Source organism: Balaenoptera acutorostrata, chromosome 9, assembly GCF_949987535.1.
Source record: "Balaenoptera acutorostrata chromosome 9, mBalAcu1.1, whole genome shotgun sequence".
NCBI classification, from domain to species: domain Eukaryota; kingdom Metazoa; phylum Chordata; class Mammalia; order Artiodactyla; family Balaenopteridae; genus Balaenoptera; species Balaenoptera acutorostrata.
The window spans coordinates 27,511,134-27,636,602 of NC_080072.1; the positions used below are offsets into that span (position 1 = coordinate 27,511,134).

At 43.4% G+C, this 125,469-nt stretch overlaps 2 protein-coding genes across 2 annotated transcripts; one reads left to right on the forward strand and one right to left on the reverse strand.

Annotated features, from left to right (window-relative positions):
- Positions 1-55,645: 55,645 nt before the first annotated feature.
- Positions 55,646-69,437, reverse strand: RCN1 (reticulocalbin 1). The gene is made up of 6 exons (XM_057553226.1): positions 68,945-69,437; positions 63,152-63,345; positions 61,963-62,141; positions 60,509-60,569; positions 57,726-57,925; positions 55,646-56,834 (listed from the first exon to the last, which is right to left on the reverse strand). Exons 1-6 carry the CDS (start codon positions 69,196-69,198, stop codon positions 56,727-56,729), a joined length of 996 nt encoding a protein of 331 aa, XP_057409209.1. The 5' UTR covers positions 69,199-69,437; the 3' UTR covers positions 55,646-56,726.
- Positions 69,243-108,289, forward strand: LOC103011073 (zeta-crystallin-like). Its single transcript, XM_057553248.1, is given in 6 exon segments — positions 69,243-69,741; positions 105,361-105,490; positions 107,142-107,334; positions 107,336-107,558; positions 107,561-108,051; positions 108,263-108,289. Coding segments are annotated over 6 exon segments (1,563 nt in total).
- The last annotated feature ends 17,180 nt before the right edge of the window (positions 108,290-125,469 follow it).

A 125,469-nucleotide genomic window follows, 5' to 3' on the forward strand; every position in this document is an offset into this window, starting at 1 on the left:
AGGGCTCTTATTAATGAATCTGTAGCTTATTTTTCTTAGACTGGTTTTAAGAAACTTAAACTTTTATCTAGCTATTAAGAGTCTGTGTGTGTGCGTGCGTGTGTGTATGTGTGTGCGCACAAGTGAGTCACAAAATGGACAGAAGTTACCTCCTTTAAAGGATAAACAGCCATGTGTATAAGACGTAGAGGGAGCAGGGTCACACACTGACGTGGTGGTGAATGGAACAGGAGTCACCATGAGGAAGCTTAAACGACACCAGGTTATTGGCATAAGTTTATACTTAAATAGGTGGGAGTCAGCCCCATCTTGGACTGATAACTGTCAAGGTGAATAAGCATTTGAGGACATTGTTTGGCCATCTTCCATTCAGGTTATTGGTAACAGCATGGAATTTTATTTTCAAAATACTTTTGATTAGTAATTTAATGGCTGTGACTTGAGGGCAGTGGTTTTCAAACTATGAAGCAGGGAACAAAACCTGGAGGATGTGGCCAAGGAGATGGGGGCTCTGTCCCTGTCCTACCAGAAGCATGTGCCTTTCCTCTGTTTTACGCTAGGGTGTCATTTGGAGAAGAGGCTGCCACTGCTAAAAGAGAAAAAAAGAGAGAGAGGGAGAAGATTTTTAAAATTTCTAGTTTATTCCCTTCTCGTTTATAAAGTTTTCCATTATTTCAAATGAAAAAAAAGAGCCTCATAACAGACTCTTTTTCCTCTGTGATCTGTTTTCAGAAAAGGAAGCAAAGTTCAGAGAGGTCAAGAAATGCATTTATTGTCACACAGTGAACGGCAGAGCTAGGACTCCAGCCTGGGTCTTCAGATTCCAAACTTAGGGCTCCTACCTTACAGCAGGGTAGGGCAAGGGCCTAAGATTGGACTTGAAGAGGGTCATGGGTGACTCTAAGAGAGGTCTTGAAGGGGAGGGAGGTGGTGTTGAACCAGAGGGAGGGAGAAACCTGAGATATAATAGGCAGGACAGCAGGAGGCACCGGTGCCCCAGGAAGGGAAGGAGGAACCGGGAGCCTCAGGGGCCTGACTTCTGGCCAGCTCTCCTCCCAGACCCACCTCTGTCCTGCCTCTGGGCATCTCCCTTCATCATCATTCCAGTCCTTCAGCAGGTGGTGAAACTGAGTCACAGAGGCTGAGCCAGTCAGGAATCAGCTCTGCAAACCTCAGGGCCCAGCCAGCAGAGCTTCCCATGTCTTTCTGGGGGAAATGATTGACTCTGGGGGTGTGAATGGAAACAGTTGTTTCCTAACAGCTCCCTGTGTTCAGAGACTGCCCCTCCTGGTGGCCTCCTTTCCAGAATTAACTCCTACCGACCCTTTGACAAACCTGTCAACGGGGCCATTTCGTTCACCGTATTAGGATGCCGCCCTTTCCCCCAGCGTGTCCGGCTCTTCCGTACAGTTAACCAGTACCTGGTCTTTTTGTTGTCCCATTTCCGTGTGAGGAGCCCTTCCAACAGTCCTCACCGAGGGAGCACTTGTGATTTTTGTTTCCTTTCTCTTTCGGGCCTGCAGAAAACCGTTCACGTGCCTTGGTGTCACTCCTCTCTCTTCTCAGCACCCCTGACGCTGCTCTCAGCCGCTCCCTTAATTCCCATCTCTGGCAATAAAACGGGCCGGAGAATCGGCGCTCCTCCAACAAGATGTACTCTTTCTTCGGAGACTCTGGGGAAGGAGGAGCAGGCAGAGAGCAGAGATAATTACATTTAAAGTTTGCTATTCATTTGTGTACTTTTCTTCCTTTATGTGGAGTTTTTCCCTCGGAAGAGGGGCCTGATAAACAGCAGAAAGCCTACAGAACCAGTTAGCTGGAAAAGAAATGACAATAAAAGTCACCCAGAATAAAGTCTTCTGTCAGCACCCATTTAAGTAAAACAGGTTTACGAGCTGCAGCAGAGAATTAACTGTTTGATTTGCCATAAGCCAAGAGGATTTTCAACGCTTAGAATGAGAAAAAATTTTATTTTACTTTTCGTTCATATCTTAAACCACCCTCCCCCACCCCAAACCAAGACCTAATTGCAATATTTTCCCCATCTGGGTCAAAGGTATTCCTTGGAAGGTCCGAAGAAGAGGCCCTCGAGCTCTCTGGAAGGGCCTGTCGTTTGCAGCCTGGGAGTATGCTCTGTTGTACAAACCTCTCCGTGTCATCTCTCCTAATTTGTGCACTTAATTGACAGCTTGTTAACAGTTCATTAGGAACACTGAAAACCATGTGGCAAAAACAGATCTATCTAGCGGAGAGGATGTGGTCCCTTCTTCTGAACCACTGTTTATTAAATTTCACCAGAAACAAAATAGCAAGGCAAAAACAACCCACAGCCTCCTTTCAAAGCAAGGACTGTCCGTCCCTCCCTGCTAACCTCCTCAGGACACCGTGTCATCTGCTGGCTGGGGCTTTGTTCTGGCAGACTGGGAACCCACTGGCCTGTGATGGGGACATGACACAAAGGTTCCTGGGACAGAAGAGGGAGGACTCATCCATCTGTGAAGACAAATTGGCCACTTTTAAAGGCTCCAGGGATTACAGGACACCTCTGATCTTCCCACCTCCTACTCACCATTCCTCTGGGTCTCTGGAGACTTTTAAGTATTGTCTTCGTGGAAGCTTCTGGTAGGGCCAGTTGCAATCCAAAATTCTTTCCTGTAATCCTCCTTGATCTTTCTAGGGAAAATTAATTGTCCTTTCATCTTTGTGCCCCATCACTTTACACTTCCCTCTGTTATATATTATCACATTGTGCTATCACTACTTCGGTGTCCCCTCTTGCCCTGAACATCTGTGGACTTGTGTTCTCTCCGTCTCTGGATCCCCAGCACTGGGCAACCCAGGGTTGACTTGTTGGAATGATTGCTTTTAGGTCATATTTAAGCACTCTGTTCTCAGCTCCTCCCTCACTGCCACCACCACCACTACCCGCTCCACCTCAGTCCAGCCACCTAGAGGAATTCCATTAGAACACATGGAATAGTCTTCAGACTGAATCTGTGTGTTAAAATAGGCTGGTTCTACAAAATAAATTCAATCTGATTTCACTGCATCAAATATTTACTGAGTGCCTACTGTGTTCCAGGACTTGGGTACCCGGTGGTGAACAGAACAGACACAGTTCCTGCCCATATGGATGTCACTGATTATTAATTACAGTAATTGCTATAGATTATAAATGTAGGAGGAGCATTCCATCTTTCAAATGAATGTGATATTTTAAAGACCTCTGGAGCAGCAGTATACTGAGGGATGCTCTAGTGTCAAGAATTCTTCTTTTTCAAAGTGCATCCCTCGCTTCCTTATCCCTGTAGATTCTCCCCACCCCCCAGCCCCACCCCTTACATGCATGGTGCCCTCTTGTCACCAGAAGGAGGTGGCACAGCAAACTATGAGTTTAAGAGAAAAATTTGAAGAGCTCTTCACAGAAATTTGACATCACAAGCTTCCTTAAATTTTTTTACTAGATGTTGAAAGATATGCCAATCTCGTGCTTGACCAGGCTTTATTTGTGTAATCTTAGCGTAGTAGCTGATAACACTTGAGCTTTGTCCGTAAAATCTTTTGTACTTTTTAACTCTTATGAAGCATCTATGTCTTAATATCCCTGGATTGTATTCAGGATTTCAATAGAGCAGACTGGGGGAAATCCCATCCAGGATCGGGGGGGGCTTGTTTTCTTCAAAACATTGTGCTGGGGAGATTTTTATCCAGCCAAAGGAGTCCACTGGTTATGACAGTTCTCTGGAAGGACTGAAATTAATTTTGTGTGACATGGTTGAAGCTACCAGAGAATTCAGCAATTCCCCAGTTGAATCCCCACACATCAGGCAAGATAAGGCAACAACCTTGGACACATCATGTTGATTGTGGTGGACGTTTGTTGGGGCCTCTCCATATTTGCCCCCAGCTTCTCACACTGAGGGACTTTTTGATTTTTTCCTCTGAGGACTGTACCATTCTCCATTCTCTGCCATACAGTTTGGGTGGAATAAACCCTCCTCCAGCTCCTGGGATGGGCCCTGATTGGTCTAAGTCAGTTGGGAAGCCAGCAATCACTTGCACAAGTGATTGGTTCAAAAATGGACACGTGGCCTAGTTCTGGCCAATGGCAGAGGATGATCCTAGGATTTGTGGGAGCTAGGGAAGAGGCTCTTTCTCTTCCACTGGATGTGAGGTGATCTGATGTTGAAGCCACTCTGAGACGTCAAGGTGGGTTCCTGGAGCTGCTAGAGACCACTGTATGAGGCTTGAAGCTTATGTCCCCGTGGAAGAATACAGAATGGAGAGAATGTGAAGTCAGGTCCTTGGTGAAACTGATGAAGCCTTGCCTGAAGCTTATCTCCTTTGGGCCTTCTAGTTAGGTGGGCTGTTAAAGCACTCATGCCCTTTGCCTGTTGTTTACCTGAGTTAATTTGAGTTGGTTATTGTCACGTGCTGCTGAAGAGCTCCTAACTGATAACTTTACTAATATCCAGAGTGTCATACCTTAAAATCTACTGGTCAGAGATCAATAGTGGAATGGAATTTAGTCAAAGACAGCAGTTGTGAAAGCCTTTGGGTAGGGTAGCTCAGCTACCTACCTATCAACAGGCTCTTTTTATACCTTGTAAAAAGTAGCTATAGGAGGAATCCCAAGGAAGGCGTGCTGTCGGAGGTCGGGCAGTCTGGGCGCTAGCCGTGCCGAGCACAGGCTGTGATCCACTCTTGCATCTGTTCCATTGCCTGGCATAGAGCACTTAGTCCATGTGTGTTAAAGGGTGGCCTAAGGACATCACCCAGAAAAGCCCCGGGCCACTATCCCTAGGGTAAGGGAGGGGACAGATTCTGAGTCTGAACATCGCTTTACAGGGAGAGGTGGTTAGAATGGGAGCGTCTTCCAGCTCCACTGAAATGTCAGCCTCTGGAGCTACACTGTCTAGTACAGGGGCCAGGAGCCACCAGTGGCTATCAAGGAATGTGGCCAGTCTGAATTGAGATGTGCTGTAAGTGGCAAGTACATGTGGGATTTTGAAGAGGTAGTACAAAAAAAAAAAGTATTTCCTAATTGTTGATATTAATTACATGTTGAAATTATAATATTTTGATATATTGAGTTATGTAAAATATACTATTCACTTTAATTCCACCTGTAATTTCTTTGTACTTGTATTAATGTGGCTACTAATGTGGAAGATTTAACCTTACCCCATGACTCACGGTATATTTCTATTAGTGCCTCTCTCGAGAAGAAACGACATTCCATTTGCTTTGTGTGTCAGTGTCTGACCCAGGGAGCATCCTTCATGCTGTTTGTAAGTGGATGACTCATGACTGAAACCTGCCATTGAGAGCCTCGTCAGCCAATACCCACAGTCTGTGTTCCACTGTGTCTGTGACCTTTGTGTGTACGTTGTATCCTGACCTGGTGGGGTCCTGAGTAAGGCCCATGCTGAGAGGCTGAAGGCTAAGTCCCCCCTGTGAAGAAGATGACCGTCCTAGAGTGAAAGTCCAGGAGAGAGGGGGCCGCAGACCGGGATGGGGCTTTGGAAGCTGGAGAAGGGAGTCCTGTCTGTCCCTGACCTCACCTCTTTGGATCTAGACAAAGAGGGTTCTAGATATGCCTGAGGGCACTCATGGAGTGGGAATAGAGAATGTGGCTTCTGCGACACAGAGGTGGGAGGACACAGATGGGGAAGGGGTCTTCAGGGACCAAGTGTGCGATGAGAGAGAGCTCAGCTTCACAATCCAGATTATCTGTGTGTGTTCCTCTGTGAACGTCCTTAAGCAAAGCCGGATCATGTTGCTGTCTGGCCTTTGTTGAGTGGGGTCCGCTGGTCTGGGCTGAGCTGAGCCCTAGTCATAGCAGCAGAGCTGAGTGAGACATCCCGAGGAGAAGGAGAAGCCTGAGACCTGCTGCCCCTCTGCGTGGAGATCGACAACCTGGTCGAGATTGAAATGACAATCGAACACAGTCAGGCGCTTCACTTTTGGGTCATCTGCATCTGCCTACCTTTTAAAGCTTGGTGTAGACAAATGAGTGACCCAAGTCACTGCATGATCCTGGGAGCTGTGAAGCCAAGGAGTTCCCCATATCAGACTCCCCAAAGAGGGATCAGAGTTTAATCCCTTCCCTAGCTTCTCCATAACCCCAAAGGAGCTGAAGTGGACTGATGACACAGGAGTTATCCTTTAGAGAAAAAGGACAATGTCCTTGATGTTTATCAAGGTCTTATAACTTTTCAGATTGCCAGCACGGCCATTCTCACCATCTTCCACGGTGCAGGGCTGGGGAGCGATAGGCTTTAGTTGTTTGGGGAGCTCTAGGGAAATCAGTACCAGCTATTTATTTTTAAAGTAGTTCCCAAGATTAGGTGTTTTCTGAAAATGATTCATGAAGTAAACAATTCGGTGTAGCTTGTTAGGAAAATCAGTTTGATGGTGGCACTGAATGGTGCCAGAAACTCTGGAAATTCTGGGTGAGAGCCTGGTGTTTACTCTCCAAGGAGAGCTGTTGAAACTCGCAGCTTTCAGGTTCACTGGCGCATTCACTGAGTCAAGATCTTAAAGGGTGACGCTAAGAAAGATTGACAGTTTAATAAGGAATTGGCATTGATTCTCAAGATCAAATCAAGCACTGCTGTCATTTTTTATCCATGCCAAAAGACCTAAAATCAACCCTGTGCCCCAAATTCATTTTGGAGGTGCACTCTTCTTCTTGCCAAAGACTGTCCATCTTCCTTGATTTGGTGTTTTAGCCTTTGACCATTTCCATTCAACCTGTCAGTTTCTAGCTTTAAAACTGGGTGGACACTCTTCCATTTCCACTGAATCCCATTGAGACATCTCAATGACATCACTTTCTGGAATAAATGACCTTGTTTCCTGATCTTTGACTTACAGCCTCAGCTTACTTCTAAACTGATATTGTCTTGATCCATCCTGACACTCTCCTCTCTTCTCCTTAGAGTATATGGTCTGGTGCTAAGCCTAGCACCTCTAAAAAGAATTTCCCCTACTTTCTGGTCTTGGTTGCTATTAGTGCCTGTTTCTTTCTTAAATGTGAAGCATCAAGCATACTTTCCAGGATGCAGGAATTGGTAACCTTGATCAGTTTTTAGCTGCAGCCCAAGAACTTCAGCACTCCTTTAAAAAAAAAAAAAATATTGCATTATCTTCTATCTACAACTCTTCACAGTTTCTGCTTGTCACCACTAATAGCATGTGGCTAGAACTGGAAAATGTTTACTCTGTAGAGAGTCATTTTTCACTCATCTTCCTCCCTGATGTTGTTCCCATCTCCCCTAAACCTCACTTTCTTTGTTTTTGGAGTTATCAAACTACATGTATTAATTTTTGAGAACTACAGTTGGGAATGAATTCTGGGCTTTTCTTAGTGATTCTTTGCATGTATACTCTAAGTGAGAATGGTCATGGGTAGATTCAAATATTTAGCTGTCTAGTGTGATGGAATTGACCAGACTCCACATTTACTCAGTTATTAATTAGTTACATGACTGAACTTAAGCTGGTTACTTTGCCTCTCTGAGCCTGTTTCCACAGCTATTAAATAAGGATAATGGTATTTACCTCATAGAGTTATTCTGAGGTTCATATTAGCTTTGTACTAATACCTGGGAAAAGTCAGGTGATCAATAAAATTAGATCTTTTTACCCAGTTTCTTAATGCTGTATTCATAAGAAACTCTAAGATGAAATGTAGTTATACAATGATTAAAAAAAGACTCCAGACAGTCTTTAGAGAAATAATTTGTGAAATCTGCAAACTTTTGATTACTGAGTTGAGAAAACGTGAAAAAGAGGCAGAAATTTTAGATATTTTTAAGGAGTTTGCAGAACATTTGGGATTGAGCTGTACATACATTAAAATTTTAAATCAGAGTAAAATTAGAAATGGAATTTTTAGGAAAATTTCAAATGTTTAAGGAGAAGCCAAACTATCTACCATTTGGCAAGTTTGAAAATTTTAAAAGACCTATGCTTACTCAAAACTGGTCAGAATCATTGCTTTGGAATGCCAAGGTTCATTTCAGAGGTATCTGCAAATTTTCATTGCATATCAAAAACAAAGGCTAACAGGGTGTTGATAACATGCTTATTTTAACAAGAGAAAAATCAGATCAAACCATCTTTTACTATAGTATCTGTCTGTATCGTACAAGGAGCGTCACACACCGACCCTGTTACTCGTGGTACCAGCTGCTCTCCACGTGGTGTCTGTCTGTGGTATGATAACGTCAAGGCGGCCAAGCCCCGGTTGTGAAGGGATTAGGAAGGGTTGGTATTTTGTGATCCCTGGCGTGGCTCACATGCTTAAAGAAGGTTCATCCATTCTACCCAGGGGCAATTTTTGTGGGGCTGGAAATTTATGCATTTGAGAGAACTTATTTATAAGAAAAAAGAGCACAAAATTAGGTCCATGGTCTTAAAAGAGGCCCCGGTGAGTGAAGGGCCCTGAAGCTCAGGCTTCAATAACCCCAGGTCAGTTCGCCCCTTCTCCAGATCAGCATGAAACGTGCAAGGAGCTGAAATCCTAGAGACTGATGGGAAGTTAAGTTTAAAGCTGGTAATGGTTGATTGTCCCTCATCTCCAGTCGCTGAGCAGTTGTCAGAAAACTAGGGATTGCAAAAGATGAATTCGAGAATGAACACCAAAGATGTTTTCTAATTATAATTTGTGTTTCATTACACTGAGCAAAATGTCAGTGCTAAAATCATTTTTAAGCTAATAAGAAGTGCCAAGAATTACCACGTAATTTGGTTTCTATGTTCAATTTATCATAGTTCTATAGATGCATTTCAGTGTCATATGTTGTCTTTTAAAATAATTTGCAAACTATGTGTAACATAATAGTGTATTTCACTAGAGATTGTGATTTCAGGGCTCATTGTGATTTCTAAACTACTGGAAATGCTTTCGTAAAGGGTGGAGCAAAATTGCTCCTGTGAGTTCTAATAAATATCAGAAGGATGATTTTTAAAATTTCTATTCAAACTCAGGGTTGGGAATTTATTATTTGACCATTTTAAACCTCATGCTTAAATTAGTGTGTCAACTATCATCGAAGTCTTTGGGCTGTTTTAACAACTTAAATGGTATATTTCCCTTTACAAACATTTTTTGAATATAATCAGACATGAATTCTGGAGTCTGAAGATTCAGGTTTATTTTGAACAGCCACATGGGATTTTAGAAATAACATTCATTTTCCTCTTTTTTGCATTTTCTTGGTGGAACCCTTGCTAAATGCCCCGAAACAGTTAATTTGGCCCTCAGGGCAGCACAAGGCCGTGGTATCTGAGAACTGCAAACTAGGTTGCTCCCTTTTCTCTGTTCCTTTGGCATCTCTCCCTTTGGCCCTTCCCTTGTCTGGATTCCGTGGAACAGTAGCTCGCTCCAAAACCCCCTCTCCTGTTTTGCTCACAGGCTGCCTGCTTACAACCATTGTAATGTACAATTAGCACTGAAGCACATGCAGATAATAAGAGAATCATCATAAAAGCGCTAAACAGAGCAAATAACATTTCAGGCTGGATTTAATCCCAAATACCTGGCACTCTGAATCAGGGAGGTACAGAAACCCAGAAGCCAAGTAAGATGACACTCCAGTTAGCTGTGGAGGACTGGAATTGTACGTAAAAAAATATATATACACACAACCGTCATGGTCAAATTCAGACATTAATCAGGGCTGCATGCAGAGTGAGTAAATATTGTAAATTTGAAGCTAAAAGGGCTGGGAAGAAAAGGTAAGACTTTTCGGTTTAATGTAGCATTAAAATGGTTCTTCTGGCCTCAGGATGCAAGAGAGACATTGAGATTAGCTGGGAAGAACAAAGCCTTCATGAGGTTGGGACCCTGGGGTCTGGGCCAGGACTTTAAACCAGGGAGCTGAGCTACCATCTTAACCTTGGTCTGGCCATTTACATCTCTGAGCATCAGTTTCCTCTGTAAGAAATGCAAATAAAAATACTGGCTTGTATTGCTGAGCAACTTCTACCAAGCGTCCTGGGATGATCTTTCCTGAAGAATCAGAACCCACTAGGATGTGTTTCCTGGGGGTGAGAGGCTCTTGCTGCCATGCTAACTAATAAGTTTGTTTTCATCCTCATCATAGCTAATAGTTAAATGCTTACTCTGAAGTGGGACAGAGGTTCAGAAAGGGTAGCTCACTTTCCCAGGTTCACAGGGCAACGCAGAGCCTGGGTCTGAACCTATTCAAGTCTGATTCTGATTTGAGGATGTTCTGTTCCCCTTGGGGAAGGAATGTGCCTTTGGTCACAAGAGGGCTTTGATCAGGCCCTGGAGCCCCCTTGAGGAATACTGTTCTTCAGCCTCTCCCTCCCTCATTCAAGCTACGAGGTTGAGATGAGTGATAAGCCTGGGCTTGGGGATCCAGTGGTTGGAAAGAGCAGGGACAATTGTTTGTGCTCAAAGGAGAGAGCCGAGTTTCTCCAGATAAATCCAAGCACCTTGTTTTCCTAGAGATCCAGGGATACTTACGAAAGTGCAAGGTAGCACTAGGGGCCGATACATAATAAATAGATCTTAGTCTGTCTCTTTTTTTTTTTTTGGTGCACTTTATAAGGCAGTGTGCAGAGCTGAGAGCTGATGATTTATTAATTACATTTTCCAGATGGAATGGCAGCCTAAGGGATGATTTTCTACCTAAAATAGACACTGAAAATGCAGAGATGCTGAAGATCTAGTAACCAACCTTAATTTTTCCATCTTTTCAGCTAAGCTGGAAAAGCCTGCTCCTTTTCCAAAAGACTGGTTTTATACTGTGGAGAAAATAGTTCTTTATGAACAATCTCCAGCCTCAGAACTTTAATTTTTACAAAATTCAATCACAAAGCTGGATTATATTAACAACTTACTACTGCATTTATATCAAAGTTAATTTTTAACAGAGCTCACCAAGAGTGCTGAGAACGGAGTCCTCATTTTGGTAGAGAAATTATTTGAAATTGTGCATGATATTGATACCTTAAATGCACAGAGAGGCATTTTTGCCCGAACAGTTTTTAACCTATAAGCTGGACCTGACTTCAGCACACTGTGTTTTCACACCCAAAGTAAATGGAGCTGTTCTGCAAAGCTGAAGTGTGTATGTGTGTGTCTGTGTGTCTGTATTTTGCATCCTTTCTAATCTCCTAATAAAGCTTCTGAACTTCAGAAAACAAATCACTGGCTTCCAAAGGTTGCTGGAAGTAATTATTTTTGTTTCCTCGACATGAAGATTGCTAATCCTCCAACACATCACACTGTGTGTGTTTTTCTTCTCAAGACATTAGGGTACTAGTCTTCAGTACATTATATACTTATTACCTCTTTTTTCCAGTTTTCGTGGTGTGTATTTTAATAGCAGAAGGGGATTTGCTGATGATTAAGAAGGAAAATAGAGGGAGAAAAGTTCTTATTACATAAAATGTTGCTTTGCTTGCATAAAGAGGATTCTCTGGGGCTTAATTGGGGAAAAAACAAACAGGAGGTAAATGTCCTAGATGTTTCTAGGTTAAACATTCCATAAGTGTCTCGGAGATCAGCCCTTCCTGGCAGCCTCGAGGTGACTAATTGCTGGAGCATCGAAACCGTTTGAGCGACTTCATTTTCCCTGGGGATTGACACTCACAACAGGATAATGCTTACCCTGATAGAAGTGTCACAGTGGGGACTCGGCGTAATTTACTGATATGATATCAAAAATAGCATTAAGGTAATTACATTTTGCACTTGTAATGTTTCGCAGGCAATAATACAGTGGAAAATTGCACTTTTTTTTTTTTTTTCGGTAACCTGGTCATTTAAAACTTTTTGTTTTAATGGAGCTGCAATGAAGCTGACGTATTTGACGGGTTGTTGTTTCTTAAATGTGTGCTCAATTTATAAATGCATAAATGCAGTCATTAGTCCAACCATTTGACCAGGGTTAAAAGACCGAGAGTAGTAAACGGGAACCGTTTCAATGGGTATCGTAAAAGGTGTCTTTTTAATTGTAGTAGCAGAGAAATGAGAAAGGATAAGAACCTCCTTTGCCAAGGGCAGCTGGTTATAGTAGAAACACTGCCTTAAGAGGCCGAAGATGTGGGGTCCAGTCTCCCTTCCCCTACCCTTGCTGTGTGACCTCATGCTAGTTATTGAACCTCTCTGAGCTATTGCTTCAAACAGTGCTGGATGGACTGATCTTTTGCAGACCATCCAAGTTTTAATATCTATGATTACAGAAAGAATTTTAAATTTTAGTATTTATTTATTTATTTAGGAAAACATTTTCACGGTCATTTTTTAAAATCCTGGGTTTTATTTCACCACAGGGATAAATTTTCTTTTTGCCCAGGGAGCATCATAGCCCTTTGAATATCAGGATTCACACTGTTTTCTTTGGACTATTGAAATTTTGGCAGTGACTTCTGGTGAAAAACGTTATGTTACTGATTTAACTTCACTGAAGAAACCCTCATCTTTCTATTGTTCCAGGTGGGCTTGATGAGGAGTCTCAAAGGCTGCCACTTTCTCAAACCATGCATGTCACAACTTTCTCATCCAAGCATTCATTTGGCAAATCTTCACTGAGCAACTCTTATGTGCTGACACTGTGCTAGGCTCTGAGCATACAATAGTGAACAAGATCCAGCCCCTGCCCTCCTGCAGCTTAATCACAACAGGATATTTTTAATTACAAGAAACAGAAAGCCACTCAACAAAGCCAATGAAGGGAACTTATTAGAAGGACACTAGGGTATCTCCTACAAGCCTAGGGCAGGGAGCAGAGCTGAGTGTTACAGGGACTGGAACAAGGTGTTTGATAGCTTTCAGGACCCAGGCAACCTCTCTCCATCTCTCGCTTTCTTCCTCCCTGGGGCTGATGTCTCTCATCACTGCGGCCTATTCCTCCGTTCTTGTCTTTGCCGACCACCTTCTCTACACGCTCATCTATTTACACACAGGACCAACGGCTAGCCTACGTGACAACTGTGCCCTTCCAGGGCACACAACATGGCAAAGTGGGTTTCAGTGCTCACTTGCCTCTCAGTTGGGTGCCTGTGTACATGATGGCCCTGCTTGCATGTAGCCTTATCTTGGCAAACCCTAAATGGTGTTTTCAGCTCCCAATTCCATGTGACCTTATAGCTAGGCTCCCCACAGGTGAATGATCATGTCTCTGTGACCCAAATCCAATTTCCTCAGAAAAAAAGTTAGTTGGGCCAGGTGTCCATTCTTCATTCACTTGAATGTGTCTTGGGTGGGTGAGAAACAGACCCAGGATGAATAGGGCTGTGGGAGGAGACGCTGTAGATCTCTAGGAGAACCGTCTGTGCCTGGGCTGAGGCATTCCGTAGAGGGGAGACACTGTAGCGGATGCTTGGCATCTGAATCAGATGGAACTGTGTGGGATGCTGTGTGTAACTGAGTCCTGGTCTTACATCTAAATTGCTCAGACCCGGTAGGTTTGGAAGAACAAGATGTTCTTGTTCTTGTTCTGATGACGACAGCTGTGCTCCATCCAATGTCAGAAAACTTCAGGGTATGTTGTGGAAAGAGACAAAGAAGGTCATTATGTAATGATAAAGGGGTCAATCCTTTCCGTATTCCACTCCTATAATCTCATTTGAGACTGAGACTCATGCCTTGGGCATTTTGTAGCTACAAAATGTCCTCTTTTGTAGCTACAAAATGTCCTCTTGCTGTATATTGTAGATCTCACTGGGTCACCAAGCCACAAGGAAGCAGGAAAATAAGTCACAGGGGAAGGAACTTCTGTTTGTTGAAATGTAACTCTCAGCTGATTCTTTCCTCTGTATTGTGTTCTAAAATTTTTGTACTAAAAGTACACGTGTGTATATATATATATATATATATATATATATATATTTCTTTTCTTTCCCTAGTGATAGTTCTATAAGTTTATCAGTAGGGTCTTTATCATTTTTACCATTATGTAAAGAACTTATGATCTGTTTGATAATCATACATGTTGACTGAGATCTTATTGATCTTCATATAAGAGGTTTATATGTGAAATCATAGATATCTACTTGATAATTCACATCACATATGTTAATTTTAAACTCTGCATTTATCTCATAATTTCTTAATAAACAATGAATTAAAAAAAAAAAGAAATGTAACTCTCAGAAGTCTCAAACCAGGGACTTCCCTGGTGGCGCAGTGGTTAAGACTCCGTGCTCCCAACACAGGGGCCCGGGTTTGATGCGACAGGGAACCAGATCCCACATGCATGCTGCAACTAAGGAGCCTGCAAACCACAACTAAGGAGTCTGCCTGCTGCAACTAAGACCTGGTGCAACCAAATAAATAAATAAATACATACATAAATACATAAATATTTTTTAAAAATTAAAAAAAAAAAAAGGAAATCTCAAACCAGAACCCCCAGTGTCCTATAAATGTAGGAGAAGCTCCTGTGAAAGGTGCAGGCATTCATCAAGGTATGGTGATCTTTTTAAAGGCCTATTTTAGCTGATGAAAAGTAACTGAGAAGGTTCTCCCTAGGAAGTATTATCTCATTATACTGCAGGCTGTATCAGAACATATTGCAAGATATCTGACATTTTTATAGAAAAAAGAAATTTTGAAAAAGGACCAAGAAATGGTTGATTCATGTAGACTTGCTCCACTAGAAAGTTGGCCTGGGTTAAGATAGCTCAGTGAGTTCATGCTTTGGGCCAGTATCTCTGCTTCAGATGTGTAGTAATGAGATATAAAATATTAAAGTAGAAAACCAGAAAGGTATAAAAGGCCTGGCTCAGATATGAGCTTAATTCTATGGGCAAGAAATGCAAAATGAATGGGGCTGAATCCTGGGGCCTGTTGACTCTGGGTCTGGAAGTCAACAAGGATGAGTAGAAGGTCCACTTCTGAGGGTAAAAAAATTTACCAGCACTCACTGGGCCACACTCCCTGCTGCGTAAAGCTGGGGGCTGCTACGTGTCTCCCTTGTGAAAGGGGCTGGCAAGTACCGACCACGGCCTGGGAGCTGTGGCAGAATTTCTCACCCTCCGGACTGTTAACACTTTGGGCCAGATAATTCTTTGCACTGGGGTTGTTCTGTGCATTGTAGGATGTTTAGCAACATCCTTTACCCACTAGATGTCAGTAATAGCAACCACCTCCTTCCAATTGTGACAGCCAAATGTGTCTCCAGACATTCCCAAATGTCTCCTAGGGGAAAAAGTAAGCCCTGGTTGAGAAGCATGGGCCTATAAGAATGATGGAAGTTGGAGAACACAGACCCTCCAGAGTAGGAATTTAACCAAGTTGCCCACTTTTTCATGACTGGATCTCCGTTTTCCCAGTAATACATGGAAACAGGTGCCCTGAAATGCCATTAAAAGATCTGACTGGGCGTAACCTGCATAGAGGTAATTGCAAAGCTCTCAGACAAGGGAAGCTGAACAAGCAATGAGAGGCAAAACAAACCCATAAATGAAACAAGAACTAATTAGAAATCTTGGAAGTAAAAAATATACTCAGTGTTTTCACTGAACTGAAAAAAGTATAAGATTAACTCTAGATTATGCACAGTTGAATAAAGAATTAGTGAATTGAAAGATAGCACTGAGGAAGCAGAATGTGGTACTAACAAGAAGGATATTTTAATAAAACAAAACAAAATTTTAAAAAAGGCAAGAGACATGGAGGATAGATCAAGGACTACAACACTGAAAATGGAAGAGAAACAGTATCTGACAAGAAATTGAAGAAAGACCTGACTTTTTTTTTTTTTTCACATCTTTATTGGAGTATAAATGCTTTACAGTGTTGTGTTAGTTTCTGCTGTACAACAAAGTGAATCAGCTATATGTATACATATATCCCAAAGACATGACTTTCTTAAGTTCAAAGTGCGTGCCAAATTCAAAACAGTAAATATAAAGAAAAAATCATAGCTAGACACATTAAAGTAAAATTGTAATACATAAAGTACGATTTCTTATTAGCAGTAGTTAAGGCCCACAGACACTGAAGTAATATATTCAAAGTGTTGAGGAGCAATAACTGTCAACATAAATTTTTCTACCCCACAAAACTATTATTCTAGAGCAGGGGTCTGCAAACTTTTTCTGAAAGGGCCAGATAGTAAATATTTTAGGCTTTGGGACCTTAAGGTCATTTTTGCATGCTAGTATCTGTGTCACATTTGGGAGGAAGATAGAAATACTGAGTAATTTGAGACTTTATTGTACGAATATACAGTTAAGTGGGTAGGTTAAAATATTAAAGAATAACCATTAGAAGAATAGAAATACAATCTATAGCTTTTAAACCAACAGAATAAACAAGAGGAATTACATATATATATAAAAAAACTTCGTCAATCTAAAAGAAATCAGAAAAAGCGAGGAAATAAGCTGAGAAGAATGGATTAGCCAACAGAAACAACTCAGAAATAAGAAGGCAGAAACAATTCAGAAATGTAACTAACCCATTAAATAAGAGACTATCAGATTGGATCGAAATGAAATAAAACACCTCAAAATCCAGCTAGATTCTGGCCCCAAATTTTAAAGAACTATCATAAATTGCATTGGGAGGGAAGGACTTTCAGATTATTCCCCTGCTCTAGCTAACGTCCAGTTCCTACAAAAGATTATATCTTGTGGTTAGATAAATTCATCTATTCCCTTCCCTGAACCGATAGCTCAAAGGTGAGAGAGTTGAATTAGTAGACACCTAAGCTTTTTTCAGCTCTTAAGTTCCGAGATTTAATGCTTTCCCGGATGTGACATCTGTGTGGGCAGAGCTTTGTGCTGGCATTCTGGAGAATCAAGCAAACAGTGGATACTACTGTCCACTTCATGGAGCCTGGCCTTGTCACTAGGCCATTTAACATTTCGATTGCAGTCTCAGTTTTCACGTTGTCACTGCCCTATGTTAAGGAGCCTTTTGCAGATGGACAGATGCTTGTTATTGCCATACACTTATAGGCAGCATGGAGATTGACCTGTGAGAAGCAGGAGAGGGCTTTTTACTCCTAATATGTTATGAAAGTTTGATCAGAGTGGGAATTTTCTGTCATGGGTGATTAGTATCAGTTCAGATTAATATTCACTTTCCCTAATTCAGTATGAAAAGTGCCAAGATAACACATTGCTAGGAGATGGAGAGAGAATGCAGAATGACGGCACTCACAAGGTCTAGGGTCCCCTTTTCAAAAGATGAGAGGCTTCCCCCACCCCTGTTTATTCTTTTCCAGAAAAGCTTAGCCTCCTTTTTAAAAAAAAAAAAAAAAATTATTTATTTATTTTTGGCTGCGTTGGGTCTTTGTTGCTGTGCACGGGCTTTTCTCTAGTTGCTGCGAGCGAGGGCTACTCTTTGTTGAGGTGCACTGGCCTCTCATTGCGGTGGCTTCTCTTGTTGCAGAGCACGGGCTCTAGGCATGTGGGCTTCAGTAGTGGTGACACGGGGGCTTCAGTAGTTGTGGCACACAGGCTTAGTTGCTCCACGGCATGTGGGATCTTCCCGGACCAGGGCTCGAACCTATGTCCCCTACATTGGCAGGCAGATTCTCAACCACTGCGCCACCAGGGAAGTCCCTAGCCTCCTTTTTTTTATCACTAGATTTTTTCCCCCAGCTTTGTTGAGATATAATTGGCATATAACATTGTGTAATTTTAAGGTGTACAACACAATTATTTGATATATATATATATATAGCTAAATGGTTACCACAGTAAGGTTAGTTAACACTTCCATCATCTCACATAGTTACAATTATTTTTGTGCTGAGAACTTTTAAGATCTATGCTCTTAGGAACTTTCAGATATATAGTATTGTAAACTATAGTCACCATGCTGTACATTACATCCCCAAACTTATTCATCTTATAACTGGAGGTTTGTACCCTTTGATCACCCTCACCAATTCCTCTTCCCTGCCCTCTCCTGGCAACCATCAGTCTACTCTCAGTTTATATGAGTTCAATTTTTTCAATTTTTTTAAAGCACGGGCTCTAGGCACGCGGGCTTCAGTAGTTGTGGCGCACGGGCTTAGTTGCTCCACAGCATGTGGGATCGTCCCGGCCAAGGGCTCAAACCCGTGTCCCCTGCATTGGCACGTGGATTCTTAACCACTGCACCATGAGGGAAGTCCCAATACTTGTTATATCTTGCCTTTTTGATAATAGCCATTCTACCAAGTATGAGGTGATATCTCATTGTGGTTTTGATTTTCATTTCGCTGATGATTAAGTGATGTTGAGCACCTTTTCATGTTGGTCATCTGTATGTCTTCTCTGGAAAAATGTCTATTCATATTCTCTGTCTATTTTTTTTTTTTTTTTTTTTTTTTAGAAATTCACGTTCTTTTTTTTATTTATTTATTTATGACTGTGTTGAGTCTTTGTTTCTGTGCGAGGGCTTTCTCTAGTTGCGGCAAGTGGGGACCACTCTTCATCGCGGTGCGCAGGCCTCTCACCATCGCGGCCTCTCTTGTTGTGGAGCACAGGCTCCAGACGCGCAGGCTCAGCAATTGTGGCTCACGGGCCCAGTTGTTCCGTGGCATGTGGGATCTTCCCAGACCAGGGCTCGAACCCGTGTCCCCTGCATTGGCAGGCAGATTCCCAACCACTGCGCCACCAGGGAAGCCCTGTCTATTTTTTAATTGTTTGGGTTTTTTTTTTTGCTATTGAGTTGTTTAATTTTTGATATTAACTCCTTATTAGATATATGGTTTGCAAATATTTTCTCCCATTCCTTAGGTTGCCTTTTCATTTTGTCAATGGTTTTCTTTGCTGTTGCAGAATCTTTTTAGTTTGATGTAGTCCCACATGTTTATTTTGATTTTGTTGCTTTTTGATGTCATATCCATGAAATCATTGCCAAGATCAATGTCAAGGAGTTTTTTCCTATGTTTTCTTCTGAGTTTTATTGTTTCAGGTCTTACATGTAAGTATTTAATCCATTTTGTATTAATTTTTGTGAGTAGTGTAAGAGAAGAGTCCAGTTTCATTCTGTTGCATGTAAACATCCAGTTTTCCCAGCACTGTTTATTGAAGAGAATGTCTTTTCTCCATTGGGTATTCTTGGCTGCCTTGTCAAATATTAGTTGATTGTATATGCATGGGTTTATTTTTGTCCTCTCTGTTCTGTTCCATTGGTCTATATGTCTGTTTTTGTGCCAGTATTGTACTGTTTTGATTACTATAACTTTGTAATATAGTTTGAAATTAAGAAGCAAGATGCCTCCAGATCTGTTCTTTCTCCAGATTGCTTTGGCAGTTCGGGGTCTTTTGTGGTTCCATGCAAATTTTAGGATTGTTTGCATTATTACTGTGAAAATGCCATTAGAATTTTGATAAGGATTGCATTGAGTCTATATATGGCTTTGGGTAGTATGGATGTTTTAACAATATTAACTCTTTCAGTCCATGAACACAGGATATTTTTGCATTTATTTGTGTCTTCTGCAATTTCTTTCATCAGTGTTTTATAGTTTTCAGTGTATAGATCTTTAACCTCCTTGGTTAAATTTATCCATAAGTATTTTACTGTTGTTGATTCTATAGTAAATGAGCTCACTTTCCTTATTTCTTTTTCTTGTACTTCATTGTTAGTGTATAGAAACACAACTGATTTTTGTACAATGATTTTTGTATCTTGCAACTTTACTGGATTCCTTTATTAGTTCTGATTTATGTTGTTAATCTTTCCTTTTCCCCCCTCTTTTGTATTTTATTTATTTCTGCTCTCATCTTTATTATTTCCTTCCTTCTGCTAACATTGGGCTTATTTTGTTCTTCTTCTTCTAGTTCCTGGAGATGTAAAGTTAGGTTGTTTATTTGAGATCTCTCTTTTTATTCAAACTTTCCTCTTAGAACTGCTTTTGCTGCATTCCATAAGTTTTGATATATTGTGTTTGTATTTCATTGGTCTTAAGATACTTAAAATTTTGATTTCTTTTTTGATCCATTGGTTGTTTGGGAGTATGTTTTTAATTTCCATGTATTTGTGAATTTTCTTGCTTTCTTCCTGTTATTGATTTCTAGTTTCATACCATTGTGGTCAGAAAAGATACTCGATATAGCTTCTATCTTCTTGAATTTGTTGAGACTTATTTTGTGGCCTATCATATGACCTAGCCTAGAAAATGTTCATTTATGCTTGAAAAAAAAGGTGTATTCTGCTGCTTTTGGATGGAATGTTCTTTATATGTTTGTTAGGTCCATTTGGTCTATAGTATTGTTCAAATATAAATTGTTTGTATGGAATAGCTACCCTGCTTTCTTCAGGTTACCATATCCTTGAAATATCTTTTTCCATCCATTCACTCTCAGTCCATCTGTGTGCTTAAATCTAAAGTGAGTCTTTTGTAGGAAGCATGTCATTGGATCTTTTTTTTTTTTAACTCATTCAGCCATTCTGTGTCTTTTGTTTGGATAATTTAATACATTTACCTTCAAAGTAATTATTGATAGGCACGAATGTACTGTTGCCATTTTGTTCATTGTTTTCTGTTTTGTAGATCACTTGTTCCTTGCTTTCTCTCTTGCTATCTTCCTTTGTGATCTGAGGATTTTTTGTTGTTGTTGTTTTTGGTATGCTTTAACCCTTTTATCATAATCTTTTGTGTATCTACTAAAGGTTTTTCCTTTGCGGTCACCATGAGGCTTACATAAATTATCTTATATTTATAATATCCTATTTTAAGCTAATAACTTTGATAGCATACAGAAACTTTATACTTTTACGTCTGCCTCCATATTTTAGGTTACTCATGTTACATTTACATCTTTTTTATGTGTGAATCCAATAAAAAATTATTGTAGTTATGGTTGTTTTTTAATATGTTTAATATGGTTTTAAAAATATGTTTGTTTTTAAACTTTTAAACAATAGTTGTAAGTGAATTACACACCACCATTACAATATTAGAGAATTTGACTTTGACTATATATTTACTGTTACCAATGAGTTTTACACATTCATATGTATTATGATGTTAATTAGCATCCTTTTATTTCAGCTTGAAGAATGTCTTTTAGCATTTCTTGTAAGGCTGGTCTAGTGGTGATGAAATCCCTCAGCTTTTATTCGTCTGGGAAAGTCTTTATCTATCCTTCATTTTTTAAGGATAGCTTAGCCAGGTATAGTACTCTTCGTTGACAATATTCTTTTTTTAGTATTTTGAATATGTCATACCTTTTTCTCCTGGCCTGCACAGTTTCTGTTGAGAAATCTGTTGATAGTATTATTGGGGCACATTGTGGTGGGACTCCCTTATATGTGACTAATTGCTTTTTATTTGTTGTTTTCAAAATTCTCTCTTTGTCTTTGACTTTTGACAATTTAATTGTAATGTGTCTCAGTGTAACCCTTTTTGAGCTTCAACCTATTTGGTGTGCTTTAGGCCTCATGAATCTGGGTGTCCCTTTATCTCCCTAAGTTTAGGAGGTTTTTAGCCATTATTGCTTTAAATAGACCTGTCTCTTTTTCTCTTTCTCTTCTTCTGGAATTCCCATATTGTTTCTCTTTTATTTTTTATTTTTATTTTTTATTTTTTTGTCTTTTAATGGCACCCACCTACACCCCAGTCATTAGGGGGACCTCCCACTTTTGTGAGTTTTACCTCCAGGAACTCTTTTTTTTTTTTTTTTTTTAACATCTTTATTGGAGTATAACTGCTTTACAATGGTGTGTTAGTTTCTGCTTCTGGTAACTTTTTTTTTTTTTAATTTTTATTTATTTATTTATTCTTGGTTGTGTTGGCTCTTCGTTTCTGTGCGAGGGCTTTCTCCAGTTGTGGCAAGCAGGAGCCACTCCTCATCGCGGTGCGTGGGCCTCTCACCATCGCGGCCTCTCTTGTTGCGGAGCACAGGCTCCAGACGCGCAGGCTCAGCAATTGTGGCTCACGGGCCCAGTTGCCCCACGGCATGTGGGATCCTCCCAAACCAGGGCCTGAACCCGTGTCCCCCCCATCGACAGGCAGATTCTCAACCACTGCGCCACCAGGGAAGCCCCCATATTGTTTCTCTTGATGATTGTCCCCTAAGTCCCATAGATTTTCTTCATTCTTTTTCATTCTTTTTTTCTTTTTGCTCCTTTGACTGGATAATTTCAAATGACCTATCTTCTAGTTTACTTATTCTTCCTTCTGCTTGGTCAAGTTTGATGCTTAAGCTCTCTATCAAATTGTTTAGTTTAGTCCCTGTTTTCTTCAGCTCTAGAATTTCTGTTTGTTTGGGGTTTTTTTCTTTTTTTATGATGTCTATTTCTTTGCTGAACTTCTCATTTTGTTCATGAATTGTTTTCCTAATTTTGTTTATTTGTCTGTATGTTCTTGTAGTTCACTGAACTTCTTCAAGAGATTGTTCTGAATTCTTTGTCAGCCTGTTCATAGATCTCAATTTCTTTAGAGTCAGTTATTGGAGCTTTGTCAGTTTCCTTTAGTGGTGTTATATTTACCTGATTCTTTGTGATTTTTGATTTTTTGCGTTGGTATCTGCACATTTAGTAAGAGATCTCCTCTTCCAGTCTTTAAAAGTTCTCTTTGTCAGGGAAAGACCTTTACCAGTCAGCTCAGCTTGGTGTACTAGACAGGTCAGCTGGTAGCATATATGAGCAAGCAGGATTTGCTCCCTGGGTCTCTAGTTGGGGAGGCCACTGCCTGTGCTCTGAAGTCAGGGAGGCGTCACTGGCTGGGCTCCACAGTTAGGTGACCCTGCTGGCTGGGCTCTACATTCATGTCCACATTAGGTGGACTCCCTGATTGGGTGAGGCTGTTGGCTGTGCTCCACAGTCAGGTAGGACCACTAGTTAGGCTCTGTAATCATCTCTGGTTGGTCAAGGTTGCAGGCTGTGTTCCCTGCCAGGGTGGTACCACTGGTTGGACTCTGAGATTTGACAGGGATATGCGCTGAGCTCTGAAATCTCTCCTGCTCAGATGGGGTCTCAGGATGTACTCCCTAACTGGATGGTGCTGCTGGCTGGATTTTGTGTTCAGGTGGGGCCACAGGCAGGGCTTCATGATTGAATGCATCCTCAGGCTATGTTCTGTGATCCAGTGAGGCTGCAGGCTGTGCCCCAAAGTTGGATGGAGCTGCAGGCTGGACTTCACAATCAGCTAGGCCACTGGCTGTGTTGCACTGTTGGGCAAGGTTGCTGGCCATGTTCTCTTATCAGGTGGGGTCTCCAGCTGTATCCTGTGGTTCAGTGGGGCAAGAAACTGCTCTTCAGTTGGGTGGGGTCACTGGCAGGGCTTCCTGCTTGAATGTGGCTGCAGTCTATGTTCAGCAATTGGGCAAGACTGTAGGCAAGGCTCTGCTGTGGACCAGGGCTGTAGGCTGGGCTCCAAGGCTGTCCAGGGTCATGGTTTAGGCCCCCTGGTTATGCAGGGCCGAGGCTATACTTAACATTTGGGCAGGGCTGCTGGCTTGATTCTCTGCCACGTGGGGTTGTAGGATTGCTCTGTAGCTGCCCAGATTCTCTGGCCAGGCTTCCTGACTGAGCAGGACTGGAGGCTATACTCAACAGTTTGGGCAGGCTAAGAATTGCTTCCCTGCTGGGAAGGGCTATAGAATGGACTCCACAGTCAGTATGGCTGGTTGGCAGGGGTCCCAAATCAGGCAGAACTGCTAACTGAGCTCCCTAGCCAGATTCGGCCACTGGTTTGGCTTGGCAGATGGGCAGAGCCGCTGTCTGGAATCTCTGCTCAGGCACCACTGCAAGCTGGAAAGCAGTGTGCCAGGATCTGAGCACTGGTCGTTGTAGGCTCCACCCTCCTTCTCCATCTCTATCTGATCCTCATTGGTCAAGCCCTGCAGACTCCCCCAGTGAACCCTGTGAGGTGAGACCTGTATGGGCTTCTTGGGAAGCATCTCTCAATGCTGGGGGGAGCTGGATGTTTACCTTGGGTTCTCATTTTCCTACTGGAGAAACTGTAGGCTCACAGAAGCCCTCTCACTGTGGTGCTACACCTTTTAATGAGATCTCTGTGGTCCGGGGGTGGGGGGTGCTTCAACCTCATGTCCAAGTTCTGGGATTTTCACAGTGATGTCTTGTCAATGGATAGTTGCTAGTTGGTCTTCTTGTGAGGAGGACTGAAGCTGGAAATGACCTGTGTAACCATCTTGCTGACATCACTACCTTCTAGATTTTTTTCTACCACTGTAAAATCTCCTGAATTAGTTGAGCTATCTACCCCAAATCACAGAGGCATGGAGTAATTCCTCCACATTTTCATTCAAAATAAATAATAATAATATTGATACATAATGACCCTATATTGAGTACTCACTATGTGCCAGACACTGGGCCAAGTGATTAACAGCTATTAATTCATTGAATTCCTTCCATCATCCCTATTATCCCATCACAGGTATGAGGAAACAGAGGCTTAGAGGTGTTGTGGTTACCCGAGCTCACTCAGCCAGCAAGCAGCAGTGTAGGACCCCAGCTCAGCAGGTGGGACTGAGATTCAACTATGTAGAGCACTGTTGCCCCTGCTGTGGATGAGAAGACTATAATTTTTTTAGGATCTTGTAGGCTCTAGACCAGGATTTCTCAACCTCAGCACATTGATGTTTCAGGCCAGATAATCCTTTGTTGTGAGGGCTCTCCTGTGCCTTGTAGAATGTTTAACAGCATCTCTGGCCTCTACCCATTAGCTGCCGGAAGCACCTCATCGCCCCCATCCAAGTTGTGAAAACCAAAACTGTCTCCAGAAATTGCCAAGAGTCCCTGGGTGGCAAAGTCTTCCCCAGTGGAGAACCACTGCTCTAGACCCTCTCCCACCCTCTGCTGGAGTGTCTCACACAGCCTGATGGAAGTCCAATTCCTCCTTGCCCCTATACATTTGATAGAGGCTGTTGTTTGCAGAGATGGGAATAACTCTAAATTGTGTTTCACTTGAGGGTAGGTTTCCTGAGTCCTGAACTTTTGCTGTGATGGAGGCTTCAACTAGTCCAGTAAAAATGAAAGACTTCCTCATGTCTCATAGTAGCCACAGTGGGTTTTCTGCCAGCTCCCCTTCCCTGGGAACTGTGATATGCCCATAGTCAGCCATGTGTCTGGCCATAGCTGATGGCTCAGGGTAGATACGGTACTCCAACTGGGCTAGGCAGTCCTGTCTCCCAGGAAGTGGGCAGTAGGACTAAGGGTGAGTCTCTCCTGGTGGCTAGAGCTGTGACCTGAAAATGTGTCAGCTCTGGTGGCCATCTTCCTGCTCTGTGCACTAATTGATGTAGAGCAATGTTTCTCAAAGTTGGTGCCCAGACCAGCAGTAGCACCATCACTTGGGAACTGATGAAAAACGCAAATTCTCAAGCCCCTCTTCAGACCGACTGATGTGACATCTCTGGAGAGGAGCCCAGCAATGTGCATTTTAACAGGTCCTCCCGGTGATTGTGACACACATTAAGTTGGTGTAGAGGGTGAGAGAGACCCAGGGAATATGATTGATGGGAGAGAAAGTTGGAACCCCTATGGATGAGGTAACTTCCCAGCTCCCAGTTCCATTCTTCCCGATGCCCAGCCACATTCCTGCCCTTGGCTTTGGTGAGATACTTCTGGGTCCTAATAACAAAAGACACCCTGACATATTGTTTTTTCCCTTAAATTGATTGAAGTTGTTTTCTTTTGCTTGCAACTAAAAAAAAAAAATCCTTACTCATTCACTTCACAATATGACTATCTACAGTTCATTCAGAGAGGAAATTATGTGGAGCGATAGCACCCCAGCTGCTCAGGAAAAGACTGTAATTTTATCAAGGGCTCTTGGAACGATTTAGAAACTCCAGAGAAAATACCTCATGGTTTTTTCTTATTATCAAGAGCAAGAATGTGTGTGTGTGTGTATTTAATGAAACTTATCTATTAAAAAACAAACACCTTCCCCCCCCCCTTATCTCTCTTTGTATTTTTTATTCTTCATTGCTAAAGATTTGGTGCTTTCTTAACTTTTCTCTCATTTTTATCCTAAGTTAGCCTAGAGATAAGGTAAAACTCAGTCAGCTGACAAATATTTATCGATGCCTAAAAAGTGCCAGGTGTTTGGAGGGTGAATCAGTCATGGCTCCCAAATAGTCTCCCATCAAAGAACTTAACAGTTTTGGAGGAGAGAATGCAATGATCTTACTATTGTACATTACAATACAGTGTGATAAGTCCTGGATGAAGTTCCACCTGAATTAGACTTGGAAATATGATTAGGTACCCACTGGGTAGAAAAGGCAAGCAAAGGAGAGCGTTCGGTTTCTAGTTTGAAAACATTCCAAGGGAGGAATCTGATGTTTTATTGCTCACCCCATTTTTGATTCTGACTGACTTGGAGGGCTACAGTATTGTATAAACATTGAAAACAAGGTAAAGACTTTTCTAACTTCCTAAAGCCTCTAGAAACCGTCTCCGTTATAGCACTGGTGATTCCTCACCCTGGACATAATTTATAAACTGGACTTTCAACACGATGTGACCTTTTAAAACCATCCTTGTGAGGAGAACAGACTGTGTGTTGGTTTGTCTTGACTAGGAGAAAAATAAAAAGTATGAAGGGGAAAAAATTCCCTATTAAATTTTATAATCATAATATGAAAATTCAGTTAATTTCTTTTATCATGGTGAGTCATTAAAGACGGAAGTAGGTTCTCAGCCTTTTGTTTCCAGAACAATCCCCTAGAGGCTTAGCGCTCTGTCATCCGAACGGGCCTGATTAAAGCGGGGAACCTCTATCTTCAGATTACTGCCCTCCGTCATTAGCATTACGTTATCTTGCTCTTCAGACTGATTTTTAATTTTTATGCTTGCAATTATAAATGATTTACAGGGACATTCATCGCCCGACCTGTCCTGAGTCATTAAATTCACCTAGGTTGAATGGCCTGATGTGCACCTGAAATTAACCAAATCAGTGACATTATCTTGCTGGATTTTTCAGAGGCTTTCAAAATAGAGAGGAGACCCTCTCTCCCTCTCAACTTCTTGGCTTAATGGGAAAATATTTTTAATTGATAAAAGAGGTAATTAGCCAAGGCTAAGAGGTGCACACTGATTGTGCAGTATATCTTGCAGAGTTGGTTTGGCCATGGTTTCTGGAATAAGAGGGAAGATGATCCAAATATAGATCTGGCTATAGGAACATGGGGCTAATTTGAAAGAGTTTAATCTCCCTCAATCAAGTCCAGGAAAAGTCTGTTCTAACGCTTATTGGGTGTCAGAAATGGAACGCTCACAGTGGTCCTTTTGCTCCTCTCAATGTTCTGTTTTGATTGTTCTGATATAAGGAGTAGACACTTCCTCAGGCTGGCCCAGATGAAATAGAGACTGGGATCACTGAATCTAAGGAAGAAAGAACCAGGGGTAGGCTCTTCTCTTTTCTCTCATTCAGGGGCCATGTTACTGTTCTCATGCTGCTTCTTTCTTTCTTACGGCATCTGTTTACCTCAAAGCTCCCTCTTTTCTTGAATAGCATGCTCTGCTCATCTGTTTTGTGCTTGGGCCCAAATAGCTGTTCCAACTCCGTTCACCAGGGCCTTTTACCTCAAGCACCCACCACTGACTTGGCAACAGTCTCTACCCTTCTTAGTTGAAATTCTCTGTAGCATATCAGTGGTTTCTATCAGCTAATGAGTGTTCTGCCCTTGTGTGAAGAATATGTCCCTTTTCCACTGTGGTGAAAAGGGACAGAAGTTGTGGGCAGAATAAGAAGAATGGGGATAATAGTATCTTTTTGGTGCATCTTTAAAACAGGTGTGATCCTTCACATTTTCCAGATGAGGAACAAAGGCTGATGGATGTTGTTATTTGTGAGAGTTCATATAGCCAACAAGTGTCAGAAGCAGGAATTAGGGACAGGTTGGGACTGACTCCATCCCCCTGCTGACTCTGCAACACCCATGCTATTTGTTTCACAAGGTATAAGAACAGGGAAGCTCCACAGCCAGGCTGAGTGCTGGTGAAAACAACACCGTCTTGCCCCATTTTTTTTTTTTACTTCTTTCTATGTCTTTTCAGGGACATTGGCATAGCACATCCCACCCTCCCAAGATCTTGCTACATCTTGCGCTTTGGAAATAGCCCAAAGAAAATCTGGCTGAAGGGACATAAAATATATTTTAGGGCTTTGACACTGAGACCTGGTAAGAGAGGGGGTCAGAAATCAGCACTTTCCTCACTGCCAGAGGATGAAGACCCGTGCCTCCATTTACCAGCTCTGACGCTTATTAGTTGTATTACTTTGGGCAATTATTTAACCTTCCGATCCTGTTTCTTCATCTGTAAAATGAGGATGACGTAGTAACAAAAATCAGATGAGGCAGCGAGTGTACCAGCAAGTACAGTCCCTCACACGGTGGCCATCCAATGACTGTTATCCATCCCTCCCTCCCTGTCTTGTCAAGACACTGAGTCCCTTGCGTCTTAATAATTGCAGCCTTGATATTAGCAGTTGCTCTGGGTCTGAGAATCCCCTGTAGAGTTCCACAAATCAAGGGACTTCAGCTTTTATTTGTCCAGAATCCCTTCCCTCCTTTAAGTGACAGCATCCCTTTACTTGGCGGGCAATGCCCCTTTCTTCCGTGTGGTTCTGGTGAGGCCACCAATTCAGCATCACACCAGGCCTGTGCAGACATAATACTCCTTTGCCTGGCCTCACTGATGGACCAGAGATGGGCACGTGGCCGAAGGTAGACCAATGAGATGTTGGCAGGCTGGAGCTCTCTCCCTTTTGGGTGAGTGTTAAGCTGGAATGATGTAGCCTTGAGTTGTCTCAGTCATGCCTTCTACCTGCTGCAGGAGGAAGTGTCTACAGGAGCAAAGAGAAGCAGAGTCAGAGAGGAGGCATGACAGAGCTAATTTCTGAGAACGTTGCTGCAGTCCTTAGTGTCCTGAGGCTGCTCTTAAACCTCCCAGTTACACGAGCCAATACATTCTCCTTTTCTGTTTAAGCCTTTGAGCGGACTTTTTATCACTTGTCGCTGGAAGAACCTTGAGGAAAACAGGGACTCAGTGTCCCCTAGTCAGGTGCTTGGGTGCAGCATGGTTAAGGCCCCAGTGATGACCTCTCCCAGCCAGAGCCTTTCGGCCATGGGAGGTGCCGCCCCAAAAGGTGCTGTCACGGTGCTGTTCTGTTTTCTCTTGCTCATGCTCTGGCAGAAAGTAGGCAGAACTCTGAGGCCCACTCTCACTCTCTTACTTCCTTACTTCCCAAGCTGCTGCGTCAGCACAAGTGCAGTGCACCTTACAACCCACGTGCACTACTCCCAGCCATGGCCCAGCACCGCCCATTAAGCTCTGACTGCATAGCACTTAGAAAGCATGCTCCATTTCCTATCACAAAACGATTTAATGGGATGATAGATGCTTGCACTCACAATTTCTTCGTCAGTACAAACCACCGTTGATGAGAGGAAATGTGCTTACTGTTGCAGCCCTGACATAGGAAGTCATTCATCCCCATCTCTGTGTCCAAACGTTTGCTCTCTGCCACGTTTAAAATCTGCACCTGTGCCTGTGGCCCCGTCATAGCCACGCCTTCCTTTTCCGTAAGCCTGCCTGGCCTCCACCTGGGTATTGACTCATCTGGAATTTCTCCACGCCTCCACTAGGCCATTTCCAAACGGAGCTCACTTACAACTTCCATGTTCTTCTGAACCAAATACATGGTGTCTAATGAGGCAGTCTCCAGGGATAGGCCGTGGAGTCAAATAGACTTATGTCTGGATTTCAGTGCTGTCAATCACTAGTGATGTGACTCTGGACAAACCTGAGTTTTCTCATCTATAAAACGGAGATGTGCTAGGGTTCCCAGGCAGGCCTGAGTGGAGGTTCAGATATAGTTGGTTTGTGATATTTGGCAGCAGCTCCCTCCTCCTGGATCTATTTACATCTACTGTTTTGCATCAGGACTGGGTGCCTTTTGAGTCATGTGCTGGTAAATGTTTTTAACAACCACCGTATATGTACATACGTAAGTTCATTATAAATTTTACTGATAAAAAAGATCCTTGGCACGCAAGTACAAATTGTAGTAAAATATACAATCCTCTTTATTATAAATTCCATAGAGCCAGTTGGTTCTCACAGAATGCTTTCATTGATCTTTGACTAGATTCTTCTATTCTTAGCTAACCTTTAGTTGCATTGACAAGTATAGTTCTGACGTGAATGTTGGTTGATATTTTTGTTCATGTTAACGAGTAAGAAGTATGTTGTGAGCTAAAAGAAATAAGAGTTTTTGAATACTGGAAGAATATTTCTTCAATTTTTGCATGATTCACACTACAGACATGATGCACTTTAAAATTTAATCTGTGTTATTAACATGGTCTCAAGTCTTTAGTCTAGCCCAGGGATCAACAGATCATGGCCCTTGGGCTAAATCTGGCTTGCTACCTATTTTTGTAAATCAAGTTTATAGGGACACTGCCATGCACCTTCATTTAGGTATTGTCCATGGCTACTTCCATGATGCAAGAGTGGAGCTGAGTGGTTGTAACAGGGACCAAGAGGCCCACAAAGCCTAAAAGATCTACCACCCAGCCCTTCACAGAAAATGTTTGCTGACCTACCTTCCCTGTCTTGACAATCAATAAAACGATAAATTAATGAATAAATCAAAACAATAAATTTGTAGTGTGTGCTGATTTCTGTGGTGTAAATACTCCCACCGTAGCCAATAAGTTCAAGTACTAACTTAACTTTACTGAAGACAGAGCTGGGAAGAGATGTCCAGCATCCCATTATATAGTATCCTCGCTATACAGAGACCGTAGACGTAAATAACCTCAAGGGCATACATAATAGTGAAATGTAGTAAAATAATTAAGCATGTTGAGTTTTGAATATTTATTACTCTGTTTTAGTAACAAAGGAAGAGAGCAGGCCCCTTGAAAGAGAATTCTCCCTGAGGAGCAAGTGTCAGACTCAGTCCCAGAGCCTGAGAAGCAAAGGAGAGAAGTGGGAGGGGTCTTCAGGCAGCTGTTACTGTAATCCACTCCAGTCCAATGCAGCTACTCTGGCAGAAGATGCATTTCCAGCCTGCACCAACCTCAACCTGGGAGAAAGCCCCCAGGAGGAGAGTTTCAGTGGGATGCCCCTGGCACATTAGGAAACAGTGAGTGCTGAGCACATATGGGCAGGGCACTGAGGGCGTTGGCCACAGTCCCTTAAATGCAGGTTTTGTCCTCTGCTGCCTTCTCTCACACTCAGTGCTCTCCACGTGCAGTCTTATATCCTTCATGACTTTAGCACCCAGCGTTATACCAGTAATTCCCAAATTTCTATCCCCAACTACATACACCCTCGTTCTTGGGTTCCAGAACTCTATCTCCCATTGTCTACTGAGCTTCTCCACCTGGGTGTTCCACAGGCATCTTGAAGGAAACACTTCCGAAGCTAAACTCATCACCTTATTCTTCTCAGCCCACCCCAAACCAGACATTCCTTTTATAGTCTCATTCATGGTGGATGACATCACCATATTTTCATTCTCCCAAGCTAGAAATTTCAAAGTCATCTTTTTGCAATAGCCCTATGATTAGTCCTCCTGCAGTCAAATTCTCCTGCTCCCACCCATCCTACATTTAGCTGCCAGAACTGTTTTCATACAATCTGTTCACATCAGATTCCTGTAAAAATTGTCTGTTATTTGTTGTGAAAGACACATTTTGAGGTATCTGTCTTGTGCCTATTGATCCTTGTAATTTACCCCTATACTCACAGAAATGGGCCTGTAGCAGCCATATTATCCCTAAGACTATTTCCATTCCCACCGTAACAGTTAATTAGACAAATTGCATTAGTCAGATGCTCCCAGGGATTTTGCATTGGAGCTAAAAGTTCTTGAATAAGGAAGGTGTAACTTGAGCTGAGGGTGGCAATATTTCTCTTGCCATACTGATTGAAAAGACAGAAAACTGCTCTGCAGAGAAGGAAGAAGTTGTGATGGACATGTTTTGACTACCCAGTATCTGCTTGGGAAATCACCTTTCTTTCATTCTCAGTCCATGTGGTTCAAGAGGAACTGGCTTTTGCCAGAGGACTCTGCTTCCCAGGCTACAGTGATTGATTCAAGTTTGGACACATGACCCAGGCTTGGCCAATCATAGTACTCTACTCCCTGGCTATAGTGATTGATTCAAGGTTGGACACATGACCCAGGCTTGGCCAGTCAGGGTACTCTACTCCCTGGCTACAGTGATTGGTTCAAGAATGGTTCTATGACACAACACCAGGCCAATCAGTCAACCCCTGAAGTTCAGCTGGAACTGTCAGGCAAGAGGCTCTCTTTTGACTGTGGTCCTTAGCTCTATAGATAATTTAAGATAAGAGTGACCATCTTTACCTCCACTAAACTTTCATGAAAATGAAGACGACACAGAAGAAAGTGGAGCAAAATAGAGAATGACAGAATTTCGATGATGTCCCTTGATACATGAATCTAGCAGTTCCTGAAGTTGTATTTACTCCTAGGTTTCCCACTTTCTAAAAAATTGTTAACATATACATAACAGGGACTTCCCTGGTGGCGCAGTGGTTAAGAATCCACCTGCCAATGCAGGAGACACGGGTTTGATTCCTGGTCCGGGAAGACCCCACATGCCGCAGAGAAACTAAGCCCGTGCGCCACAACAACTGAGCCTGTGCTCTAGAGCCCGTGAGCCACAACTACTGAGCCTGCGTGCCACAACTTCTGAAGCCCACGTGCCTAAAGCCCGTGCTCCGCAACAAGAGAAGCCACCGCAATGAGAAGCCCGTGTACTGCAACGAAGAGTAGCCCCTGCTCGCCGCAACTAAAGAGAGCCTGCACACAGCAACGAAGACCCAACGCAGCCATAAATAAATAAATTTATTAAAAAAAAATACATAACATAAAATTTACCATTTAAACCACTTTTAAGTATACAGCCCTGTGGCATTAAGTGTATTTACATTGTTGTGCAGCCATCACCACCATACATCTCCAGAACTTTTTATCTTCCCAAACTGAAGCTATTAAGAAATAACTCCCCATTTTTCTTTCCCCCAGCCCCTGGAAACCACCATTCTACTTTCTGTCTCTATAAATTTGACAACTCTATGTATCTCATGTAAATGGAATCATACAATATTTTTCATTTGTTGAGTAGCTTATTTGACATAGCAAAATGTCTTCAAACCAGTAAGAGCTAGTTCTTTGAATAAACAAAATTAATAAACCTTTAGCTAGACTTACCATTAAAAAAAGAGGACTCAAATAAAATCAGAAATGAAAGAGGAGCTATTACAACTGATACCACAGAAGTACAAAGGACTACTATGTAGGAGACGACAACGAACAGTTATACATCAACAAATTAGAAAACCTAGAAGAAATGGATAAATTTTGAGAAACATACAACCTACCAAGACTGAATCATGAAGAAACAGAAATAGAAAAGCAATCTACAGATTCAATGCGATCCCTATCAAAATTCCAATGGCATTTTTCACCGAAATATTACAAACAATACTAAAGTTTGTATGGACCCACAGAAGACTCCGAATAGCCAAGGCAATCTTGAGAAAGAAGAACAATGCTAGAGGCATCATGCTTTTTGTTTTCAAACCCTATTATAAAGCTATAGTAATCAAAACAGTATGGTTCTGGCATAAAAACAGACACATAGATCAATGGAACAGAACAGAGCCCAGAAATAAACCCATGCATATATGGTCAATTAATTTATGACAGAGGAGCCAAGAATATACAATGCGGAAAGGACAGTCTCTTCAATAAATGATGTAAGGAAAATTGGACAGCCACATTTGAAAGGATGAAGCTGGACAACTATCTTACACCAAACAAAAAAATCAACTCAGAATAAAGACTTGAATATAAGACCTGAAACCATAAAACTCCTAAAAGAAAACATAAGTGGTGGGACTTCCTTGGTGGCACAGTGGTTAAGAATCTGCCTGCCAATGCAGGGGACACGGGTTCGAGCCCTGGTCGGGGAAGATCCCACATGCCGTGGAGCAACTAAGCCTGTGTGCCACAACTACAGAAGCCTGCACACCTAAAGCCCATGCTCCCCAACAAGAGAAGCCACCACAATGAGATGCCCATGCACCGCAACGAAGAGTAGCCCCCACTCATCACAACTAGAGAAAGCCCTCGTGCAGCAACGAAGACCCAACACAGCCAAAAATTACAAAAAAAAAAAAAACATAAGTGCTAAGCTCCTTGACATAGGTCTTTGTGATGATTTTTTAAAACCTGCCATCAACAGTAAAAGCAACAAAAGCAAAAATAAACAAGTGGGACTACATCAAAGTGAAAAGCTTCTGCACAGCAAAGGAAACCATGAACAAAATAAAAAATCAACCTACTGAATGGGAGAAAGTATTTGCAAATCATATATCTGATAAGGGGTTAATATCCAAGATACATAAAGAACTCATACAACTCAATAGAAAAAAAAAAAACACAAACAATCTGATTATAAAATGGACAGAAGATCTGAATAGACATTTTTCCAAAGAAGATATACAGATGGCCAACAGGTATATGAAAATGTGTTCAACATTATTATCAGGGAAATGCAAATCAAAACCACAATGAGATATCACCTCACGCCTTTTAGAACAGCCATTATCAAAAAGATAAGAAATAACAAGTGTTGGTGAGGATGTGGAGAAAAGGGAACCCTTGTGCATTGTTGGTGGGAAGGTAAGTTGGTGCAGCCACTGTGGAAAACAGTATGGAGGTTCCTCAAAAAATTAAAAATAGAACTACCACATGACCCAGCAATTCCACTTCCAGGTATTTATCTGAAAACAAAAACACTAACTTGAAAAGATATGTGCACCCCCATGTTCATTGCAGCACTATTTACAGTAGCCAAGATATGGAAACAACCTAAGTATCCATCAATGGATGAATAGATAAAGAAGCTGTGATATATATATAAAATTCAGCCGTAAAAAATGAAGGAAATCTTGCCATTTGCGACAACATGGATGGACCTCGAGGGCATTATGCTAAGTTAAATGAGTCAGACAAATACAAATACCATACTATTTCTCCTATATGTGGAATGCAAACAAACAACAACAAAAAGCCCAAGCTCCTAGATACAGTGAACAGATTGGCGGTTGCCAGAGGCAGGAGTAGGGGGATGGGAGAAATGGGTGAAGGGGATAAAAGCTTAAAAGAAAGATTCATCTATGTTGTAGCATGTGCCTAGACTTCTCACTTTATAGAGTAAATAAATTCCCTTTTTGGCTTGAACTATTTGGGTTATTTTTGTCAATTATGACCAAAAAAATCCTGGCTAATATAAAATAGATGTGGAGAGAAAAAAAAAGACAAAAGGTAGTGGAGAGTACTCTAACTTTCCAGTTCCCAAGTCCAGCCCCTTCTAGGCCTGACTGCAGGAAGCCCTAGAGGGCTCTAAAGACAGAGGAACAGTGCTTGCGTGCTCTCTCTCTCTTTAACAAATTCATTTCTGCTAAAATGAAAGCGTTGTAACCAACACACGTCCTCTCCCCTCCAGGTGAATCCTATTCTTAATCCTCACTGAAGCTCTCACCATTTACCAAACAATCCAGCTTTCTCATGCCTCTCTGTCTCATGCTATCCTCTGCCAAGAAAGTCCCTCTTTTCCTAAGCAGAGAACTCCTACATAGCCTTCAAAACCCTCCTCAAGTGTTACCTCCTCTCTGTAAGCTTTTCTTAACTTTTTCACTCTCCCAAGCCATGGACACTTTGTATTGCAGCTGTTTACAGATTTCTTAGTCCCTAGATTAAGAGCTCTAAGAGTGCATGGGTTGTTTTTGTTTCTTTATAACCTAAGACCTAGCACGGTTGCTGACAGTGACTTTTGTTGAATAAATGAACATAAAAAATTACTTGATACGCCTCAGTCCTTGATATTCAAATAATTAATGCACTGAGGGCTTTAAAAAATTATTTATCATCTAAGTAGGTTAGATATGTTCCCTGAAAGCTTTTAAAATTATTATTTTCACTATTAGTAAAAATTCAGAGTGAATCCTTAGCCCAGTACAGACAGATTTAGCAAACATTTCCAAGAGTGGAAACCCAGATTAATGATTCTCGACCGTATTTGGTCAGATGTGGAATAGCATTTTCCATGGCCTAACTTGTCCTTTGCAGTATGTATCCTATTTAAGGATATACAATTCAGGTTACTTGCTAATTATGTTGGATTGTTCCTTAATCCTTATACTCCTGAGTGAACTCAAGAAATGATGGGTCATGACATTACGTAAAAATTCACCTTTTCTTGCTGTCTGGCATTCTCTCTTCCTTTTCCTGGTTCCCTGCGTCTGCCTCCTACTGATGTATTTGAAAGTCATTTGAGCTGGATAGTCCAGCTAAATGATGCATTTTGTTAATATGGTACCTTTTCCATAGGTGGCTTTAGACTTAGATATTTTTATTCTTGTGGAACATATAAACCTTCTCATGGTCCCCTCTGGCCTACCATAGCATCTGAAAGAATAGAGGATCTATTTTTTTGGGGGGGGGTTATTTATTTATTTATTTATTTATGGCTGTGTTGGGTCTTCGTTTCTGTGCGAGGGCTTTCTCTAGTTGCGGCAAGTGGGGCCACTCTTCATTGCGGTGCGCGGGCCTCTCATTATCGCGGCCTCTCTTGTTGCGGAGCACAGGCTCCAGACGCGCAGGCTCAGTAATTGTGGCTCACGGGCCTAGTTGCTCTGCAGCATGTGGGATCTTCCCAGACCAGGGCTCGAACCCGTGTCCCCTGCATTGGCAGGCAGATTCTCAACCACTGCGCCACCAGGGAAGCCCGATTATCTTTTGTCATTTAAAAAGTGTCATGTCTTTGATTTTTTTTCACCCAATAGTCTTAAAGTTCATAAGTACAGACTGTTTTCTCCAAATTTCTCTGTACACCTAACTTTTTCTTTTTCTGCAAAAGTAGCTTTTTTTAAAAAAATTTTTGGCTGTGTTGGGTCTTCGTTGCTGTGCACGGGCTTTGTCTAGTTGCAACGAGTGGGAGCTATTCTTTGCGTGGTGCACGGCCTCCTCATTGTGGTGGCTTCTCTTGTTGCGGAGCACGGGCTCTAGGCACACGGGCTTCAGTAGTTGTGGCACACGGGCTCAGTAGTTGTGGCTCGTGGGCTCTAGAGTGCAGGCTCAGTAGTTGTGGCACATGGGCTTAGTTGCTCCGTGGCATGTGGGATCTTCCTGGTCCAGGGATTGAACCCGTGTCCCCTGCATTGGCAAGTGGATTCTTAACCACTGTGCCACCAGGGAAGTCCCCAAAGTAGTTTTTTTGATTTAAGTAGTATAACCTGCTCATTTTGGACAATTTGGAAAATCCTGAAAAGGATAAGAAGAAAAGGATCATTGTTAATAAGCCCACCATCCCATAATCAGAGACTGATTTTATTTAGATATTAGTATATTTGCTATTGCTAAGATATTGGCATATTTCTCTCCATTATATGATTTTTTTCAAACAGCCTTACTGAGGTATAACTGACATAAAATAAGCTGCACATATTTAAAGTGCACAATTTGATGAGTTTTGGTATATTTGCACACTTGTGAAATCATCACTTCAATCAAGAAAAGGAACATCAGCCAAAGTTCCCTGGCGCTCCCTTTGCAATCCCTCCTCCCAATCCTCCCCACCCCCCATCCCTAGGTAACCATTTATCTACTTTCTTTCACTAGATTAGTTTGCATTTTCTGGAAATGTATGTAAGTGGAATCATACAGTATGTACTTTTGTTTTGGTCTGACTTCTTTCACTCAGCATAATTACTTTGAGTTTCATGCATGTTGTTGTGTATTCATTTCTTTTTATTGATGAGCAGTATTCTGTAGTATGAATGTACCACACTTTGTGGACTTGTGGACCAACATTTGGGCTGTTTCCAGCTATTGCAAATAAAACTGCTGTGAATATTCATGTATGGGCCTTTGTGTAGACATGCTTTTATTTCTCTTGGGTAATTACCTAAGGATGGAGTGGCTGTGTCATATGGTAGGTGTTATTTTTGCCTTTTCATCAGGAAACTGGCAAAGTATTTTTCCAAGCAGCTGTACCGTTTTCCATTCCCATCATCAGTGTATGAGAACTCCAATCCATCCTCCATATTACTGTCAACACTTGATATAGTCCATCTTTTTCATTTTAGCCATTCAAGGTGGTGTGCAGTGGGTCTCTCATTGTGGTCTTAATTATCATTTCCCTAATGACTAATGATATTGCACATCTTTTCTTACTCTTATGCCACTCATATGTCTTCTTGGGTGAAGTATCTATTCAGATATTTTGCACATTTAAAAATTTTGTTGTGTGTCTTCTTATTATTGACTTGTAAGTGTACTTTATATATTCTAGATCCAAGTCCTTTTTTGGATAGGTTTGTCTAATATTTTCTCCCAGTCTGTTTCTTGCCTTTTCATTTTTGTAATAGTGGGTTTTCAAGTGCAAAAGGTATTAATTTTGGTGAAGTACAATTTATTGATTTTTTTTTCTTGATAGCTTGTACTTTTTGTGTCCTATTTAAGAAAATCTGCTAAACTGCAAACCAGTAAGATTTTCTCCTATGTTTTCTTCTGTTACGGGTTTTAAGTTTTAGCTCTTAAGTTTTGATTTATAATTCATTTTTAGTTAATTTTTGTATATGATGTATGGATATGGATATGATATGGATATGAGGTATGGATCCAAGTTCATTTTTTGAATATGGTTCTCCGCTTCCAGCATTATGAATAATTTTATATCATCCATTAGTACGTGCACTAGGATGAACTTGGTATCTCTGCTGTGTCATTCCATAGTTGTGTCACTTTGACTTTCTATATCTCAGTTTACTAATCTGTACAATGGGAATAATAGTGATTGGCCCTATCTCTCTGACAGGGTTGTTAAAGAGATCAACTTGAGATAAGTAATATCGTTCATAATTTTTCCTTCTCTGAAAAGTTGAAAACTTGGAAGTCAACCTGAATCCCTCCTTCATCATCATCATCACACTCAGGCACCTCTTAGGTATTTCTCGAATCTGTTGTCTCCTGACAACTCCCGACTCCCACTGTCCTGGTCAGGCCAGACTCTTCCTTTCTCATCAGGCTCATTGCAGTGATCCTACCAACTGATCTGCTGCCTCCAGGCTTGCTGCCCTCAGACCCAGCCTCTCTGCTGCCTCCCAGGTGATCCATCAAACCTTGTCAGTCATGTTATCTTCTGCTGACACTGTCTCATCTGCAGGGTCAAGTCCAAGCTTTAGGTCAGGTCCTCCATGCTCTGGCCCTGCCTCCCCTCTAGTCCGCCCACCTGCGCACACGCACACACACACGCACATGCACATGTACACACACATCCTTGCCATTGTTCACCTCCATGACTCTTGACTCTGGCTGTGAGATTTGCTCCTTCCCTGCGTTTCCATTGTACTCTGGGCCACCTCCATGCCCAGAGTGTCACGTTGCTTTTCCACATTGCATTGTAAGTACCATTTGCGTCTCCCCCATCTAAATGTAAGCAGTTCAAGAAAAGGCACTGTTGCTTTATCCATTTTTATTTCTTGACATCCAGCATAGAGCCTGGCCCAGAGCAAAACCAAGAGTTGTTTGAAGAACTAAACATGATACTAAGAAAGGGATGACTATTTTTGTAAAGAATTATAGCAGTTCAGTGCAGAAATGGCTCTTGGAAATCATCCAGGTCAGCATTTCCCGATCCAGAGCCAGAGCCAGTGACTATGAACACTTTGTACCTTTTTCTCTGGAATGAGGGGCAGGCAAAGGGGAAAAGGCTGGAGTTGATGTAAGGCCTTAATCTTTTGTCTTAGCATGAATCATCAGCAAGTCCTAGATCGAGAAGTAGGAGGTGGGAGGAAAGGTTATTAAGGACAGTATCTGAAGATGAGACTAAGATCATCTTAGTGTCTCTCCACAAATTACTTGTTAAAAGGAAAAATAAACACTATAGGGCAGATGCACAAGAATATGAATGTACTTACTGCCACTGAACTATACACTTTTAAAAATGGCTAAAATGGTAAATTTTGTGCTGTGTGTATTTTACCACAATTTAAAAAGTAGACAAAGGGGTAAACTATATAATAGAAAAACTAGGCAATAAATACTTTAATGAAGTGATCAAAATTAACATCACCAATAAGGACAAATGGACATCTTGTGCCTCTGGATGTGACGCCTGAAAAGCATTTATGCAGCATTCTAGCAAAAATGCACAATATCAATCCAACCATGAAGAGTCGTCAGACAGACCCAAATTAAGGGTCTTGATATACAATAACTGGCCTGTATTCATCAGAAAAATATCAATGTCATAAAAGATAAAAACAGACTGACGGACTGTTCCAGATTAGAAGGTGACTGAAAAGCTATGATAACTAAGTGTAATACATGATCCTGAATTAGATCCTGCACCAGGAAAAAGAAGTTTCTTCTTTTTTTTAAGTAAAGCACCTTATTAGAACAACTGGTAAAGTTGGAATATAAACCGTAGATTGCTAAGACTGTTGTTAAATTTCCTGAATTTGATAACTGTCCTGTGGTTATGGACGAGACTATCCTTGTTTTTAGGAAACACACACTGAAATATTTAGGGAAAAGTGGCATGATATGTACAACCTACCCTCAAATAGTTCAGAAGTAATAAACATTAATGGTAAAGCACATGTGGCAAAATGTTAAGAATGGATGACTGTATGAAAGACATGAGGAGTCCTATGTACTGTTCTTGCAAACTCTTCTGTAAGTTTGAAAGTGTTTCAAAACAAAAAAAGTTTTTAAATTGCCTTGGGGTTGATTCAATAAATGTTGTTACATCCATACAAGGGTATATTTGACAGTCATTAAAAAAATATATATTGGCATAGAAACAAATTCATAATATATAAGTGATTGAAGCAAGCAAATTGCAGTATGATCTGTTTTATTCAGAACAAAACAAAAATCTCCTTTTCTGAAAAACAGTTTGAAAAGATGTACACCAAAATGTTAATTCTGGTTATCTCTGAGTTATGGAATAAGGGGAAATTAAAATTTTTAAATTTTTGTTTATCTATATTTTCTACTTTTTCTACAATGTGCATGCATTAATTATGTAATAAAAATTATTTAAAAATCATGAAGAAACAAGTGACAAAAAAGCCTTAAAGCCACCCAAGTGCGTGGACTGGTTGGGAACCCTCTGAGCTGGGTACCTGCATTCTTTTTTTTTTTTTGATACATTTATCTTATTTATTTATTTATTTATTTATTTATTTATTTATTTATGGCTGTGTTGGGTCTTCATTTCTGTGCGAGGGCTTTCTCTAGTTGTGGCAAGTGGGGGCCACTCTTCATCGCGGTGCGCGGGCCTCTCACTATCGTGGCCTCTCTTGTTGAGGAGCACAGGCTCCAGACACGCAGGCTCAGTAGTTGTGGCTCACGGGCCTAGTTGCTCCGCGGCATGTGGGATCTTCCCAGACCAGGGCTCGAACCCGTGTCCCCTGCATTGGCAGGCAGACTCTCAACCACTGCGCCACCAGGGAAGCCCCAGGTACCTGCATTCTTTAGTAGCCTCTTCCTGCGGCAGAAGCTCCAAGTTATTTCAGCTTCCAAAATCACACTGTGGTGAATTAAAGAAAAAGAAAAACTCTTTATCTTCCATCCTCTGTCTTCTCCAACTTTGCTTTCTCTAGATGGAAAGCCCTCAGAGAGTTGTTGCTGGTGTATTTGGTATTCTAAACTGTTCTCCACGTGTTTAAGTGTTTTCTGCTCCCTGGTCAATTTAAAATGGGTTTTTAACTGCTGCTCCTCACAGGGTCCTGGACTTTTCCATAACTAATTGGAAGATGTTGGATTTTAAGGACCTCATGGAATGAATAAGCACCTTCCTTAACTTCCGTTCTCCCTTTTCCTCAGCAGGCCCAGGAACGATCACCGCATTCCTGGCGAGGAATTTCAGGCGAGGGCCTGAAAGATCTAATAGTCACTTTTCAAAGATGCTTTCTTTGAACTTTCTCACTCAGAGAGCAACTACAACAAAGACAAAAAGCACAGCAGTTGTGATATCATTAATGTGTCCCTCTAATCCACTCTCTCAGGGCCGTCGCTCATGGTTGACTCTGCTTCTGGATGTCCAAAAAAATCAGATCATCATCTACCACATTTACCCTTTAAGATGGTGTTTTCCTGTGAATTGAGCATCATGTCATGGTCTTCTTAGTTTTATTCAAAATGTTTTAATGAATTTGTTTCATATCCTTCATTTCTGGGCCTTGAGTTCTTCATCAGACCCTTTAATATTCAGTCTCTGAGCACGGATTTAAAGATTTTTGCTTGTTATATATTGTGCCTCTTGAGATATGTTGGACTTTCTTGTCATCTTGACACTGATTTACCAGAATGAACTTCCTGGGAGAACAGTGTTATGAAGAAATTGTTGCACTCTGACAGCAGATGATTTTCATTAGTTTTGCTGAGTTTAGAGACCCAATGCGGGCACTTTGAAAATTGCAGTAGCGATGATCTGCAGGCAGCTGGGTCTGGGCATTTTCCTAATGTGACCTATTGCCAGCTCATTATATTAGCTTCTTACGTTTGGAGATAGGCAACCGAGTTTATATATAGATTTCATTTTTTAAAAAAATATTGCCAAGTGGCAAGTAAACATAGCATGAGGTAAAGCCTTGTTTATTTATTCAATCTCATATCTTACTCAACTTTAGTTCTAAGAAATCTTTCTTGTTACTTATGATATCATTTGTCCTTTAAAATAAAGCCAAAACGTGCTTAAAAGCAACATGAAACTAACCAAAGGAAAAATTCAGTATTCTTCGGGTCATGGCTGTTCAAAATGTGAAGTGGTCAGAAAATATTTCTTCCTATTTTTATCTCAACTACCTCTGATCCCTTTCAGGAGCAAAACAGCTTAAAAGTTTGCAAATAAATTCATTTGTCTATGTAGTCACTTCCCTTGGGTTTGGAATAATCTTCCTTAACTACGTGAAAAACCTAGACCTAAGGTTTTACTCAGAGAGAAAGTGAGACAAGACCACAGGTATAGCCATGCCAAGTGATAGATAACTGAGGATGCAGAGGTACCAGTTAGGACACTACTGAGAACTGGGTTTGGTGGCAGTAGTGGGATGAAAGCTCGTGGCTCCAGAGGTGTTTAAGGAGGGGCTCAAAGGACTGATACCTGTGCCTTTACTGGCTGACTGGCTCGGAATCTGGATCGGGAGATGCTGACCTGGATGATTTCCAAGAGCCATTTCTGCACTGAACTGCTATAATTCTTTACAAAAATAGTCATCCCTTTCCTAGTATCATGTTTAGTTCTTCAAACAACTCTTGGTTCTACTCTGGGCCAGACTCTATGCTGGATGTCAAGAAATAAAAATGGATAAAGCAACAGTGCCTTTTCTTGAGCTGCTTACATTTAGGTGGGGGAGACGCAAATGGTACTTACAATAGGTAACTGAGGTAGAAATCAACCTGGAGAGTGTGGTGTTACGGTGAGGAACCCATTTCATCATAACCTCAAAGACTAGAAGGATGGTGGAGGCCCCTGTTTTTGCTATAGGTACTGTTACTGTCAAACACTGACCTTTGTGAGAGGTGGAAGCCAGTCAGCCAGTGAAGGCCCAGGTATCAGTCCTTTGAGCCCCTCCTTAAACATCTCGGGAGCCACGAGCTTTCATCCCACTACTGCCACCAAACCCAGTTCTCAGTAGTTTCCTAACTGGTACCTCTGCATCCACTCTTGCCTTCACCAGTCCATTCCCTACAGGGCTAATCTTGAAATGCAAACATGATCATGACTCTCTCTCCTCTTTAAGCCTCCACAGCAGCTTCCCATTCTGTTAGGCTAAAATCCAATTTGTACAGGACTGGGTCCAGTATTTCTATCCTGTCTCATCCACTACCATTCTTCCCTCCTGTTCTGTGGTCCAGCCACGGGGCCTCACTGGCCTCCCTTCAGTTCCTCGGAAGTTCTATACTCCCACCTGCCCCCATCTGGGTCAGGCTCCTTTGTTATAGCGTCTCACACAACCATGTCCCTCTCCTGCAGAGCACTTCCCCTAAGTTTGTATTGATGTATTCCCCATGGTCTCTCTTTGATTAAGTGTAAGCTCTGCCAAGGAAGAGAATCCATCACTGCTGTATCACCGGCACCAAACCCAGTGATTGGCTAAGTCAGTAAAACTTAGGGTGAAGGCTAGGTTGATTTACCATTTTCTGTTGAGAAGGATTAGCACCACAAATTGGTATGATTGCATCATTGCCACAGAGGGACCAAGCAACTTCCATCGTACCTCTTGAGTAAATTCCTGTCTGTTATGACAATGTGGCAATCATTAAATTCTGTAATAATTTACTGTGCAAATTACATTGGCTCAAACTTACTCTGGCTCAATTGCTGCACCCGTCCTCTCTCCCCTTCAAAGCAGCTCTCAGCTCTTCCTGGAAGTTCCTAGAGTGTAACAGTTGCCATGCCTCATCCATCCTGTCCTTTCCCTCTTGCTCTACTCACCTGATTCTCATGTCCTAGTGGACATGTTCTCGAAACCACTTGAAGGAACAACAGAGTGGCCTTGTCAGTAGTCCCCCTGTGAGATCGCCATGTCCACACCCCGGTTGGCTACCAGGGTTTTGACACAAGGGGTCTTCCCCAAATAAAGGAAATGTTTGGCCCAAAGACAAATGTAAGTTTCTACCGCTAGAGACCAAAACTGTTCAAAAAGCTTAAAAAACAAAAATAACAACAAAAATCTTTAAGTTGCCCTAATCAGCCAAGATGTATGAGATATGCATTGCCTTATTTAATTGTCACAAAAATCCTATCATGTCTGTGCTACTGTCTTCATTTTAGAGAGGAGAAAAACTGAGGCTCTAGGATGTTGAGTGACTCACTGAAGTCCAACAGCATCAGGGCCATGATTCAAACCCAGGTCTAATGACTTTACTCTTAACCAGTATTTTATACTGCAGGCCAAGGTCAATAGAAATGGCTGACATGGGGACTTGCATACAATTAATTTCAATTAGCCCTTGTAGACCAAAATCATTCTGTAAAGGCAATATCCAAAGAGGCTTGACTGAAGATGAATTGTTTATATAAAGATACACAGAGTATATTCCTAAGTGTTAGTTTCATCATCTTAATCTTTTAACTTTATACATGCTCACATTTAAGGCATTTTCTCCCCAGGTCTGTATTTCTAAAGTTTATGTATCCTTATAACCACATAACCTCCTAACAACACCCAGGCAGGGGCCTCCTGTGCAGACTCTCAAGGCCTGAGTTTCCCTTCAGCTGCTCATGTGATGCTCCTTGAGGACTCAGCACAGCCATGGGGGGTCATGCTGCCCAGCTTGTGCTTATTCTTAGTTTCAAGGAGTGTGGGGATGGATTTCCTGCCAGAATCCTGCCTTGGCATGCCATTAACTGACCACAAGCCATGGCCCATCGTGTGCTATTTATAGCAAGTGACAAAAATAGCCTCACCCCCCTGAAAGGTGTATTTGTGCCATATGCCCCTGGCCTCCTACCATCTGACAGGCACTTCTCTCCAGACCTCAGGATGCAACAGGACTGTTTCCTCACACTGACCCAGAGGCACTGTGTCCCTCTTGTGTGCACGCTTCCTGCTCCAGAGGCAGCCGGGGGCGGGGGGGCAGGCACCAAGGCAGGGCCTCAGCCCTGGGGTCAAGGCAGAACATAGTAACAGACCCAAGGAAGGAGCTTGGGGAGGGAGAGTAAGATAAGACCAAACCCAATTGTTGGAGTTGGGTGCAAAATCAGGGTGAGATCATGAACACTGCAGATCTGATTCTGAGTTGTGAATGCCCCCAGAGACCCACTGATCTCCAAGCCTGGGCTGGGCCTGAGTTTGGGGATGGGGAGGTTAGTGGAAAGGGCTGGAGTGACCGGCAGAGTGTGGACAGACCCTGCCCCTCTCTAGCCGCATGCAGGTGAGCAAGTTACTTCATCTCTCTGGGCTGTTTCCTTATCTGAGAGGGTAGACCTAGAGGAACAACTCCTATGCTAGGTGTGTGCATGAGAATCACCTGGGACCTTGTTAAAATCAGGGTGTCTGGGGCCCTCCTTGTACGTTGATTCAGAAGGTCTGGGAGGATCCTGGGGGTCTGGACATTTTGCAGGTTCCCCAGGAGATCCTGATCTGCACACCAGTGTTGGAGAGCCCCTGTACGAAGTGAGCCCCAAGGGGTCTTCCAGCTCAAACGTCCCTTTATGCTACAGTTGACTAAACCAGGTGTAAGAAAGCATAGAAGATAGGCATTCACCTCACTTAATTATTAGGCAGCATTAGAATCAGACATTTTATCAGTTGCTTGTTGCATCCTAAGAAATATCAGTTGGGAGCTTATTCAAAGCCAGCTTTTTGCGTGTTAGGCTGAAACTCTGGGCTTGATTTCACCCTCTTCTATATCGTCTTTTAGGCCATCCCTCCCTGTCCCCTGGTTTAATTACCAGGGGTTACAAACTGGGGACCAGAAAGACAAATCCAGGCAGGCCACACATGAGTTTTACTTAGTCTGCCCAGTGTTAAAAAAACAAAATTCAACTGAGTAAATTTGAAGATCTAATTGGCTTTATTCATCCCATCTAGTTAAATAGAAGGGTGTTCTGAGGAGTTGTACAAAGTGAAAGGTTTGTATAGGTGAAAGGAGGGTGGGTCAGGAAGGTATTAGCAGGAGAAAAGAAAGGATTGTTTCAGGCCAGACTGTCTTCTTTTGCGGGAGGGGAATGGCAGGGGTCTTTATCAGGCAGATAACCTTGTTCCCATAGATGGGGCTTTTCAGATTGACTGTTTCAAAGGTCCCATTTCTAGGAGGGATTGAAACTGCAATTAAGTCTTGGTTTGCTGTCTGAGGGGGCAAATGACTCCATTTGGGGCTTGAGCTTTCTTTTTCATGCCAGTATTTTTTTAAAAGTCTGAATTTGTGCGGGGTCAGACTGGGCATTTGCTTTCCGGCTCACCCTGGGCCTGCCACACTGAGTGTGTTACACCAGTGGCTTCAGCTCTTCGCCCTCCCTGCCTCAACCCTGACGTTAGATCTGAGCTCAACTCCTGTGTCTAGCCCGAACCTCTTTCTGAGCATTAGCCCCATAGATCCAGATGCCTCTTGATAGATAATCCAGTTTGTGTACTTAACAGAAGGCCTCGCATATAGTACAGGACCAAATAAATCTTAACTAGGGGTGTTATTATCCTTACTGTGTACCTCTTCTTAGGGTCTCACAGGCACCTCAGCTCAACCTGTTTAAAGCAGCACTCATCACTTTCCTCACCTTCACCCCAAGCCTCTTCTCCCCGTTTCCTCTTTCCACAAATGATCTCATCATTAAGTCATCTAGACTGGGAGTGGCCCTGGGCTCTTTTGTCTCCTTCATTCTGATTCATCATCACACCTTATGAAAAATCTCTCTTGATTCCATCTAGTTTTCTCCATCTCTGCTGTCACCATTCTAGTCCCAGACACCATCATTTTTGCCAGAGCTCTGTAGTTACCTAATTATTCTCCTGCACACATTATTGTTTCCATCTAACCCATTGTTCAATTCGAAGCCACAGTTCTGTTAGGGGAACCACTGACTGAAACTGCCTGCCCTGGCCAGGCACTATAGTAACCACTTGCACGAGTTATCTTACAACAGGAGGTCAACAGCTACCACCAAACGGAAGAATTTGGGAAAGGTCAAAAGGAGAGAGGAGACTCCAGTCCATATGTCCTGCCAACCTCCCAGAATCCTGCTCGCTGGAATCCATCTTGGCTGAGTGATGTGCACGCCACCAGGAAGCACCCTGAGTCAGAGTGCTTGGCCGAGACAACCTGGAAACTAACCCCATCACCATAGAACCTGAGACTGCAAGCCACGTGGCAGAGCAGTTCTCCTGGGTTCCCTTATACTACTGCTCTCCACCTTGGGGGCCCCATTCCAATAAAGTCTCTTGCTTTGTCAGCATGTGTGTCTCCTTGGACAATTCATTTCCAAGTGTTAGACAAGAGACCACTCTTGGGGCCTGGAAGGGGTCCCCTTTCCTGCAACAGTTTTACTAAATAAATTTGATCTTGCCTCTCCCCTGCCTGCAGTGGCTTCCCAGGGCCCCAGGATAAAACACAAATTCCTTACCAAGACCCTCCCTAGTCTGGCTCCTGCTTCCTCCCCAGCCTCCCCCGCAGTCTGCATTCCAGCCATCTGGGATTTGTGTTGTGTCTTGGATTGTCACAGGGAAGAGCTAAATCAGACTCCACCTTGGATCTGTTTCTTTGACTTTAACCTTTGCTTTTTTAAAAAAAAAAATTTATTTATTTATTTATTTATTTATTTATTTATTGGCTGTGTTGGGTCTTTGTTGCTGTGCACGGGCTTTCTCTGGTTGTGGCAAGCGGGGGGCTAATCTTCGTTGCAGTGCGCAGGCTTCTCATTGTGGTGGCTTCTCTTGTTGCGGAGCAGAGGCTCTAGGCGCACGGGCTCTAAGGCGCACAGGCTTCAGTAATTGTGGCTCGCGGGCTCTAGAGCGCAGGCTCAGTAGTTGTGGCGCACCGGCTTAGTTGCTCCGCGGCATGTGGGATCTTTCTGGGCCAGGGCTCGAACCCGTGTCCCCTTCATTGGCAGGCGGATTCTTAACCACTGCACCTCCAGGGAAGTCCAAGAAAATGTAATTCTTAAAGTCACAGGAACACTTAAAGAAAATGCAGTTCCTTCACTGGACTAAAATGTAGATTTTGGCTTTACCTAGTAAGCCAGAATGAAGGAGAAAATGTGAACTTTGTCTGTAGAGAGCCTGAGGTTTGGGCCTAGACCACCACTTACTGCATGCATGCCTTTGGAAAATTTATTCAGCCTCTCTGCTTTACTTTTTTTCTTGTAAAATGGGGAAAATGAGACCTACCTTGCAGGATGGTTTTGAAGACTGAATACAAAATATAAAGGACCCAGCACAACCCTGGTGACCAGATGCTCATCGATGGCATTGTTTAAAAGTCCTCCTGCATTTTAATTATTTAAAGGTCTCGTGGCCTGGCTCAGAGTTACAGGGAGCTCAGGACATACTGTACTCCCGGTGGGAAGAGGCGCTATGTCTTTACTGTCAGTGCCTTAGGAGAATGAGGAAAAGTTGGCAGAGCACTAGGAAAGCAATTGCGGCAAAGAAGCATGGCAAATGAAAATGGGAGAATTTGGTTCTCACTGGATCTCGGAGTCACACTGAAGAGCAGGGATTTCTTTTCCTGTTCCCTTTTCCTTCTCACTTGCTCAGGAGGGAGGCTTCTCAGGGAGGGCAGCCAGAGGCAGGATCCCAACGGGCAGAAGAAGGAGCCTTGCTTCTCCAGTCTGCTTCTCTCTCCAGTGCTTTAATGAAATTCATATTCAGACATTTTTTAAAAAATAGCACTTTGTTTTTTTAAATTTCAAAGGTAAATCATGTTCATTCTGGAAAATTCATAGAGGCAAAAAGAAGAAAAAATTTATCCAAAATTCTACTGCTAGATAACTACTGAAACCATTTGGGAGGCTATCCTTTCAAAGTTTTTTCTAAGCAATAAGGACGTAAACCAGTATATTCTTATAATAACAAATGAGATCGAATGGTACATACTGTTCCGTAATGTGATCTTTTTCACTGAATAGATTTCCATGTCAGTAAATGAATGTATCTAATGTCATGATGGGTGACATCAGTGGATGCTCAGCTAGCCAGCCACAGGCACCCATGGTGCCCTCCCTGGACGGAGACTTGTAGCTTGTTTCTGTGAACCATGATTCAGTGAGCAGCTTTGTAGTCGAACTTAATACAACCCACAATTGTTTCCTTACAGTGAATTCTCACATTCAGTCTCAATTTTCTCAAAAAAAAAGAAGACAATAAGACAATGTGATTAGAAATTTTAAATCATAAGGAGGCCTCTTTGGAGAGGAGGGAAGAAACTGTAACTCAGCATGATGCTTTTTATTTCCGATTTGGCTCAACCTCCACATTTATCTCAAGCACAGCCTTATTTCTCGTCAATAAACTTCAGAAACAAGACAAAGTCCTTGTCCTTAAAGAGATTACAATCTAGTAGCAGATATAAGAGACACAATAATTCTCTTTCATTTACACAAAAGTACCTGATTTTTTACCATGAGCAGCGAGGACAAGATAGATGCAATAATAATAATAGCCAATGTTTAATGAGAACTTACCATATCTGTGAACTGTTAGTATGTTAAATGTTAAACAATGTATATACAATTGTATAACAAATGTTACACAATGTTATACAATGTATAACAACTGTTAGTATATTAAATGTGTACAATACATACAATATTATATACAGAATAAGCATTGTGATGTAACTTTCCAGGTATTGCGGCCTGAAAACGGGCTTGCTGATGTCCCCCATGGTGGGGTTCATAGTAACCAATCAGTGCACCTTCCACTCACTGGTCGGCTTTCCTCAGATCCCAGTGGCTGTGTTGGTCATGGAGAAAGTTGGTCATTCCAGCGTGCATTTCCGCCTTGCTCTGTTTCCCCCCAAGCCCACCAAGGAGCCGCCTTCCGTCGATCTCCAGGACCTCAGTGATGTCTTTTTCTTTGGCCACCCCAAGCTGGCGCAGTTTGCCACTTTGGCCTGTACCCCTGGGTCTTGTCCATGTCTTTGTGAATCCAGCCATCAGCAAGCCGGTGGGCCTTCCTGAAGACTTCCGGCAGGGCCTCCTGTGGCTGATGAGCCCGGCTCCAGTGTGAAGGTTTGTATGGGAATCACGCCTGCCGGAAAATAAAGTGTAGATGATCCTCTAAACAATTTCTTTTTTTTAAAATTTAAGTATAGCTGATTTACAATGTTGTGTTAGTTTTAGGTGTACAGCAAAGTGATTCAGTTATACATATACATATTTTTTCAGATTATTTTCCATTATAGGTTAGTACAAGATATTGAATATAATTCCTGGTGCTATACAGTAAATCCTTGTTGCTTATCTATTTTACGTAGAGTAGTTTGTACCTGTTAATCCTATACTCCTAATTTATCCCTACCCCCTCCCTCTCCCCTTTGGTAACGGAAAGTTTGTCTTCTATGTCTGTGAGTCTGTTTCTGTTTTGTATACAGATTCATTTGTATTATTTTTTAGATTCCACTATTAAGTGATACCAAATAATATTTGTCTTTCTCTGTCTGCCTTACTTCGCTAAGTATAATATTCTCTAGGTCCAGCCATGTTGCTGCAAATGGCAATATTTCATTCTCCAGACGGTTTCTTTTTATTCCTTAGCATGTTTTTTCACCCTTAGGAGAGGGTATTCGTTACCCTTTATGACAGTCACCCAGCTCCACCGATCAAGCATCTGCTTGCGTCAGGCCCAGGCAAAGTGCTTCACACTCAGGGCCTCACTGAGCCCCCCAACAACCACCCAGCCAGGCTGGTGCTACTCTTGCCTCCTTTTACAGAAGAGGAAAAGGAGGCTTGCAGAGTGGAAGTAATTGGCCTAAAGTCGTTCAGCTACTGAGTGGGTCTGACTCTCAAGTCACCTGGGCGTGCTCTCTACGGGCATCTTTCTTTATCTCAAGTATCTTAGCAGCAAGGCCACATACTTGCTGTGGTTTAGGACCACTAATCTGACGTGAGTCATTAAATGTCCTCAGCGTCTTATACTTAATAACCATGTGAACTCTTTTATTTTTAAGTTGTGAACTTTAAAAAAAAAAGAAAACTTTCTTTCATATATTTAAAACAACAAACACCTTTGACAATTTTCTGGTAAATCCACAACCTCCATCAGTCACTAATGTCACACGTGGAAATCTAAAATTAACCACAAATAAATAAAATCTTTGATGCTGAAATACATAAGGACCTTATTTTGGTGTAATAATAAAAATGGTTACGATTTCCTGAGTACTGACCACACGAAATGCTTTATGGTCGTTACCTTAATTCATCCTATTTTTTTTCTACAAGGTAAGAGTTATTGTCGCCGTTTTTCAGATGAGAACGTTAAAGCTTTAAAGGGAACATCTGGAGTCGGGGAAGGTGTTCTAGTCCAACCTCTGCCTCGGTCCTGAGAAAGGGAGAAGCACAGGCTTAATTTCTCTGGGCCTCGGTTTCCTCCTCTGAAAATATAACCTTTCCCAGCTGGGTCTCTGAATGTTTTTGAATGTGCAGAGAGTCTTTGATCTGCTTTTGAATTACATTCCAAATCCCTACCACATATAACTAGCTTTGGAATACCCCGACCGTGACAAAAACAACATTAAAAGCTATTCCTGGGCTTCCCTGGTGGCGCAGTGGTTAAGAATCTGCCTGCCAATGCAGGGGACACGGGTTCGAGCCCTGGTCCAGGAAGATCCCACATGCCGCGGAGCAACTAAGCCCGTGTGCCACAACTACTGAGCCTGCGCTCTAGAGCCCGCGAGCCACAACTACTGAAGCCCGTGTGCCTAGAGCCTGTGCTCCACAACAAGAGAAGCCACCACAATGAGAAGCCTGCGCACCACAACGAAGAGTAACCCCGTTCTCCGCAACTAGAGAAAAGCCCACATGTAGCAACGAAGACCCAGCACAGCCAAAAATAAATAAATAAAATAAATTTATAAAAAATAAAAAGCTATTCCTTTGTCATTTAATCCATTCCGTTTCACCCAGTAATAGATCAGTTTTCAGGTTTTAAAACACTTCACACAAGAATTCTAAATCTTGGCAAGACCACTAACCAGCAGCCTGCTGTTTGCAGGCATTGATCTATCTGACCTCTGGCATTTGACCACCTGAGGAAGGTCATCAGGGAAAACTCAGTCCTTGGAGTTCTTGCATGTGCATTACTTACCTCATCTTTATAACTACCTCAAATCCAGTTTGAGTGTTTCCCCAGACCCAGACCCTGGAACTGACCAGAATTGAGAGTGCAGATGGATTCTTGGAAATAGCTCCAAGTTCATGTAAATCTCATGAGTTTCAGTGCTGATGACACAATCTTTCCACTGCTCAAAATTTTAAAACTTGAATGTGAGCCAAAGTGGTGGATGTTGACACTCATTGGTTTTTAGTGGGAAGTTCTAGCACTATGAACTTGTTTAAAGAATACAGAAAAAGGGACTTCCCTGACCGTCCAGTGGTTGAGACTTTGCCTTCCAATGTGGGAGGTGCGGGTTTGATCCCCAGTCCGGGAGCTAAGATCCCACATGCCTCGGGGCCCAAAAACCAAAACATAAAACAGAAGCAATATTGTAACAAATTCAATAAAGACTTTAAAAATTGTCTACATCAAAAAAAATCTTAAAAAAAGAATACAGAAAGAATAATAATTAAAAAAATATACAGAGAGAGCCAAATCTTTAGTTGCATGTACTTGGAGGAAGCTAGATTTTACTACAAAGGTGGCAAAATAAATCTAGACTTTTTAAAAATCCAGTCAGCCATTCACCACTTTACGCCACACGATGTTTTTGCTGAGCTGCTAACAAGTGGGCACGTAGCTATTGTTTGCTGGGCACTTCTGAGCAGATAGGACTCCTGCATTTGCTAACAAGTAGCAAGTACAGTAGTAATCCAAGCGGGTAAAGAAAACCTTCAGGTGTGCAGATTTTCTAACTACATCTTTGTTACACTCGAATTCATTAAAAAATCTACAGTAAGAGACAAGAGGTACAAAATATGTGTTCATGTTTTGCTTGGACAGATTTTGGCTCCTAGCAATTAATGCTTTCAGTCACATTAAGCATATAAATAATGCTTTGTGACATAACAGTATTTCCCATTACAGATCAATTTTGTAGCATTTGTTCATAATCAGACTTGAAATGTTACCTAGAAACAAAATATGTTTTCCTTGAAACAGTCAGACCCTATTAGAAATCTAAGGCTTTACAAATCACCATGTTAACAGCTATGTCCCCTAGCTAAGGTTTTCTTTCTTAAATAGTGTTAAATTCAGCCCCAGAAGCACTAGTCTCTTTGAGGGTTCTCTTCTTATGTGCACTGACTTGAAAGGAAAAACTTAGTGCTCAAAATATATTTAATGTCTTACTATGTATAACTTAATAAACCAACCAGTATTCCCTTTTGGGGGAAAAATAACGTTAGCACCTTCTGAAAGTGTTATGTTATAACTGGGTTACATTATATTATTTTCTCATTTTTTAAAAGACAGGTTCTCATTGCTTGAAAAAAATGTGTCAGCCTATTTCTAGGTAAGAGGAGTTATTCTCATTTCCTGACCACATATACTGTGGGTGAGCAAAGAAATAAAGGGAACATAGATTCAGAGATTTGGAGCAGTAAAATTTAGTGTTAAACTGCAGAGATTTTGGAGCAGGGAACACCTGGATTTGAGTTCTGGTCCTGCCATATAATCACTCTGGAATCTTGGGCAAATTACTTTTCATTCAGCAAATGTTAGCCATTTTGTAAAATTTTTTTGTAGTATCCCCCCAATCCCCACCCCAGGAGTATTCTCTTTGATTAAAGCTACAACCTCTCATCCATTCAGCAAATAATTACAGAGTAGTTATTGTAGGCTAGGCTCTACAGTTCTACGTCCTGGGAAGCAGCAGTAAATTAGACAAATCAGGCTATTGTTGTCATAGAGCTTATGTTCTAGCTCAGGCAAGGTGGACAACATACAAACAAGATAATGTCAAATGGTACATTTGGTTGAATGGAGGCCCCCCCCAAAAGATATGTCTACCTCCTAACTCCTGGAACCTGTGAATGTGAGCTTACTTGGAAAAATGGCTTTTTGCAGATGTAATTGAGGATCTAGGATTAGATCACCCTTGATTATCCAGGTGGGCCCTAAAGCCAATGACAAGTGTCCTTATAAGAGACACACAGAGGACAGACACAGAGAGAGGAAGAAAAGGCCATAAGATGGAGGCAGAGTGGAGTAACGCAGCCACAGCCAAGGAACGCCTGGAGCCAGCAGAAGCAGGAAGAAGCGAGGAAGGATTCTCCCCTAGAGCATTCAGGAGGCCAGTCCTGCCAGCACCTTGATTTCAGACTCCAGCCTGCACCGTGAGTTTCTGTTGTTGAAAGCCACCCTCTTTTGTGGTACTTTGTATGGCAGCCCTGGGAAACAAATATAAATGGCAATAGGTACATACCAAGGAGAAAATAAAACAGGGAAATGAGACGGGGACTCAAATGGGACTGCTACAAATAATGGAGTCGGGAAGGTCCTGCTGAGGAAGTATGTTTTGAGTTACCCCAGTATGTGTGAGATGGGGGTTCCAAATCAGAAGGATAGCAAGTGCAAAGGGCCCAAGCTGGAAATGAACTTGGTGTGTTTGAGGACCAGAAAGTCAGTGGGGCTGCTATGGGAGGTAAAAGGGAGTGGGGCTGATGAGTTGGGAAGGGACCAGTTGCTATAGGGCCTCCTAGGCCTTGATAAGAAGTCCAGATTTTCCTCCAACTGAAACCTGTCTCTGAACAGTCTTACCATTAAAATGACCTGCAGCTTCTCTAATTAGCATAGAGAAGTATATATGTATTAAATAAGTAAATATGAATATGTTTTGAACATTCTAATAGTTGGATTTTTAAAATGCAAAACTTTTATAATCTTACTCATGTCATCTCATCCCACTGTTAAATTCTCTATCAACAGTGAATAATGTCACGAATGGTTTAAATTCTATATCAACAGTGAATAATGTCACAAATGGTACATGTGAAGTCAAACACCACAGGACACAGTAGAAAATCCTCACAGGGATCCTTTATTTCATTCACTTTCTCCTTATAAGGTGGAAGTTCAACCTGTAAAAGTTATTTCTTCCAGTTCAGCCAGGGGCTTGGAACACTCCTTTGTCAATTACATGGTGTAAGTGGTCCCGGGGCAGGTCCGAGGGTTGTGGATTCACCGGGACTGGATGAGATGGGTTCCAGAGCTCCACTAAGCAGGCTTTCCTAGGACCCTACTCCCTATTCCTATCAGAGATCAGCAAGGAAATGGATTGGATTTCTATTCACTTTTTCAAAGATCAGATCTGCTTCATTTACATGTCAAGAAAAATTTCTCAAGTATGGTAAAGTGTTTACCATTTTCCTATAGTTCTTCAAATGCCTGACATTCATCTTTTCTCCCTACCTTTCAAATTCCTTTCTTTTTCACATAAACTTTCTTAACTGCTTCTTATTGTAAAAAACAAAGACAAAAAACAAAAAACAAAGATGGGTGGATCTGTTGTGCACATTAGCAGGTCCATATAGAAGAATGCGCAGAGATTTGTATGCCATTTATAGTAACAGCTCAGAGTACAAAGTCAAGAAGAAGAATCTGAAATATCAGCCTTGCTCTGAAAGAAGCCTGTGTAGGATGAGATACCACTGAGGCTTAATCAGAATTTTCCCTCACCAATTATTTAACAGTGGCAAATGTAAAAACTCTGCAGTTAAAATACATAGCAGTCACTCCATATACTGCCCTCTCCCCGCTCACCCAACTTCTGAATAATAGGGCTTTTTCAAATTTTATTCCCCTTCAGTTCAAATTGCATGGAAAAAGCTAAAAAGTCATGTTTTAGCAATGTGTCCCCATAGAGCATTGCAATTTACCAAGATTTTAATGTGTTTGGACAGAAACCTTACTCAAAGATCAGTGATGACTATTTTCCAGCAAATATTGAGTAAAAAATAATTTTAACCCCAATCTGAGGTGATAAACTTGCTTTTTTGGGGGACACAACTGCTGTAAATGAGACAATTGTAGCAATTATCCAGGACAATAAAAGAAAGCCTATGACAGTCTGTCATATTCTGGTGCATGTGCATCAAAGCTCATCATGGTTTTTGGTGAGATCTTCCCCATAATTAGTAGCCTGACTTCCAACAAACATGTTCCAGTTGTCCAAGATCTCCTCTTTAGTGAGCTTTTCATCCTGTAGGAGAGAGAAAAGAGCTCTGTCACAGAAACTCTGGTCACTCTGAGTCATCACAGCATGAAGCTCATGTTATTTCATTGATCTGCAACATTTAAAATATTACATTTCATAATAAGCTACTAGGTACCTCCTTCATCTACCATCACTGCCCTGCAAAACCCCAAACTGGAACAGCCTCCTGCTACAAAAGCTGTGCTAAAATACATCAGAAAAGTCCTCAAGGAATTGAGAAGCCAGAGTCTAGTTATGTCTACACACAATGCTGGCATTCCCAAGACAGGCCCCGAAGAATTCTCCTTCCCTTTTATGGCTTGACTGCCATAAACTTGACTGTCTCCCGAGAATTTGCAGCTGTGATCAAAATGGGAAGAGGCAGGACTTCTTTCTAAATCTTATCTATTTATTTATTTGGATACTGACCAATAGATATTGGCTCGGAGCCAGCACGGTGAGCGGGCCTGAGGATGCCTAGACTTTAATGTGATGGGCTTCCTTCTGCCTCACATGCTGCAGGTGTCTGACGAGTGTCTGCTGACTGAATGAATGGATGAACAAGCTTGTCCTAGGGCAACACAGGGCACACCTCTTAAATCCATGCCTGCCCACAGCCAACAAAGTGACCGGTTCTGCGATCCTAGGAGATGGCAGTGAACGTAAGTGTGACCCACGGCAGACTCTCCAGGAACAGGAACATCTGGGCCTAATGAGCTCACTATGGGTTATCACAGTGTTGGCTCAAGTTCACAGGTCTCTGATGTAGGGCAGGAATGAGAGAAGTCAATAAGGACACGGCCACATGGGCCAAGGCAAACATCAAAGAAGCAAACAGAACCAATCTTATGTAAACTGTCTCCCTTCAAGGAATGATTCCAAAGGATGGTGAAATACCTTGTTTTTGTCCGACTCATACACCAGGTGCCTGGCCTCAGCCTGTGCGTGGTCATAGTCTTGTGGGAGGATCCAGTGGCGAATCTCATCTTTGTCAAGCTTCCCGTCCTTGTTCAGATCTCGGAATTCATTAAACTGCTCCCGTTCTGACAGCACCCAGTCTGGCTCAGGGCCATTCTCCTCGTGGGAAAACATATCAGCTGGAAGGAAAGGCTGTTCTTGGTTATAAAGACAAGTGGGAAGGTAAGTCCAAGAAAACCTGACCTCTAGTAATCAAGAGACCTAACCAGACACCTGGGGGCAGTCTCTTGGGTAAATAATGCAATGATTTATCCACTATGAAGGCTGCTTCGTGGGCGAGAAAGAACTGTGCTTGGGAGCCAGAAGATGAATCCTGGCTTTTGACTTAGTTCAGTGCCTCGTCTGTAAAGTGGAGACAATAACTTATTACTCAGAAGGTTATTATGAAGGTCAAATGTGAATGCCCTCTACAACCCAGCCTGGAATTATACAGGTGAAAACTAATAACAATGACCAATATCAGCACTTTCTATGGCCCAGATGCTGTGTAAAGCACATACTTTTTTAAATTTGATTTTTCATTACAATCCTATGAAGTTAGGTGTCGTTATTCCCACTTTATAGATGAAAACACTGAGGCACAGCCTTAACCCAAGGACCCACAGCTAGTATGAGAATGTAGTAGGCTACACCGGAACATGGGCACTCTGCTTCCAACCCATAGTCTTAACCACTGTGTTTACTACTATTGTTGTTTATATCATTTCCAGGGGGCTTTCACATATATTTTATTTCATCCTTATAGCGATTTTATAAGATAGATAAATATCCTTATTTTAGAAAATGGCAGGGAAAGGAAAAAGAAGGCAAAGTTTATCCATTGTTTGCTAAGCCACTAGATCTTCTTGGAAAAGAGAGATACCCTGAGGGCAATTTCTCTTTTGATGGAAACAGCTTGGAAATGTCAGGTGGTAGAGACAGTAGGTAGCGAATCAAGGAAAAAGAGAGGCAAGACCCTGCGTTCAGCTACAAGTAGACCCACACCATCCTGGAAACATGGGTGCTGTGTCTTCCCGTTTTACAGATAAGGAAACTGAGTCTTATACTGAGTGATTACGTGACTCCCACAGGGTCACACAGCTAGTAAGCGGAGAAGCCAGGACTCTTAATTCCAGTGTTCTTCCCACTACGCTACATCACCAGCGGTTTCCACTCGTCTCCGCCTGCCGAGAAGTCTCCTCCATAAATGAAGTCACTTGCTAGACAAGTCTGGACATCCGGTCTCTCTGACTGCAAGTCACCCAGAATTCAGTTTTCAAGAACAATGCGCCCACCTCCCTCTCTGCCAGTGTAAAGAATGGAATGTTTCTTTTAGGCAAAGCCACTCAAAGAGTTTGCCCCCGACTTTGCACCCTTTCAATGCAGATCAGGAGGAGGGTGGGGAGAGCACATATTTTTAATCAAAAGCGCTACATCGTTTTAATCAGTCAGCCTTCCCTGTCAGTCTAATTCTGCCACCACTGTCAAGGTGTCCGGGGCTCTGAACCTTCCCGCACACACACATGTACCAGGCCTGAGGCAGGCTCTGCTGCCTGCACTGATGACGGGGCTGTCAGCATTGGTTATTCTACAAAGAAAGGTAGTGCCACCGAGATGGCTTTAATTACTGTGGCGAGAGCTGCCCGTCTGTTACCACAGACAGAGGGGGATAGCGTTTGCTTCTTCAGACCAAATATAATTCCAAATGATTAGAAGAAACTTTGCTCTTCATTACAGAAGGCACTTATTCTTCTGTATGGGGTGGCGAAGTAATACAACCACACACCAGAGACTGATGGCAACACGGGCTCTTCTTTTACGTTGAAAGGTAATTAACTGCCTCTGTTACATATCTGCACAAAAATTATATCCATCCCATCCTTCAAATGATTTTCCAGCTTTTACTTTACTGAGACTTGGGAAAAGAGGAGCCATCACGAGAAGGTGGCCTGCAGGTGGGGCCACGTGCCAAAGCGGTGAAGTAGCCGCCGCTGAGGATCAAATGGAAATATCCATGCTGCCTGCTCTAGTCCTTCACGCTGGGAGCGCTCCTGGGCGGCGTCTGAGCCGGGGCACTGATTGGAGCCTCATTCAGCCAGGGCTCAGTTACCTGCACACACACTTCTTGATGTTGCTTAAGTGGAGCCCTTCAGAACAAAAAACTAGCAACAGTACTCCCAATGAAAGACCAAAACCCAGAGGCATAAGACGGCTATATTATGGGGCCATCGTGCACTTTGTAAAAGGATTTACCTAAGAAGGGATGCCTTTCTGCAGAGAACTCGGGCACGTCAACAGTTCTGCTGACCACAGCTCCATCCACCCAGTTTCTAGGCCCCGCTGGCTAACAGCCTGTTGTAAAGTCTGTCCCCTGAGACTGTCCGCTCTAGCTTCACTGTACATCTCTGGGATCTCCAGTCCCATTTCGCAAAGGTAGAACGACACGGTGTGATGAAGGGCACCTCTCAAGAGCCACGGGATCAACTGCTGGCCAGCCCTGGGGTGCGGCCAGCCTTTTGGGCTCTTCTCCACTAGGAATGCCTCCCTGAATCTGCACCGCTAGGGCTGGTGTGACAAGCCCCTCTCACTGGGAAGTCACAGGAGTGACACCTACAGACTTGCAGCTGCTGCTGAAAGAGTCATCTGAGGAAAGCAGCCAGCCATGTGGGTGGAGGGTGCTGCCCAGCTGGGACAGTGGAGCAGGCCTCCAGGCCAGCACTTACCAATATACTCATCCTGATCCACAAGGCCATCGCCGTTCTTGTCGATGTCCTCCAGCGTTTCCTAGGAAGCGAAGGGGGGAATCGTAAAAGCAGCACCCTCTCTGCAACTGAAAATGTACCGACAAGCCCAGAGGTACTCTATCAGGAAGCCCTGCCAGGTCAACCGTCTCCACCCTCCAGCCAGATCATCTCTGTGTACTGTGAGGAACCCAGCTTGAGAACCACTGGACTAAAATGATCACAAAGACAGATTCCAGTGCTAACTGGACCATGAACACCGAGTTAGTGTCAGAAAAATATGGAACTGTGGGCAATTAGAAAATAAAAGTATACCTGACTTTCGAATGTATTATGTTGTGTATTTAGTATCAATACATTTGACTTCTTAACTAGGTTTTTTGCTAAGGTGAGTAATTAAATGAGTCTACTGTCCATTGTCACAGAAACTCAAAGGCATCCGAAAGAAAATGGCCAACCTGAGAACAGAGCCAATCCAGAAGCCCATAATCCACTTCCCCAACTTCATTGTCTTCTGGCAGATTAGCTATCACTAAGTGGATGTTGGGTGGTAAAAAGGAATGATTCTTAGAGCCACTGCCCAGTCCTGGGGGTCACTGTGGTCATAAGGATGAAGCATGAGGCAAGAGTGAACCCATCCACGACTGGGTAACTAAAATAGTCCAGAGCTGGTTGTCTCCCAGCATCAAAACAATTGGAACTGCCTTGGGATATCTGCCCTGAAAACAGGTGATGGCATTTATTTTACTGTCGTGGAAAATGAAGGCAGGTGGGACCCAACAAGACACTGGAAAGCAAATACACTCCAAGGGGAGCATCCTTTCCAAGCATGGTCCGACTTTAAGTTTCCATATGATTTAACAGTACAATGCATTCCATTTCTGAGTCTTTTTGTTGTTCCCTCAGAGCTGACAAATAGGACAGAGGCTAGCTAGTTGCTCACTAAACGCATTTGTTCTTTCTGGGCACACATCTAGACTGCATTCCCCTGCCTTGTCATATGTAGGAGGAGCCCTCGGAACAGTAAAGGCAGGCCATGCCTCCTCCTCAGTCCTTCTCTTCTTCTATCTACCAGCTGGTAGTGGCCAGGGTGACCTCAAAGCCACAGGATGGTGGAGGACAAGATGGAAGTAGACTGGGAGCCTGACAACACTTGGAGAAGAACTGCCCAGGAGATCCACCTGACCGGGACCGTCTGCCCGGGACTGGATATAACCTTCGATTGTGTTAAATGGCTGGGATTGGGGGCTACTTGCTACGGCAGCTACCCTGCCCTGACTAATCTGGGTACACAGGTATTCCGGTGTATTCCACTTCAGGGTCCTTGTCCCATTCCCTTCAGGCTGAAGAACGTTCTCACTTTGCAAGAAGGGACAAGGTTTCCGTGCAGCTTTCGTCCTGGTCTTTTGCCAGCGCAGGCTCTTTCTATATCTTACCAAAACCACAATTTCCTTCATATGCTCAAACTCCTCAGGGTGCAGAAAGGCGGTGAACTCCTCCCGGGTGGCTGTCTGGTCACCGTCGAGGTCTGCAGCCTTGAACCTTCTCTCATCACGTGGCAGCATTTTTTTAAAGGTGTGATGATCTGAAGTATCATGAAACTCTGTGGGGTTTCCTGCAGGATGTACACAGAAACATGAAAACCGGGCTCCTAAGGCGTTTTCTTCCAGATCACTCCTCCTTCACGCCAAATGGTACATAGAAGACAAAAGGTCCTGACCTATCGAGTTCTTTGAAACATTTGATTTCAGAATGCCTCTAGTGTCTGTCCCTCCATACCGCCATACAGTCCATGCCCTAAAGACTTGTTAGGGGCATTAGAGCAAGCGGTGAAACGCATAGGCTTGAGACCATATTAATGCCATACTTCTCTCTGCAGAGCCCTACTTTCGTCATATTCTTTGATCTGGAACATACAGAGGCTCCCTAGTACCCAGGACATCTATTCTAAACGTTCCTTTGACTCTTTTCAAGACCTCTCTTAATCTGGCTGGGAGTGTATGTGTCTTTGGTTCTCCTCAGGCCTGTCCCCTCTCGGCTCTGCCAGGTACCCAGCGGGTCTGCACCCAGTGCTGGGCACACACCCCCTCCATCATTCCCCCAAAACAAGCATGACTTATGTCCAAACCCTGCCCACTGCTGAATGCATTGCTGCACCTTTGCCCCTCCAGCTGACCCACCTTCCCCACCCATCTCTATCTCTCCAGATACAAGTCCATTCTTTAAGGCCCAGTTCCCAAACCACCCTCTACCAGGAAGCCTTCCTGGACCGTTACAGCTTACTCGGTCCTTGCTACCTGAAACTCGGCAGCATTCTGAAACTGTAACACAAAACATGCTTCCTCTCTGCTTTGTTCTCTGGGTGTACCTCTGAGACTGTAAGCTCAGGTTAGGCAGCAGTTTATTTTTTATTAGACCCTTGCCCCCTTCCACCTACAAGTTCACTCACAGTAAGCAACTTGGTGTATTCTTAGTAAGCAGAGCAGGATGTTACACAAGCTGTTTTTACTTAGGAGGTTGAGACGTCTCCCCAAAGCGGGTAGATATGATGAGACAGTAGAGTTTCCCACAAGAAGCTTGTTACACAGGCCCCAGCTGTGTAATCGCTCTTGCAGCACCTCTTACCTAGGTAGTAACCGTAGGTGGCTTGTTTGTATTCTTCCCAGGAAATTTTATCGTCTTTGTCCCGATCATAATCTTTCCAGACTTTGGCGACATTATCGTAGATGTACCTTTTCTGCACCCGTTTGATCCAGGTTTTCAGCTCCTCGGTGGTGACAAAGCCATCCCCATCACTGTCAATTCGATCGACAATCTTCCTGTAGTTAAAAAAACCCCCACAAGGCTATTATCAAGACTTGTGTGATCCTGTTCCAGAAAGAGATCAAACACCTGCAGAATCTAAGATGCATAAATGCTAAAATAAAATCAATGATCCGATGGTGTTGGAAAAGATCTTGAAGTTTACCTTTTCCAAGGATGATATGCCTTCCCCACAACCACCCAATGCCAATGGCAGACACTACTAGTGGATCAGGCCCTTCTGTCCTGATAAAAAACCTTGATGTGGCCTCAGAATCCTTCTCAACACAGCGCTCTGCAGAAACTGAGTGAGTTGATTTGTAAGATGAAACCTAGCAGTCTTCCCTGATATAGTCTAACTCCCTCATTTTAGAGTAATGAGGGAGTATTTGGTACCACTGGTGTAAGAATCCATGTCCTCTGGCTCTAAGCCCAATGAAAAAGATGGAAGATTCTAACTAAACCAACCACAAAATAAGTGTTTTTTTTTTTTTTTTTTAAGTCTCACCACTTTGGATTCAAAGACTTGAAACTTAAAGCAGGAGGAGACCAGATCTTGGACAAAGCAGAAAATGTCAGGGATGAGGGGCTTCCCTGGTGGTGCAGTGGTTAAGAATTCACCTGCTAGGGCTTCCCTGGTGGCGCAGTGGTTGAGAATCCGCCTGCCAATGCAGGGCACACGGATTCAAGCCCTGGTCCGGGAAGATCCCACATGCCGCGGAGCAATTAAGCCCATGCGCCACAAATACTGAGCCTGTGCTCTAGAGCCCGCGAGCCACAACTATTGAGCTCAGGTGCTGCAACTACTGAAGCCCGCGCACCTAGAGCCTGTGCTCCGCAACAAGAGAAGCCACTGCAATGAGAAGCCCATGCACCACAACGAAGAGCAGCCCCCGCTCCCCGCAACTAGAGAAAGCCTGCGCGCAGCAACAAAGACCCAACACAGCCAAAAATAAATAAATAAAATAAATAAATTAAAAAAAAAAAAAAAGGAATCCGCCTGCCAATGCAGGGGACACAGGTTCGAGCCCTGGTCCGGGAAGATCCCACATGCCGTGGAGCAACTAAGCCCGTGTGCCACAACTACTAAGCCTGCGCTCTAGAGCCCGTGAGCCACAACTACTGAGCCCTCGCGCCTAGAGCCCGTGCTCTGCAACAAGAGAAGCCACTGCAATGAGAAGCCTATGCACCGCAATGAAGATTAGCCCCTGCTCACCACAACTAGGGAAAGCCCGCGTGCAGCAACGCGAAGACCCAACACAGCCAAAAAAAAAAAAAAAAAAAAGAAGGGATGAAAGAGCCTTGACATTTTAGAACCTATTCAAGAAACTTAACCAGCTAAGCAGCTGCAGGAGCCTCAACCCCTTGCTCTTAGGGTGAAGACCCCTATGCCCACTGGGAACTCCTGCTCCACAGCTGGCCCAGGTTCCAGCAATTCCCCACTGGACTTCACTAAGGCACCCCAAACCCCTGTCCGGAGCAAACTTCAGGCTGGGAACTCAACAGTGTCCATCTCTAGGCCAAAGGGCCCCAAGCTAGGGATGCCATCCCTGAAGGGAACTTCAAAGACACCTGCAAGCTATTTCCAATGTTTAAGAAAGTTTTACCCTAGTAGTCCATTTACCTGGGATGATGTCATACAGCCTAATTAGGGATTTGTTTCTTTGCTTTGGGCTGGAATTTTATCTTTCTTTTTTTTTTTTTTTTTAACATCTTTATTGAAGTATAATTGCCTTACAATAGTGTGTTAGCTTCTGCTTTATAACAAAGTGAATCAGTTATACATACACAATATGTTCCCATTTCTCTTCCCTCTTGCATCTCCCTCCCTCCCACCCTCCCCATCCCACCCCTCTAGGTGGTCACAAAGCACCGAGCTGATCTCCCTGTGCTGTGCGGCTGCTTCCCACTAGTTATCTATTTTACATTTGGTAGTGTATATATGTCCATGACACTCTCTTACCCTGTCACATCTCACCCCATCCCCTCCCCATATCCTCAAGTCCATTCTCTAGTAGGTCTGACCAGAAGTTCAAATCGGCAGTTACTCTTTGATAAATTAGAAATGGAAATGAATTCATTAGCACTTAAATCTCCATCTCCTACCTGAACCTGGGTAGCCCAAGCTCCTCTTTCTCAGGAAGGTGTAAACTTTACTAACAGCTTTGACTTGTCCCTTCATTTGCAAATTTTAACAGGTCTCAAGACCAAAAGACTAAACCTCAAGTATCTTCATTCCAGGAAATCACAGCTAGACACAGCAGAATTCTTTCAACACAGTGCAGTGTTCAGCCTACCTACTGTGCGCCAAACACTGCTCCAGTCCTGGGGACACAGTGGTGACATGCCCATCGGTTATCCAAAGCCAACTGAGAAGCAGAATCTCAAACCAGCAAAGACCAAACGACGTCAGACAGTATACAACCTGTTTTTGTGGAAAGGACAGCATCTAATCTATGCCAAAGAAACACGTAGTGGGACCTCAATAAATACTTGTTGGAAGCATATATAATCTTAACCTCTCTCTTTAAAACTCTCAAACATGAGCTATAGGGAAAGGAGGCTATGATGTAAATAAACCAAACGCTATAATCAGAACACCTGGACCCTAGTCCTGTGTGATCTTGGGCAAATGACTTGACTCTCTGAGTCTCAGTTTCCCCATCTGTAAATGGAACACCTACTTTACAAGGAATGTTGTGAGGAATAGAGGAGAGAATGTGTGCCTTTCCTCACTAAGGATGACAATCCCCACCACAGGTGGATGGAGAACTCAACAAACAGGTAACAGGTAATGGAAGTAAGCAAAGCGTCCAGGGAGCCCGGGGATCCCCTGACAGCTGCCAACAAGGCTGCCCAGCTCTGCTCCAGACAATGACTGCCTCATGGAAAAATGGGCCATGGGTGTCAAGAGAAGCCGGAAATCGGGGGCTGTATGTGAAATCGCTTTGATGTTAAATCTTGGCAAGCAATTTACATTTTTTTCTCAGACTGCGCAGCACGTTTGTGACTGCAGGAAGCCTCTGGGTCCCCACTTTTTTTTTTTTGTCTTCAGGGGCCTTAGAGCTGTCATGTTTTCAGAATCTATGGGCAGATGGTGGTGACAAAGCTGCCTGGATCCAGTCGTGCTCCTGCCTCTGCAGTCCGGACTTGGAGGGGACTGTTGCACCAGGAGCTGTGGACAGACAAATGGCTTCTCACGCTCTGCCAGTCCCATACCGCACCCATCATTTCCAACGCTCCAGCCTCCTCTGAATTTAGCCCGGATTTACCTTATAGGTGAGCGGTGTGTCCACTACCCATCCAGCGGCTCAAGGCCAGAGAACGGATGCCACCCTCGATTTCCCCCTCCTCTCCCCCACCCCGACGTTGAGCCAAAAGCAAGCGCTGCCAGTTCCACCTCCACCGTGGCTCTGGGTTTACCCTCTCCCACTGTGCCTGATTTAGGCGCTCACGGCCACCCTGTGTCCCTGGTCTTGCCATCCGTGACTCAGTTATGTTCTCTGCCCTACTGCCAGTCCAACTTTCCTAATAAATTTTTGGGATGATGACATTTCTACCATGTACAGAATAACGTCTAATCTCCACCTCACAGAGGTCCTCCCTGCTCTGCCCTTGGCCTCCTCGCCACTCCCACCTCCCACTTTTCCTGCCCTGTCCCTTTACTGTCCCAACACCCCGAATCCACAAGAACAGATTTCAAAACCTGTATAAGCAGGCTGTTCTCTCTTCAGTATGCCTTTCCCTGCTCATATGCCAGGTAACCTTTGAGTCATGCCACAAGCTCTGGTCAGGTGACATCCCAAGCCCCCAAGTCACTTTCTCCAACCTGAAGGCTTAGGGAGCTCCTTCTCCTAGATGGGGTCATTGTGGCTTTTACATGCCACCATAACAGCAATTATGCGTAGCATCTGCTTGAATCTCTCTCCTCTGCATATGATTATAAGTACTTTATGGCCTAGAACATAAGGTTTTATCTTTGTAGTTGTCAGGTATCTAACACGGTGCCTGGAACACAGTAGCCATTCAAATGTTTGTTGCATGAATAAATGAATGCAGGTTGACATATATACACTATTACGTACAAAATATATACTTATAAGAACCTGCTGTATAAAAAAATAAATAAAATAAAATTCAAAAAAAAATGAATGAATGCAGCTAAGGTGTTCATACAAGGGTCAAATGCAGACCAATTCCATTACCACTTGCTCATCACCACTTGCTCTCTTACTCATCATGATGAAGGCATTAAACTGGAAGCCTTACGACTGAAAACTGGAGTTCCCAACTCCAATCCCTCAAACCTCTCCTCCTCCTTCTCCCTGGTGACAAATGGCTGCCACCCGGGGCCCCAGAATAAATCAGCTTCCAAGTGCCTCAAAGCAATACAATGGACTGAACTCATCAATGGCTCCCTTTGTTAAAGCCCAAACTAGAAGAGAAAGTACTTCTCTGCAAAATAAAAGGTGATTGTTGGGAGGTGACTTTGAAGTTCAAAGATCTTTTTATCAGAGCAGGCAGGTGGTGCACCTACACAATAGGTATAATTTAGCCTCATATTCTAACCAACCACATTGGCCTTTGGTAGCCCCCATCAGCACAAGGATGGCTGTGTTCCTTTTTTGGGGAGCAGGCCAGAAAGACCCTCCACCCCCAGGAACCAGATTCCCGGAGGCCTGGTGCCCAGTAGGCAGGGCTCTTGGGACCCTCCCTAGATGGGTCTCCATCTGGGATCAGGCTGACTGCTGATTCCTCTGTGAAAGGGTTCCCAGATACCTTTGCACAAAGCTCAAGTGTCTCCCCAGGGGCTGCGGAGAGGGTGCACTGAGATGTACTCAAGTTTTGTTTCCCAGGTTTGGTTCCTGACTCAACTGCCTTCAACAGTAAAATTCACAACCTGTCACCACACCACCCTCCAGCTTTTTGCCCTCAGCTGCCAAAAGACTGGGTGCCTCTGCTGCCATCAGAAACTGCTGGAAACAGAAAGGAGGGGACCAGTTTCCATTTCCACCCCCCATCCCCAAATGCCCCTCCCTTCTTAACAACAGGATTTTTATACCCCTTACTTCCGATATTGGGGCGATTAAGCAGAAGGCAATAACACCCCAGTCCGGGCCCAGGGACATAGGCCAGGAATCAACCCTCTCCTTCGGCTGCCCCTTCATCTTTTACCCTTTAATGATAATCCTTGAGACCTTAGCAGTGTCTCATGCCCTCCTCTCTTGGAATGCGGGGGTAAGAGAGAAACCGGGAGAGTGGGGAAGAACTCATGTCACTAAAAGGCCACCGTGGACAAATTTTTCTTTTGTACGCTCTCTCCCCTCCCTTCTGATGCAACCCAGGGGAGGGGGCGGGCCCTGGCCGTCCTGGCTCCCGCGACCGCTGCCACGTTCTCGCCTCCCCGCGGGAAGCCACCCCGGCCCCGGCGGCGATCAGCACGCAGGGTCCCGGCGCCCGCGGGCAACTTTGCCCCAGCTCAGCCGCCGGGCCCGCCGGGCCCCCGCCCTTGGGTCCCGGCGCCCGATTTCTCTTTCGCTTTGCAGCTGGCGGTCCGCGCGGTTCCCGCGCGAGTGGCCCCGCGGGCACCTGCGGAGCCCCCGAGCGCGGCCTCACCCCAGCCTCTCCTTGCTCTCCTCCGAGGTGAGCTGGTCGAAGGTCTTGGAGTCCTCCTTGCCCAGGAAGGCCTCGTGGTCGTACTGGAAGCTCTGGTTGTCCTCGGGCGGCCGCTCGCCCAGCTCTGAGTCGGGCCGCACCACGCGCTCCTTGCGCACCGTGGGCTTGGCCCGCAGCGCCGGGGGCGCCAGCACCAGCGCCAGCAGCAGCCCCATGGCCAGCCCCAGGTGGCGACCGCGGCCGCCGCGCGCCATCGTCGGGAGCGGAGAGCGGCCCGCGGGGAGGGACCGAGCGAGCGATGAGAGCGGCGGCTCGGGAATGCGTGCTCGGAGCGAGCGCGGCGGCGGCGGCGGCGGCGGGGCTGGGGCCAGCGCGAGGAGGGAGGGGACGGGCCGGCCCCTCGGCCAGCGCCCGCCCCGTGCCGGAGCGGAGGGGCGCGCCCCAGGCGGCGGGCAGGGGAGCGCCGGGCGGCCCTGCTCACGCGCCCATTGGCCGCCGGGCTGCGGGGGGAAGCCGGGGCCGCGGAGCCACGTCGCCCGCCCGGGTGGTGGGCGCAGGGCTCGGGTTTCGCCTCGGCCCCTCCCCGCGATCTCGTCGCGAGGGGCGGGCCCAGGCGGACTGGGCTGGGGACTGGCGGGCTGGTAAGAAGACCGGGAAGTTCTTTGTCGAGCAACAGATGTTCGGGGTAAAATTCCCTCTCCCCTTTCGGTTCCAGAGAACTGAACGGAGGGAGGCGCTGGCTCTCCCCAACTTCCAGCTGGGAGCCCGAATCTCAGCCCCAGACGCCGCCCCAAGAAGTGCTCTTAAAACAAATTCAACCCCACTTACCCAAACTTGGAGTGTGGTTAGAAACGCAAAGAGACTGGAAGGAGACCCGGGTGGGCGAGGTCTCCTAGAAACAAGGGTCGCAAACTCAAATGTGGAGGAAGGCCAAGCAGATGACGTCAACATGACGAGAGACCATCTAAACAGAGCAGCCCTGTGCACTCCGGCTGCCAGGAGGAGTGCAGGCCCCGAGTTGGCAGATGGTCTCAAAAGAAGTCACGATCTCGGATGTCTGCTTTCACTTCTAAAGGATGGCAGCTCACTGTACAAAAGGACTACATGTCTTAAACAAATCTTGTCTGTACGTTGAATCCGGAGTAATGCTACCGCTATAGAGACGCTCTGTAGAACTTTATGCAGGGATGAAAACGTTCTATATCTGGGCTGTCCAATAGGAAGTGGCTACTGAGCACACTTGACAGGTAGCTAGTGTAACTGAGGCATTGAAAATTTAACTTAGATTTAAACTTAAATAGCCACATGTGGCTAGTGGCTGTCATATTGGACAGTTCAGGTAGAGCAATGATTCTTCGTGTGTTACAGCCTTTTGAGGCTCACTGAAAGCCATGGACCCTCTTACAGAAAAATGTACATACAGCTACAGGCTTGGATGTTTGATTAAAGTGTCAGAGGATGCACGGATCTTCTGAAGCCCCACCGTGTGCCCCAGGTTATGAACCTCTAGTAATCTAAAATTGTGGTTGAAGAGGAGCCCACCCCTATAGCCCTGGGCAGCTGAACTCCCAGAGCTTTTCCATCATCTTACTCCATCTCCCATCCCTGATCATCTAGAAAAGGTCACTGGGCTGTGCTTCTTGCTCTTGCAATAAGGATATCAGGACACTATCAACAGCAGTATAGGTCCAAGTACCCGTCTTTTGAAGACTTCTTTCAGTCAATTAGTGAATAATGATTGTGTGCCTTCCATGGCCTAAGCACTGGACTGGGTGTTGAGGGCACCCTGGGGAACATGACAGTCATGGTTTTTGGAGAACTATAGTGTATGTGAACAAATATTCATTCATTCATTGACTCACTAATTCATTCATTCAATATACTGAGCACCTGCTAAATGTCAGAGCTACGCTGGGCACTGGTTTACTGAGTAGCCACAGATGGCAAATCAGCATGACAAGTTATTGGGGAGGTAGGCATTCAGTGTCATGGGTTATGTCAGAGGGGATCGATCTGGGAAGGCTTCCTGGAGGAAGGGACATCTAAACTGAGACAGAAGGTGAGAGGGATAAGCCAGACAGCAGGAGTTTGAATATATGAGAGGAGGATAAGTTCTGTGTGAATGGGCAGAGAGCATTAGAGTTTGAGGTAAAAGTCCTTGTGATCCTGTACATCCCCACTGGTTGGCAGCGAGACCTGGATGTATTCCTTGGTGCCTCACCCCACCCGTACTGCCTTTGCATGAGACAGGAAGTGCTATGCTTGAGTGGCTTGTCCCCCACTGCCTGTCCAGAGGCTTGGATTTCAAGCAATATGAAGCATTTCTTTGGGTGTGTAAGAGCTCCCGATTGAAACGCAAGGGCCCCGAGACAGGTGGCTTAGTACCTTCTGTGCTCATCTGGCAAGCAGGATGTGATTTGTCGAGTGGGGGGGGGGGGTGAGGGGGAGGAGTGGGAGGAGGCACAGAGAGAAGAAGATCAAAGCTAGAAAAAGAGGAGGAGGATAAGGAAGGGAATGAGAAAGTGGGTGGGGTTTGGAGACAGTCTTTGCTTATTTGCAATGTTGCTAGCGGCAGGCCTGGGCCCCGGATTGATGCAGACGCTCAGGAATGAGAAGGGCACATCCTTTGACCCTGTTCTAGTTGGTTTCCTGCCAGACACTAGTGGTTTCCAACAGTTAGATTGTTCCAGAGGTAGTCTTGGCTCCCATGGGAATTGCCAGAGAATTCCAGCACTGCTGTGAATGTGGAAGTTTATATCATTTCCCCTGGGCTTGCCTACATTCTATTCTTTTATATTTTCATTCCTCTACTGTCCTATGAGAGTTAAACAAGTCCTCTCAACCAAAGGATCAGGAATAAGTGACCATATTAAATAGTCAAGGTATTTCACTGTGTAATTGCTTTCTTTCATTTTAAAAATTGCCTTTTATTTCTTCCTATATGCATGTATGGCTAAGTATATTGTCATTTTTAATCTTTATTCTTGATGAGGCAAAGGAACCAGAGGCAAGAGGAGTGACATTTAGCAGCAGTTGGTACCAGTGGAAAAGAAAAGCAAGTTTCAAAAAGGTGGGCTGGTCGGTTGGGGTATGTTTATCTATATTTCTGGCTGCAAGTAACATCATCAAAGACAACAATATCCAACCAGAAGTTACTAAAACAATAAGAAAACTTTGTCGTCTCACGGACCAAGAAGTCTCATGTTCGATCAATTTCAGAGTGGTTAATTCAAGTGGCGCTTTTTTTTTTTTTTCCAAGTGGGTTGATGACATCATCAAGAAACCAGGTTTTCTGTTTTGTGTTTTTTCTCTCAGAAGCAGGGGGAAAAAAAGGAGTGTTTCCTCTCTTTATTAAGAAGAAAATTCTCCCAGCAGACATTCCTTCACATCTCACTGGCCAGAATTGTGTCACAGGCCTATGCCTGATCCAGGCAAGGGGAATGGAATTTCCAGTGCTGATTTAGGCAAATCAAGATTCACTTCCTGGAGCTGGAAGATATGTAGCTTCCTCTGAAGCACGTGATTAGTGTTCTGTTGGCAAGGAAGAGCAAGCCAGTGACTGTGTCTGCTAGGAGCAATCATGATTAACTGCTTTCAGGTTTAAAAGCACCTTGAGCATTCTAACTTTTTCTACTTCTCCATTCAAAATTGCACACAGTCTTCAAGGCTCAACTCAAATGTCACCTTCCCCATGAGGTTTTCCCTTATACCTCCAGTCAGAACTTATTACTTCTCCCTAAATATGCCCGGAACTTTGTATCTCACACATAACACATTTCACAGTTTGCTTTGGATTAACAAATCTTTCTCCGTCTCCCTTAATTCTGAATTCATTGAAAGGAAGGACCACATATGATTCGTGTTTATGTGCATAAGTCCAGGGACCAGCACATTTATTGCCTTTCCACACAAGTTGATCCCCATAAGACAGATTCGCCTTGAGGCCAGGGACCATTATTGTTGATTCATCAGTGTATACCCAGCACCAAGTGCAGTGCCTCATGCAAGCAGGTGCCCAACAGATATTTTGAATAAATAGTAGAATAATAATAACTACCAATTTCTGCTTCTGGTCAAGGTGGGTGAAGGAAGGGGTTGGATTTACCTTTCCATTTGAAGCAAATAAACAAACAACAACAAAAAAAAACAGACAAAATATATGAAACAACAATTTTCAATGCGCTGGACACGAGCAATGAAGGACACTGGAAATAAGTAGGGTGAGTTCTACAATTACCCCAGTTTACTTGCCTTCATGTATTTTCCAGGGCATGGTTCAGAGAGGGGAAACTAAGATGAAGCCTGGCAGATTCCCTGAGTTGAAAAGAGAAAGGTGAGGGTCTAGGGACCAAATCAGCCACATTTCTTAGGAGAGAAAACCAGAGAACACATAGCTGCACAAAGAGAGAACCCCAAAGTTCAGCAGAGGGTCCCCTTCAGTATACAGTAGGGTGCTGATCAGTGCATCCACGAGCCTGAGGAATGAACCATCGGAAAGGGGGGTTAGAAGGAACACTGAGTACCAGGAACAACGCCTGTTCCCAGCAGCCAGACTGGAAATTTAGTTCATGGGGCACTGGGTAAAGTGTGTACTCAGTAGGGTCTTGCCTCAGTGATGGGGAATAATTAGCCCTAAACTGAGCACTACTCCAGAAAATGTCTAACGAGCACAAAAGCAAGACTTGAAAACAATCAAACCATTTCCAAGTAACTGAACTTCATCCCAGGAAAAAAGTTCAAGAAAAACTTACAGGAATGCAAAAACTATCCAGCACCCAACAAGGTAAAACTCACAATTACTAGCATCCAATCAGATACAACAAGACATGAAAGCATGACCCATAATGAAGAGAATAATCAGTCAATAAAAACTGGCCCAGAACTGACACAGATTGAAACCAAGTGGGGCCCTGTGGGGCTCCCAGGCATAGAGGCCTTTTTGTTCCCCATTTCTTGTAAGCAAGACTCCAGCCTCCATGACCTCTCCTGAGTTCCAAAGGGCAGATTGGAACAATTGCTAACCAAGGGAGGAGCAGCCAGAAACCACCTGAGGCAAGATTAAAGGGACCAGAGAAGCTCATCAACCACCTGAGACGCTTCACACACCTTAATATTGTCAGCAACCCCACCCTTGGAGACGACCAGACCCAGTGTTGTGTTGAAACTTTGCAGAAGAAAGAAGAATGCCAAGACTGTTACTGCCTTGATCCTTATCACATACTCCTGATCATGAGTCCTGACTATAAGACCTCTCCCTATTCCCCAGGGAGGGGACCACAGTTCTTGAGGTGCTAGCCTACTGTGTTCCCTCTTTGCCTGGCAAAGAATAAAGCTATTCTTTGTCTTCCTCCAAAACTCTGTCTCCGTATTTTGGTTTGACATCGGTGCACAGAGATCCAAGATGTTGGCATCAAGATGTTAGAATGAACAGAGAAGAAGATTGAAACAGTTATAACTGTATTCAGTATATCTAAAAGGTTCAGAGGGGACAAGGAAGACACAAAAAAGCCTCAAATTGAAAGTCCAGAGATTAAAAAATGTTACCTGAGATGAAAAATACGCTGCATGGATATAAAGAAAAACTATTTTTTTCATTTACATCACATACAATATTCTCTGAATACCACTACAGTATTTCACTTTTGACACTTCTGACCACCAAATGTGTCTGGGATTTTCCCCACACCACCAAGCAATTCTGCAGCACCACCTGAGTCCTACAATTTAGCTCAATTCTGACATATCTACCTGGAGATCGTGTCAGATCCCACAGATTAAGGGTTCGGTCCCACAAGACTGTCTCACCCTCAACTTCAGATGACAATTACAAGTCCAGGTTGTTTCCTGTGCTTCTGACTGACCATCTATAGGTTGAGCAGTTCACAGAACTCAGGAGAACATTTTATTTACTGGATTATAAAAGGATGTAGCTCAGGGACAGCCAGATGGAAGAGACGCATAGAGCAAGGTATGTGGGAAGGGACTTGGAGTTTCCATGCTTTCCCTGGGCTTGCCATTCTCCCAGGACCTCCACGTCTTTACCAACGCAGAAGCTCACCAAACCCTGTCCTTTTGGGACTTATGGAGGCTTCACTACATAGGCATGCTTGATTAAATCATTGGCCATGAGTGATTAATTCAAGCTCCAGCCCCTCTCTCCTCCTTGGAGGCTAGAAGTTGGAGGATAGGCTGAAAGTTCCAATCCTATAATCGCATGGTTAGTTGCCCTGGCAATCAGCCCTCATCCTTAGGTGCTTTCCAAAGGTCACTTTATTAACATAAACTCAGAGGTAGTTGAAAGGGGCTTGTTATGAATAACAAAGGACACCTTTATCATTCTTATCATTTAGCTCTGTGTCAAGAAGGAGACAAAGGCCAAATATATACTTCATAAAATAAATCACAGTATCACAATGGCATTAGAAAATATTAATGAACTTGAAGGCATAGCAATAGAAACTATCCTAAAGGAAACATACAGAGAAAAATGAATTTAAGAAATAAAAAGAAGTGGACTTCCCTGGTGGTGCAGTGGTTAAGAATCTGCCTGCCAATGCAGAGGACACAGGTTTGAGCCCTCTGGGAAGATCCCACATGCTGCGGAGCAACTAAGCCTGTGCGCCACAACTGCTGAGGCTGCGCTCTAGAACCCACGTGCCACAACTACTGAAGCCCGCGTGCCTAAAGCCTGGTGCTCCGCAACAAAAGAAGCCACCACAGGGCTTCCCTGGTGGCGCAGTGGTTGAGAGTCCGCCTGCCAAGGCAGGGGACACTGGTTCGAGCCCTGGTCTGGGAAGATCCCACATGCCGCGGAGCAACTGGGCCCGTGAGCCACAATTGCTGAGCCTGCGCGTCTGGAGCCTGTGTTCCGCAACAAGAGAGGCTGCGATAGTGAGAGGCCCGCGCACCGCGATGAAGAGTGGCCCCCGCTTGCCGCAACTGGAGAAAGCCCTCGCACAGAAACGAAGACCCAACACACCCAAAAATAAATAAAGAAATAAATTAAAAAAAAAAAAAAAAAAAGAAGCCACCACAATGAGAAGCCCACACACCACAACAAAGAGTAACCTCCGCTCGCCACAACTAGAGAAAGCCGGTGCGCAGCAACGAAGACCCAACTCAGCCAAAAAATAAATTAATTAATTTTAAAAAATTAAAAAAATAAAAAGAGAATCAGTGATATTTGGGGCAACTTTAAGTGGCCTATGATATGAGTAATTTGAGTCTGTGAAGGGGAAACAGAAAAAAAATTGGAAGAAATAATGGCCAAAAGTTTTCAAACTTGATGAAAACTATAACCTGCAGATCCAAGAAGCTCAACAAACCCCAAGCACAAGAAGCATGAAGAAAACTCCATCGAGGCACATCATAATCAAGTTGTTTAAAACCAGTGATGAAGAGAAAATCTTAAAAGCAGCCAGAGAAAAAAAGTCATCTTAAACTTTTAAACTTAAACTTAAAAGTATGTGGTAAGGATCAAGGTAAAAACAGGGAGAGTCTGTAGCATGTGAACCATGAACCACCCCCTCTCGCTCCTCTTCCAGCTCAGTATGGCAGAAACTCCACTCCAGGTAGGCACAGCCAAGAACACAGGCTCTCCCACAGCTCCCAGTTGAAGGGTATGGTATGTTTCAGGAGGAACAGGCCATCAGCATTTCTCATCTCTCCTAACTATACATTATGGAAGCTAAATCCAGGCAAGGGCAGCTGAAAGCTTGGGTCTCTTCTTCCGTGCACCCCTACTCATAAGGTAGAGCCTCTACTCAGCCGTAACATAGTATACCTTTATATCTTTAGTTAGTATATCTAAAGTAGATCCTGATGAATTAAAATGTATAATGTAAGCCCTAGGGCAAGGACTAAAGAAAAAACTAAAAAATGAATAGTGGAAAAAAAATCATTAAAGGAATGAAAATGTTACACTAGAAAACATTCACTTAATGCAAAAGAAAGCTGTAAAGGAGGACTAGAGAAACAAAAAAGGCAGAAGGAAAACATTACCAGACAGAATTTGGCCCTAACGTAAAAATGAAAGTCACCAGAAATGGTAACTGAAAGGATGAATATATAAGATACTTTTCTTATATAATATTTTCTTTCTATTTAAAACCTTAGAAAATATAATTGCCTGCTCAAACAAAATGAATAACAATGTATTGTGGGGTTTATAACATATGCATAAGTAAAATGCATACTAACAATAGTATAAAGGCCATGGGGACAGAAATGGAAGACTGCTGTTTTAAGGTTCTTATATTATATATGAAGGGTGTAATATCACTTGACGACAAACTGGGATATATTAAAGATTGTGTGGTAAGGGTTAATTCCAGCAGGCTAGGCTGAGTGGTTTTGCTAAAGTTTCTGCATAGCACTGACTCCTAATGAAACCATGAAACATACCCATTCATTGTGTTGTCTTGAAACCAAGGGTCTGAGGAATCTGGGCAGGGGGTGTGGGTGGGAGGGGTGCATTTTTACCAGTTGTCAGCATTGTTTTTTGAGATTCCTGGAGGACTCTGCTATTATGTAGCAAGAATATGCTTATAGGACCAGGCAGCGTGCCCTTTGGGGCTCCTTAGTTCTGAGGTGTTCTGTATACACAACAATGGCTCCTGACCCAAAAGATTAAGTGCATTTGGCTATGGCTTTTACGGAAAGGGGGACAGCAGGAGATTCCTTCTGACTTTTCCAGACCCAGGACTGTGAGATAGCCTTAGTTTTGATACATGTCTTTACTTTAATGTTGTATATTGTATCCTTTTCCTGTAGGTTTGTAAACATTGTTATTTTGGGTCCTGTGAGTCTTTAGCAATCAACTCTTTAACTTCCATTAGTAGTGTGAAAAAGTGTGCTTTAAACCCTAAACCCGAAAGCAACACAAAAATATCGAAGCAAAGAGTTAGAGTTAATGAGCCAACAATGGTCACAGAATGGAATCATAAAAAGTATTCAATTAATCCCAAAGCAGGCAGACAAAAGAGAAACAGGGGAACCCAGAACAGATGAGACAAATAGAAAACAAATAGCAAGATGATAGACTCAAACCTAACCATGTTAATGATCACATTAAAGGTAATCATATAAACACCCCAGTTTAAAAGGCAGAGATTGTCAAGTTTTGTAAAAAAGCAATATACAGCTATATGCTGCCTACAGAAAATGTACCTTAAATATAAAGACACAAATGAGCTAAATAGTAAAAGGATGGCAAAAAATAACATGCCGACATTAATCAAAGGAAAGTTGGAATGACTATATTTGTATCAGACAAAGTACATTTCAGAACAAAGAATATTGCCAAGAAAAAGAAAGTCATTTCGTAATCACATAAGGGTCAATTAATCAAGAGAGCACAACAGTCCTAAATGTTGATACACCTAATGGCAGAGCTGCAAAATAAATGAAGCAAAAAAAGCATTGCAAAGAAAAATAGACAAATACACAGAGTCAGAGATTTTTTTAAATGGTCCCTTAATAACTGATGGAACAAGTAGGCAGAAAATCAGCAAATAGTAGACTTGAATAGCACTAACTATGCTTGAGCTGATTGACATTTTAGAAAATTCTACACAGTGACAGCAGAATACACATTATTCTCAAGTGCACAAAATTTGCCAAGATAGAACATCTTCTGGCCTATAAAATGTGTCAATAAATTTAAATGGATTCAAGTAATATAAAGTATTGTTCTTGGAATGGATGGGCCTGTTACTACCGACTGTTGGATTTCACTGTCAAAGCAAAACTAGCCAGTCAAAAGACTAACTTCAGGCAATCAAAAACTAGCCTGCCTTGGGACTCCCAGTTTCAGCTCCAACAAGAGAAGAGCTTAGAGGTTGTCGCTCCTGACCTCACAACGAGAAAAAAGCTGAAAAGCAGGGACTTTTCTTGGACCCACCAGAAAACTGAGGTTGCAGGGCAAACCACCACCATGAAATCTGGAGAGACAAGTAAATGCAGAGAATCAAGGGTCAAGATCAGCTGACCTGGAGGAGAAGCTGCTGGAACCAAAACCTTGATGAATTGCTGAGGCTGTGTATGGACTAAAGGGAGACGGGGACTCCCCTGGGGGCTGTAGTCTTGAGAGCAGGGGGTCAGATGTTTTATGGTTTTTACCTCCAAGAATCCCACCAGGTTCTCATGGTAAGTGCCAAGAAAAAAATCACCTTATGTCTCTGGCAGGTAAACAAGGAAAGTAACCATTTTGAAATACGCCCAGAATGTTCTCCATTACACAGGACTACTCTCTAGTGAAAAAGACTTTTCAGAGCCTTATCTCACCTGGGAGAAGAGCAGTTTCCTGTCTCCAGCCCCCTCTAGCTTTCTTGTAACAACTAAGGGAGAAGGGGTAGCAAAGAAACATTTGTAAAGGGATGCAAACCCACAAGAAGACTGAAATTTAATCATAAATTTATACAACACTTCCCTTCCCCTACTCTTTACCACCATATTAACAGGGCTCCTGTATAATAAGTGGATTGTAGCTGAAAGAACTGTAAGACTCAGACTCTATTTAAGAAGGAGTTCTTAGGGAAACCCAAAGACAACAGAGGAGATAAAAACAAGGACCCTAGAGAAATTTGAGGCCCTTGGCACCTACAGTTACAGCAAACATGAAACACAACTCAACTGCTGGCCAGATTTACATAAAAGTTCACTAAATGTTTATTTACCTTAGTTATTATTACCTAATAGGTCATGTCTGCCTTTAAGCGAAAAAATTACAAGACATGACAAAAGGGAAGAACAAACACAGTGTGAAGAGGCAAAGCAAGGATGAGAACAGGGTTTAGATATGATGCAGGGCATTTAAAATAACTATGACTAATACGTTAAAGGCTCTAGTTGAAAAAGTAGACAACATGCAGGAAGAGTGGGTAATAATGGTAGAGAGATGGAAACCTCCAGAAGGGATCAAAAGGAAATGCTAAAATACTAGGGAGTTCCTATAAGACTCTGGGCACACAGGATCAGAGAAAAAAGGATACTCTATGTGGGCAGCTCATTCCCAAGAAGCAGGGGAGAGGAAGGTACTGGACCACTGATGTGGGGCTCCTTGGGCTGCAGTAGATAGTGAGAGGCCCGGAGTGCTACCTAGTGGCTGCTTCTCCATATAGCAGAACACATCAGACTGAAGAAGTTTCTCCTAACATCGTGATTTTGAAAGGTATGATTGGCTATAGCGTGAAGGGTATTTTAAAAGGCAGGAAGATGAGTTAGGAAACTCTTGCCAGTGTAACAAAGATCACAACTTTGACATCTTAAATCAAATTATTTTATCCTTGGTGCTATGGACTGAACTGTGTGCCACCTCCTCAACATCCCTGAAATTCATATGTTGAAGTCCTAACTTCCAATGTGACTATATTTGAAGATAGGGTCTTTAGGAGGTCATTAAGATTAAATAAGGTTTTAAGGGTGGGGCCCTAATTCAATAGGATTGGTGACATCATAATAAGAAGAGACCTCTTCCACCCCCACCCCTGCATGCACCCGCCCTGGAAAGGCCATACTAGGATATAGTGAGAAAGTGGTGATCAGCAAGCCAAGAAGAGAGTTCTCACCAAAAACCAACCATCCTGGCCCTCTGATCCTGGACCTTCCTGTATCCAGAACCATGAGAAAATTAATTTCTGTTATTGAAGGCACCCAGCCTGTGGTAGTCTGCCATGGCAGCCAGAGCAGACTAATACATCTGGTAATTATATTTCATGGTACACCTAGGTTGTGTGTAGATGAAGAGGATACCAGTCGAAAAACAGAGAGCCTAAAAATGCAGGAAAGAGCAGGTAATTGATGAAGCAAAGTCTTAGATTGGCAGGGCCCTTTGGAAATTAGATGAAATCTAGAGACTCTCACTTAGAAACTGACAAAAAGACCAAATTTTGCATTAATTTCAAAAGATTCATGGATCACATGGAGTGCCTCGTGGACTCCACATGATCCCCTGGACCCTCATTTACAGAACCTCTGTGCTAGGGGAGTCCTAGGGTGGGCTGAGACCAAGAGCTTTGAAGGGAGCTGCTGTTGCTGGGTGGGGGTGGGGTGGGGGTGTGATAACAGGAAACCAGGAGGGTGGAGACATTTGGAGGAGGAGGAAGGGCAGTTGTTGGACCTCACATGTTAGGAGTCAGGGTCTCCATGGAGTGTGAGGTGCTGCGGAATGAAAAGGATGGAAAAGGTTAAGATCGAACTCACATTAGGGAAAAGGATGAGGACATAAGTAGGAATGAGGAAAGGAAATCCTGTGTCTTAAGCACAGCCAGCTGGGATCACATTATATACGATTGCTGTAGAGTCCATCAGCCTGGTGTATAATTTTCACCAGCTTTATCTGGAGGATTTTAGCAACAGCAGTGGTAGTGGCAGAAAAAAAATGGATTTGAGGTTTACTGCAAATTGAGGATTGGCCGGGAAAGTACAGGGATAGATTTGCTATAAACTAGGAATTATTTAAAACGAAGGCCTACCTGCCAAATGTTAGATAAGGAAGGAAACAAAGAAAGAAAGAAGGAGAGAGAGAGAGAAGGCACTCTATGAGTGATCGGGAGGAAAAGGAGAGGGGGCGGGGGAGGGAGGAAGGAAGGAAAGAAGGAAGGAAGGAAGGAAGGAATGAAGGAAGGAAGGAAAGATGGAAGGAAGAAAAATAAAGAAACAAAGAAAGTTCTTTTAGCCTTTGGAAGGATTAGAACATTAGGTATCCTTGGCCTGCCCTGGGGCATTGAATTTCTTATTCTGAATGTATGAAATTTGACACCCTGTTAGTAGGAACTTAGAAAAAGATCTCTTTTCTTTGCCCATGGCATGTAACTAAGCCCTGTAGACAGGAAGGTTCTGGAGGTGCTCTACTCTGCTCCCAGTTTCCCCAACTGGGAGGGACCTTTAAGGCTTCCCTGGCTCTAATGATGGTGGGCTGGGAAGACTGGGCTGGTGTGAAGCCACCTCCACCCACAGAGTTTTTCTTTTCAGGTTTGCTGGTAGGATTAGACAGGTGTGTTCTGCTACCTGCAGTCCTTAGTGAGTCTTGGAAGATGTGATGTTTCCATGTTGCCTGCACAGGATGCTGCAAGAATAACTACCAGTGCCCTTCTCTGCAAAGGGTACTTGAAAAACATTCAGGTGGTTACCGATAAGCCAAAGGATAATCAAACAAAATGTACTCTATGGCAAAGATTTTTTCTCCCTTTTGAACAATTATACTAGTGACATAAAATGAAAATTACCCCAAGTCCTATCACCCAGAGATAACCATGTCAGCATCTTGTTGTATATTAGACCTGACACTTCCATATGCAAATGTAGAAATGTATGTTTTATGAAAATGGAGTCATATTATACACATTGTTTTTCAATCTTCTCTCCCTTTGCAATTTATCAGTTTATTGTGAACATTTCAGGTCAGTTTACAGTCAGCCCTTCGTATCTGTGTCTACGGATTCAACCAACTGGGGACTGAAAAATACTTAAAAATATTTTTTTCAGAAAATTCCAAAAAGCAAAACTTGAATTTGCCATGTGCCAGCAACTATTTACATAGCATTTACATTGTATAGTTATTATAAGTAACCTAGAGATGATTTTAAGTATACAGGAGGGCGTGTGTAGGTTATATGCAAATACTACTCTATACTATATAAAGGACTTGAGCATTATCGATTTTGATATCTCCGGGCGGGTTTGGGAACCAATCCCCTCACCGATACTGAGGGATGACTGTATATCTACACAGCGTTCTTAAAGGCTGCATGGCATTGCACCATTCTTCAATTGTTGAGTGTTTAAACTGCAGCATATCGGATATCCATTGACAAAATAATGTTATGTAGTGAGAAAACCACAAAATCTCAGTGGCATACAAAAATAAACATTTGTTTAGTTTACAAGTTTACAGGGGTTCAGCTGATCTGGGCCGGCTTGGCTGTTCTCTGCTGGGCTCGCTTCTGCCTCTGCAGTCAGCTGTGGTTGGCTGAGCCCATTCTGACTTGCTCATATGTCTGGGACTGACTGGTTATCAGCTCCTTTAAGACGGTCACAACTGGGAAAACTAGGGCAATTCCACTAAGTGCCAAGTGAGTTATCCTCCAGGAAGCTGGAGAATTCTGTAAGAGGCCCCAGTTGGGGGCGGGGGTCCATTTCCAGTTCAGATTAGACATGCTAAATTGGATAACTTTGGGATATTCAAGGGGAGGTTTTGAGAAGGTGGGGTATGCCGTTCAGAGGACAAGTTTGGGCTGGAGTTATTAATAGTTTAGTCTTATGCATTTTAGGTATTAATTGAAATTATAGATCTGAATGAAATGGCTGTGGGAGAGAAGAGATCTAGGAGAGAGGAGACTTAGAGCCAGGCCTGGAGGACTGGGGCAGAGGAAAAGGAGGCCTGCGTATACCACCGAGACACTCTTGTCAGAGAGGTAGAAAGAGAACAGAAAAATGATGTGTTATGGGAGCAAAAAAGTGGATAGTTGACAAGGCTCTGATAATTGTTGAAAAGTCAAAGGAGTATGACAGTTAGTCTCCAAAATGGCCCCCCAGTGAATTATGCCTCCTGAAATTCACACTTTGTATAGTACCCTCCCACACTGAATGAGGGCCGGGCTTGTTCAACCAATAGAATTTGGTAGAAGGGACACTATGTGACTTTTGAGGCTAGGTCTTTTGAAGCTTGCAGTGTCAACCTTGGTCTCTTGAAATGCTTGCTCAGACGGATGGCAGCCACCATGTAAAAAGTCTATTTACCCTTAAACCATCATGCTGTGAAGAAGGCCAAACAGACCATGTGGATACCATGTGGAGAGAAGGGGAGAGAGAGACAGAGAGAGAGACAGAGAGAATGTTGATGATGATAATAATGATGATGATGTCTAGCCACCTCCAAGTTGTTGCAGCTATTCCAGCCTGGGTACCGGCATGTAAGGAAAGAGTCATCATGGTGTCAAGATGATTCCAGCCCTTTGAGACACCCCAGTGAGAACTGCCCAGCTGATCCCAGTCAATCAACAGAACCACGAGAAAGAAAAATGAATTCTTGTTTCAAGCTCCTAAATTTTATACTGGAAGAAGATGAAATTGAGAAAAAAACGTCCATTTGATTTGGTGGTATGGAGGTCGTTACTGTTTCTAGGAGCAACAGAGGCAGAAGCCAGACCAGATCTGAGTGGGTTGAACAGTGGGTAGAAGCTATTAAGAAGGCATAGACAGCTGGTTTCTGGAGAAGTTTGGTTATGGATGGGAGGAGGTAGAAAGCTTGGTAGTTGGAAGAGGATGTGAGGCAAGGGTGAGTTTTTCTAAAACTAGTCTTTACCATTTTAGCACGTTTAAAAAGTACTGCCTGATATTTCACAGAACTAGAGGAAATAATTCTAAAATTTGTATGGAACCACAAAAGGTCCTGAATAGCCGAAACAATCTTGAGAAAGAAGAACACATCTGGAGATATCATGCTTTCTTATTTCAAACTATACTACAAAGCTGTAGTAATCACAACAGTATGGTAACCTGCTGTATTAAAAAAAAATTTTGGGGCTTCCCTGGTGGCGCAGTGGTTGAGAATCTGCCTGCTAATGCAGGGGACACGGGTTCGAGCCCTGGTCTGGGAAGATCCCACATGCCACGGAGCAGCTGGGCCCGTGAGCCACAATTGCTGAGCCTGCGCGTCTGGAGCCTGTGCCCCGCGACGGGAGGGGCCGCGATAGAGAAAGGCCCGCGCACCGCGATGAAGAGCGGTCCCCGCACCGCGATGAAGAGTGGCCCCCGCTTGCCGCAACTGGAGAAAGCCCTCGCACGAACCGAAGACCCAACACAGCCAAAAATAAATAAATAAATAAATAAATAAATAAATAAGAAAATCCTTAAAAAAAAAAAAAAAAAAAAAAAAAAATTTTGCCTTTTTGATAAAATGTTTAAAATAAGTCATTAAAAAAACACTTAATTCAAAAAGATACACACACCCCCATGTTCATAGCAGCACTATTTGCAATAGCCAAGACATGGAAACAACCTAAATGTCCAATGACAGATGAATGGATAAAGAAGATGTGGTACATATATACAAGGAAATACTACTCAGACATAAAGAAGAATGAAATAATGCCATTTGCAGCAACATGGTTGAACTTGGAGATTATCAGACTAAATGAAGTAAGTCAGAAAGAAAAAAACAAATACCATATGATGGCACTTACATGTGGAATCTAAAATATGACACAAATGAACTTATCTACGAAGCAGAAACAGACTCACAGGCATAGAGAACAGACTTGTGGTTGCCACAGGGTAGGGCTGGTAGGGGGAGGGATGCATTGGGAGTTCGGTATTAGCAGATGCAAACTATTACATAAAGAATGGATAAACAACAAGGTCCTACTGTATAGCACAGGGAACTATGTTCAATATCCTGTTATAAGCCATAATGGAAAAGAATATGAAAAAGAATATATATATGTATAACTGAATCATTTTGCTGTACACCAGAAACTAACACAAATTGTAAATCAATTATACTTCAATAAAAAAGAAATTTAAAAAGCAACATGTTCTTAAAACAACAACAACAACAAACAGTATGGTACTAGCACAAAAACAGGCACATATATCAATGGAAGAGAATTGAGAGCCCAGAAATATACCTGCCTATATATGAACAATTAACTTACAACAAAGGAAAAACATACAATGGAGAAAGGATAGTCTCTTCAATAAATGGTGTTGGGAAAACTGGACAGCCACGTGGAAAAGAGTAAACTAGACCACTATCTTACACCATATAGAACAATTAACTCTAAATAGATTAAAAATTTGAATGTAAGACCTGAAACCATAAAATTCCTAGAAGAAAACATAGGTGGTGACCTCATTGACATTGGTCTTAGTGATGTTTTTGTGGATCTGACTCCAAAGTCAAGGGAAACAGAAGCAAAAGTAAACAAATGGGACTACGTCAAACTAAAAAGTTTCTGTACAGAGAAGGAAACCATCATCAAAATGAAAAAAGAAGTTACTTAAAGGGAGGAGATATTTGCAAATCATATATTTGATAAGGGGTTAATATCCAAAGTATATTAAGAACTCAGGCAACTCAATAACAAAAACCCAAACAAACCAATTATAAAATGGGCAGAGGATTTGAATATACGTTTTTCCAAAGAAGACATATAGATGACCAACCGGCACATGAAAAGATATTCAGCATTATAATGATTAGGGAAATGCAAATCAAAACCATGAGATACCACCTGGAATGGCTATTACCAAAAAGGCAAGAAATAACAAATATTGGAGAGGATGTGGACAAAAGGGAACCTTCGTACACTGTTGGTGGGACTATAAATTGGTGCAGTCACTATGGAAAACAGTATGGGGATTCCTCAGAAAATTAAAAATATAACTACCACATGATTCAGCTATTCTGCTTCTGGGTATTTATCCAAAGAACGTGAAAAACACTAATTCAAAAAGATATATGCACCCTTATGTTCATTGCAGCATTATTTACAATAGCCAAGATACAGAAACAATCTAAGTGTCCATTGATGGATGAATGGATAAAGAAGATGTGATATATGTATATCAGCATGGATAGACCTCAAAGGCGTTATGCTAAGTGAAATAAATCAGACAAATACTGTATGTTTTCACTCAGATGTGTAAGCTAAAAAAAAAATGAATAAACAAAATAAAAACAAAAACAAACTCAGCCACAGAGAACAGATTAGTGGACACCAGGGAGGAAGGGGGTTGGGAGGGGTGAAATGGGTGAGGGGGGCCAATTGCATGGTGATAGATGGCAGCTAGACTTGCGGTGGTGATCACTTTGCAGTGTATACATGTCACACTTCCTGTGTATAGATGTCAAATTATAATGCTGTACACCTGAAACATATATATATATATAAAGTACTGCCTATCAAGTACTCTTACTAAAAAAGAAGACTGAACCCATATCTAATCAAGCCTCGATGTAATTACCAGTTTACCAGAAATGCAGGGGATAGAGACACAAGTTATCAACCCTGTAACGATGTGATCAGCCAAATCAAGAATCTGGGATAGTGTCTGTAACAAATGGCCCAAGAAATAAATGACTTTAAAAAAAATGGCAAGGAGACTGTTACAGGATAAAAACAACTTAAGAGACATAACAGTGTGATACAATATGAGGATCTTGTTTAAATCCTGATTTGAACAACGCAACTATAAAAAGACCTCCTTGAGACAACTGGGGAAATGGAATGACTGGGTATTGGATGATATTAAGGAATCTCTATGAATTATTTAGCTATAATAATGGCATGGGGATTATGCTCTTTGAAAATATGTCTGGGGACTTTCCTGGTGGCACAGTGGTTAAGAATCCACCTGCTAATGCAGGGGACACGGGTTCAAGCCCTGGTCCGGGAAGATCCCACATGCCGCGGAGCAACTAAGCCCGCGAGCCACAACTACTGAAGCCCGCATACCTGGAGCTGGTGCCCCGCAACAAGAGAAGCCACCGCAATGAGAAGCCCACGCACCGCAATGAAGAGTAGCCCCTGCTCTCCGCAACTAGAGAAAGCCCGCGTGCAGCCACGAAGACCCAATGCAGGCCCCCCCCACCAAAAAAAAGTCTATATTGGTTAGAGATGCATATTGTGGTATATGAGATTTTCTTTAAAAAATACATTGGTAAAATGGTAATAATTGTTGAGACTGGGTGACGGGTAAGAGGGGTTCATTATACCAGTTTCTCTATTTTTGAATATATTTGAAATTTTCTATAATCAAAAAGTTTAAAAACTGTTCTGAAACATATTCTTCAATCTAGTAAGTATTTATAGATGACAATCAGGTTAACACTCAGTTGTGGTAGCTGAGTTTAGAATATGTCCTATTGATGTATGCTTCTCCTTCTAGGACATTGGAGAGAATCCCCATTCTAATTTGTTACTCCAGTGATATCTACAATGGGAAAAAAAAAAAAAAAAGAGCCAGAGGGAAGGATTGAGTTGAAAGGACAAGACTGAACACACAGGAGGGAGGAGGTATATTGATAATGGAAAGTTCTGAGAAGGAGGGTGAGGTGGGATCCGGGATCCGGGTCAAGGCGAGGGATGGGTCCAGTGGAGACCGATGTGTGTGGGTGGGCGGAGGGGGGTTGGAACCTAGAGGAGCAGGGAATTCTCATTGGGCAGCCTCTAAATCTTCAGAGATTAGGAGCAAGGTCAAATGCTACAAGATAATGGGATTGTTAATCAGGAAATTGTAGTTGGAAGTGAACGGAAGAGATTTGACAAAGTTATTCAGGTGGGTGGGGAGTGAATTTAGTGGGGGAACAGAGTGGAATTGCAAGGAAGTTTAGAATAAAACAATAGACCAGGGACCTTTAGCTGGATAAGGAGGACAATGGAAGGAAAATTCTAATGGGTTGGGAGGAAAGAGAAGTCTTGCTAATCTGGCTGTACTGGCGGTGCTGATGAATGAACCTACCTCCAAGGATGTGGTCTCAGGAAGTGCAGAATAGGGAGCTCGCACCTGCATGTTTAAAGAGTCCAGGTGATTCTGATGCAGGTGCAGGTGGGTCTAGGGCCACTGTTTGAGAAACGCTGCCCTAGGGGCTGGAAAGGGAGGGAAGCTGGCTTGGGGCAGGAAGCCTGTCATGTTCCAATGGGGAAGCCTGCTGGACTGGAGTGTCTTTGTTGTTCCAGGTGGCTCTGTAGCTTCCTTGGCCTGAGGGATTACAATTTGACGACCCAGTTTGTCCAGTGGGACACCCTACCCAGAGTCCTGGGAGGGGCTCAAACCCAAAGGTGGGTGGCCTTCGAAGTAACCCTGTCTGTGCTTGCCCCAGGGGCTTCTCATCCAGGGACTGTCAAGACTGGAGGTTTTGTTGTTTGTTTGTTTTTGCAACTTTTGATTCCAGAAATAAAAATGGGCTTTCAAAATCAACCGACCAGCCAATCAACACTGTTGAAGTTGGCACATTTGGTCTAATTGTTTTCCTTTTCATTTAGACCTATTTCCTACCAAGTGTGAGATAGCGTTTTCAAGTAAATCTTTGGTAATTCCTAGGCATCAAGCAATTGCCTTCATTTCCCAGTGGGACATACTAAAGTGGGCTCATTTGGAGAGAGAACGGGAATAGCAGTTTTTATAGCTTAAGGCCTTGAAAGAAAATTGCTTTTTTTCCTGACAATCATGATCCACTTATGCTTTCAAAATGCATTTCAAAATCAAAAGGACTCTGAGAGTCTGGAATGTGCTAGAAGGATGTAATAAGACATATTTTATTAGCTGGTTTATCTATAATCTAGATAACCTTACCTCTTGTTTCTCTTCTCTCGAAACTTCCTCAGCTGCAGACTCTTATGTGTTGCCTGGATGTCAAAGAATTAAGCCTGTCTTGAATGAACAGAACAGGAGTACAGAAAGAAGTGCTTTCTTTTTTCCTGGTCTCCACTGTAACTCTCTGATTTGAATTTGCAGTGGCAGAACGAAGGAAAGGTGAATGCTCCCAGAGGGGAGCGTGGCATGAATAAAGGCCTGGAGGCCGGCAGATCATGGGCCGCTCTCTGGACAGCCGGATTGAAGCAGAGTGGAAAGAGGGCTGGCTTGGTATGGGGAGCTGGATTAGGGAAGCTGAGCAGGGTGGGGTTTGAGTGGTGCCTGGGGAAATCTTGAGCCATTTAAATGAGCCATTTAAATCTGACAGACAAATTTGTGTTTTAAGAAGATTTACCAGGCAGTGATGTGCAGGATAAGGTAGAGTGGGTGGGGACAGAGTGTGTGTGCATTGGGGGTGGGCGGGGTGATGGAAGAGAGGGGAGAGTGAAGCTAGGAGATGAAAGTTTCTGCTTTGAGTCAACACTTACTGAGCATCTACTGTGTACCTTGCCTGGTACCAGGCATCACCTTCAAGTGTGCTCTCTCTCTCGGTTCATAGAGCTAACATCTGCCCTTTTGCCCAAGTAGGAACCTGGACAAAAGGTGTCCTTGCCACCTTCCTTGCCTTTTCTCCCCAGTCTGTCAAGTTGCCCCATCAACTCCACGCCTCTCACATCCTCCTCTTCTCCCTCATCCTCACTCCCTCTATCCCACTTCAGCCACTGCCCTCTCTCCCTGATTAACGGCCTCCTTGTCTCCAGTCTCCCCTCTGACTCCTCCACCTGGCCGCTGCGGGCAGTGAGGATGGCCTTCCTGAAACACATTGAATCAGGCCATGTCCCCCAGCAGAAACCCTGCAGTGGGCTCCCCCATTGCCTTCAAGGGAAAAGTCCAAACTCCTCAGTAGTGCCAGGAGGCCCTTGGTATGTTGGTCTTGCTTAGTTCACCCTCCTTCCCAGGGCTCTTGCCTCTCCCACCTTGAGGCTCTCGGGGTATGGCCAAGCAAAAATGCTGTCAGTAATCCTAAGAGGTCATGTTCTCTCTTCTCCCTTGTGGTGATAATATCCTCCATTCTACCCCTCCCCTCTGACTCATTCTTCAGAATACATTTAGTGATCCCTTCCTTCCAGCTCTTTCTGGCCCACAGGTACCTCCTGGGTGCTTTCAAAGAACTGTTTCTATTGCTGTCCTAGAGCGTATCATAACACATTGTCACTGGCAGCTCTCTCCTTGGCATATGAGCTTCAGGAGGCGTCTTTCAGGGGCTGCATCTTCCTCTTCACCCAGCACCCTTCTGACACATAAAAGGTGCTTAGTAAGTATTCAACAAATGGGAATGGATGAATTTACGAGAACCTGGGTGGCAGGGGTGGGGAGGGAGTGTTGGTTACATTTTACAGATAAAGAAATTGAGGATCAGGGAGTGATTTAAGAATTTGGGGACTTCCCTGGTGGCGCAGTGGTTAAGACTTCATATTCCCAATGCAGGGGGCCGGGGTTCGATCCCCGGTCAGGGAACTAGATCCCCTGCATGCTGCAACCAAGAGTTAGCAGGCCACAAGTAAGGACCCGGCAAGCTGCAATTAAGGAGCCTGCCTGCTGCAACTAAGACCCGGTGCAACCAAATAAATAAATAAATAAATAAATAAAAAAGAATCTGTCCAAGTCTTCTCAGCTTCGCAGACCAGAATCCACTTCAGGGTTGCTGATTTATTGTTTAGAGTTTTTTCTTCTTCCTTGCAGTCACAAAATGGAAATCGTCAAGGAAAAGAGTTCTGTATAGCGCCTTCAGTTCTGGCTGATGGTTCAGAAAGCTACCAGTAGAGCCACTTCAGGAATGAGTGTAACAATAGATGAAAAGGCTTTGCTATATTAGTAAGGGATTTCATAAACTGCAGTATTATTAGGTTTGGAGATTACAAAAGGCTAGGAGTCCAAATGAACCATTTTCCAACATAATTTGAACATTTATTTCACTGGAAATTATTCAAAACACAAATCCTTCCTGTTTCTGAAAGCTGAAGGATCTGGTTGCATGTGTTCATTGCTGGCTTTTTTTTTTTCCCTCTCTTCACTCCAATAAATGTTCTTTGCCTACCGTTTTTGTTGTTGTTGTTTTTGGTTTTTTTTTTTGATTGACTGGGAAAACCACATTGCAGAATGATAGATATTGTTCATTTAACTCCAGCATTTACTTTTCCCCTAAACCAGAGTTCTGTTCACGATTGATCAGACTTCTCCCCCATTTAGCACCCATGTAAAACATTGCAAAAGATTGGGTCTGCAGCTCGGATAACATGTTTGCAGCAATCTGTTCAAGCCGCAGCAGGCGTGCCGAGTGGCATGGAAGCTCTTAATGAAACGTCGGCGGATATTAGGGTTTTATGGACTGGAAAACAGTACAAATGAAAGTACTTTGCTTACTGTTTATCTGTTTAGAACATTTTTATTTTCTAAACCTAGCAATGTTCATCTTTTTCATCTGGCACTTTGGTTTGGTTCTTTACATATTGATTTTCCTGTTCACTGGCATTCTCCGATGAAGTCGGAGCACCCAGGTGTGCTGTCTGAATGAGTGCTGGCTGGGGATGCAGTGTTGGGGGCATTTTCTGCCCTGAGACTTCTCAACTCAAGGGCTGGGAGAGAGCAAGTCTCACTGTATAAAAAGATTACTACACCTCTCTTTCCCCTTGAACCAGATGGGTTGACCTTTTATATTAATTTCCTCTCAAAATTTATGCACAAATCTTACAGCAAAAGTAGCATTCTCTTCTTAAATTTTATAAGGAAGTATAATAGACAGGGTCCCAGCAGGAAACAAAATCCATCAGAGATGGTTTGTCCAGGAGTCAGCAATTTTTTTTTGTGAAGGGCTGGAAAGTAAATATTTTTGGTTTTCAGGTCACATACTGTCTCTGTCACAACTGGCCACAGACAGCACCTAAATGATGGGCCATGGGTGGGGCTGTGGTCCAGTAAAACTGTCTTTACAAAAAGAGACTGGGAGGGGGTTTGGGAGGGGTTATTTGGCTTGTGGGCCAAAGTTTGTTGACTCCTGGTTTAGATAAAAAGACTTTTAGGTGGGCTTCCCTGGTGGCGCAGTGGTTAAGAATCCGCCTGCCAATGCAGCGGACACGGGTTCGAGCCCTGGTCCGGGAAGATCCCACATGCCACGGAACAACTGGGTCGGTGCGCCACAACTACTGAGCCTGCGCTCTAGAGCCGGCGCTCCGCAACAAGGGAGGCCACCGCAATGATAAGCCAGTGCACCGCAGCATAGAATAGCCCCGGCTCGCCTCAACTAGAGAAAAGTCCGGGTGCAGCAACAGAGACCCAGTGCAGCCAAAAATAAAAAGTAAATAAATTAAAAAAAAAAAAAACAAAAAAACCCAGAGCCTTTAAAAAAAAAAAAAAAAGACTTTAAGGGACAATGTGCAGATACGTGGGCAGGGTCAGGGGAACAAACAAGGGGCACTGAGGTATGAGACGATAGCAGCAGGAAGCTGTTACTCCCTCAAAGGCTGGAGGGGCAGGGGGTGGAGATGGTGTGAGTGCTGAGAATGGGGCTTTGGGAGGTACTAGAGCAGCGAGGGGGCAGAGAAGAAACACCCACCACTTTCTCCTCCCTCCCTCAGATCTGCTTATGCCTCCCCTTGTCTGATCCAATCAGTGGCCAGTGGCAAGGGGCCTGGTGAGGAAGCCCCCGGGGGACAGCATCTCAGAGCACAGAGCAGGTAGAGCAAGGGTAGCGGGGAGAATAGATGCGCGGGCGGGGTTGGGAGAGGCAAAAGGAGAACAAGCAGCACAGGTGCTGTCTCTCTGGGGACTAACTTCTTAGAACTGACTCCTTCAGGGAGAGAAAATAAGCTTGGCTAGCTGCATGCCTTGACCTGTCTTTATTCTAGACAACTAACCCTTCCCCACAGCTCTGCTCCAGGTTTGGGCATGTCCCTGGTCACAGCGATAGGTCCAGGGATAGGCTCATGATCTAGTTCAGGCTGAGATCCAGGCTGAGACCCAGGTCCATGTTTCGGAGGCTGCTGCCCCTTCGCTCCATCACCCACTGCAGTGGAGCAGACCCTGCCAACCACACTGCAGAACGTGTGCATCAAGTTGTTTCAGGAACTATTTGTCACGAGGCTGCTCTGTGCCTTGCGTCAGGCTGGGTGTGGTCAGGGACGCAGGGGGCATAGAAGGCATTGCCTCCACCCTCCAAGAGCTTCAAGGTAACTTGTAGAATCAAGTCATCATACACGGAAGTCAGATGACAACTTGAGCTCCAAGTGGCAGCACAGGGATGTAGGCAGAGTATCGCTATGGGTCACCACTGGTTGTCAAGGTGGGAATGTGCCCAGGGGAGGTGGGACCTGAGCTTGACATTGGAAGAATTATTGGAATTTGGATAAGGAAAGAGCTCAAAGGAAAGAGCATGCCATGAGGGGGGACTGGAATCTCAAAAGTGCTGAAGATGGGAAACTCACATTGAAGGAGCATCTACTATACTGGGCACTGGATGGTGTCTCTTCATTCATCCACTTGCTCAGTGTTTCCATAGGAAGCCTCTGGTGGCGAGTCATGGACAAACCTTTCTCAGACTGATCTAAACATCAAGTTTTTCTGTTCGTAACTCAGGCGTTGGATTATTGGTTCAGGTAGCTGGGCATCCAGCAGTAGAGTGGAATTCATGCTTCTTATTGGAGGAAGATGATGCAGGCTAGAATGACGGGAAAGCAAACAAAGAATAAAGTGGAGAACTTGAAGAAGAAAGGGCTCAAGAGTGAACTGAGAACTTGAAACTGAAAGACAATGAGTAAGTGGAAAACCCTTTTTGCAGAAGTCGTATTGTGATTTGATTGTCTTTGCCTGGTCATCATCTGCCCTCTCACCTGACTGGGCAGTTAAGGAGTTTACCCCCATCATCCACTCTCTTCGGGATCTGCCTGTCTGCAGAGAGCACATGCGTGGCTTTGCTCTCTGCCGAAGATTAAACCTGGCAGTGGTATGAAAGCCTGTAGCTTTTCCAGTGATGCTTGTTCTTGGGGAACACGTCTGACTTGCTCTGGGGCTCAGGCTTAGGGGGCCTGTGGTAATGGAGCTCACATGTGGCCAATGAAACGTGAGCAGAAGTGATGTGGTCACCTCTGGGTGGAAGCTCTGAGAGTCGGTGTGAGGCTTGCCGTTCTCGCATTTTCCTCTCGGCCACCAGGATTGGCGATGGTCCGACTGCTGGGCTCCTGAGTGAAGCTGCCATGAAGCAGACCTTCAGCCGGCCCACAGTGGACATGAAACGGGGACCAGAAATAAACCTTTGTTTTTATCAGCCAGCAACATTCCTGAGCTCTTACTGCAGTATAAGCTGCCTGTCCTGACACAAAGCCTATTGTTACTGCACATCTAAGCCACTTTCTCCAACAGCCCTATCCGGAAGAGGCTGACAATGACACCTCCATCTGCCCTACTCTTTTTCCCTTTTCTAAAACTCTGATGGGATAGAGATTATTATTTGGTCTCCCTTACACACTGATAAGGATCCAGCCTGCAGAACTCCAGGTAATAATGAATCTTGCACCTTAGTCTACAAAAAGGAAGGTTGGAAGTATCTGCAGAAAATGTATTGGTGAGTTCTGATGTTGTGAAGTGAGTGGAAAATTATTTAGATAAACGGATTAATCTGATTGAAATGGTTCCCAGATGTAAATGTCAATGAACCAGACGTGGTAATTCCTTGCTCATGAAGTAGTGTTAGTATGCATGTGATGTGAAGTTTATGTTAAAACACAAGCACAAGATTGCCTCTTGGCCTCGGATGGTGTAAATGGGATGGGGCCACCATGAATGGGAACTGTTTGTGTCAGATATGGTTAGCTCAAGCAGGATGATGGGCGAGATTGGAGGTTCCTAGAATGTGGTTGTGAATCATGAACAATAAGCCAAGCCCAGAAACGTATCTTTTGTATAGAAATTAATATCAAGCTACCTGTAAACATCTGCTAAACAAATTCCAAGTGTGCTGGAGGTTTTGCTTCAGTGCTTCAGAATAACAAGTGTTGCCTTCAGAGGGAACAATTGTCCTCTTACAATGTGTGTGTGTGATCTTAGGAGACAGATAGTCATGCAGTCACGTGCACGTTTCCAAAATTGGGTTGCTGTTAAAATGTGTGCTCAAAGAAGGGTTCTGTGATTAAAAAACAAACAAAAAATCAAGGAAATACTGAGTTAAAGGAGGTTCTTCTCTATAGAACTTCTCAAAGGCTCTAATACGTTAATGTTGATTGTGATTCTCCAGAAGTATGCAGTAATCACAGCTTCCCAGACTTTTCCGACCATGGAACTCATAGATAGATAGACAGATTAAAAGATGGACAGAGGGATGGAGGGATGGAAGGATGAAGGGTGAATATGGATGCAGATATATAAATATATTTCTCATTTCACTGGACTATTTGTAAATAAAGAAGCATACTAAATGAACCTATAAGTATACCTTTGACTGGATAAACAGACCTCCTTTGATGTGAGCTCTTACAGGGGAAATAAAATCAGCTAATTAGGTTAGGATGCTTTTGGGTGCAGGAAACAGACTTCCCTTTAAAGAGGACTTAAACAATAAGAATGTCTATTATTTCACATAAGAAATCTGGAGGCAGGGTGATTTCTGGATGGTTAATTCAGCAGCTCTACAGTATTCTTATGAATTCTGACGTTTTGTTTCTTTCTGCTCTGTTTTGCTCAGCACAAAGGCAATGTCTCCCTCCTGACGGCAGGATGTTACTGCAGTTTCTGGCACTGGGCATATGCAACTCTCCACAGAGTTGGAGGAAAACATTTCCTCCTGGGTGGCTCCTTTTTCAGGAAAGAAATTCTTTCCCCGTAGCCACTGGCAAACTCTCCTTTAGGTTCACATGGCAGGGTTTGTGTTGCACACCTGTGCCTGAATGTAATGGGAGCTGGGAAGGGGAGTGTTTGCCATTTTGAGTCTCCATTGTGATAGGTGGGTCCTACTACCAAGGGGAAGTGGGGGGTCTCAGGAAACTTGGTAGGCAGGCAACCAGGGGGTGTTTATCATACAATTGTGTGATCTAAGTGCATAGTCCGGGTTCTTCAGAGAAACAGAATATGATAATATTGTACTCACACATAGGCACACATGCACATACACTCACAAATAAATATGCATACACACGTTAAAAAATGGAGGAAATACTGAGTTAAAGTCACAGAGGTGTGTGTATGTGTATATACGTGAGCCAATTTCTTATAATAACTCTCTATGTTTTATATATATGTTTTATATATATATGGAATTGGCTCAAATGATTACAGAGGCTGAGAAGTCTCAAGCCCTGCAGTTGGCAATTTCACTGACTTTTTCCTCTCATATGCTGCCAGAGCCTCCGTCCCCTACAAATGCCAAGGGTATGTCTCTACTGATCCCAGGTTGGCATCCTCAAGGAATCAAGAGCTGAGTTTTAAGCAGAGGTGGGCAAAAATCCCTCCAAGTTGCATAGAATCTTCCATGAAAACCACTCCTTCAGCCTCTTCTGCAGCCTCTCTCTCCACAGCTCATTCATTTATTTAACAAATATTTAATGAGCATCTACTATGTTCCAGCAGTGTGCTAGACAGTGGCTCACAGATAATTGGCATTTGGGCTGAACCAAAGGTGTCTATTGCATTGGTGTTGGAAGATTGAACAGTCGGGCAGATTCTGCCTCTTCCTCAGACCCAGGTGCCAAGAGGCCTCAGTGCTTGCTCTCCTGAAGCCTTGGCGTCTAAAGGGGTGAGGACAGGAGGGATACATAAGGATTATGCAATGATGATCTTTGAGAGCAAGAACCATTGCTTCCATGTGTACTGCTCTCTACATCGGAGCTTCTGCTGGCTTCTGGCTAGTGTGCTATTTTGGAACAGAGGTAGATTAAAACAGATAGAGCTTCTCCCTCTTTTCTTCTTTTATCTGCCTTCTTCTGAGACTGTCCTATCCATGCCTGGGCCTGAAAACACCAGAGGATGGGGAGCTGAATTTTCTTCCTCCTTCTACCCCAACAAGACTGTTAAAGGAAAAACAAGGTTCTAATATTGGTCAACATTGCCAGTGATGTCACAGCTTAAGTTGGTTGATTTCTAAATTCAGTGAGCATACTAAAGATTACCTGCCATTAAACTAACCCTTGAGAGTTCAAAACCCCATTGGTATGGTTTTGTGGATCCCAAGCTATAACATAATATGTCCAACACAGCAGTTTTTCTGTGAACATGGGAATAGGTTGCTATTTCTGTACGTGAGCACCAGACGAAATATTCGGCTTGTGTTTAGGAATCATAATAAATGCAAACTAGCTGTGTTTTCTGTTCTTTGTTTTATTTTAGCTAAGTGTGAACAGTTTGCTTATATTTAAATAAGTGTGTGAATAATGTGAACTCACTGTAGAGGACATTGCTGATGAATAATATGCCAGCCGTTTATACATCATGGAACATTTAAAAAATAATTTGAGGGCTTCCCTGGTAGCACAGTGGTTAAGAATCTGCCTGCCAATGCAGGGGACACAGGTTCCAGCCCTGGTCCGGGAAGATCCCACATAACGCGGAGCAACTAAGCCCGTGCACCACAACTACTGAGCCTGTGCTCTAGAGCCCCCCGAGCCACAGCTACTGAAGCCCGCGCGCCTAGAGCCTGTGCTCCGCAACAAAAGAAGCCACCGTAATGAGAAGCCCACGCACTGCAACAAAGCGTACCCCCGCTCGCCACAGCTAGAGAAAGCCCGCGCACAGCAACTAGGACCCAACGCAGCCAAAAATAAATAAATAAATTTAAAAAAAAAATTGAAATCATTTCTATTTTCCCCCCAACTTTTTATTTTGGAAAATTTCAAACCTAGAGAAAAGGTAAAAAACAATATAATGAATAATGAATATTCATAGATCCTTCACCTAGATTCATCAGTTGGTGGTATTTTGCCACATTAATGTTCTCTCTCTCCCTAATACACACACACACACACGCAGAGTGTACTCACTACAACAGGTTTTCACAAAGTGTATAAACACCTGTAACAGGCACTGCGATAAGAAACAGAATATCATCAGCACCATGGAATTCTCTCTTGGGTGCCCTTCCTCACATCACGCCCCCGAGGGAAACCACTATCCTGACTCCTAATACCTAAATGGGTTTTGTCTGTCTTCAACCGTATGTAAATAGAATCATGTTTTACATGCACGTTTTGAACCTATAGCTTGTTTTGCACAACATTGTGAGATTCATCCAAGTTGCGTGCAGTGCTCTTTTCTGTTTAGCCCTGTGTTTCATGGTTGTTCAGGGCGTTGACTGTTTTTAAAGAGTGCCCTGTGATCTGGACTTATCTGGTCATTTCCTCTGCATTAGACTCAGCTTAAACATTTTGGCAAGAACACGACGAAGGTGAGGTTGTGTGTTTCCCGTTGCATCTCACGAGAAGGCACATAGTGTCATTGTGTCCCTTGGTCGCTGAGTGATGCTAAGCTTGATGGCTTCGTTAAGCAGCTCTCTGGCAGATCTCCCCATTGTGACGGTACCTTCCCTTTTGTAATTAACAAGGACTCTTTGGGAGGACACTCTAGGATCTTGTAAACCTCCTGACGGCCAAGCAAAGTTTTACTCAGTGATTTTAACATCTGTGGATGATCACTGCTTGAGTCAATTATTTCACTGAAGTTGAAATTCTTAGGAAATTCTCTTAAAACTAAAACACTCTTAAGTATGTTCACTTTTCCAATCCTCCAACTCTTGCAAAGGTACAAGATGAACATGCAAGTTATTCTCTCTTTGTCCCCTGAATTCCACTTTCTGCCTTAACCGTTCTATTTTGTCACCCTGGGAGGCTGACCCTGAGCCCTGCACCACCTGAATTCCCTTGCAATTGGGTTTCTGGTTGGGTGCAGCCCATGGGAGCATGTTACTGGCAAGGCATCCAAGGGCAGGAGAAAAGAGAGGTCAGGGTGCCCCAACCCCCCTGCTTCAGCCGTCATTGCTGTCAGTAGCTGCATCCCTGATCACCTGGTGGCTCTCCACGGTGCAGCTCTCCTTGGCCCCAGCACCATGGTAATAGCTTCCTCCTCTTCCAGTCTGGGTGCTTCAATATTTCTTTTCTTTTCTTTTTTAACATCTTTATGAGAGTGTAATTGCTTTACAATGGCGTGTTAGTTTCTAATATTTCTTGTTTGTATACTGAATGCTGTCCACACCGCTACAAAGAGTCCCTTTATTAAAAATCTCCTTAATTAAACCATCTGAGAAATTCCGCTTCCTGCGGGGACTCTGACTGATTCAGTGAATTTCACTCCAAATCACCAGTTCTGATCTGAATGGTAGGGTTTTAATTTTGTTTCTGTCAATCGCCATCACTGACAAGGCTGCATTTGTCAGAGGAGTAAAGACAGTGTTCAGGGAGAGAAAAAAGAAAGGAAGGGCGGATCCTCCTGGCATTGGAGCTCCTGGATCCCGGCTTCCCTGAGCCCAGATCCACTCTATTTTTTCCTCAGTTTCAATCCATGAACCAATAAGTTCACTTTTTTGGTTTAAGTCAATTTATTTATTTACTTATTTATTTATTTTAAATTTTTGGCTGTGTTGTGTCTTCGTTGCTGTGTGGCTTTCTCTAGTTGCAGCTAGCGGGGGCTACTCTTCGTTGCGGAGCACAGGCTCTAGCTGCGTGGTCTTCAGTGGTTGTGGCATGCGGGCTCAGTAGTTGTGGCTCGCGGGCTCTAGAGCTCAGGCTCAGTAGTTGTGGCACACGGGCTTAGTTGCTCCGCGGCATGTGGGATCTTCCCGGACCAGGGGTCGAACTCATGTCCCCTGCATTTGCAGGTGGATTCTTAACCACTGTGCCACCAGGGAAGTCCTTAAGTCAATTTAAATTGAGTTTGTGTCATTGCATCCAAAGAGCCCTGATATTCGGGGATGGCACAAGGAGTCAGCAGTTTGCATGAGCAAAGAGATGAGAGGATCTAGGGACACGCCACCTACGCTTCTATTTGCTTGCAGGGTGTAACACGGCTATGGCTCTCTACTCCTGTCTTGACTTTCTCTGGGTGCTTAAATAAAATACTGAATGACTTCCTATCTTCCACCTCTCCTGTGTCCAGTTCCTTGAAAACAACTTCTGCCTGGTTGTACTGGGAGCAGGTCTTCTCTGCATCGTTCATTGGTCACAGGGAGGGCAGGCTGCAGGGAAACTTCAAGAAAGGACAGGCAGTGCCCCGAGGCTGGTAAGAGTGGGCCATGACCACCTTGGGCCTGAAGGGGCAAGGAGAGGGGGCATTATTAAGCCTGGACACAAAGAGGGTGGTGTAGCCACTTGATGGGAACCGTGACCTCTGGGTGAGGGACACAGCCAGCTCATGGAATCTCTGTACTGAGGAAACCAGAAGAATAAACACTCCGGCCCCATGCACCTCTCTCCCTCCTATCTCCTGCCATTGCTCCCACTGGCCAAACTCAGCAGATCCCCCCAGTTTCTTCTTCCTGGCACAGAGCAGGCTGGAGAAGGGGGAATAGGTGTGAAGCAGAGGGGCTCTGCTTCGTTTCTGCTCCAAAATGTGCCTTCACAACCAAACACACCAAAGCCCCGATGGTCTACAAGATCAAGACACATTAACCTGGCATTTAAGAGTCATCTTTGAGAGGAGCTATGTATTAGGGTAAAGAGCGAGGTGTTTTTTTTTTTTAATTTTGTTTATTTATTTATTATTTGAATTTTTGAATTTTATTTAATTTATTTTTTTTATATAGCAGGTTCTTATTAGATACCTATTTTATACACATTAGTGTATACATGTCAATCCCAATCGCCCAATTCATCACACCACCACCACCACCCCCCTGACACTTCCCCCCTTGGTGTCCATATGTTCATTGTCTACATCTGTGTCTCTATTTCAGTCCTGCGAACTAGTTCATCTGTACCATTTTTCTAGGTTCCATATATATGCGTTAATATACGATATTTGTTTTTCTCTTTCTGACTTACTTCACTCTGTATGACAGTCTCTAGATCCATCCACGTCTCTACAAATGACCCAATTTCGTTCCTTTTTATGGCTGAGTAATATTCCATTGTATATATGTACCACCTCTTCTTTAGCCATTCATCTGTTGATGGGTATTTAGGTTGCTTCCATGACCTGGCTATTGTAAATAGTGCTGCAATGAACATTGGGGTGCATGTGTCTTTTTGAATTATGGTTTTTCTCTGGGTATATGCCCAGTAGTGGGATTGCTAGGTCATATGGTAATTCTATTTTTAGTTTTTTAAGGAACCTCCATACTGTTCTCCATAGTGGTTGTATGAATTTACATTCCCACCAACAGCGCAAGAGGGTTCCCTTTTCTCCACACCCTCTCCAGCAATTGTTGTTTGTAGATTTTCTGATGATGCCCATTCTAACTGGTGTGAGGTGATACCTCATTGTAGTTTTTTTTTTTTTTTAATTATTTATTTATTTATTATTTATGGCTGTGTTGGGTCTTCGTTTCTGTGCGAGGGCTTTCTCTAGTTGCGGCAAGCGGGGGCCACTCTTCATCACAGTGCGCGGGCCTCTCACTATCGTGGCCTCTCTTGTTGCGGAGCACAGGCTTCAGACACGCAGGCTCAGTAGTTGTGGCTCACGGGCCTAGTTGCTCTGCGGCATGTGGGATCTTCCCAGACCAGGGCTCGAACCCATGTCCCCTGCATTGGCAGGCAGACTCTCAATCACTGCGCCACCAGGGAAGCCCTCATTGTAGTTTTGATTTGCATTTCTCTAATACTTAGTGATGTTGAGCAGCTTTTCATGTGCTTCTTGGCCATCTGTATGTCTTCTTTGGAGAAATGTCTATTTAGGTCTTCTGCCCATTTTTTGATTGAGTTGTTTGTTTTTTTAATATTGAGCTGCATGAGCTGTTTATATATTTTGGAGATTAATCCTTTGTCCATTGAGTTGTTTGCAAATATTTTCTCCCATTCTGAGGGCTTTTTGTCCTGTTTGTAGTTTCCTTTGCTTTACAAAAGCTTTTAAGTTTCATTAGGTCCCATTTGTTTATTTTTGTTTTTATTTCCATTACTCTAGGATGTGGATCAAAAAAGTTCTTGCTGTGATTTATGTCAAAGAGTGTTCTTCCTATGTTTTCCTCTAAGAGTTTTGTAGTGTCTGGTCTTACATCTAGGTCTCTAATCCATTTTGAGTTTATCTTTGTGTATGGTGTTAGGGAGTGTTCTAATTTCATTCTTTTACATGTAGCTGTCCAGTTTTCCCAGCACCACTTATTGAAGAGACTGTCTTTTCTCCATTGTATATCCTTGCCTCCTTTGTCATAGATTAGTTGACCATAGGTGCATGGGTTTATCTCTGGGCTTTCTACCCTGTTCCATTGATCTATATTTCTGTTTTTGTGCCAGTACCATATTGTCTTGATGACTGTAGCTTTGTAGTATAGTCTGAAGTCAGGGAGTCTGATTGCTCCAACTCAGTGAGGAAACAGTTTTTTTCCCTCAAGACTGCTTTGACTATTCGGGGTCTTTTGCGTCTCCATAAAAATTTTAAGATTTTTTGTTCTAGTTCTGTAAGAAATGCCATTGGTAATTTGATAGGGATTGCATTCAAGCTGTAGATTGCTTTGGGTAGTATAGTCATTTTCACAATTCCAGTCCAAGAACATGGTATATCTCTGCATCTGTTTGTGTCATCTTTGATTTCTTTCATCAGCATCTTATAGTTTTCTGAGTACAGGTCTTTTACCTCCTTAAGTAGGTTTATTCCTAGATATTTTATTCTTTTTGTTGCAGTGGTGAATGGAATGGGATTGTTTCCTTAATTTCTCTTTCTGATCTTTCATTGTTAGTGTATAGGAATGCAAGGGATTTCTGTGCATTAATTTTGTATCCTGCAACTTTACCAAATTCACTGATTAGCTCTAGTAGTTTTCTGGTGGAATCTTATCTATGTAATCCCAACTGCATCCCTGGACAAGAAACCTAACCCATCTGAGCCTCATCTGTAGATGGGGATATTAATGGTACCTCCCTTGAAGGTGTGTTTGAAGATTAACTGAGCTAATACCCATAAAGTGCTTAGCACAGAGCTGGATACACAATGAGAGTTTCGTCAAGGTTCACTTTTAAAAAAAAATAAATTTATTTATTTTATTTATTTATTTTTGGCTGCATTGGGTCTTCGTTGCTGTGCACGGGCTTTCTCTAGTTGCGGTGAGCGGGGGCTACTCTTCGTTGTGGTGCTCGGGCTTGTCATTGAGGTGGCTTCTCTTGTTGCGGAGCACGGGCTCTAGGCGTGTGGGCTTCAGTAGTTGTGGCACACAGGCTTAGGTGCTCTGCGGCATGTGGGATCCTCCCGGACCAGGGCCCGAACCCGTGTCTTCTGCATTGGCAGGCAGATTCCCAACCACTGTGCAAGCAGGGAAGCCCAAGGTTCACTTTTATTTAATACTGTTATTACCTTTGCACTTCCCTCTGGAGAATCTCAAGGTAGAGCAAATTTCCCCAGAAACTACTTTGCGGTAGAAAGAATATTGGCTTTGAAACTGGAACACTTGGGTTCAACTCCTGCCACAATATATGTTCTTCCTCACTGTGACCTTAATTCTTCTGAGCCTCAGTTTCCTCACTGTACAATGGAGCACAAATACCCACTTCACAGACTTATGAAGACCAAAGCAAATGAGATAAATGTACAAGAAAATGTTTTCTAAAGTGCAACCGCATTCTGCTAATGTATGAATTATAATTATTAACCCGGCAAATAGTGTTCTGTGGCAAGCACTTTTCTGGTGATTTTCCTTCCTGCTCTCTTGTTGACTCAGTACATGTCAACAGATGACTCCATTTTAACCTAAATGTCCCTTGCCCAAGCTAATTGCTAATTTAGACTTAAACTGTGCCCAACTCACCATTAGAATTCAAACCTTGGAACTCCATTAGGGATGCATAATGCTACATTTTCCTTCACTGAAATTAATCAGCTGCAAATGATTAAATTACTATATATAGTGTGAAACACAACAAAGCTGTAATTTTTATATAAATTCCAGAATGTTACATTATTTCCCTTCAGCACTGACATCGGAATAATTCCTCCACAATCATTGCTTTGTCTTCTGTAAAATAAAATTTAAAAAACCCATTGCTCTTCAAGCGTACCAGGGTCTGCGTTCAATATTTAATATGATTAATGTTTACTGTATTTGTTGTGGGGTTGTCTGCTAATTGTGGCGTTAAGCCGCACCCCCTTCATCATCTTTGGGGGCTGAGGGATGTTGGTTCAGAACCACTGTTTGAGAAAGTATCAATTAAAATTCAGCTCCGTTGAGCACATGAATCTTTCTTGTTGTTTGTTTGTGGTGCCCGGCATATCTGGTGGCAACACCTCTCCTCCTCTCCCCCTCTCCTCGCTGCAGGAACAGATTGAGATTCTAGGCAACTTCTCAGTGAGCATGCAGCCTGTGGGGAAGCCCCAGGCTTGCTCAGCAAGCGTGCGGGGCCAGGGAATCTAACTTGCAATCCGAACAGTGCGCTTCTCTGGCAAAACCCTCCACCGCTGGAATGAGACAGGTGGTTAAAGGAAGGTCTGGATGTACGTGAGGTAAGCAAGGCATCCCAGGGCTAAATCTAAGAAGGCAGCCAGTGCGCGTACATGACCCGGGGAGCCACTTCAGACTCCTTAAGTTTTGTGTCCCAGCCACCTCCCTCTTAAGGACCACGCCTCCTTACATATTGCACCCCAGGCACCTCACTCGCATCCCACTCCGATTAAGAGGACCTAGTTGAGAGTCAGGGAACCTGAATGGCGACGCAGTGTGCCCTGGCATCACCGTGACGGACCTCGGATCCGCCTCTTAACCTCTCTGGGGCTTTGCTTTCTTATCTGTAAAATAGGGATGATCATCTCTGCTGGGCAGATTTAGGATTGAGACAGCGCTTTGTCAACTGGAGGATGCCCTCCAAACGTCATGAGTAGCGGGCATTTTTCTGGCTAGCCTCTCCACCGCCGCAGGTCCTCTGGTTTCCGCCTCAAATCCCCTACAGCTTTTGTGGGGGAAGCCCTAGGCAAAATCTTGAAAATGCTGCCAGCCAAGGACTCTCAGTCCCCAGACGGCTTCCAAAACCCAGAGAAGGCGTCTCCACGGTTGCTGCTGCCCGCAGCTCCTTCCGGATGGTGAGGTTCCGTTCTCCTGCTGGCTCTGAGGCCCAGTTGTGCCGGCTCTTCCCGGGCCACCGCAGTGGTGGAGTGGTCTCTTCTCTTGCCCTCCCCCATCCCTGTCAATTCTGAAGGACAACTGCCTTGCTCTCCCAGGGTCTCTCAAAGAATACGTGGACAAACTTCTCTTGGTAGCCTTGTTCCCTCTGGAGACCATACACATGACCAGGAAGGCTGGTTTCAAAGTCTTCTCTCTCAGAGCTCTCGTTCCTTCCCCTCATCTCCCTCACCTCTGTTGGGACTTGCCCCCAGATACATGATCACTGCTTTCTACCCAAAGCCTGAGTTGCACACTTACACTTGGCCTCACTGAGTACTGACTGGGTACCCTCTGTTTTGGGGGTACACAGAGCCTGTCATCCTCCTCACCCCAAGAGCTCACAACCCATGGGATATTCCCTCACCAAGACCACTTCAGAAATTCCTCTCTACATTAACGGATTCTCCTTTCATCCTTACTGGGAATAGGCTTCCTCCCAGACTGCCAGCAGCTAGAAGGTGGGGATCCCAAATATTTTAGCCTCCATCAGCTACAGAAGAATAAGAACCAACCCTGTGCCATTTTGACATCGATTTGTCCTTTCAGAATTGGGAAGAGATTTCTTCTTAATTGATTCACACATTCTCCACTGATTTCTTTTGCCAAAGGAGGCATATTTATAAACAGGCTGCCCAGTTTGGCCAATGGGCAAAGGGATGCTCAGATGAGGGTGGGATTGAACATTACACCTTGACCTAGAATTGATGCTCAGCCAGGGTGCACCAGCAGGTCCACACAGGTTATTAGCATGCTGAAATACTTCTGTAGCAGTTGGTCCATAGCCACCTCCAAACGCCCCTCTGCATCTCTGCTGCCCAGGTCCTCTGGGTCCCCTGGACTCCCCTACAATCCAACAGAAGGGGCCTGGCCCCCCAGGGGTTCTTTAGACCTCTGCTCCAGCACTGGGGCCAGGGTTCTTTTCCATTGGCTGGTGCTCCTGACATGCTGGTTGTTAACTGGTCTGAAGATCACCCCAACCCTCGCAGCTAACTAATCACGCGGCTGTCCCCCAGATAGCCACTTCGAAACCTGTGACAAGAAAAGCATTGGGTTGTTTAGGACCTGTGCAGAAGAGGAGAGGCAGCACTTGTGGAGTGTGGAGTTCCGGAGTTTGGGGGTACCTTGAAGCCTAGGCCTGCTTTCTCAATCTTACTGCCCTCCTGCAGTTCCTCTGGCATCCTGGTTAAGACCAGAACATCCCACCAATGACAGCTGTTCTGAGACATGACTCAGTATTTGTGGGGCAACACTCAAGGAAATAGTCACTTCAAATTTATCCTATTTTACCATGCAGACTACTTGTGGGAAGAGAAAACATTTTTTGCCTCCTGCCAAAACAAAGTCCTTTGTGTGGGTCAAGAGGCCTTACCCTGACCCTGTAGCTTCAAGATAATACTGGCCTCTCTAAGCAATATATTTTCATTTTCGGCATTTGAGAAATCCATGCACAACACTAGCGGGAAAGAAGGTATGGTACATATATACCATGGAATATTACCCAGCCATAAAAAAGAATGAAATAATGCCATTTGCAGCAACGTGGATGGACCTAGAGATTGTCATACTGAGTGAAGTTCTAATTAAAGTCCAAATGTGTGGTATAAACCCAGTGGACACATATATTCGCTCTGGTACTTACAGTAGAAAACCACTTCTACTTTATACTCCTGGCTTAGATGTGGCTGGGATAATAGAATCTGTTGGAGAGAGTGTATCTGCTTTCAAGAAAGGCGACAGAGTTTTCACTACCGGCACGATCTCTGGGGGGCCACGCAGAGTATGCTCTGGCAGCCGATCACACTGTTTACACCCTGCCAGAAAAACTGGACTTGAAACAAGGAGCTGCCGTCGGGATCCTGTATGTTACTGCTTATCGAGCTCTGCTCCCCAGTGCCCATGTGAAAGCTGGAGAAAGTGTTCTGGTTCATGGGGCTAGTGGAGGGATTGGAATAGCAGCATGCCAGATTGCTAGAGCTTATGGCTTAAAGGTTTGGGCACAGCTGGTACTGAGGAAGGACAAAAGATTGTTTTGCAAAATGGAGCCCATGAAGTGTTTAATCACAAAGGAGCTAATTACATTGATAAAATTAAGAAATCTGTTGGTGAAAAAGGAGTTGATATGATTACTGAAATGTTAGCTAATGTAAATCTTAGCAATGATTTGAATCTTTTGTCACATGGAGGACGAGTAATAGTTGTTGGCAGCAGAGGTCCTATTGAAATAAACCCACGGGACACCATGGCAAAGGAATCTAGCATAGTAGGAGTTGCTCTCTATTCATCCACCAAGGAGGAATTTCAGCAGTTTGCAGCAGTCCTTCAAGCTGGAATGGAAGTTGGTTGGTTGAGACCAGTAATTGGTCCCCAGGATCCGTTGGAGAAGGTGGCCCAGGCTCATGAAGATATCATTCATAGCAGTGGGGCTGTTGGAAAAATGATTCTTCTCTTAAAATGGTTAATCCTTCCACAGATCTCCTGCGTAATTAAAGTTTCTTACCTCAGTTTTACGTATACTAAAAAAAAAAAAAGAAAAGAAAAAAGCATTGGGTTATACTTTGAAGCATACTAAACATCTTAAAAAAATTATTTCAGTGACAAAAGTCTTGTTACTGGACAAGATGAAATTTCTGCTGAGTGGACAAACTCTAGTTTAGCAAACTCAAACTGCCCCTTTATCCTCATGCTTTCAGAATATAATCACAGCCAACAAGTACTGAGTACCACTCAATGCCAGGCACTGTTCTAAGTGCTCTACGTGCAGGATCTCACTGAATCCCCTCTGCAACACTGTGACTTGTAGGCATTTTTATTATCATTTAACAAGTGGACACTAAGATTCAAAGAGTTTAAGTAATTCGTTCAAAGTATCACACTAGAAAGTGGCAGGGCTGGGACCCAAACCCAGGATGAGTGACTCCAAAGCTCTTAAACTTGAAGCTAAATTATTTGGTATATACTCTCATACGTGTTAGTTATCTTCTTCTTGCTGTTGTTATATAATCTTCACTATTCTAGCGCCCTTAGGAATGCCTCTGTGTGTGTGTGTGTGTGTGTGTGTGTGTGTGTGTGTGTGAGAGAGAGAGAGAGAACGAGAGAGAACAGGAATGGACGTCTGTGTGGTGATGTTGCATATACACATACAGTTGTTGCCAGGTCCCTGCTCCCCATCATTTTATGTGGTTCCTTCTGACTGCCTGGGTTGTCTAAGATTGAAAGCTACTCTATGTCAATGCCTTTGATTCACTTACTCAGAACCCATATGGGTGCCACATGAAAGCCAGTCCTCTGTTAAGGCCACAATAGTAATAAGTCCTCTGTTAAGTACCACAATAGAGGAATAAGAATCAGTAAGTGAAAACTTCTGGGACCAGGCAGGAGGAGACTGCTAGCTCCGTCCCTAACTCTGTTCCTCCTTCCCTCCCTCCCTTCCTTCTTTTTCTCCAAGTCAACACCAAGAAGGGCACTGGAGGTTTATTGAAGAGCCTGTGAGAAAGAGCAGTGAGGACCCAGAACATTCCATGTCTCCAGACCTGTGTGCATCTTTGTGGGTCTGGGTGGAATGGGGACCATTTTGGTGGACTCTGATGGCTTTTTTAAACCATGAATTCCATTCAGAGTAGTTTTCTTGGGGATAGACAATTTAAGATGTGAAACAAAAGTCAAAAAGATGAAGTGGATCTGTTTCCTCTAAGGACGGTTCCCCTTCCAGACCAGGCAAAGGCCGTGCCCCGGCTGTAACCCATTCATTCGCCTGGGGGTGTCCAGGCCTGGAGAGACTCTGTCCCCTTTAACCTCTGGAGGCTGCTTAGTCAGGGTGCCAGGCTCCCTGCCCTCCCACCCCCATGACGGACAGTGGTCCAAAATGTCCATCATCTTTTTGCACAAGGTTTGCTGTTCATTAAAAAAATCACCTTTCTTGTGGACAAGAAAATTACCTTTTTTTTTTTTTCACCTTTGAGCTCAAAATCTCACTTACATTAGGGCTTGGACGAGCTGCAAATCCAGTCCAATCCAGAAATGCCCAATAAAAAGACTAATTTGAATTTTGCCCCAGACCAAATTATGGGGAGGAAGTTAGTGGAGGGAGGAACCTAGAGTCTGTCATTGCATTTCTAATTACGTTGTTTCTCCTAGTGTGGGAAGAATGGAACCCTGGCCCAGGGATCTGAGTGCAGGCAGCCCCTGTGTCCGGGTGGTTTCTTCCAAGTGCCCCTCCCCACCAGGCAACAATGCCCTCTGCTTCATGGACACCTGGGGCCAGGATCTAGCAGCAAAGCATCTGAGACTGTGTTAAACTGGAGAGAAACTCAGCCAGAGGTTGACATCGCCATTGCGCCACCTGCTGGAAGTTTGGGAAAACACTCTGAAATTCATGGTTTGGCTGTAACTAGTAACTTCACAATCCTAATGATTATTTGTAATACTTCTCATTTCGTCTTATTACACAAGTTACACAGGTTTTTGAAGACAATTTAAGAGGTTCATAAAATTAAAACAAAACATAAAAATCACTCACAATCCTGTCACCCAGAGATTACCATCGTTGATATTTTGTTGGCTTTCCTTCCATCCTTCCAGTTTTTTTTCTACTTAGATATATGTAAATTCATACAAACTATTAGTCTCATTCAGTACACATTATTCTATAGCCTAATTTTTAGGATTAACAATGTCTTCAATATTTTTGCATGTCATTAATTATAATCTGCAACATGACTTTTCCTTAGCAGTTTTTTATATCCTTATATCATAATTCTAGGTCCTCTTCCTGTGTATTAATTACAATGTGGTCTATGCTTTGAGTTTTTACTAAATCTAATTTTCCCCCTCCCTTTTCTCCCCTTCTTTCTTTCTCCTTCATTCCTCCTTTCTTTCCTTCCAGGTTTTTGTCTTTACTTATTTCTTTATTTTCCCTACAATAGAAGAGGTCCACAGCAGATGTTGTTTGGGGTAATTCTTTGTAGTATCTCTGGCCTCCCTCACCCCTTCATATAAGGGGATCTAGAGACTTCCTACTGAGCCCTGTATCTCTCCTCTGGGTGGGCTCTGCTGTCCCTGCCTTGGAAGACAGGACATTTTAAACTCTGAACTGAGGTGGGCAAGAAAGATGGGATCCCAACCTAGTGCCTCCTGCGGTGTCTAGAAAAAACACCCAAAACTAACAATTACTGATCACTTACTCTGTGCCAGCCAGGCTCCATCATAAGAACATTACGTGAATTATCACAGGCAATCATCATAAAACCCTTCTGAGATAGAGTACCTCTCCTTCCTTCTTTCCATTCACTGGACAGCTGAGGACACCAAGCTTGAGAAGAGCAAATGAACTTGCCCAAGCTCACCAGCTATTAGTCCCAAACCTCAGTGTGCTGTGATTGTCTATTAAAAGGAAGCAAAACAAAAAAGATTTCCAAATTCTCTTTGAAAAATTGGAACATCAGGTAATGTGGGTTTTGTTTCCCCACAGCAATAATCAGCTCAAGCAGAGTCGTGGTGTCCAGACCAGATTAGCATGAACTGTTCAGTTGGACCATCTCCACCTTTCATGTATTCTCCCTACAACAGAGCAGGGATGTCTACTGCCAACAATACTGTGGGGTGGGCTGGCTTCATCTAACAGAACAAGGGAACTTACAAAATGACAACCATAGGCTCAGGGTTTATAATTCCTGGCTCTCTCTGTCTGAGAAGCAGGCTGTACCTATGGCTTCCCTGAAACAACCTCTTATCTCTCCTATCCATGAGTATGCGGATGGATTTTGAGGGTGCTAGACCAGGAAAGGAGGAACCTAATTATAGACGAGAGTGAAATAGTTGCTATGGGTCCACTGGAATAAGTGCACCACATGGACACATGTGGGTGGTTGCATTAGATTGGTTGGTTGACTGAAACCAGAAATCAATAGTGACTTGTACTAAATGAAGTTGATATAATATAGAGCAGGCATTGGCAAACTTTTTCTGTAAAGGGACAGGCAAGTAAAAGTTTTAGACTTTGCAGACCATACGGTCTCTGTTGTAATCACTCAACTCTGCTGTTGCAGTGCTATAGCAGCCATAGACTGCTGCTCTGTGTAAATGAACAGGTGTTGGCTGTGTTCCAATACAACTTTATTTACAAAAAAATGGTAGTTTTCTTTACAAAAGCAGACCATAATTTTCTGACCCCAATAAAGAAGGGATACAAAGACTTAGGAACAGGAGCGTTAGAGTGGGTTTCTCCTTTGCAAGCCATGCACTGGTTAAACTAGGTGGATTCTATTTTCCAGAGTAGATTAACCCGTACATCATTTCCCTACTTTCAGTGACTTTTGAAAGTGGGCAACATAAGACTTCTCCCTGGAAATGACTTGGGATTGGGGATGTGAATGCAGATTTGGATTCTCTGAACTGGGTTATTTTCTAAGCTATGTTAGTGATTGGATTCCCAGAGGATCAGAATCCTCACTGGGTCTCCACATTTATTAGGCTGATTGAGCCAGTGGAAGCAGAATCACCCCCAGAAGGATTGTGCCTGTTGGGTACCACTGTCCTCCAAATGCTTCCTACAAGGGCCTGGCTGAACAATGTCATTTTAACACAGCAATTTCTAGGCATTAAGTCAGGTGAGAGGGAGGTAAAAAAAAAAATGGGGGCTTCCTTGGTGGTGCAGTGGTTAAGAATCCACATGCCAATGCAGGGGACACGGGCTCGAGCCCTGGTCTGGGAGGATCCCACATCCCGCGGAGCAACTAAGCCCGTGCACCACAACTACTGAGCCTGCGCTCTGGAACCCGCGAGCCACAACTATTGAAGCCTGTGCACCTAGAGCCTGTGCTCCGCAACAAGAGAAGCCACCGCAATGAGAAGCACACGCACTGCAACAAAGAGTAGCCCGGGCTCACCACCATTGGACAGAGCCCGCGTGCAGCAACAAAGACCCAACGCAGCCAAAAATAAAATAAATAAATTAAAAAAATATGGTTCAAATGGGAAATTAAAAAAAAAAAAAGACTTAAAAATGCAGAAGCCTGAGAAGCCGAGGCATCTCTCATAAGTCTGGAGACTCCAGATTCAGGGGTTAGGCTCAGAAGATGAGAGACTGGGTGAGAAGAAGGCCAGCAAGAGAGAAAAAGACATCAGGAGGGGACCCTGTGTTTGTGTTTTACTTGATATATACGGTGGTGTGTGTGGTGTAGAGAAGAGAGGGGAAAAGACTCTTACATGCTAGCTTAGTATAGGTAGACAAAATTCTGTAAAGTTAGAGAAGAAGAGGACTTAGGAATCCAGGAATCCCCTCCATTACAGGGAACTCCCCCTCCTCTGCTTGTGGAAGACACAGCTAGATGATTATGGCGTTCATTTCCAGTGAGCACTGAAGTGGTCTCATATCCTTGTCAACACAGCACTCCAGGCAGCCTTCCGCAATCTGTCAGGGTCAGAACTTAACAATAATAACAATAATTATAGCTAATAGTTATAGAGCATCTGTTATGTCTCAGGCACTGGGCTAAGTGTAGTTTAAGCATTATCTCTTCTAATCCTCACAACTCTACAAAATAGCTGCTGTTATTCTCCCTCTTTTGCTCAAGATGAATTCCATTTTCATGTCTCAGATTCAGTCCAAATGCCTTATTTTATACAAGAAGAAATTGAAACTTAAGATCACATTGTAGCAAGTTGTAGAACTAATGAGAACCTAGGTCTGTAAATACCCGGTCCATTATCCCACATGGATTCCTCGGTGGATATGGTACGTTAGCAAACAGGCTAAGCTGCTATAACAAAGAAACACAAGAACACAATGGTTTAAATAAAAGAGCATTTTATTCATCTCTCAATACATGGTCCTAAGGTGAGAAGTTCAAGACTGATGGGGTATCTCTGCTCCATCAGATAATTCAGGGACCCAGAATCTTTCCATTTTTTGGTCCACCATCTCCTCAGGTGTTGTCTTAGGAGGATTGAGGCTGGTTCAGTTCCACATCTGCCTTCCAGTCTAGGAGAAGACAGAAAAGTCCAGGGCATGTAGTTTCAACTTTAAGGAGATAACCAAAAAGTTGCACACACACTCCCCACATTCCACTAACCTGTTATTAACGTGTGACTTCCAACCCCACACCCCTCCCAGCTACAAGACAAGCTGAGAAATAAAATCTCTTGCTAGGAGGGCATGGGTCCAGCTACAACTCAGGAGTTCTAATTACTAAGAAAAAGAGTCAAACAGGTAGTGAGTAGCCTAAAATTGTAGCCTGTCTATTGACCTTGGTAGAAGTCAGAGTGTCAGAGCTTTTGACTAGCTTTCTTTCCCAGAGTCTAAAGCTGCAGTGTCCAAGATAGTAGCCATGGGGACATGCAGCTGTTAAAATGAAAATTAAAGTTAAATAAAATGAACAATTTAGTTCCTCAGTCACAATAGCCACATTTCAGGTGCTCATTAGCCGTGTGCAGCTAATGGCTACACATTAGCCAGTGCAGATAAAGAATACTTATATCACTGCAGAAAGTTCTATTGCATAGCACTGGTCTACAGACCGTGGATCCAAACGTAAAACACCTTGAAGCTTCCAAGCCTCTCTTTGTAAGGAAACTGGAGTTTTACTTACCGGAGAGCACTGTAAAAGGAGATGGAAATTGTTGAGGGATAAGGCTTAAAGAGTCTACTCTGGATAAATTCCTGAGACTGGAGAAGTTGAGTCAAACTTGAAACTGTGAGATATGGTCAGGCCTGATTTTTTTAGCTGCTGTGTCCCAGGTGCTACCCCTCCCTTTTTGGGATCAATCACTGTTGTCACAGATAATTCCGCAGGACACGGACAGAAGGCGGAAACCTTGGCAGGAGTTTGTGGCTAACATAATCCTAGTCTTCCCAGAGGTAGCAAATTAAGGTCTCTTGTAAACATCTGTTGTTTTCACCTGCCCAGTGTCAACCCACCCTTCTTTTGGTAACAGCAGCCTTATTTTCTCATAGAAAATCATGCTCTCCTTTTCAGTGCATGTGGGTATGTTGGACTCCAGGGTTGGCCATGTAACCTAGGCCTGGCCTATCAGAGTCATGCTAATCAGCCCGAGGGTGGGCATGTGCCCCAAGAAGGATCCAGGAGCCTTGGGTTTCTGTTGGAACCATGGGGAACCAGGCACTCTCCTTACACTGGAGTTGCTAAACATATAAAATATGGACCTAGAGCGATTCCACGCATTTATACCACCACACGAGGAGACCCTGAGAGTAATGAAAACAACAGGGAAAACTAGAGCCAAGAAAACGAGAGAAACAGAATCCCAGTGACAAGGTTTGAGCCCAAGAATCTAGGTTGTGAATGAAACCAATCTACTCCTGGACTTTTAAATTTTGTAAGACAATGGATTTGCATTTTTGTTTAAAACTGTTTATGATGGCTTTCTCTTACTTGCAACTGAAAGAGTCCTAGTAAATATTGAGTTATTTCCTCAAGACTCGCATTTCCTGCTCTTCTTCCATTGGCATAGCTCAGCCATGGATCACAGCGCTGGTTCTGGAAGAAGAAAGCAATTCCACTGAACTAAAAAAGTCCTGAAGCTCCTAACCATGTCTTCATCCTACCCTTCCCTCCCAAGCATATCTTTAGCACTGCTGATACCTCTTTTCCCAAACGCTATCTTCAGGCTGCTATTGTATGACTTCTTTTCTATTTAATATTTATTTTAACTTAATTTCATCAGGATATGAGTGTGAGTATGTGTGTGTGTGTGTGAGTGTGTGTACATACATATGACAGTGGATCTCAACCTTGAGTGTCCATCAGAATCACCTAGAAGGCTTGGTAAACACTGTTTTCTAGGCCCCACCCCTAGATTTTCTAATTCAGCAGGTCTGGGTGTGGCCTGAGTATTTGAATTTCTAACAAGTTCCCAGTGATGTCGGTGCTGCTGTCCAGAGACTGTACTTTGTGAACTACTGGCATATGGGATGGGGGTAGAGTGGGGAGTAACACCTGCCATTTCTAGAGTGTTTTACAGTTTGTAAAGACCTTTGCAGTTTATTTTGGTCATCAACTAAGATAGATAAGGCAACTATTATTGACATAACTATTATTCTGACAAAGAAACTGGGGCTCAGAGGGATAAGATGATTTACCAAGTTTATGCAGCCTGGACTTGCAAAAGCTGAAACCGTAACTCAGATCTCCTGACTGAAGTATTTATTGCATTATAACATGCCATCTTGCATGAAAATGGAATCAATATTAAGAAAGGAAGGAAAGAGGGAGAGGAAGAAGAGGGGGGGGGGATCAAGGGCAGATGGGACAGGAAAGGAGAGAGAAGGAGAGAAGAATCTGCAACTGAAACCCTAGGGGCATGAGGCATACCAAAACCATCATGCATTTGTCAGACCTGGATTTGTTCCATTTCTATCACTTTCTAGTCTTTGAACCTTAAGAACATTTCTTAATCTCTTTGATCTCCAATTATAAAATGGAGATGAAGAAAACTACCTTGAAAGATTATTTTGATTATTTAATGAAATCATGTATGTAAGTGTTTAGCATGGAGCCCGGTGCACAGCAAGCTCTGCATAAATGTTAGCCATTGGAATTTTTCTTAATCCTCATAACCCTTCTGAGTTACATGCTGTATTAGTGAAGGGTAGGCTGGGTCACCCTAACAAATTAACTTTTTAGATGGCTTACAGAATAAAAAGTTTATTTCTTTCTCACATGACAATTTGAGGTAAGTGTTCTAAGTTGATGGGCAACTCTGCTGCACACAGTCATTCAGGGACTCAGGCTGATGGCAGCTCTACTTCCTTCAGTACTTGGTTTCTGGGATCTCTATTAACATTGCCATTCCAACCACCCAGCCAACAGGAAGGGGAAAGAAGGAGTAGTAGATGCGGCATGGCCTGGTCTTAAGGTGTCACCCCAGAAGGCACACACCTCTTGCCCTCTTATACTCTATTGCAGAGAACTAAGTCACATGGTCACATCTAATCTCAAAAGAGCTGATAGGAGAATACAGCTTGGGTCTCTTGCATTCTTACATGTCTTGCTGGGTGCACCAAGACTGTAAGGCTCTGACTGCTCTTTTATCCAGGTCATTTCTCAGGGTTGTTTATGCAGACAATAACCTTAAGGAATGAAAGAACATCTACCCATTCCACACACACACTGCGAAGGACAATGAGAAGGCTTGCTTATTCCCTACTATAAAAATGGTGGTTTCCCCAAGCTCAGTGTTCCTCAGTTGTAAAACAAACCCACTGGGTGCATAACATCCATCTGGGTCAATCGCATCGTACTGATGACACCTGGGGGCAAGAGGAACTGAGGCAAATATGCTCATGCACTTGCTGTATAATGAGTAATAAAATCCTTTGTCTCTGACCTAGGAGTCTCATGTCTTCTATCAGCATCAATTAAACAGTATCAAGTTAATGTATTGATATTAGTTTGTAAGAGGGTAAAATCAAATTCCACAGGAAGCTGGGAAATGTGGCCCTTAGTTGGGTAGCAGTGTCCCAGCTACAATTCCAGAACTATACAAGAAGGGCAAAGGGGACTTTGGTGATTAGCTAGCAGTCTCTTCCATAGACGGTCTTATCCCCAATAGGAAATAGAAACTCAAAGAGGTGAAGTAACTTGCCCAAGGTCTGGCAAGCCGCAGAGCTGGGATTTGAACACATGTCTGATAAATTCCTCTACTAAAAATGAGAAGACACACACAGGGAATCTATTACTGCAGCCATGCAAACATGTACAGAGGCCTGTTTGCTGTGAAGCTAATGATAACCCTATGCCCACATTAACCCTTACCCTAACCCTTCCAAAGCTCTGGGAGGGACCCTAGCAATATGGTCACATGACATTGGATGCCATGCTAAGGAGGCTGGACTTTATCATATAGGCAATAAGAAGCCACTTGAAGTTCTTAAGCAGGAATACAACACTGTGACTGCAATGTGGGAGATTAGATGGTTGGAGGGAGACATTGGAGGCAAGGATACCGTTGTTATGGTGCCTGGCACCATAGTAGGTACTCAGGGTGTGCTGAATGAATGCTTTGGTTAAAAATGATAATGGCCTGATCAAGTAGAAGGACAGGATATGTGGGATTGGTGGCAGATTATACATTCATATGACAACCCATGCTTGAGAATGATACACATTATATTCAATATGGTAGTTACTTCTAGGGGCCAGGAATAGGTTGTGATTGGGGAAAGGGTCAAAGGGGCCTCAGATCCATTGGTAATATTTTTTTTTTTCAGAAAGACCCCATTGAGGGAGTAGTCTTTCTTTTTTTTAATTTTAATTAATTAATTAATTAATTTATGGCTGTGTTGGGTCTTCGTTTCTGTGCGAGGGCTTTCTCTAGTTACGGCAAGCGGGGGCCACTCCTCATCGCGGTGCGCGGGCCTCACACTATCGCGGCCTCTCTTGTTGCGGAGCACAGGCTCCAGACGTGCAGGCTCAGCAATTGTGGCTCACGGGCCCAGCTGCTCCGCGGCATGTGGGATTTTCCCAGACCAGGGATTGAACCCGTGTCCCCTGCATTGGCAGACGGATTCTTAACCCCTGAGCCACCAGGGAAGTCCCTATAATAAAATTTGCAAAAGACATTTTAGAGGCAGAATACAAAGGGAAATATTTTGGAACAACATGCGTGTGCAATTCCTCCCAGAGATCTTTGCATATTCATGAGATAATGAATTAATATAAAGTAGAGAATGTCTGCTGGAGGAATGTCTATTTCCAGCAACCTGTAGGTGGGAAAGATATCTCAGGGCAAAGAAGAGTCTTTGGGGCCTGCCTGCAGTCACATAGGCATGACTGGCCCTGACAGTTCTACCCAATGGCATACAGGGCTGGACCTGGGGGGCCCCTAAGAGGGAAAGCTGTGCCTACCCTCCGGAGGAAATCCCCTTGGCAAGCTGGCTGGTGTTTGCTCTGAGCACCCCCCGCCCCAAGGATCATGTCAGCAGTGACCATTTTCATAGCACACCCATCACCCCAAAATGCCTGATTTCTCTCTGTGAATTTTTCTTAAGTTTTTAAAAAGCCAAGATGAACATGCTAATCTTTCTCCTCTCTGTGCTTCACATCAAGCCCTGGTGCACAGCCTTGCATTATTCATGATGGTTTACATTAATCAAATGCTTCAAAGTTTCATAAAGTTTCTATTTTGGAGCACACATTCTTTGTAGAGTTGGCACTTAGTGGACAATGGGATCATATTTTGGAGACTCTCCAGCATTCTTAATTCCCATCTGCTTTATTTGCTGCAGCTGTTTTATTTCTTCCCCGGAGACTGTATCTCGGAATTCTGCAGCATGTAGACTATTTTCAAATAAACGCAAGCACCAGGGAATGCTTTCTGGGTTGAATGAATGTAAAAGATGTTGAAAGAGTTACACTTGATTTGTGTTCTCTGCCTAGTGACATCCTGTGATGTCCACACGATGGCTTTTTTGGAGAGGCTACTACTCCTCCAGTATCCATTTTCTCTTTTTTTCCTTAAAAAATTAACCTCTAACTTTTAGTTGAGCCAGGTAGAATGAAGACTGCATTTCTCAGATTCCTATAACACTCCCTTGCAGTGGCTGTGTGACCAAATTCTGCCAATGGGGTGTAACAGGAGTCTTGACTGTGATTTTTAGAGTTTGGGCGTGCCCCTCCTCATTTCCTCTTCTGCCTGCCTACCCACTGGAATGTTCAGTCATGGCTGGAGCTTAGACTATGAGAAGGAATCAATGTGCTGAGGATAGAAAGCCACGAGATAGAAGTCACTGAAATCCCTAACCCTCAGAATGCCTTAACAGCCCCGGACTTCCTAAAAGTGAGGAAATGACCATTGTGTTTTCTGGGGGAGGGTGGAGGCGGAGATGTAGAGGAGGGTTGTGAGATACAGGCTGAGCTAATCCTTAATAATTCACTCTTTAAAAATATAAGGTCTTCTAAAAGTTTTGTAAGAAGCACTTTAACAATTACTATTTAACTTGTTTAATATTGGAGGTCATAGATGGGAAGGGCTACACCAAGGAGCCGAGTCCTGGGAGCATAAAGAACTTCCTGTACCGATATCTGACCAACTCCCTCCATGTCTCCTCTAGCCAATACCCACAGCACTAGCATTAATGCACTGAATCACCCAGGGATGTTCCTTATTGTACTCGAAGAAAACAGGACTTGATCCAGCTAAGCAAGAATAATGATGCCTCCAGCACGACTAAGTTGCAAATGGTTGAATAATACTGGATTACTCGTATTTTTCTCATTATAAAAGCACAAGAAAGAAAATCACCAATAATCCCACTATCAAGTTATTGTTTTGATCTATTTCTTCTCAGTTTTTTTCATTGCAAATATAGATGTTTATCTTTTCATAAATGGTATCATAGGATATATATTCTTTTTTTTTTTTGGCTGCATTGAGTCTTTGTTGCTGCACGCGGGCTTTCTCTAGTTGCGGTGAGCAGGGGCTACTCTTCGTTGTGCTGTGTGGTCTTCTCATTGCGGTGGCTTCTCTTGTTGCAGAGCATGGCTCTAGGTATGCAGACTTCAGTAGTTGCAGCACGCGGGCTCAGTAGTTGTGGTTTGTGGGTTCTAGAGCGCAGGCTCAGTAGCTGTGGGGCACCGGCTTAGTTGCTCCATGGCATGTGGGAATCTTTCCAGACCAGGGATAGAACCCGTGTCCCCTGCAGTGGCGGCGGATTCTTAACCACTGCACCACCAGGGTAGTCCAGGATATATATTCTTTGTAGTTTCCCTTTACATCTTTTTATATAGTGAACATTTTCACATGTCATTATGAAATATTCTTACAATAACATTTATAAACATTTTTGCTCCAGACCATCATATGACTGTACTCTAATATATAGTCTTGGATACACTTTCCTTCCTTCCTTTCTTTCCAACTATATATAACACTGGGATGAACATCCCTGTAGATAAATATTTGCACACATCCTGATTTTTTATTTCGGTGAATTCCTAGAACTGAAATTCAGGAGGATATAACCACAGTTTCTACTACCCCCTTTCTTAAGACCCATTTTGGTGTCACTGTCTCATCTGGTTTCCAGAACAATAACCCATTGTCTGATTCATGTTAAATAGTAAGAGAATTTGAACAGTTCTTGTTCTGAAATATTCATAGGTTTTTGTTTTCATCTTCCACCATTGCAAGCAGTTAAAAACACAGCCTGGAGAAGTGGCATTTTTCTTTCAGAAAATGAATTGGTAATTTATTCAAATGAGTATGGGTAGTTGTTTTAAATTATTACCTTATACAAAGCTCTAATGAAATGAAGTCAGTTTACATCTTTAAATAACCTTTAATATTTGTACAAGTAAATATCTCCACTTGATGATAATGGAAATTGTCAGAAATGTTCATTTTCTCACAGTTTAGCTCACTCACAAAGGCTGTCAGACAGCCAACTGATGGGACTCAGAGCATCGCTAGTTATTTCAGCAGAAGACAGTATTTCAAAGGTAAGGGAAAGGAGGTGCAGACACTAATGAAGTTTTATTATCAGAACATAGAATTAGGATTGTGACAAGAGATAATGGTGCCAATGACATGTAGTTAGAATGTTCAAGCTTGTGAAGTCTCTAGCAGAATCTCAGGGACAGAAATGTTGCGAAGGGTAGACTGATAAATTCCACTAAATGGAAATAGACCAGGTCTCAGCATATCTGGCTGAGAAAAAAGCAAAAAACAAAGCAAAACCAAAAAATCCAGGGAACAAAAAACAGATCCAAACCAATCTATGATCTGTAAAATAAACAGGGTGCAGAGTTGTATAATATCCAAAGGATGAAGGGTATTCATATCCAAAAGATGAAGTTAGTGTGTTTGGGTGTGTTTGTTCTCATGAAAAATGAGGTAGTGAAAGCTGGCTCCAATGGATCACAATTCTACTAAGGACTCCAGGTTGGAAATACTGTATTAGCAGGGATTTGTAACTGTTTTTGTAGGGGAGGAGGGAGGGAGGTGAAGAGAAAAGAGTAGAAAAAGGAAGAAGAAGAGAGTCCATCTTCATCCAAAATGGAACCCAGAAATATCAATCTTGATGAGATGTCTACTTCAGAATAGTCCTTATCATTGATCTTTCTTTCATTCATTTAATACGTATTTATTGTCTACGAAGTGCCAGGCACTGCTCTACTCAACACAGGGGATACAGTGGTGAATAAGACACATGAGGCCGCTATTCTCAAAATTTGCATTCTTTTGGGGGTTAGAGAAATAACAAACCAATAGGAAAAGATATCAGCTGGCACTACATACTATGCAAAGAATTATAAGTGAGGTGATGGAGGGCTTGGGAGGCTATTGCATCTATGGTATGAGGCAGTTTTAAAACAAGTCCATACATTCTTTGACACTCCTCCTATTAAGAGGGGGAGTCTAGGTCCCTTCTCCTTACACCTGGGTGGTCTCTGTGACTGCCTGGATGGATAAAGGGCAGAGGAGGGGCACTCCATGTAGAGGGGCTTCTGCTGGGTTTTCTTAGAACACCTACTCTGGGCATTTTCAGCTAAATGTAAGAAGTCCAGCTTCCACGAGGCCACAGTGTGGAGAGGCCCCTCAGGGGGACCCCACAGAGAAAGAGGGAGATGCCTGAGCAGCCAGCTGTGCCAGCTGCTGGCTAGTGGAGTCTTCTCAGCCCAGACCCCAGAAGAAGGAGGAGAACGCTTTAGAGACGCCCGCTGGACGGCACCCACCTGAGAGACCAGAGTGAGAACTGCCAAGCCGAGCCCCCAGCTCCTCAGATCCTGAGCCAACCTGTTTAGGCAGGTGAGAGATGTTGGGCAGATAAAAATCTTAACGTCGTCCTCCCAAAGAGAAAGCATTAGGCGTTGTCGGAGATCACAGGTCTGGCAGCTCCACCGTACCTCTCTCTGCTGCCCTAGATAGAAGACTTAGGGCTTACCTGCTGGTGACATGGAAAAGGCACAGTTTCTACCGTTCAGCTCATTCAGGGTATGGATTTCCCCTTCTAAAGAACTTACATGTCAAGAACACAGATTTCATAGAATCATTGGCTTCTCAGATGGAAGAGCTGGCTTAGCCCAACACCATTATTGTAGGATTCAAGACATTCACTTATAAGAATTCAGAGATTTGTGGGACGGTGCAGAGGAAGCATACAGGGAGCAGCTGACATGCTGAGTCGGTTCTGCTGAGAAAGATGAGTGGAGAGAATCATTTGGACCCTGGCTGGAGGTCATGCTATGCAGGTCTCCCCCTTGGTAGTCCTTGTATTGTATTTTTTCAAGATATTTTTTCAGAATTGGATTTGTGTTTAGATACATCCCAATGTTAACAGGGACTGGAAACAGCCTAATTATAGTATCTGCAGTGCTTTTGGCTCACTTGCCATCCCCCACCTCTCTCTGCCCCCCAGAAGCAGCACCCCTCCCCCCCAACACATGCACATCCACATGTGTGCATTGTTGAGCAACCACCAGCCCCAGCTTTGTGCTATGTTAATGTAGATAAAGGAAAGTGGTAGGAAAAACGTAGAAGCCGGCAAGGCAGCAATATTTAAATTGGAAAGACAGAGGACTACAGGCCAGAGGAAGAGAACAGATAAGGAAAAGTGACTAGAATAGATAAGATAATGTGAAGGGGAATAAAGAGCCTCTTCGAGCTGTGAGTTTTAGGCAGAGTCTTCCGGGATGCTTAGAGTGAGGGAAGGGGAAACCTTTGCCGGTAAGTAGGAGGTAGAAAGAAAAAGGGAGGGAGCTACAGAAAAATGATTTCAAGACATTTTCTTGTGTATCTTTAATGTAATCCCTTTCATTCCTAGCTATATACTCAAGAGAATTGAAAACATATGTTCATATAAAATCTTGCACACGAATGTTCCCAGCAGTACTATTTATAATAGCCAAAAAGTAGAAACAACCCAAATGTCCACTGACTGATGAATGGATAAAGTGTGGTATGTTCATACAGTGGGATACTATTCGCCACAAAAAGAAATGAAGAGCTGATACATGCTGCAACACGGATGTAGCTTGAGAGCCTTATACGGTGTGAAGCCCGTCATAAAAGAGCACATATTATATGATTACACTTGTATGAAATGTCCAGCACAAGCAAATCTTTAGAGACAGAAAGTAAATTTGTGGTTGCCTAGGATTAGGGGAGCTGGAAGATTACTGCTAAGGGGTGCAAGCTTTCTTTTCAGGGGGTGAAAATGTTCTAAAATGGATTGTGCTGTTGGTTGCGTAATTCCGTGAATATACAAAAAGTGATTGAATTTTAAGTGGGTGAATTTGTCTGTGAATAATATCTCAATAAAGTTACAACAACAGCAACAGCAACAACACACACACACACACACACACACAAACCAGACTGACATGTGGGGGGAAAACGTCCAGAATCAGAATAGTTGTCTAAGCGCAGCAGGTCTGACTGAGCAAACAATCTTGCAATCTTGCAGGATCTACACAGAAATGACCTCCATGTGTGAGGCTTGGTTTGTGGCTTGCAGCGGTTCTGGTTCCTGCTATAAAGCCATAATGTGATGGCCCAAAGGTACCTATGAAAAACAAAAACCAAAAAAAAACAGTAGCTCCCACGTCCAGGAACTGTCTTCCCTCGCTTCTTTGTATATCGCATAGTCCGTCGTGGATGATGTTTTATAATAAGCAGTCATTTCGTAAAATGTAGGACAGTGTTTCTTCAACATCGCCTGCCTCATTTCTGGTGCTGGTGGTGCTGGTGGGAAGGGGGTTTGAGTCTGTTCCTCTGCCCAGAGTCAAAGTAAGTCATCTGGGGCACTTTTGGATTCCATCCATGATAGAACCAGATTTTCAGACCAAAATACAAGGCTGCCACATAAAGCAATCATGGCAAGAATGAAATGAGCTCTGCCTCTGTTGTGCATTTTGTGTGTTAAAAAATGTAGTGTTCCACTTCCAAATGAAAATCTTGAATGTGTATTAGTCATTGTTACTTCCCCCACCAACTTTCTGAATAAGTGATATTAATAGTCAATAGATTGGCTAATAAGGTACAAAGGAGAGCTTTAGTTGTTTAAAAGAAATAATTATTTCCTCACTTTAAAAAGACAGAATTTCTCCTTTAACTAGAAGATTTGTACTCTTGACAATTGTTGGGGGAAAATGTTAGTGTTAATTGCTAAAATGAAACATAACAAATAAAAAAAACCCTATATTTGTATATACATATATGCATGATAGTAATCTGTTATTTGAATGAGTTCACTATTTTTAGCCCCTGGAAGAGGCACTGACGGGGAGAGAATACAGATGTGACTGTTGCCTAAATGCTGTGTGAACCTTGGCAGGTTGCTTAACCTCTCTGAGGTTTAGTTTCCTTAGCTCTCAAATAAAGATAATAATTTTTGAGCTTCTATTCTATATATATGTATCATTGTTTTTCCTATCCAAAGGCCCAGCTAGCCAGTGAGTCATGATTTGCCATATTTTAAATGGGTCAACATTCAGACAAGCAGGTTACCTCTTCCAGAAATTTGAACTAAGAGAGGCAGATATTGGCAATTGGTGGTACGTAGCAGAGCTGAGGAGTCGTGATGGTTGCCGTGTTGGACCACGTATGAAACGAGGAAGGAGGGGAACTGGTCGAGGGAGAAAAGTCGGAGCAGAAACCCATAGAGAAACAGAGAAAAATGGAGATCACGTGGGCTCTAGAGGCAAAGTAGCCTTGGATCTCAGCTTTCCCAGGCCAGTTCATTTGAAACCCACTTATACTTTGGTTGCTCTGTCCTTGGATTCCTTGAGGTTTCTAGATGTCTGTGCTGAGCTTCACTTTTACTCACTTTGATCAAGTTTGAGTGCGTTCCTGTTTCTTGCAAAAAAAAAGTATGTGGTGGGGGGAGGTGCGGTGTAGCCTTGTTTAAAGCACCTTCCTGGCCACGTTACAAAATTAGATT

What these genes read in the sequence shown, in the direction of transcription:
- RCN1 (XM_057553226.1), bottom strand. Translation starts at nt 69,198, where the DNA reads ATGGCGCGCGGCGGCCGCGGTCGCCACCTGGGGCTGGCCATGGGGCTG. An exon ending in GAGAGCAAGGAGAGGCTGGG is followed by an intron (nt 63,346 to 68,944) that starts GTGAGGCCGCGC and finishes TTTTAACTACAG; the next exon opens with GAAGATTGTCGATCGAATTG. An exon ending in GGATCAGGATGAGTATATTG is followed by an intron (nt 57,926 to 60,508) that starts GTAAGTGCTGGC and finishes CTTTCCTTCCAG; the next exon opens with CTGATATGTTTTCCCACGAG.